Source organism: Aptenodytes patagonicus, chromosome 5 (genome assembly GCF_965638725.1).
Source record: "Aptenodytes patagonicus chromosome 5, bAptPat1.pri.cur, whole genome shotgun sequence".
NCBI lineage: Eukaryota > Metazoa > Chordata > Aves > Sphenisciformes > Spheniscidae > Aptenodytes > Aptenodytes patagonicus.
Window position 1 is genome coordinate 74703357 of NC_134953.1, and position 121896 is coordinate 74825252.

Sequence of the window (121896 nt, forward strand, 5' to 3'; positions counted from 1 at the left end):
CCTCTTGTCCGCCGGAGCGGCGCAGCGGGGAAACCCCGGGGGCCCGCGGGCAAACGCTGGCCCCGAGGCTGGGCGCAGGGCCCGACCGGCCGCGGACGCCGCCCGTGCTGGCAGTCACATACTCTGCCCGGCCTGGTGGGCCGGTACAAAGCTCTGCCATTCAGGCTGTCCCGAGCTAACCGCGGTGTCCTGCTCAGCGACCTCTCCGCGAGCCCAAGCCCTCTCTCCTAGAAAAAGCTCTGCCTGACTGCCCCGGTAACGGGGCAAGGTGCTGATATGTCGCTGCCCGGTAGGGCCTTCGAAGCTGGAGAAGGTCTAGCTGGGGCAGCTGTGCACCTGGAGCTTCTGCTTAGCCTGTCAGCTGTACCATCGCTCATTTATTCACAAGAATAAGGCTAGCCATGTGTGTAACCGTCTAACCTTCACGCTGATGGAGCACCTCGTGGCTCTGCTCAGACTCGCGACAGAATGCATGGCCCAACATTTCACGAGTCGGCCTCTGCTCTACGTAGATGAAGAGTAAAAGCGCCACAAGTATGAACTGCTGGCCAGGTTGTCATCTGGCTCAAATGTTGGTAGCCATATGGTAATACTTTCAAACTTAATACTCAGTTTACCCTGATTTAGCTACTCCCACAAGGGTCCAACTCTGCAGGTTTCACTGGCGTTAATTAGTGCTTTTCACAGGACTGGGATTTTTCACAGATTGCAAAAAAAGAGATGAGAAACCAGCTATGCTGCTTCCTGAAGCCGATGCGTAGGCTGGCAGTGGACACTACGCACTGGAAATGGGAAAGTATTCTGAAAAGTAGTATCTTTTCATGGTGCAGCCACTACAATTTTTTAAAGCGTTTAGAAATAATCATTTAGGAAGAAATTACTTCATTGGGATTAGTCATAAGAATATTTATAGGATCAAGCCCCAAACTGTTAATCTGTAGGTATAATTTAATAGTTATTCTGTTGCCTTGAACAAGTGATCGCTCAGACCATTGAACAGTTGCAGTGAACGAGAACTTTTCACTGTACGTAATGTTTAAGTGTTATAAAGCCAAAGTACAAGATACCCTCTATTTTAATTGTGTTATTTTGCTCAAATTCAAGATCCACCTTAACAACTACCATTTATTTGAAGTAAAGGGCATATATTTTATCACAGACTGGAAACTTCAATAGTAGACGCACCAAAGAGAAGCCTTTTATATCAGTCCAGTGGAAACCAAAACAACATTATTTTCTCCTGTTTATGCTCATTTGCAAGCTGCAGTTCCATCTATTTAATTTGGTAAGCTTTAACTCATAAACCACCATCTCACTCCCTTAAACATAAAGAAGACTAGTCTGCCTTTTGTGGCAAATATATCCCCTTCATCTTTCCTTTTGCACTGATACTAAACAAGTGTTTACATCTAGTTATTAAATCTATGTACAGCACTATATAAACATGCAATACAGTTTGATATATCGTAATTCATACAAACATATCATGGGAAAATTGCATTCATGTGCTGGTTTTGGCTGGGATAGAGTTAATTTTCTTCACAGCAGCTAGTGTGGGGCTGCGTTTTGGATTTGTGCTGAGAACAGTGTTGATAACACAGGGATGTTTTCGTTACTGCTGAGCAGTGCTGACACAGAGTCAAGGCCTTTTCTGCCTCTCACCCCACCCCACCAGCGAGGAGGCTGGGGGTGCACAAGGAGTTGGGAGGGGACACAGCCGGGACAGCTGACCCCAACTGGCCAAAGGGATATCCCACACCATATGACGTCATGCTCAGCATAGAAAGCTGGGGGAAGAGGAAGTAAGGGGGGACGTTCGGAGTGATGGCGTTTGTCTTCCTGTTACGCGTGATGGAGCCCTGCTCTCCTGGAGATGGCTGAACACCTGCCTGCCGATGGGAAGTGGCGAATGAATGCCTTGTTTTGCTTTGCTTGCGCACGTGGCTTTTGCTTTACCTATTAAACTGTCTTCATCTCAACCCACGAGTTTTCTCACTTTTACCCTTCCGATTCTCTCCCCCATCCCACCGGGGGGGAGTGAGCGAGCGGCTGCCTGGTGCTCAGTTGCTTGCTGTTTTTTCACGAGCTTGACAAGGAGGGCAATAACCAAGCTTACGATATCAGCAGACCTGGATGGCAAGAAAGAAGGCAGCTTGATTGTTTTATTAGGCATGTAGGGAATTCTTTTATTAGTGAAATAGGAACAGATCCCACTATATAGAATACAAATCCATATTGTGCAGCTAGGAGGATAGCTTTTAATCGTATCTTTTTTTTTTCCTAATACTTGAGGAATAATTCAGTTCCCAGCATAAGTCAGGGCAGCCTTTGAACTGCTACAAATTCAGCAACTTTGTCATTGAACCTAAGGAGCCTCCTTTTGGCTGTGGATTGCTGAAGCACAACATCCTCTGACCGTAAGCACAAAGCAGCCAAGAGCCAAAGGGAGTACTGAGGCACATAAACCAGTTTTATATCAACCAAGATTCCTCCCGCTAAACAGTACAAAGACCATGGAACAGGACTAAGGATCCTCAGTCCAATGGGTTTGTAAACTTAGGAGTCAAAGATGCCATTAATAAGGGAGACTATGTTTAAAAAAAAAAAAAGTATGAATGGAAATTTGGATTCAATTTCTGATGGAAGTGATATATTTGGGGTGAAAGCTAGCTATTATAATGAGTTGGGTTATATGTGAGTTTAAAGCAGGCCTTATGGTCACTCACAACTTGAATTACATTCAGACTTGAGTCAAAGCGGCAGATGGAACAGTTCCGGTTGAGCTTATTTCTATTCTCAACTTGATGAAATTCCGAATCAACAAAAGGACATGATGACTGCTGTGTGAGACGTGAAATAATGAAAGGGCCACAATGACAAGAAGACACAGATGGGTGTTGTCATTTGCAGAATATGCATTATTAAATTCAAAATGGAGATTAAGGAAAGAACAGAACAAGAGTTGCACTCTGAAGGATGTTACAGTTGAGGTTTAGTAGTAGAATTGACTATGACATGATTGCCCTGAGTGATTTTTATGAAAAGCAGGAAAGAGGCCACAGGCACCTAGAGTCAACACCAAGTGCTCAGAGCATTCACACAGGATACGGGATGATGACAAAAGAGGACTTAAATGTGTGTCCTAGATGCCGGGCGAAAGTGTATTTCCATCCCTGTTCTCACCTACAGTCAGACTCGTTTAAGAGCGGAGGTTTCAGCTCTTAACATCAACAGTCATTCTTATGCCAAAAGCATATCCCAAAGATCAGTGGTGATTCTGAAAGGAAAATTTGTTGACAATTTTTTGCACACTCATCAGAGCTGATACTTGAACCTGCATTTCCCAGGACAGAAACCTGCATTTCTCTGTGGCGGGCACAAGTCTTTACCCTTTCCACCACAGTCCAGCCTAGAAATTTTTTTTCCTACAGAAAAATATTCGAAACTGGCATATTCAATACTTTCTCATCAATGATCAACATTTTCTGATAAAATAGATTCTCATAGCTCTACTGTACAGTTAGGTTGCAATGTGTAATTAAAAGGGAATTAATTGTAGTTTCACAATAAAATATCTGGGCAAAAATAGTAATTCCACTGAACAAAGCTAGTACAATTCCGCTTTGGACAGAATCCAGACATATAGGTATATCACTTGTCATAATCATGGAAAGATGGGAGAACTGAAATCAAAAGAAAAGGTTTTTAAACATTTCATGGTTTGATCCAAGAGTCATAAGGAGGATTTACTGGAATTCCTAATAGCTAAATATTTACACTTTGATACCAGGCTATAACTTGGCAGGTAAGGACTCAACCAGGAATGTAATTATTATTTTTTTTATCAGTTTTGGGAAAAGTTTAGTTCAGTCATTTTTAACTTAAACAATTGCAATAATGAAGCTTGATGGTTTCTAAAGTTTTCTTATGCTTATATAGCAAAACTTTGATATTAAAAATATACATTTGCTAGCAGTTAAACCATAGGACTACATGTTGGTGATTCAAACATCACCCACTCCAGAATTTCTGTAGCACAGCCACAGCTGAAGAATTTGCATGTATCTCATCATATTGACAGTACTCAGCGTAATTAGTCTGGCGTTTGTTTTGTTGGGTTTTTTTTTAATATTCCCAATTTTTTGAACTAATGCATTTCCCAATTTTTTAAAAACCCTAAAACTTAGGTTTTTAGCATATTTTTCAAAAACAGGTGACACCAAGGCTGAAGGTTCCATGTGAACCTTCAAGCTGGAAGAGCACTAGTGTGAGCTTCTGAAGGAGAGAGAGATAGCCATGCCAATTTGTATGTAGAAAAGGTCAAATGAATTAGTAAATTGAAGGCAAGATTCTCTCCATTCTCTCTTTCCTCACTGCCAGACAGACCTCTCTTCCAGCCAAAGGCGGGATGCAGTGTGTGACAGATTCAGAATTAGTTCTATAGCCTCAGTATCATGATTCATTATTTTGCGTAAAATACATTCCACAGTAAAAGTGAGTGAGTGTCAATGTGCATGAAACAAGAGTGTGTTAGGGGCTAAACGCAGTGACATTCCTTGTAATGTGGAAAGTTTGAAAACTATGTCAACAGACTTCAACAATACCCTTTACAATCAGAGCAAATGGAAAAGTTCAGTGGGATAGTAGTCACAGATTTTAAAAATCAAAAAGCAGATGTTTGATGGATTTAAGAATGGTACTTGCAGTTTTCAGTTAATAGTATACGTTGATATAAAATGACTTTATTTTGAAGAATCATCTTTTATTTCCTCCTCTTTTTGAGCCCTATCATTGTTACTCTGTTAGAAGTCATTATCAAAAAATCTTTGTCTGATAGTAGGACTGGGAATAATTAGATTTCATCCAGTCCAGTCCAATGACCCTGGTGCATTGACTCAAGACCTGACCTTTGTTGACTAATTAATTAAAAGGAGCCTGTATCAGATGCAAGTGTTGTGATTGTTTTCAATGCCCTACAGCAATCTTAGTCAGAAAAAAAAAGATTCTCGTGTGCTATTCTCAGCACGTTTTAGTACAGGTATTTTTCATCTTTAAACATGAAGATGAACAACTTGTCTTTCCATCCAAAATATTGTTTAGAAATGAATTAGGTAAGCTCTCACCTCAATGAAACACTAATTCAGAGATGCTGAGACTGGTGCGGTATCTGCATAAACCTATGATCTAAAAAGGCAGGAACAGCTTTTATTAATGTCTATTTTTTCTTTCCCTCCTTCCTCCCTCTCTTCCTCCTCCTGATTTTTAGGGTGCCTTTGTATTCCATGTTCCGTTCAACGAAACATTCTAGTATTGCATCTACATAGACTCCATCCAGAGAGCATCCTCACATACATATCTTCAGCACATCCCTGTTTTGTCCCCCAGTGTTCCAAAGAAAGACTGACAGAATTTAGCAACTCTTGCAGAAAATTGTTCCATTTTAAGTTTCACTTGATCTTAGCTGATAGTTTTCAGGGAGAAGCAAATTACATTGCTCTTAGTAAAAATGAACTAACAGATTGGATGAACTCTCATTGCAACGGGAAGAAAGGACGAAGGCTCATTCTTCCTTCTCCCCTGATTTCTACAGTCCCTAAGTGGAGCATGTGGATTTTATCTGCAGACCCACCCAGTAAATCTGGCCAACGCCTTCATAGGCTAAGTCAGTCTGGGAAGTTGCATCAGACCTTTTTGTACTCTCCATCATTCAGCTGCCATGTTTCCCTCTATAGTCATAGTTAACCTGTCAATGTAATTGGTAGGAAACAGGCTTTCTTTGACCATTCCAGCTGTTTATTTTCATTGCAACTTGAAATTGTGTACGATGGTCTTCCATGCTAACTGGCCCTGAAGACCGTGAACTTCAGCTAAGTGTTCTGTCATACTTCTAAAAAAGAAAAATAAAAAATTGACTGGCTGACAGGACTTCTATCATACTTTTGGGACAGATTTCTTCCTGTGGGAGATTTCTCTTCAAACATTATACCATTACATTGTCTAAGTTGAGTTTTGTTGGAGTTTCCATATTTTAAATGTTCCTTTTTCTTTTTTATTTGCTACTCTGTAGCTTTTACTACGTTAGTAATGGAGAAGACAGGTAAAAAGGTGTCACATAAACTTCTGACCATGGCTTAAAGATTGATAAAAGTATCACTAGAGATTGTATTTCTTCTACCAATTCTCATAACTGGGGCTTTGGCTCATACCGTCATGTATTTAGTCATAGCTGGTGACATTTGGTTATGCAATATGCTTTTTTCTTCTTCTAGTAAAGGAGGAGATTTATTGTCACGACATACCAACTTCCATATAACTGCAAGTAGCAATGGGCAATTAAAATAATCTTATTGGAAAGCTATTGCTGAAGGGTTATTTTGCCAAAAAGTTAAACTCACTATTTAATTATACTAACAGCATTATATAGAATGAAGAAAATCGGGGGGGGGGGGGGGGGGAGGGCGGCGGGAAGGGAGCTTTACCTAAAAATAGTCCCATCGCTACAAAACATTAGATTCTGGAACAATTGTCTCTAGCTTGTTCAGCATCATCAAACCATTAATTCTAGATGATACTTTCAATGACACTCCCTCAGAGGGACAATATTAGACATTCACTTGTATGATCTTCACCTTGTATGAAGAGAATTAATAAAAAATGAAGTTCTTCACTGTGAACTATTCCAGACTAGGTATTTTCATTTAAAAAACTGTTTATTTTACTTTGACAGTCTGAAGGTTAAATTAACTCTGAGTTTTCTGTTCTACTGTGAAGCTAGTGGGAAGACTCGGAGTGTACTGCTGCCTCTTAAGATGGTAAAGGAAGATATAACAGATGGCCCAAATGTTAATACTCTAAAACTATTAAATGTCTAAGTCATAGACTCATCAAAAGCTTTCTGACCAGTGATACTTTGTTCTGTCAAGAGCGTACAAGGTCTTGATTACAGATACAGAGCTACTGGAAGTAAAAATGAATTAAGATGCTCTTTCAAAATAAACATTTTCAGTGATGCATTTTGAATGCCATGCAATGTTTCCTATGCATTCCACAACACGTGGCTATGTACCTCCAGTAGAGATACTGTTCCTGAGCCAGAAACAGAAAGGATTTAGGTTCTTGTACAAGTTTAAGGATTTGCTCCCAATACTGGATTTACTGCCATTGCCTAAACAGAAGAGGTGGTTTTGGCCACCCTGACTACAAAAAAAGCATAAAAGTGTATTGGTCATGCATATACCTTTTGCCCTTCTTAATAACAAACCATAAGTAGAATTTGGGACATACTTTGCATCACAGATTTTGTAATTGCCTCCTCCACATCATTAGTGAATCTTAACTGAATTCACGTGGAAGGAGAGTTTTCTAAACAGTGAGGATTTTTTGAAAAAGCTGAAGTTACCAGGCTTTAAGCTGAGGTTACCAGACTCCATGTGAGGAATTGCACATGCCACTGCAGTCATGTCACAAAAGACATACCCTGCACTGGGCAGCTACACTGAGAGAGCCATCCCAGCTTTTTCTAGAATAAACCTGTAAAGCAGACCAGTACTGGAGATATTAGCTACTAGCTCATACAGAAATGAGTTCAGAGCCTTTTGAATTATTCGTTCAGTGCTCTGGCTGATAAACCACAGCCTATTTATTATAATATTTATGCCTCATTGTTCAAAATTTACTTGCCTATCACGAAAGGCTGCTATATTGTAACTAAATGTAAATCTTAAATATACAAAGTCTTATCAACTACATGTAGAATATCTTTTAAAAGTATATCTTCAGTTGGATATTCAGACTGACTACTTGCCTTAATTTATGCAAATATAGCCTATAGCTAAAAGCTTTGTATATTTGTTTCCCTATGGTATTAGTATTCAAAAATAGGACATTCTTTCAAGGGCATTTTATAAACGCAGAACTATAATTTATATAGCAAATTAAAGCTCATACAAAATGTGTGCACTGAGGTACAGATTAACATATTTAATTTCAGTATTACCTGCAAACCTATTTTTTTCCATGCACTGCTCTAATTAGCCATATAAAATCAAGTCAGTATATTGTAAGCAATTATTTTAGTGGGAGTAGAAAGAGAATCTGAATTAAATATATGGTAAGAGATAATATCTTATGGAAATTAATATACTCATTTGTATCAAGAAAAATGTGTTCTAGCTAAACTTTATAAGATAGTTTGGAGTTCAAAAATATGACTCATGTAGAAGTTGTAGTTTTATAGTTGCTAAGATGTTAGGCTGTGGAACTGCTTTTAAGTTCCTTATTAATGTGCCAGTGCTCATTCTTTGATATCTACAGATTGTCAGTAACTACTAATGTAATTTCATATTGTGAATTTTCTCCTATTATGAATATTCACTCCCCCTACAGTCAAATGTGTAAACTGTTAGTAACCCTGTATGTTAAAAGAAGTTTTTCTTCCATCATTTAAATGTATATATCATACTTGGCTCTTCATATTTTTACTTTTGTAACTATTCACTTGAGAGAATTAAATGATGGTGAAAATCAAAATGCAATTTTTGTTTCATTGAAATCTAAAAGTAATCCTATAAACAGTAATTTTTTCTTTCCCATTTTACCCTCAAAATGTCTGAAAGCTAAATATGAAAATTATGTTTAAGGAATGGGAAAACAAAAAATGATCCATGTGATAATGAACTTCAGCTGTCTCCTCCTAATGCAGTTTCCAATTGTGATGGGATTCACACAGCAGAAACCATTTTCTAGCAGTAAGAGCATTTAGCTGATCAAGTTGCTGTAATTCAGAATTTTACACTCAATAGAGTCAGCAATACATGCCATAGTTAGGTTTCCTTTATAAGAAGGGTAACAGACCCAGACATTTCCTCCTACTCCTTGCTTATGATCTCAGGATATCCAATGAAGACCAATACTAACCGCATGGATATCTTACGCCTGCATAACTGTCTCGTGGCCTTAAAGCAGCTCTTCCCCATTTCTTGGCACAGAAGTTGCTGTCTGACATAGCTGCCGTATACCTCCACTCTGCCCTGGGAGAATGATAACAAGGAATTTTATTGCTTGGAAGGGCCCACAAAAACAAGCAAGCAGATAATGAAGCCTTTTAGAAGAGAGGTACGAAAAATTGAACTATGTTTTTGCCTTCCTGCCTCCAGCATCACACGAGAGTAGCTAATGTGCAAGAAACTTCCTGGATCTAGAACTGTGAAGAAAAGTTTTCCCATCTCATGAGAATTTAAAGCTTTCAAATGCTTTACTGCTTCATATCTGGATAAACCAGTGACCACTACAAAAATACAGTGCACACAAGCATGTTCTAGTTCTTCCTTTAGTGTTCTCTCACATCCCAGCAGAACGTCCTGGCCACTTGGAAATCTGAGATAAGTTGTTCTCAAACTTCCCACTGAAGCCTTTCCATCTTGTATAAACAGAAAATTTTCATAGGATGAACCTGTATCTGGACAGAACATTAACTACTGGCCAGTCTTAAGCAGCTGTATTTTATATGTATGTATTTATGTATATATATATATACACACAAATAGGGAAAATACATATATGTATATATACACACACATATATATACACACATACGCATATTCCTATGAAACAGCTGGATTTGGACAAATCATTATCTCTGGTGAAACTCATTCTATTTTACAAATCCAAAATAGTTTCCCCAACTAGAGGAGGAATAATTTCCAATCCTCTATATTAAAGTGTACAAGTAAAAGAACAGTGAATAAAATATTTTTATTTAAAACTTCCCTTAACATTGTAGGACAAATTGGCAACATGGCCTCAACCCAACCTCTAGAAATATGTGGAAGGACTTCAGATGTGACAGCTAAACCTTGCACTCAAGATAAAGTGCAGTAGGAGTGACAGAAAAAGTGGCAGACAAATTAAAGAGCTACCTCTGTTTTAGCAATTTTTTGTGACAGCATTTTAAAAGTTTGCTGGGCAATTGCTCTAAAATGACAGTGTGCTGCTGAGCGGGTAGTGCACCGAGTACATAAAAGAACTTGTCAATAGCTATTTCAGTAGGGACTTTCAAACTCACAGGAACTTTAGTATACATCATTACATCATTAAAATATTAAATTATTTCAGCTTTCACAGATGTAAAATTTTTGCTGCGCCAATTTTGCTAATTATCTCTGACATTTATGCTTATGGCTAGTAACATTTATGCTTATGGCATAAATGTTACATACTTCAGAGATGGTTCATTTCTCCATGCTAGTTACTAGTCTGTGGGTTGAGTCAACCCGCTTGGAGTATCAGAAGCAAAAGACTTTAAGTACCCAAATACAGAGACCTTTAGGCTCAGCGATGCAGTTTTGCATTTAATTTTTCTTCCTCAGTTTCTCTAACTGTCTAAGTCCAGCTTTTGGGGTACTGTAAAGAAATTATTTCCATGTAGCATTTTAAACGCATTTTCATCTTATTGTAACAGAAATTATGTCAAGTATGAGTCATGATTTTATTTCAAAAGAAAATGGTTTGCTTACAAAGCAAATACAAATATGGTCATGTAACAGGAAATACTACTAAAGAAATATTTTTGCATCTGCTCTGTATTACTTACCTTCTGTGTGGTTTTTTGTACATATTTGCTCAAAATTAATAACGTACTATTTTGGCATTTTGGAACACAGCCTTGCTTCAGCAGTTTAAAGATTCCCTGCATATTTCAGTAAAAATGGAATAGGTTTTCTTTTTCTCATAGACATCAGAGGTTTTTCAATCACTTTAACAAGTACTGTCTTAATCTTCCCAGCCAAAGTGACTAGTGACATTTTTCACCACATTACTCTGGCTGATGAGGTGTTAGAATAAGAATGATCCAAACTTAATTTACATCAGAATTATTCAAGTGATTCCAATACCTTTGTTAAAAAATTTTAATCCTGGATAAACTCTGCTGACAGAGGAGGGTCAAGACACAGATAAATACAGTTTCTCACTTCCATGTCACCAGTTTGAACCTGCTCTGCTTTAGTACTGTCCAAAAATTACCACTGCTGTAAGCTGGCCTGTGTGAAGTTACTGATAGGAAACCAGTACTAAAACAGATGGAAGAGAATTCAAGGTCAGGTTGGACGGGGCTCTGAGCAACCTGATCTAGTTGAAGACGTCCCTGCCCACGGCAGGGGGGTTGGACTAGATGACCTTTAGAGGTCCCTTCCAACCCAAACTATTCTATGATTCTATGAATCTGAGATATACAAGACTGTAGTATTTTGTTATATACTGAAAGGACTGTTTATGAGCCATCCAAGACTCTCTTCTATCCCACCAAACACATTTAATGTTAGCATGTAAATGTGGGGGGAAAAATAAATGCTATTCAAGAGGACTTCCTATCAACCACAAGTATTTCACATTGTGCTCTTTCCCCTTCATATGGATTTGTTCTTGGCATCATCTCATGACTCCTGTTTGCGTGCTTGACCTTGCATTCTGCTGCTACAGAACAGAGCCAATGTGACAGCCTAACGCCAGTCACATGAATTTTCAGAATTTCTTAAATATTTCTAGTTTTTAAAAGCAACATACTGGAGTAGTACTGGTGGAGCTAAAACCAGTTCGTCGTTTTCTGAAACTAAAGTGTTTTTTAAAGCAACGTAATACATACCACTCCCTGTAATTAGAGCTAGGCTATAGCTGAAGTGAGCATGTGCCCCACACCTGTACATGCTCAAACCCAGACTCAGATCAGTTTCTGCATTCAGACAGGAAATACTTGGGGAAGATGTTACCAGTGAAATCATACCCAGTCCTGTAGTTAAAAGTCCACACTGGAACTCCAGTGCATTGGCTCCAATGCATCACAAAGTCCTGTATCCATCTATCTCAATCCCTGCCCTCTGCCTGTCTACAGACATTGCACTGCTGAAGATAGTTCACAGGCTCTCATGCACCATTCACAAAATATATCAAATTTTGCACCTTAAGATTCTCTCTCACTTCAAAAACCAGTTTTATTCAAACAGAGACTGCAATATCTAGATTCACGTCAATAAGCACAGCATTACTACAAACTAATACAACCTTCTGAAGCCCGGGTCTCTGTTAGATCCTGCAAACCAATATGCAGGAGGTGTGGTATTATGTTAAAATGGTAATCTTAATCTTAAAATATTCAGTCAAACCTGACTTCAAATTTTTTTAGTTTTGAGCTCCATGTCATTAGATTTTGACCAGTAGTTATATGCATGATTCAAACACAATTCTAAACATCTGAATGGCCAATAGCTTTACCCTATTCAAGTATTCAAAGTCATCCTTATTGATTTTATAAGAAAATGACCAAAACTCACAACACAGCAAGGAAATACAGTGCTTTTTAAAATGATACAATGGTTATAAAACAATTCACAAAGTGATGCATATCACTACACATAAAATGTGTATTTTGAAGATTTGTACCATCTCTTCAATCACACTCATAGTAAGCGAAATAATACAAAAGCAACAGTACAGAATTTAGATAATATTGACATTAAGCTATATATCAACTACTACATGTATTACGAAGTAAGCTTAAACCTACAACACTAAGGAAGTTCAGCAGTAAGAAAACAGTTTTCCTCTGATGAGTATACAAAAACTTGCAATAGACATTTATCTCACTAAATTAACTTCTCCCTAGTTACTACATTCCAACTAGAGTGTCAAAGAATGGCTTTTGTAACACATGGGCTCAATCTGCATTCAGGCAAAACTCCCAACAAAATAAATGGGAATCTCTCCTACAGCTCTGATTCTGAAAATGCTTACACATGTGCCTAACTTCAGGCTTAAGTAGCCCTATTGAAGTCCACAGGACCACATGCTTAAAATTAATCCCATATAAATTTGTGGGCTCAGAGCCTAAAGAGGGAGTACAAAACTGAGCCTTACATGAACAATGGCTCAGATTTTCCAAGAGGAATTCCTTACGAAAAGTTACATTAAGACTGCAATGCCTAACTCTTCTACTCTCCTTTGAAAATCTCTTTGTTTGCCCCCGCTATTTCCTGAATAGTTCAAGGCTCCTGTGGGCCAGGCAAAAAAGAGAACAGATATCCTCACTGCCTTAACTAACTCCAGGATTCATGCACTATGTGAATAGTTTTGATCCAGATCAAGTTCTACACTTTATCAAATGGCATAAATATCTAATATGATAATGCTAGACCTGTATTCATTAGTGATTTAGTCGATGGGGACATACGCTTGTAATGGTAACACACTGTCACTTAGGTGGGAAGAGATCATTTTGTGACAGGCAAATTATTGCTATATCTCATTAGGAATGTTATGTTCCTGTGCTGAGTTAAGACATACCAATTGCAAAGTGGTAATCATCATAATATCATCAAGATGTTGCTATATTTGAATATGACATGAGCACACCATCAGAGCAGCCCATTGTCACCTACCAGCTTGGAGTACAGGGAAGATACTGCTCTACAGTGACTCATGCAAAGAGAAAAAAAAGTACCTACTGTGACAACCTATTAGGAGATGTATTTAGTAATTTGTTTCTAGAAGCCTGTGGTTTTACAATTGAAGGGTGGAATATGTTGAAAGTTTCTGAGCCTGCAAGGAAAGGTGTCTGATTTATCCAGTAATGTGATCTGTCTACAGCATCTTATTCTTATTATGTGATAGCTGGCATCTGAGCAAATTATACAAATCTGCAAGCCTGAATCAGTTATACTAGACCATTTTGCTTGACTCTGATAGTGGAAAAGGCCACTACACCCATTTTGACTCCTTTTATTGCTAGCCAGCTCAGTCAGTCTTTGTTTAATGAAAAATTGTACGCTTCTAATGAACAAGTCTTCAGATGCAACAGAATTGTCTCTGACAAACAGAAGTGCCACAAAGGGTTCAAAGTCTCCTACATTTGATGACATTCTCTCTCACATTAGGAGGTGTAAATATCTAATACATAGAAATTTGGAAAAATTTCTTCTCAATTATCTTACTCTAATGGAAGTTCTTCAGTTATGGATGGCTAGAAGGTGTTTCTAAATAGATTCCAACACAAGTGCCATGTGACAGAAAGTATCTCCCTTGTTAAATCTTACTCATAGAACTGCAAGTTCATTTGTGACATTAAAAAACTGGGTTTTCATCTGCCCCCTCAATGCCCTTGAAACTCCCATAGACACGGTGACACAGAGCTGCACAGTGATCCCCAAGACCTCACAGATCACTAGGAAAGGAAGAAGCATGTTCTCTTCTTGCCAAGTCTACTGACTCAGGCAGTTGTGAAAGTTGGTAATTTTCTCATTACCCTTTCTCCTACTCAACAAAATAATCTAATACATACTGCAGAGTAAGCGTGTTTTCCTAGGCCCAGAACAGCACAAGCACTTCAGTTACACTGGATCCAAAGACAGGTTAATAATTTCTTTCCTGGAGACCCTAATACAGTCTTCTTCATTTCTGCCTAGCCAGGGGCAGTCTGACTCCAAAAAGATTGTATCAAATTTTAACAATTGGACTGATCTAAGCAACCTTTGTTTTAGCCTGATGATTTGCTTGGCTTGCATCTGCAAATACTCCTCTATATATACTTAAGTTTCAGTTAGATAAGTTAAAGTTTTATATTTTTATTTATCTGCAAATTATGTTTTAATTCACCTATCATATATTCAGCAATATCTAATAATCAAACAGAAATTTTAAGATTTTAAAATTACAAAGAAAATTGTCATATACTAATGTGTTTGGCAATCATTCAGCCTCACAGTATTCCAAGCTTTCTGGCTGTGTCTTATTCTTCCTCCCCTGGAAAATCTCATCTAATTACAGATCCTTGCCTTTTATTGTTTTAGGCTTTCTCCTCCCTCAGCTACACCTGTGGAAAGTTAATCACAAAATAAAATGAAGAAACACAGAATTACTAATCTGGTCCTAGATATTTCTCCACCACTACCAAAACGGTTTCCCATGATGAACCAGAGGAGCCTACTGGCATTATAAAAGTGGAACCAGCACTTCCTTTTCCTTGAATATTTCCTCAGAAGTAAAAACAAAAGAGGAAGGAAAGAACTGAAGAAATTGGGCTCTATTCTTCTAAAGGGGAAAAATATTTTTAAAGTCCATATAAAACTTCCATTAAGGGAATCTAGAAATCAGAAGAATGTGTTCCCATTGGGCCCACACAGAAATTTCAGTGCAATTATCAATACTTCCCAATTAATTTCTGCTGTCCTTTCTCCCATAAAAGCAATGGTGCACACCTATACTGAAGAACCAAAGCTTTCTTTAGATGGGCAATTCTTCAAGATCCTGTGCTTATAGATACCAGCTGTTTCCCTAGTACAGAATCAGCTGTGTTAGTATCATCTTATTCAGCAAGGAAGTCTTAGAAATGTCTCTGCCTGATGCTAGGGAGCGACGATAGTTCCATCTGACCAAAAGTGGTCCTGAACATCAGGACCTGAGAGTTCAGTTGGCCTTATAAGCAATTCTCTGTCCCCACGCTCTACTGACTGTACCAGTCTTATATGGGATTTTGTTGGATCCATACTGAAGAAAACAGAAACTTGGGACCTCAGAATTTAGATTAGGAATACTGACATCCTTTCCTCCTGCTGACACAGCTAAAATAAAACACAAGTAATATCAATACTTCTAGTAGCAGGCATTTTAAATGCAACTAAAATTTCCTGTAAAAAGGAAGTCAGTTCTTTCAGCCTGATTTACTGCACTGACAAAGGAACCCCTCCTGATTTACATCACAGTATGTGAATGAAAAGTTGGTATCATATATGTCAAAATGTTACTTGATAAATTTTTTAGAATCAGAGATTACACCACAAATATTTTTAATGAAATCTAAAAACAGACGAGTGAATTTAAGCCTCTAATTCTAAACCTTCAAGGCTGAAGGACATTGTCACTTCCAAAGGAATCTAAATTTTTCACCAGAATTTTAGCACCATAGGAAAATGTGACAGCAGTAATAATACATATATTATATACTGCTAGACAAGTTGGACAAATTACATCTGCTACTGAATAGATGTGGAAAGAGTCTGTATTAGAAAACTTCCTGCTGGGTCACGAACATACATCGGTAATGGTTTGTTTTCAGCACAAGAAAAATTGCCATTGTCATATTCCAAAGAGAGTGTAAATTGTTTTATTATAAACTCCCTGTTGGTCCCTGTTTAACTGAGAAATCATTCAATCTAAATTTATCTTCTCTCTGCATGGCATTGCCGTCTGTTGGTATCACCAAACTCTGCCTCAGTAACAAAAACAGTATTCCCTTAAAAGACAGACTGCACCCTTGATCTTAATCAACCTTGCCATATATTAACTCTTGGTTTGCCCCCACTTACTTTGATTTGTAATCCAAGGCTCTCAATTTCACGAAGTCAAGGCTTCATTATTGATTCACAAGACAATCTCTACAAACTTCCACCATGCTTGACAATTAGACATTTATATTTCACATGTATGTATATTAATGTATAAATTTTTAAAACATAAAACTATTCCCTATTTATATGACTTCCTGTAGCTTCAATAGAGAGAAAATCGTAGTCCAGATTAGCAATAATAGATATACCTATTCATACCATCCTCCATTCAAATCACTTTTTTATTTGATTTCCAAGTAAGCTGACCTGCTTAAATAATGCCACTTAAATGTACACAAAACAAATACATAGCCTTTGTGGTTCTCCTTTGCATTTTTTACTCTTCCATCACATTTTTAGCATCTGATGGAAACAGGGTGACAAAGACTCTAAGAGAACTGTGAAGCAACCACTCAGCCACCATCGAGGCTCTATTTAGCATGAGAAGGTCTTATTGTTGTCTCCAAGAGCTCCACCAAGGAAGGCTTTGTTGAGGATGTAATTTTTCATGCTTAGTGCCATGAAATGTCAGCCTGAAGCAAAATCAAACCTACCACACTTAGTGCCACAAACAGCTCTGTTATATCAACGAGAGCACATCTGAGGAAAGCGAATGAATCTGGGCCCCCAGTAGATACTTATCTGCTAAAGATTGAAAGTGTTATACTTGCATTTATTTGTATTGGAAATATTATAGGTTTGATTTCATATGTAAACAAACATCTGCCTACATTCATAAGGGGACAGAGTTGTTCAAAATAAAACAGGAGGATTTCTTTCATTTTCCTTAATTGGCAATTACAAACAAGCAAGGCATCAGACAACACTTCCTACCCACTAATTTAACCTCTGGGGAAGAGGAATATATTTTGTATCTTACCAGTCTTCACTGGAAACCTGGAGCAATTTGTACATTTTCTTTAAGGAAGGAGGTTGAAAGACAGGACGTTACTAGAAAATGAGGTGATCCAATCTTTCCTGTATCCAGCTTCTCCACATTCTCACTGCCCAAAGTGACAGCCAGCTCGAACAGTGTGACTTGGCAAGCCAAGACAGGGATAGGTGCTGTCTCAGAAGCAAGAAGGAAGGCAGAATTGCTTCTCTAATTATGCTAACCAAGGGCATCCTTAAAGCATATAATTCATTCCTCTTTTATAGAGTTTTCCAGAAGAGGAAAACTAAGGACGGGCATAGCAGAAAGGTGACTCTTTCCTTCTGGTTTTTTGTTGGGTTTTTTTTAAGAATCCGTGATTTACTGGGTGGAAAAAACAGCAGCCTTTCCAAATCTCTTTTTATAATGGGATTTTTCCAGTTCCTCTTCCGCACCAGGATTTTTCTGCGTATCTGGAGAAAGTAGAAGCCACAAGTGGTGAAAAATGATAGTTTACTTCCAGGTGACTGTGAGATCTTCTTCTAAATTAAGAAGGGAGTTTGCTTATTATTTTTCCGCAGAAATTTAGGCAGTTATCTGGAAAGCGTGTGTTACTACATGGCTTTGACTTAGCTAAAACTGAATAAAGGTTATTTCCTATGAGAGGAAAGAGAACCTGAGTTTGCCACTGCCCTTCTCTTGCCTGAGTGCTGTTTTTCAGTTCAACAGCATGCAATGGAGAAGCTGTGGGTGTTCCTGAAGCAGTCTGCCACTCTCCACTGGCAGCTAGTAGGTCCCAGCTAGTCCAGCTGTGGCTAATTTAAGAAGTCACAGGTGCAGCAATAATCTAGCAGCAGGAACTGAGTCATTGTGGATATTCTCTTGGATATAGAACTGCAGCTACAGGCTGAGATCTGTCTCGGGTATGAACTTCCATCAGATCCTGGAAGATAGTTGAAGTAAATCTTCAGCAGGGACCTCAGAAGTTAGAGAGGGAAAGAAAATTTAGCTGTACTCTGAATTTTGGACATGTGTGGTATACTGTATTATTCTGGAGTTCCCCTAGCCTAAAATGAGATAAAAATTAAGAGTATTTGTAATGAAAAGCAGTGACAACTATTCCTGCGACTGTCTAGTCTTTCCTATTGGGAAAAGCAGTATGTGAAATATTATTAGATAGTTTCCTGTAGTTGCATGATATCTGTTTATTAGAACCCATTGATGTAACTAGGAAGCATAAACATTACATTTGCCAATAAAACTATTGCTACAGAGAAGCACACATCATCACAGTTATTGTCTTCCCAAGGGTATGTTCCAGAGACACTTACATTGGGCCAATCAATAATTTGTGGGTTTTCTGTTAAAGAAATCAGTGTCTCATGATATTCAAGCATAACTTTAATCTTCCTTTGGACAAGCATCTAACAACGAAAGAAGAAATGATGCATTTGAATATAAAAGCCTTACAGAAAAAAAGATTTCCTATTAATCCAAGTCAAGAGCAGTAACTATGCACACAGGAAATGCATCCAAAATGCGGTACGCTTAGTGGTAGGATCTCCCTTATTCCAAAGCTACCAAAATCAGAAATCTGTTCATGAAATATAATTCAGATGCAAAAATGAAGAAAACCTTCACCTTGTGAGAAAAGCAGCACAGAGACCCCATTAAAGGAGAGATGAGAGCTGGAGGATGCAAGTTAGGAAACCAATACAGATAAAATAGGAATAAAAAAGAACCAGTGCACGTGTGATTTCTGAAGACTTTTGAAAAAGCACTATTTGAGAAAAACAAAGGAAAAGAAATCAAAACAGAGCTTGTTTTCTGACATTCCCCTGCCAAGACCAGAAAAATGCAGATAGAAAAAAGAAAAGCAATATCTAATGATGATGTGAACACACTAACTGGCAGGCTGGAGAGTGAGTAACTGAAGTGACTTACGAGGTGAACAACATTCTGAGTGCCAAGAGAAATTACTTGTATGTTAATCATTCACAATCTGGGAAAGAATTAAAACGCCTACCCGCTCCTCAATGATCATCATTTCTGGGTTTTATTGTGGTGGGAATATCATTTAAATGGAAAAACATGAAAGAGAGTTAAAAAATAAATTTTCTGTTTCACAATACATTTCAGTGCGATCATTATTCAACTAACATGAAGTCCTAACTAGAAAAAGTCCTTTTATACATGAATCTCTTGTTCCATTTCAAAATTCAGCTAGTCAATCTATTTATTTCTATCTGTACATTTTAAAAAAAAAACATGTTTTGAATGAAAAATATCTTTAAAGATCAGTTTAATGCCATGCTTTCTAAGGCCTCTTTCCTCCCATCTCCAATTTTGTTAATTCTAGGTGTTTGTTACTGCATAGCTGTAGTGGACTGTAAACATTGCGGGGGGAGGAGGAGGTGAAGGGGTTTGGAAAGGGCATCTGGTTCAAGGTTAAGCTGAGATAAAGCCATAACTCGCTTTAGACTTATCTATGTCTCATCTCAACTGTGCGATATGACCCTCTCTTCTTGCTGAGCTGCATTATCTGATTTTGTTACCGTGTATCAGCTGACAGATTTCTTGTTGAGCTTTATTCTTGCCACTGTGGTTTCAAAAGATGGCTGCAATGAAGTGTGGACAAATATTCAGCAAACCTAAGGAAATTTGGAAGTAATTTTACTAGATAGTTTTATAGTGAACTATTTGACAACAATCAGTTTTCAAACACGAGTCAGCTAAACCTGCTTTTTGTAATAAAATAAGTACAATTATTCTCAGTGAAATTAAGGTTTCATTAATTTCCAGTTCATTCTTAACAGTCTTGCTATTTTTATGTTAATCCAGACTATTTTAAATAGACTCTGCCATTTGAGGTGCCCTATGAAATATTTTCAAAAATAACCAATTGGAGAAACACCAGGAGCACAAGTTAAGGTAGGAAAAATCAGCAGCAGAAGAAAACACTTTAGAGCCTTCATTTAAGACAGCCAAACACTGTCTTAAGTAAAGAGCAGGAGATGGCTAGAGAGTGCGGAGCAGATTTTGAGAAGATTTCAGCTGAATTCTGGAACTAATAGGTAGTGATATTATCCAAGCCACCAAACTTAAGAGGCTTTCAAAGGTTTCGGCTTTGGCCCACTTCAGTGCAAAAGCAATTATGTTGATTCTAGAATACTTTTGACTTCCTGCGTTACAGAAACAGCTAACAGTGCTCTACCATTAAAGACTGATTAGAGCTTTGAGCTTCAGCTGGAACGGGTCCAGAGACGCTTACATCTGTTTTTATACTTCAGTGACCACTGAGTCTCAGTAAAGAAAGTTAATAGTTTGGATTTTGATCCTGTTCTACTCTTGTGCAACAACTGTTAAAAGAAATCCTTGTCTTCTGTCTCCCACCAATTATTCTAAAATGTCTTCTCCTAAGCAAATGTGTTTATTTATGAGAACAGCTTCAAAAAGTTTAAATTTTGTGTTCAGACCAAAGGACACTGCGTTTACCAGTAGATTCCACTTATGTTGCTTCCACAGCACCCATACCTGACATGCTTTGTCAGAGCTTCTGATTTATAAAACTTAAAGTTATACCAGAGGACAACCATGGGCCGAGAAATACCCTAACTGTAAAATACTTGCTTCTGTCTGATTTGGTTTATTGAACTTCTTTGATTAAGCCTTATTAAAGGACAGTTAGGGCTTCATTACAAATGTTTTGCAATATGCAAAACCTGTAGGTTTTGTTATTCCACTACCTTTTTGATGGCAGGAATAAATCTTCCTAAAACAAGACCAGAAATTATTTATGGACTATCCCCTGCTCTGTTTTTCATTCAGCATCTAAATAGTCAAGGTAATCCAAAGCTTAACTCCACACATTATGAAAACTACCATTTAAAATTAATTTATGTTTAAAATGACCTATAAAACCTTTCTTCTAAACCTCAGTTGAGATATCAGTTGCTTAAATATATTCAACACATTTAGCAGAATCCTATCACCTCTCCTGTTCTTATTTAATTAAGAATTACTTTTGCTAGCCACAGGAGAATCAGAAGAGCTTTCTTTTGAGTTATTCACAAAGTGGTAAAATAACACATGCAGATACAGCAGCTGACAACATAAGCAGGGTCAGTATTAGGACACACTGGCCAAAAAGAGCAGCTTTTGGCCTAATTTTAATCAGTCCTTGGGTGCATGAAATGTCATGGAGTTTCATATGAAATTAAATTATCCCTTTCTCTTAGCTTATTTCTGTTCCAACTAATCCTCTAACTCTTTATTAAACATTATCTTTACCATCTGCTCTGGGTGAATGTTCAACACCTTGCAGAAGAACTCTAGGCTGATTGGTTTTTATGGGCAACATGATCTGAGTTTTATGCACATACTTAGGATTATGTCAAGGACAAAGAGGATGAATAATCCATTAACTATAATAAGCAAGAACCCATATCAGTGCAGCTAGAACATGTGTTATGTTTCAAAAGCAAAAGATGAATTAGAGATATGTGGATCATAAAATACCCATAACCCAGGACCCTCTCTATACTAGGACATAATTTCCATACACACTCCACTAAACAGCATTTCTGGAAGTGATGTTTCAGTCTTGATGAATCAGACTTTTTAGTGCTGAAATGGCATTTCCAAGCCTACAACATGGAAAGAAATAGCTCCGCTGAATTGGACATTTCCTCTAACATGGAACAGATGGTAGCAAAATACCTGCCCCGTGCATAGGTCTTTCAACCACATCTATATGGTCAATAATAGAATGTTACTCTATTTTCATACTTTTTGTAAGCCTCTAAAATAAACCACCAAGGAACTGCTACCATTTAAAGTCACAGTCTAAAAATTTACATTTAAAAAAGTAATTGTCAAAGGTTAGTCAAATGTTGCTATCAATTAGATCCAGTTATTGCTTTCACTCTTTGATAACCACAAACATTAAAATAACATTATCGCTATTAATCATAATATTTAGTGTAATTTCTATCATCCTACCAAGACCTCATTTGCCCCAAAACACACAATTGTAAGAATTGGGTTCCTTGCTCACAACATTTCATGTAATTACTCACCTCTTTCACCTTTACTCATCTGTTGCAATAATTTGTCTTCCTTTGGCTAACCTTTCAGACCAAAGTATTTACCCTCTCTTCCACTATAAAGGTTTATGATCCCATAATGAACAACAATTATGGTGGTATCTGATCACAGTGTGTATATTAACAACAGAAAATATCTGGACAATATGTCTTTACTCATCTCGTTGCAGACGGTTTGCACCAGATATCCTTGCAGTGTGCTCTAAGATGCAATGACAGACTACTCTTCTAAACATTTTCAGCAATTTGCAGAGAATTATTTGACCCACAGTAAGCAGTATACTGCACTGCCATATCATTCTATACATGAAGGGAATGATCAAGATTTTCTACTGGTGTAAGTCATCTGGACTCTGTTGCCTTCAGTAGAACCATGTTAATTTAAGCCAACAGTGTGATCTATACACTTTTAGAATCAGTGACACAGTAAGGACTCTGAGATGTAGACATTACTAACTACTGAATATGCTGCTACAGACTACAAAGGTTGCCCACCTGAGAGCGCTGACTGGCAACAGAAGGCTGTATTAAATCCTGGTACTCAAACCTCAGTACTCTACATGCTTAGGCTGACCAGAGACCTTGACTTCTTTACCTGCTCCTCTAGTAACCACTATGGGCAAAACAAGTAAGAAGAGAATCACTGAAACTCCACCACGTATCATGCTCCAGACCACTGCCCTCATGGCTCATTGGATTAGAGGGACATCAGATTAGACCCTAGCTCATTTATTGTATGGGAACCTGCTCAAGTTGCATACCCGAATCTAAATCTCAACTGCTAGGCAGCAGATGAAAATCTGCACAATAGTTGCATAGCTTGGGTTCTTGGTAAACTTATTTTCCTAAACTTCAAGACTAGTGATCAGCTTAGAAGTACAACCTGTTAATAAAAAAAAGAGAATAATAGAGCTGAAAGAGCCCAGAATAGCATTATATTAAATGGCAAACAATAACCTAGTACCTTCCTCTCCAAGCCCTCTAGCCACAGGCAGCATTCAGCAGTAGTAGTAAGTAGGCAAGGAAGGATCCAGATACCAGATGTAACACTGCACATTTCTTTCCTCTCTCTCTTTTCCTCTGCAGGAGTCCCCCACCCAGGAATAAAACAAAAATTCACATTCCTACTTCATCTCAAACACAAGCACAGAAGCCCTGGGGGGTGAAGAAGGAAGTGAAGGGGAATGGTATAAGGAGTCCTTCTACAGGCATTTCTAGCTGAGATCTCAGTCTCCAACCATCATCATATTTTTGCCCCTTTCAGAACCACACTTCACTACTTTGATTAGTTTAAAGTTGCAGTCTCACATTCTCAGATTTAAACAGTCAGTCCATTCTTCAGTTAAATCTATTATATCTTGGAATCCTTCTGTTTCACGGGAATATGTATGTACCAGTGGAATAAATACGACATAATATGGCACATACTGAGAGTGTTGCCTGCATTTCTGTAGTTAACCATGTTTATGTCACAGAATTTCTCATGTAAATAATTGGCTGCTTAACACAGAGAGTTCTTCTTAGACTAGCTAGTCTTTGTGAATCCCCCAATTCAGAATACAAACACCATTACTAAATGAAATAAAGTCTTCCAAATAAAGGTATACATAATAGTCAGAGTAAATCCCATTTAAGATAGGATACTTCTATTCCTGAGTAGACAGAAAAATGGGTTCCAAACACTCAAGTCTGGTCAGAAGTCTAGGCCACTCACCAGAAGACACTCCTATCAGCTCCCATCCTAACCATTGAACTTCAAAGACTCTTTGAAAGTACGGAATGGCGTTACTTTTTTCCTGCTAATACTTCCATTAAACCTCTTCATATGAAAGAAATTAGTTACTTTTCAGGTGTGCCTGTTGAAGAGAGCCAGTTTTCAACCCAATGGGAATTTTAAAACAAAAGATAAACTTAGTATTCATTCTTATCTAGAAAGTGTCTCTCCTCCCCCGCAAATCTTGTTTATGTACATACATACATGCATGATTTACTTGAGGTAGAAGGACAGTGGGAGATGTAGAAGAACACTCCCCAAAATAAAAACCTTCAAAGTATAAGAAGAGGAAAGTGAAAGAGTTATGTGAAGTGTTAAGGGGAAATAAAGATTTTATACGTATCTTAACTGTTAGCATGAGTAATACACAAAATGGATTTGGTTTAGGTTACCAGCTTTTATCCAGATTATCCAGACAATCAGCATCTGGTTTAAGTCCCCTATGTAACCATCTGTAGTAATGTCACATGAAGGATTAGCCTTACGTGACATTTGTAATGAATATATGGATGGAAGAAGAGGAGGGAGTGTGAAATGGAGTACAATTGTTAAAACTTAAAATCAGGTGAAACCACATCTTTATTTGCTGATTCTGATAATAACTGTGGGGTTTTTTGACTTTTCAAACATTAGCATATGTATTAAAAACCCAACATATCCTCCCTGTTTTTTTAAAGAAAAGCAGGCAAATTGAGAAAAAATAATTTAATGTATTTTTATATTTGACCTTTTAAACATAACTAGAACATTAAATAAAAATAAAGCCTAATTCTCCATGTTCAATTATGACAGATGGGTGTGATCACAAAAACATCAAAGGCAGGCTTATCCTAATCCTGTAAAGTGGTAAGTGCCTCCTGAAAGGTCCTGAGTGCCTTCTAATCCTACTGAGGATAGGCTGCGAGTGCATCAAGAGGTAATGGGAGTAAGTAACAAGGGTAATAGTGGGCTTTCCTGTCCATAGGAGGAACAATATGTATTGAAAAGATCTGATATGTTAGGAAATAACCTGATTTATCTAAACATAGAGATCAGAAATTGGGAAGATGTTTGTTTATTTTCCACTCTCAGTGAGCTTATATTGTATGTATAGTGTGGCCTTAGGCACAGAGCATGCGACTCCAATTCAGAAAATCTGGCTTCTCTTCCAGGCTCTGTTATTTGCACAATATTGCAGAGTGTCCCAGGCCAGTATCTTTACCTCTCGGCATCAGTGTCTTCTTTCCACAAACGGTGAAATTGAAATGACCTCTTCTCAATAGATCACGAAGTTGTGCAAAAATGACAAGACATAGGAATCTATTACCACGATTAGTTTTAATGCATCAGAATGTATGATGAAAAAGCTAATTTTTGAAGCAGAAGGAGAAACTCAAATTAAATCCTAGGAAATATTTTGATTTGGGGGTTTTCCCTTTGGGTGCAATCAAATATTCAGGATAGGGAAAATGAGAATAAATGATCCTATAAACTTGAGGCAGGTAGCACTACCTTTGGAAGAACAACTGAATTGGAATGACTGTCCATCAGGTCAAGTTCACCAAGGAAAATCTTTTCATCGTAAGGTGGCCAGGTGAAAGGTCTAAATGAAGACTGGCCTGAGTGGTTTGAGGCTGGGTGATATGAGAACACAGTAAACAGTACTGCAGTGGAGTGTAGCAGCTAAACAAACAAGGTATATCGTGACAATGCCAACCACTCCTCCCCAGTTTAAAACAAGCCTGCTAAGTCACGCAGCAAAAGTACCTTGTGCAAAGTCACAGATGATATCTAGGGTAGCTTAACAACTAAGCCTCAGCCAGTTTTATCTCGACTCAATGAAACTCTAGGATGATTCCTATTGGTTATATAAGACATGGATATCTCATTTCCCTTGGTGAAATGGCCACAATTAATAGCCGATATTAAAAAAAGGCTTCTTCATATGTGTATTATTAGATGTCACATGTCCATGAGGTAGCTCAACACTTTTTTTTTTCCCCCCAGATATCCAGATACTGCTGTTGCCAGGCAGAATGTCGCTAATGACTACATTTTATAAATTTGTGTGAGACATTTTTATAGCACATGCTGTATTGGCACCATTGCCCAATACTGCATGCAATTACTTTGTTGTTGCTGTTGTTGCTGAGGGCCAAGCTCTAACAAATTAAATTTAGAGAAGGGAAATAGGCTTATATGCAAATGGAATTAAATGCTGACACAAGGATAAAACAGCACTGGATTTAGGCAGGGCTCTCCCCCCGACTTTTTAACCAATCATTAGATTTAAATTGAGCAGACAGATTCATCTTTGATTTAACTCCATTGTAATCAATGGAACTGCAGCAGGGATGAACCCGGAGCAATATGTTTTTGACAGTTTTTATGCAATGGCTATCCAGAATGAAGTAGATGAAACAGATTATTTTTTTTGCTTATAATTTATGAAATTATTTCCATCCCCAAATCCCTACATCAAGGAAATGACTTAGTGCATAATGGATAAAGTAGGCAACTGCATGCCAAATACCAACTGCTGACCACAGGCTCTGTACCCATAAACCCGAAGCCAAAATATTTATCTGACTTACCTGTGATCCAGAAAGAACTCCCTAATGGTGTAAGTACAGCTGGATAATTGCATGGTTTCTCTTCAATATCACTTGCACTGTATAAAAACAATGACGCACATTTAGTGTTTCTATAATATTAGTATCACACATAAATAATTGCTGAATTTAGAAAATTATGTTCTTTGGTGATCTATAGAAGGCCTGGGAAGAATAATGATTGTTGGTCTGATCATTGCATGGATGAGATCCATATTTCAATAAACTTTTAGAACCCCTGGTTGCATTTTGTGCCTTTATTACATGACTGCTCCTATACATGGCCTCCTCCCTTACCTGTCTCCACTGGCACTTTTTGTGGAAAGAATAAATTGTTTATCAAAATACTTTGTAAATTAATGTAGGACCAAAGGACTCTGGCAGCATGCACTGTATATGGAACTAATGAGGAACTAGGGATCACTGCTTGTACCAATCTGACAGACCCTGATTTTTTTGGCACCTTGTTTTTTGGCACCTAATCCTTTTCATTTTTTTCTCTTTCTAGTTTTTCATTGCTTTTCAGCTGACAGTTCATTCCTTATTCATTTATTCATGGGTCTTATTTTTTTGGTTTTGAGGATTCTTTATTCAATGGTAGGTTCAGAGGAATTACAGTTTGTTTTTCCACACAGCCACTTCTCTGTATTAAAGCCATCAAATAATAGAGAGAACTTCTGTACAGGCATGAAGTTTTACCCTTATTGTGTCACAGTTTTCACTCTTACATTACTTTGTCCCACACAAACAAAGTTCTAGGTTCTTTTTCACTGTAGACATATAATGCTATTTTAGGTAACTGCTAATGGTTAACCACCTATATTTGAGGGAAGCATAACAGACCTCCTACTGGCTCCTATGACATGGTCGCCATCAGCCAGAGTTTGCAGATCATCTGGCTGAAATATTAGAATAGCACAGTGCTTTTTACTTTGAGGCCCCTGGAGCCCCTGGGTCCACAAAAGGTAATTAAGAGAAGTCTGTTGTCAAGAAATAAGTCCACACATCGAAAACATTTGTTAACTGCTACAGTAGAGTTATCCTCAGCTGGCAGAGTAGCCTTGGGACTATAAGTTCTCTAGGCAAAGACAGCAAAGCAGACAAATTTCAAAAAGCAAAAGTGATTTCAAAGCAAGACTTGCTTCAGATCAAATAGCCATAGCAAAACATCTATTTCCTTTGTACACCTTGGCTTACATACATAAAAACAAGAGGTAAGAATCAAACAAGACAAATACCTAGCATTGCACTTAAATTGGTGGGATTACTGATCTTTGTTTACATTTGCTGTTCTGTAGCAAATCACTAGGGACATAGCAAAACAGTGCTTATCAGTACTGTTATACTAAACAAAGGTGCTAGAATCGGGTCTGAAGCACATACAAACTTTTTTCCTTTCCTCAAACATATGTATTTGCTTCTTCCCCACCCATCCAAAAAAAAAATACAGATATTTGCTACCAACGCATTTTGCTTACTGGAGATTTTTGAAAGCATAATCAGAATTACTTTGGCAACATGCAGTCCTATCAAAATATGAACAACCAAGAGAATTACTGTGGTATCATATATTTTAATGAAAAGCTAAAAGTTTAACTAAGTTATGAAGACATAAGCCAATAAAAAGTGAGGAAACCAACTGCTTTCATAATACACATCCAGCTTTAAAAAGAAAGAGAAAATACTACCTTTGCAAGTACATAACTGTATAACTTACAGGAAAATTAAGATTTTACAGTTCAGCTACTAGTACTTTCCAGAACATGAAGCATGAAAGCCTGAGTATTCCCCTTTTTTCAAGCAGTAAAGGTTTCAAGCTTTTACCCCGTTCATATTTGTTACCACCTTCCCAGCATTTATATTTCATTGATTTCAAAACACAGAAAATGGTCCATCAAAATAAAACATTTTATAGATGTTACAAACTGTATTACAATCCTTCTAAATTTTCACCATGAAAACTACAGTAATTTTCAAGTAATACAACTTTATGCTTACTTTCTGGAGTTCTAGTTCTAAACATTTTGTTCTGTTTAGTGATTCAGTATGATCTGCTAGTAGTATACTCTAGCGTATTCATTCTTCTTATGTGAAGAAAGCAGAGTTAGAGATGGTAACTAAGATTAGCATGAATTCAAGGGTCTAAGCAAAACTAAGATACAGGATGTCTATTACTTAAGAAGTTAAATCTGCATTAAACTGCCCCTTTGAATATTACTAATACTAGTAAGAAAGTTTTCAAGCCAAGTGTTATAAGCCTTTTTTTTTTTAATCTTTCAATAGATGAAAAACAAAGAGCATTTTAATGAGAGACACTTGCATCAGGTCTTATATCCAGGAAAAAAACTTGCTGGATTACTATCAGCCTCATAGAGTAACATTAACAGCTTGCCTTGAAACTTCAAGGTAAGTGGTCCATTAATTTTTAGATCTTTCTTCTACTCTAGCTTTGAATTTCTCCTTTTTGTCTACCAAAATACCCAAATTGATTTGTAGTTGCAAGAATGTTATTCTCCATGTGTTTCTTATGTCCGCAAAGATCAGTTTCAAAACCAGTTAGGACATTGAAACTGAAAAGATTCTGTCCATATAATGAGTTAATCAATTCACAGACATATTACAGGGTTTTAAGTTGAAATAATAAATAAAATGAATCTATTTAGTACTCTTTAAAATGCCTTTCAGTTCTGCGGGGTGACTGGCTGCTGTTCAGTGAAATCTCTCTGCTGCTCTGGAGCCCCCTGCCGTAATGTGAATACATACCTTGCCGATGCCAAGGCGACAGGGGCGGCTGCCTTTGCCTGGCCCCTTCATCTGGAGGAGCTAGCTAATTAACTCCACAGCTGCGAAGGGTGCACAGCTCTCAGATGGACATAACATCTTGTACTCTGAATATTCCCTCTTCAGTTTTCCCCAATGCTAGAACCTTATCTTAGTCTCTCACCCAAACTAAATGATGTTCCTAAAGAAAGTTTTATATTCCTTTGGGAAGACAGTAGTAAAATGGAGAGTCAGAAACGAGTCTTTTATACAAAACAAAAGAAAAAAAAAAGGATTCAAAATATTCAAGTATGTAATCACCATAGTAATCAAATGAATATCCAACATAGAATTCGGAAATGGGTTCATTGTGAGAAAGTGCCCCATTAATTGGGGAGCAGCCACAACAAAGATAGAAAAACCACTGAATAGAGAACTATTCAGTGAATGCATTTTACCACCTTTAATATGATGAAACATCCAGCTTGCAAATACATAGTCCAAATAATGGGGGGAAAAAAGTTATTACATTTTCAACTCAAGTTAAAATGAACCGTTGAATGGTGCTGAACTGTGAAATGGGAGAATCTGGAGTCTGTTTGCAGTGCTGTGTCTGACTTGTTATGAAATCTGAAGGGGTCACTACTTGACTCTGCGCCTCAGTATCCTTCATTCTTATTCTCAACCCTGGTGAGCTATAGAAGGCATGGACCAGTTCTCACAGTGGACACATCTGTGCCAAAATCAGAAGAGTAACAGAGGGGTGTCAGTGAAAACATTCCCAGACTGGCTTTACTCTCACTGGCCTGCTCAACTATCCTAGTGAGATTTTAGTTGCCCCAATAAGCACTCAGGATGTCTGGCAGATTTTTGCATCCTGTGCTGTAGCCCATGTTTCCTGTCAAAGTCCCTTGATAAAGTTTCTTTCGGCTGCGCCTACCAGTCCTTCACTCCCACCACTTAATTACAGTGTGCAATAGTCACTTTGTATAGGTGGCACCTGGATCTCAAATGGATCTCTTAGGTACCACTTTACAACACATAAAACTAGGTGCTGCTGAAATAAAAGCAAATTTCTTGCACTGATGGTTTGTTGATGAACTAGCCCTGCTTTTCTTCAAATTTGGTGTTGAGCAGAATTTCCTGCAATTCTGAGCAATTCATACCCCATCTGCCTAGAGTGTAGATCCCTGCAGTTAGTGTATTGAGCAAAGAGCCAGTCCATGCCCTCTACACCAGTCCCTGCAGCACAGACACATATCCGTAACGTGCCAGGTAGCAGATGTATTGCCTCCTTGTGCAAGCACTGCAACAGCCACTGCACAGGTGGTTGGTTAATGCCAACAATATGATGCGTATTTCCTGTGCTGAGGGGAACTGCATCTTTCAGGAATTGTATCAGGCTCTGGCAAAAAAATAACACAGCCAGGGAGAACATATTTCAATACGAGTGGGCTAATTATAATTTTGGCTCCTAAAGCTTTCTAACAGCCAAAATATAAAGTCCAGCTGGCATGTCCTTCCGCCTGCCTGAAGGAAATAATCCCAATTTATAGCATAATCAAAAATCATGTTTCCATATTTTGGGGGTTTTATAAATTACTGCCAATACATCAGCCTATGGAAAAGCCTCAGATTGCTTTCCAAGTGATGGAGTGCCAGAAAGAAAAAGTTTCAATGTATACACATTTTACTGCCTCTACAGTGGTTTAAAAAGCACACAGGATTGCCTGGCTGCAAGTGGGGGGAAAAGAAATATCAGTCAAGTAAGGACTCTGTGAATCACATAGCCCTGTGCAATTAAGGGGCCATTGTTAATTTTCAGATTGTCATAAATCCATTGGAGAATTTGAGACAATTCATAAACCAGTTACAATAGAATGAAGAGGGGATGGGGCAATCTGCTGAAATGAAATCCAGCCCACAGAAACAAAATGTTGCAAGAAACCAGCCCTGAAATATGCTTGGAGAATAAAAGGCATATGGAACTGAGCAACTGCACACATATAGTCTTTTAAAGACCAAAGTTATTTGGCATGAAGGCAGAGGGTGTTGCACAGCTCTGAACACTGTTTTGCTAAGTACATCATGCCTTCTTTGTTTCAGTCAATTATACGCTAAAAATGTTGAGTCTACCACAGATGTACAGGGAAGCAGCTGTATGGTTTTCACTCGCAATACCTGTAGTAACAAATAAATATCTCTCAGAAAAATACTGTAGCACTACTTGCTCTGAAATAGCATTTTGAGTACGCACCTGCAAGGGCAGATAAATTTTTCTACATCTCATAACCAAAACATTGCACCACAAATAGCAGTTTGCAATGATCAAAACAGCATTCATATGTCTATTTTTAAGTGATGTTTCTTTAGAGATATAATTACAATTTTGATTACTTGTGCACCGATGTAAACTAAATGAAACATATTCTAGGTTTTATTGAAAAAATGTAAAGGACCAATCCTACAAAGTTTATTAAAATGAGCAAGTCTTAAATAATCAACAACATAGACTTCAGCATGTCTCTTTATGTATGTAAGAAGTTTATGTAGTAACCCTAAATGACTTAAAGCCTAGACATGAAATCTTGATTAGTAATCTTGCAAACCAAGGGTAGGAAACCACATTCACTCTTCGGCTGATAGTCATGTTGTGGGATCCGTAGTACCTGAGGTGTTGCAAAGCTTAACATTGGTTCAGGTTCTGAGATTGGAAGTCGAACAGGGTTCGCCTCCTGCCTTCTATGGTGCATTGTGACTTGAACGCAGTGTTCTTCGCCACACTCATCCACTCTACATTTGTATGCTCAGGGATTCAAATTCCTTCAGTTTAAGTCAATGCTTGTCCAAGCCATCCTGTCTAACGCCAGAATCTAGATGGAGAGGGCTTTGCTAGCTAAATGCCTGCTAGTTTAAGCAATTTCTGCAATTGCAAAAATTCTGTAACATCCTTTCAGTAGTTCAAAAATGTACAAACTTAAAGCATGCTTTGGATGGCAATAAAGACAGAATGGAAACCCGCCTCTACACACTGCCTGCTACTTCAGCCTTTGGCCTTTATAACACTAAACCCTTCAACTGTTCCCTGTGCCTCTCCTCAGTGTGCATTGCATAATTACACTATGAAGGGTGTAGTTTGAAGTACCAGTATTTTTTGACCTCCTAGTACTGCTACATTATCACGACACATATTTCTCTTATAACAGTGAACCACCTACCAGTCTCCCAGTACTAATACCTAGTCATTTACTAGCAACTACAGCCAGAACCCTGATTTTCCCTCAGAATCCCTGAGGATTTTCTCTCTTATCAGTTAAATACAAAATTCCATACATCTTTATACCATGACTGGGTATCTTAACTACATGTGCTTTTGAGATAACATTTCCTTGGTAGGGATCAAGTTTGTGGCCAACCAAAGCTGACGAATAGCAAGTATTCAGGGACAGTAACCATATAGCAAATTTACTGGTAAGATTATACAAGTGAGGGCTTACCAGCACTGTGTAGCAGTGAAAATAGCCTCCTGCATCCAGAGAAAGAAAATATCAGGCCACTGAGGCACGTGTTTGGGGGTAGTGGCGAGGATAGGGGAAGACAGAATATTCTAAAAGCCGTCACTGTCACATGGTAGGAAGGAATGGACTGGTTTCCATATGGACAACAGCACTGACTGGAGCAACTAACCCTAGAACATCAGAGGTCTTAACCCAGATGAGCTCCTGAGGGAGGATGGAGTTCTCCAGGTCTGGGGCTGCAGGGATTGCCGGGGTCCTCTCCCTGGGGCTGGGGCAGGTGGAGGCAGTGTCCTTGCCTGCAGCAGTGAGCTAGCAGTGTGTCTGGCAGTGAAGACAGCCCACATCATCCTGGACTGTATTAACAGCATAATCAGCAGATTGAGGGAAGGGAATAGAGACTCATCACTTGTTAGACCACATCTATAATACTGTATTTGGGTTTGGGGCCTCTACTACTAGAAAGACACTGGTAAACTGGTGAGCCACCAACATGGTTAGAGGCAGGATATATATATATATATTCTGTCTATTTTTTTTTTTTATATATATATATATATATATATATATAAGAATTCCATGGAGGGTAACTAACTGCATAGAAACTGCCATAGGCATTTCTTGACTCACAAGGGGCTGTAGGCTAGAAAAACATAGGTGATATATTTGATGTATATTTTCATATTTTTCTCTAGGCGGGGTTTTGGTGGGGGTTTTTTTGCTACTGTTAGAAATAGGATACTGGGCTAGACAGACCTTTAATGTGATTCAGTATGAAAGTTTTTGTAAAGATTAATTTCAACTCTTTCAGTAACATGCTAGTTTTACTATCTCAAATATCCACACAGCATAACTGAAAAGAATACCAATAATTTAGAGGGGTTTGGATTAGCTCCTGTTTTCCATAAGGAAAGTATGAGGTTCAGGAGACTGGAAGACAAGATGAGCCATAAGAGAATCAATCTGCAGACATGGTCCACGAAAGTCTGAGAACTACCAAATCACGAAGTACTCAAAATTGTGTGCAAAATATGAATAAAATATTGATTTCATTAAAAATGTTAAGGACTACTTAATTCAACAACATTTTATATGTTTGCATATTTATTTCCAAATTTGCATATCTGTTTGCATATATCTTGTAAAGCTGAACGTTAATTATACTTTAAAATCATGTATAAATTGTAACCAAGAATGTTGTATGAATTTTTGAAATAAGAGACACACTCAAGTACCATTAATTATAAACTGCCATTTAAAGCACACTGAAGCAGACCTCATATTGAAAAAATATTGAGCCCTTGACAAATAAAAAAGGCAGCAAGAGTTATTAACTGGTCTAGCTGATTAAATGGCGTCTCCTACAAGCATAGCACAGATATTTTTTTCTCTTTCTCCCTCCAGAGCATGGCTTACATTTACTCAGAAGAGATACATGACAATTTGCTGGCCAAGATAAATACTGCTATATACTGCAAGTATGATACACTGGTATATAATTTCTGTTTAGGGTGATTCTCTTTTTGAAGTTTTCTTCATATAGAAATGACCGTCAGTAATATGGAACAATAGATAAAAAAAACTTCATGGGTTACTTTAATGGACTAGTGTCAAATGAGGTGAGTTGAAGTGATTTTATCACATACTAATTAGATTTGTGAAACGATTCTGAGTAATTTAAAAAGCATTTTCACAAGGTCAAATCTCAAGCAGCTTCCAAAAACCTAGACTTGCTAAGTATACAAGATATGATGATCTGACTGTCACTTAAAGTAGCAATTAGAGATAGTAAAATTTCTAATAGTTTTAGATATAAATCCAAGGTCAGGTATCCCAGTAATCATTAAGAGCCGGGAGTTTCCTAAAAAACTGTTCTTTAAGAATATTGCAAAAGTATTATTTGCTCTTGTTAATTTTGACAAGATGTGTAGAAGATCCATTAATATTGAAAGAGCAAAATTCAAACCTACAGCTTGGATAGAGAAGGCTTGGCAAGTTTATTAGTGCGAATCAGCATTGCTGCCCTTAACAGTTACCTATCTCTGCAAAAGGTTATCCCCTTAAGCAGGAACAGCAGAAAGGTAAAAATCCACACCTCTCTCTAGTCACTCCAAACCCAACATCTTAATTTACATGAACAATGAAGCTGAGTTTGCATTAATCCATCAGGTTGGAAAGTATAGCAGCAGAGATACAAACTCACGTATCTTGTTCTGCTCGCTTTGCCTCAGGGGTGGTAACCTCAGTGCAAGGAGCAGAATGACAGCCAGGAGTAGTGAAGTCTCAAACTTCTGCAGGCACTAAGCAAATAGGACCACCTCCATCAGCTTTAGTGATGTTGCACATACAGATTGAATTTGGGCTGCATAGGCCTGGCCTAACATTGGCATGTTATCAGACATTCATGCTCCATGGACAAGGAAGGGAACTTTCTTTAAACCTATGGAAACTTCTCTACATGATCTGTATTTCCCATTAGAAATACAGACCACTATAGTGAGAGGGAGAGCCAAGAGATGCGCCACAGAAATCCAACTCTGTGGTTACCACTGTGTTAAAGTTTGATTACAGGAAAATAGCCAAAGAGCAGCCACCTTACACACACCACACTCTCATTCAGTTCTGTGTTCTGTGAGACACCTATTCTCCCCACACATGCTCTCTTCTTCAGCCCACACTTGAGACTAAGCAAGTGGTTCCATTTGAGGACAGACATACTCTAGCACAGAGAACTGTGGTTAACATTTGACCTTGCTTCTACCACCATGCAACCACTGTTCACATTTGCAGAGTTTGTAAATTTTAATAGCTGTGGATTCATGGTATACTATGTCAGTGGTAAAAAATCAGGGCCAATTTTCTTGCTCTCTGCAGGAAAATAATGTGAAACCCCATGAGTTCTGACTTTCAATTTTTCAAGATTTTCTAGTTTTTCTGATTTTTCTTTCCCTTTTCACAAAATAGTCTGCAGAAGGAAAGAAATGCCCTAATTCCTGTGATCTTTCATAAAATAACATGCCAACACTTCTAACAGTAACTGATTTTTGGCCTTGGTTCTTTCTCCTGTATCAGCCACGTAAGTATTTATAAAAAAAAACACAACAAACACCCCCCCCAAAAAAAAACCAAACAAACAAACCCAAAAACCACAAACAAAAAGCACAAATGGACAAAGTAAACTTTTATCAACATGGCTCTGAGTTGTTAGTGAATATTAATTAACCTGTTTAGATCCTGAGGTCAGCTATATTTATATATGTGTGTGTGCAAAGCAAAGCAAGATAGTAAAGTGTAGAGCTTAAAGAACTTAGTTCTTAAAACTAGCAACCAGCACAGCATTAAGTATGGCTGTATAGAGCAAAAAACTTCCACCATGGTTAAAAATGTAATGACTCAGTTACCAGCCATGTGATGTGGAACATTTATTTTGCAAATAGGGAAAAGGAAAAGGGTGCTTCTGCTTCTTGAAACGAAGACATTCCTACAGATAGGAGAGAAGAGAGGAACCTGACAGGATCCTGTAAATTTCATGGCTGTAATTTTCCATTCTAATGAGGATCTATAGAGAATGAATTACTACAGCGCTGGACAGACAACAAATAGTTCTTCCTCCTGATAGATTACACTCTAATGGCAACAAAATGTCATGGTTGAGGCATTAATGAGTATAAGATAACCCATCTGTTTGTAATAGGAGCATGCTGTAGTTCCTTTAATAGAAGGACATCATATTGCTATTTTGTTACAGAAGGGTCTAGAACTAGATTTTTGGAAGATTCGGGATCCAAACGCAGGTCTTTGTTGTAAAAGTGCCAGTTGCAGGGATAAGCCAAAATCCTGACTCAGTGCTATGCACTCCTTAAACTCTGGTAAGACTTTAGGTATCTAAGTATAGAATCCATTTCTTTCGCTGAGCTTTCATGATTATAGTTATCTATTTAGGTAAACATGGAAGTAATATGGCAACATTATTTAAAAAGATCACAACACATGCTAAACTAATATAGCTCAAACTTCCATTTCCTCTGTTCCTTTATTATGGTTTGCTACTTTGACACAAAACAGCAATTGTATCAAATTTGGGACTCGGTAACTAGTGAGTAGGTGGTAGTGGTTTAGTTAATAATGGTTCAGAAATGTTAATACAGAAATTCACAGTTTGTGTCATCTTTGTTTAATTTTAGTGTAGGTAGCTAAGTCTTTCAGGTCTGATAATAATCATTGTAGTTTGGCCTATTGAAGACTTGCAAGACTAACAGAGGTAAGCTAATGTCTAACTAAAATCTTTTCCTTGATTTTTCAAGACTAATTGTCCTCTCAAGTGTTTTAGCAGCAAATAAGTTTCTTAGCTGGAAGTAGTACATCTGCAGCCATCACTTCTTCATTTATGCAAAAAGTACAAAATCAACAACAGTGTAGTAGTTGTTGACTATCATATGCAGCATGCCTTAGATGACTGCTATAAAGTATGAAGCAAAAAGTAGAAGACCTGATAAATGTATGAATTCCTTATTATTTAGCAGTCTAATTTTCAGTGTGATTCCCGATCAGTGAAAGAAATGGAGACAGAGCAGAGAGAAATGCAATTTTCTCCTTTTTCAAATTAGAATAAAGAATAATTAATACGAAAAAAATTCCTGTGAGAAAGTGGAGGGAATTTTTTAGGATTACTGCCGTACTTTGTCATTGTAGTCTTATCAATAGACCATATTCTGATCACGAAGTTTCATGAAGAACTGTGCAAAAGTAAGTTTCAAATTTTACAGGACATTTTGGTCTCGTTGATACTTGTAAAAAAAGGTCTGCACTTATTGCAAATACACCTTTAAACCACTAAAATGTTAGGTAGCTGTGGTTGGAAATGAGCTACTATCCTGTGCTTTCAGGTACTCTACAACGTGTGTCTCCTAGTCTTGGTTCCTCTAAAGTTACAAAAAAGGCCATGGGCCTTAAAAGGTAGCCCATCAACTTTCGGACTAGCCTGCTGGCTGCAGTTGTAGCCATGATAAAAAGAGATCTGAGGCAGAGTTTTCTGCATTGCTTCCATTCTACAAGGAACTCTCTGAACAGAACAGTGATCTGCAAAGGAAAACATAGGGGTTGTGCTCTTTTGCTGGTTTTATATATTTTACAGAATGCCAAGATGATGTTGTTTTACAAGATACTTAAAAGCTTATTTTTTGCTTTTTGAAATACAAGGGAGACCAGGTTTTGCTCGGCGCTAATCGGAGGGGGATGGAAGTGCTGAACCTCTGTCAATTTTTTTCCTCACAACTGTTGTTGCTTGGCATTTGAGGCATACTGAACATGCTTTTGTTATGCTTGTTATAAACTTGAAGACAGCATTTTATGTAGTGTATTATCAATTACTCCTGCTCAGCTCTGTGAATTCTGCCTGGAAAAATATAAGATTATAATATATAGACAGTTTGTGGTGACAGTCCACCTTCTCATGCACTCTCACATGCACAGAAAGCACTAAAACAACAAAAACTCATTCGATAATGTCAGGAAAGATAGTCTCTAATCTTCAGTAGCTTGATTTTTGCAACTACCAGGCTAACCTAAGTGTGATAATACTACTTCATCCTCGAACACCCTGTTCTAGAATGTGTGAGCAGTGATGTCAGCATTGCAAAGGAAGGGCTGTATGGCCGTTTTAACGATCCTATCACCTGCTTTCTAGCTAAGTGTCCCTTCTTCAATGGTCATAGAAACTCTCACAGCAGAGCCTGTCCAAAACTCAGTAGCAATCACCTGATATGCTTAACTTTGTATAGCTTTGGGCTTTTTAAACTAACCGTGTATTTCATTCTAACATGAAATTAAAATGAGGCTTATGGAGAGAGTGAGAATATGGGCAATAGGAACCATTCACGAGTTTGATATGATAAAAGTTTTGCTGAATGTAGACAGGGTTGGCAGACTCTGAGAAATTCCTGTGGACAGATCTATTCTGAGCAATCTGATCAAGGAAGGAGCAGAATCAATGCCATTGTGTGTATATAATAGAACAAAGTCTTAACTACACAGAAAGAGTTTTTCCCTCTTTTCTTTCCCAATATTGAAATGCCCAGTTTGATGAAGATAAAACCAATGCTACTGGCTTATTCAAAGATCAGTCAGTTGTACTAATAGAAAAGGCAGAGTTCTCTTGCTTTGAGAAGTGCCTGTGCAATATATGACACCAGAGAAAGCACAGAGCTCAATGACACTTGCTCTTGTAGGATCGTTCAATTTGGCTCTGAAATATGAACACATTTATGGCTTTGTAATTTAGCTTTGAGATGAGTTTTGCAAGCTAGCTGTACACACAGCCTCACATTTCCAAATGTTGTACCAACCTAATTAAAAGGAACAGAAAATGAAGATTGCTTCCTTAATGCAAGATACTTTTCTAAAAGGATCAGTATATGAACATAAATGTATCCATAGATATACAGATATCCAGATGTATCCATCCTTAGAGTAACTGCTTGGCTGAGCTGAAACCAACCAACAAGGAACTCTGAATGTGGGATTTCCACCAGCTGTACTTTGGCATCCCCTGGAAACCTTTGTCTTAGTCATGTTCTGAAAATTATTTCAGCTAGGGGGCGTTCAACTAACATTTTTCACATGGCTGCACTTTTGACATTAACCTGTTAACAGCAGATGTGAAAGAAGCCTCCTGATGAGAACTATAAAGAGAAAAACCCAAATATTCTGTGCCGATTTTAAATTTTTCCATTACTCTGTATTCAAGGGCCTCAAACTTCACTGTGAAGTTGTAGCAACACAAGTAAACAAGTATTAGTATCTCATACAGAAATGTGCCTGCCATTTGTTCATGCTATAGCCATACTATGAGCTCTCTAATACAGGGATACCCCCAAAGTTCTCCTATTGTGAATGTGGCAGTGACGTGCATTATACCAATACAACAAAGCCATAATCCACAGAACAGGTTACAGCAGCAATTTTGTCAGTATAACTTCAGGTACATAAAACTCCTACTGGTGTAAAACAGAGATATCATACCTCATGTTACCCCAGCTTTCCTACTTGTAACAAGTGACAGCAGTAGCATAACTATAACCTTAAATATTTACCAATGCAAACATTTTAATTGGAGATATTTGTTGTGGTTTAACCTCAGCCGGCAACTGAGCACCACACAGCCGCTCGCTCACTCCCCCCGCCCCGGTGGGATGGGGGAGAGAATCGGAAGAGTAAAAGTGAGAAAACTCGTGGGTTGAGATAAGAACAGTTTAATAATTGAAATAAAGTAAAATAGTAACAATAACAATAATAGAAGAATATACAAAGCAAGTGATGCACAATGCAATTGCTCACCACCCACTGACCGATGCCCAGCCAGTCCCTGAGCAGTGGTTAGCCCCCCTGGCTAACTCCCCCCCAGTTTCTGTACTGAGCATGATGTCATATGGTACGGAATAGCTCTTTGGCCAGTTTGGGTCGGCTGTCCTGGCTGTGCCCCCTCCCAGCTTCTTGTGCACCTCTTTGCTGGCAGAGTATGGGAAGCTGAAAAGTCCTTGACTTAGTATAAACACTGCTTAGCAACAACTAAAACATCAGTGTGTTATCACATTATTCTCATGCTAAATCCAAAACACAGCACGATACCAGCTACTAGGAAGAAAATTAACTCTATCCCAGCCAAAACCAGGACAACATTACATTTGGGGTATTTATGAGGGCAAAAGCTTCATATCAGTTAAAGCTTGGCTTCCCTGACCACGTGTCACATGTGGCTCAGGGGCACCAGCACCTCCACCTTGCTGCTTAAGTTTCCTTGGTGGAAGGAAGTCAGAGGCAGTTTCATCACATGTCCACCCACCAGGCTCTGCAAGAACTGATCATTTATTCCTGCCTCTTCAAGGTAGGCAAGATGAGTGCATCAGCACCTTTTAACTGGCTGAAATAAGGGACCCAGAGTTCAAAGTGTTGGACCCTTTCTAAGCATGTATAACCTGGACAATCAACAAACAAGACAAATATAGGTCTATAAGCATGGGTTAGATAACGGTAGCTAGGCACTGAGGTAAGGCTAGTTAAACACTAAATTTCCCGACAAACTGTAAACTCTTCAATACTGATAATTCTGTCTGGCATGTCATAGGCTTAGCTGACTATGTTGGGGCGGGGGGTCTGGTTAAGACAATGCTATGATACTCCTTCAGTCCGTATTGCAAGAGGTTTCTTTTGCTGCCACCTCCCCCTCTGCAGATGAAGAACACAGGAAAATACACATTGCAGCAGGTGACTCATTATATTAGTAGATGCCCTGTATTAAATTTTATATATGAGAATTTCCATAATTTCATGGGTGCCGCTTTAAGGAACAAAATATGCTGAACTTTCATTGTGCTGTGGGAAGCAAAGCTGAACAGCACATCAGCAGTTATGGTATTACATATGGACTTTTGCTTCCTCCTAGGAGTTGTTTTCCTTACAAACAAAGCTGATTCCTTTTTTCCACTTTGCTGATAGCTCTGTTCCTGCATAGTTTGTACTATGGTAGGAACTATTGTGCACCCTTCCCTCTCCCTCCCACCCCTGCATACCCACACACTTCCTCTTTTCCAGAACAAAAGCCTTTTCCAATTATTTAGGGAATTTCACAAAATTCTATTCCATATCCTTATGTAGTGATAAAAATTATGAAAGAATTGGTTCCAAAACATACTTTCAATAGGGAAAGTATAATTGTTACCCAGGAGCTACGTCCCTACCAACTTTGTATTTAATCTTAAAACAGTCATGAGAGAAAAGCTTTTGGGGAAGATGGGCTCCCATACCAAGTTCTGGTTGCACTACCTGGGGTGAAAACAATTTGATTTCAGAGGATTACTTATGCAAGTATTCCAGAATCAAAACTTACTAAAATTCTGATTACCTTCAGGTATTCCCAGTTACTGTCTCATGGAACTACCATTTGGGATTTAGTTCACAGTCTGCAAGCAGTAATGATAGAAAATCAAGACAGGGCAGGTTACTACAGCGTAGCTATCAGACACCTTGAAAATACACTCTATAACCTTTAGAAAAACAAGCTTCCAATAAACACAAGAAGCAGGTTCCAGTGATGATCAAGAATTCTCTTCTCTCTTAACCCTGGTTCACAGGCTAATGAGACTACTTTGAGAGAACTGTCTTTAAGTGTCTCCCCTTTATCCCTTCCAGAATCCTGCAGGCTGTATGGCTCATTACATGTTTCTCATAATACTGACTAGCCCCTGCCATAATCTGTCTCCTTGCTGTTCAAGTTCTCCTTGCAGTTCCTGAGTGCAGGAACTCCTCACATCAAATTAAAGGGCGAAAAGCACAGGACAAGGAGGTGGCAAAGCTCACTAAGTCTACAGGGAGCAACTGTACTTTCTTAAGGGAAGTATTTAATCTACTCAGGAATCTGGAAGATGTACTTCCTGGGAGAAGGTGGTGCAGTGCTGATAGAGGTGCTAATATAAACTGTATATAAGACTACTGTTATAATTTTAAAATTGAGATACATGGCCAATCTTTCAGCCTTTCCCCTCTCCCAAAGTCAGTAAGTATTTTGTTGTTTTTAAAGCTTTGTGTTGACACAGTGCCGACCAAAGGCAAACACTACAAAATACAAGCACAGACCCAGCATGTCACTTTGCACAACAAAAACAGAATGGGGAAGAAGTGCTACAATGCCATGCAAAACATTTCCAGGCCTAATTAAAAAAGAAAAAAGAAGATGATTTTAGACTGAGTGAATTCTCCTCATCCTAGAAAAAGGAATAAATTCAGACCCAGGCACTGAAGAAAAACAGTGCCACACAGGATTACATGAAAAAAAAAAAAATGCCTTAGCTAAACTCCACAGCATTCTGTAAATGAAGATTGAACGAAGAATTGCAAGCACCTGAACACTGAAAATTACTGTCTTTTGTTACAATCTGTACGAAAACAGCACCTGAAACTGGAGGCAGAATTTTTTTGGAACATCTTATGAACTATTAACTGGGTTTATAGCCAAGCCACACACACAGGAGTGGAGTACTTGAGATGAGGGAGTTGTGGGGCACTGTACTACAAAACACACACAGAGCCACGAACTGATTTGTGATTAGCACAAGGCAGTGGAGCAGCCCTTGATAATCAAGCCTCAGAACAGGATCAGACTAAGACCAGAGCTCTTCTTGCCAGTAGCAACCTTATTAGGCAAAGCAACACCATTCCCCCCATTTCTAAATTTAAAAAAAAAAAAAAGAAAATTTATTGATTATGCCTTTCTTTTTGAAGAATAAGTTTTCAAACAGCATGGTGGAGCTTAATCAGTGCTCGCTATAAGCCTAGTTCAACTTTCAGTGAATTCAACAAAAGGATTTTCCTTTTACATTAATGGAGATGTAGTAGGCCTCACTAGGCCAAGTTTACAGAGAGTACATCCCTGTAAATGTAGTCAAGTTGAAAACAATGGCACTGCTCATACAAGTAATGATAATTTTGTGCAAGTAATGCTCATAGGAAGGAAGGTATTCAGGATACAGCCCTAATGATAGCTTTTGTGGCACAAAATCACCTTGGCAAAAAAAGAATATACTGAAGTTTAAAAAAGAGGAAAATACACTTTGCTATATAACAGACAAAACTAAAGAGTGTCTTTGGATACCTCCTTATCACACAAACCCCAAAATATCACAGAAAAATTAACTCAGCAGTTTCAATCATCCATCCAGCATGAAAATAAGTGTTATTCATTTCTAACAATTTGTGATGGTTCTGAAACAATAAAGAAAACATGCAAATTACACCGATACTATAAAGACTTGATTATGCAACTGCTTTGCCTATTTCACTGCAGCAATAAGCAAGCAAATAGAGACTGAATGGAACACAATTTAGCAATCTTGTACTGCAAAAGAATATTCACTTGTGTTACTGGTTCAGCTACTTAAATAATTTTGGTAAATCATTATCATTAGGGGACCTTATTTAATGAATTTTCACAAGCTACATCACAATGATCCTGAGACTAGTTTCATCGTGTTTGTGCTCCACTTCCAGATTTTCAAGACAGAATTGTTTTGCTCTCAAAAGACAGCAGAATACTTTTTACAAAATGTGTTCAATGAATTTAAGGGGTCAGCATTCCATTTTTCAGAATTAATATTTTGAAATAATCTTTCCTAAGTACTTTCTAAGTGAGAATACTTAAGCATATTAGAATTTACAAGTATATTATAACCTCATTAGAGCCAATGAAAAGTAAGTACAGGCTTAAATGTGTTTTTTTTTTTCCTGAATCAGGATATTCCATTGTATTTTAGATTAAGAATAAGACAGAAGAACACTGATAATTCTATTTCAGGCAGCTTTCAGAGTGCACATACAAGATATTCTATACAAAACATGGCAATATAATATGCTAATAAACTCAGTTATTTCTTTTCTCCTGTTGCGGCAAGAAAAGACACTAACAATGCTGCTTATGGGAGTGATAGGAGGAAAAAGGTACCTTCTATTCGCCTACATGAAATCTAAATTTAAGAGAAGGTTTCTCTTCCCTGGTTCCTCCTTCTCAGAGTCACAGACCTTCCCACACCACTGTGGGTGAAAATCCACATTTAAAATTTGATTCATTAATGCTGCTTGAAACATCATTAACTCATCCTTCATGCTCTATGAGCTGCGTCAGAAGGGGTCACAGAGTACTGGTGCTGGCCAGCAGCCAGTGACAGCATGGCAAGCAGCCAGCCATTCTGCTATGGACTGGAGGGGGTTCCTGAGAAAATTTTAGAGTTCTTCTGTATTTCCACCTCTATTACAGCCCAAGATCTCCTGCAGAGTTTGCATGTACAGCCTATGGATACAAAAGGCTATGCTCCTCTTGCTGTATTTCTATGTTGTTGACTAACAGTTATTTGTTCACTGAATATTTTCATAAAGTAACCAAATCAGCAGTAAGATTTTTTTTACAGTTTCATGCAGCTTAAGTGCATGAATTTCTTTTGGCCAAATCATATCCACACATGACTTTGCAGAATTGATAATTTAAGTTAATTCCTGCTTTCCTTGCAAGCTGAGAAAAACAAATATAGAATTAACAATACTATCTTGTCCAAGTTCCCTTTTTAGGAGGAAAATAATCTTCTTTGTTACAGTTTCCTGTACTTTTAACATACTTACCAATGAATTACCGGATTTGGTCCTGAAGAATTCGGTACCAAGATTTGGAATATTTCTACATACATTATGAAATGAAACCAAGTTACACATGGCTTCCAAGAAAATAAATTAATTGGAGCTTATATACAAGAGAAATGGGCAGTATGGGTTATGGAGAAAAAAAAATGCACTTTGGCATGGTACAACAGAAGTAGGCAATATCACCAATACATCATTCTTTCATGCATATTTATAAAGATCCATATGTAAAAGCTCCCACCCACAAATGCACAACACACAAAAATGCATAGTTTTTTGGGAAATGGACTTTGTATAATCCGATAGAAAAACTTTACTGCGGCATACTTGAAAATAGATTGAAAATTATTGCCCCACTTTGAACATTTCCTGAAATGCACTGTAATATCAGTACAAAGCTGACAGCATCAATCAGGAATCTTCAGAGATGCTTCATTTGATTTTTCAGAGAGATGAGAAAGCAACAAAGTGACTGGACCCAGCAATTCCAGATACTTACAGCACATTAATCAATTTGAAATGAACTCCTTTTGTCTGCAGCTGTAATGGTTTAGAAGACATTTCCTAAACAGATAGATAATATTTTCTTTTCTATTACAACTGATCAAACTCTGAGACTTATATAAGAATTTAAAAAACCCACCAAACAATAGTAGTATTTTTTTATTAAAGATCATGCTTACAAATGTGGAATCATGGTTGTAGAAGTTCAAATAAAGCTTATTTTTAAAATTCTATCTGACCTTGGATTTGACAAAACTGTATACGGGTCAAGATTATGAAAGGGCTTCCATTACATGAAGTTATTTAAGTATTGTTCAGACTGGTTTTCAGGATGAAATACTAGCTGAAGTTTGTATTTACTCCATGCACAATCACTTTAACCTTGCTATTTGCACAGCAGATGTCTTCTTCACAAGACTACAGAAGCTATAGACTATAAATCTTGATAAGATAAGCTGTTCTTTCCTTGCTTGTCAGAGCACTCTAAAAAGTCGCATAAAAGAAAACAATTACTGAACTGAGGCAAATACTAAATGCTGATCCTAGAGTTCTTATGGGGACTTCAATAGGACTTCTGTCCAAGTAAAACCAGCAGAATTAGAACCCATTGTAAGAAAGTCATTATACAGAATTCGATTCACTTGTGAAATTTAATTCATATGAATGCCAAAACTGCAGTTACAATTTATTCTAACTGGTACCATTTCTGAAATCTCAATAGTTAAAAAGAAGATGAAATGAGCATAGTAATTCAGCTACCTCCCTTATCCTTGCATCTACCCATTCAGTCACCAGTGACACAACGTGTGCCTAAAGCAGGAGTGAGAAAGCTTGTTTTCCCTATCCTATGGGGGAAGAGAGTGGCCAAGACTGCCAACTCAATAGTTTAAATTAACAAAAGCCTCCACTGAGTGCTTTCCACTATCTCTGGAGATAGTTTTGGAAAGCAGGTTCCATCCACCTTTCTGCTTTACTGAGTTGATTAAGGAAGTTTGTTCCACTTACAAAAATGACACCAAATCAACACAAGAAGAAGGATTGAGGGCTCAGACCTCCTGTTAAGAGCAGAAAGGTATGAAATACACAGCAGATGGTATTTTGCGCGTGTGTGTGTTCACAATAATGGTTTAAAAAAACCTAGATGAGGTGGACTACCCTGCAGAGATGGGAAGATTGTTCCTTCATTTGGAGAGTTATTACGTGCTCAGGGCAAAGTTTCTAATTGATACCAAAAAAGTTTGGCATTTTTAAATTTAAATTAATTGCCTTCAGAGAACTCACCATAAGGAGAAAAGGCTTATCTTCTTAATCTCTGTCCACAAGGTGAAACAGAAAACCACCACCCCGTTCTTTCAGTTGTCTTCTACAAATGAACTTTCTAGAAATACAAGCCTGATTCTCCTTTTACTTATGTGATGCTAATGAGCTGCTCCTGAACTTTCTGAAGTTCACAAGCAGTTAGGCTATTTTCTAGAGCAAAACTGACTTTCTGTGGGATAGTAACTCACTAATGCTAAGCATCAAAATATGCATTGTGATTCAAATTCTTTTTTACAGGATTCCATGCTGTGGCATACAATATTCTACAGCCTTTAGACATCTGGGAATCTCAGAACAAACAGAAAACTTATCTGCAACCCTACCTTAAAAGAAGACTTAATGGATAAAATGACCAAATAATTGGCCAATCACACAAGAATGCCGTATGATAGTACCACCTTTAAAGCATATATACATAGGGACAGGCCTCAAAACCCAACATTAGATTTACTATACATATGCTGTTCAGCTAATCTGTACATACTCAGTCCAATAAACTGGATTTACTCAATTCATACAGGGGATTCTGCACTGGCACGACCACAGTCACCATTTGTGTGCTGCAGTCCAGTCTCCTTTGCCTGCATGCTGTTGTCAAAGCTTCCTGAAAAGCAGAGATTCCCTACTGCACTTTCTAAATTAAAAGAAACAGAAATTACAGAAGTATGCAATCTCTACTACATCCCTGTTAATACTTAATTAGCTATCCAATCAAAGAGTGAAACCAAGCAAGATGATATGACTGATTGAACTGATCCACTTGGATTGCTATTTATCACATTGTTCTTCTCCAAATGACCACAAAGACTTAGCACAAGTAATGAAGAGAGCCATTCTTCTGTTTCTTAGAATCAGTTTAACAGGTCTGCTGGTGATTTTCCTAGCTTCCCCTCTCAGCCTTCCCAAATTTCTTTTCAGCAAACTAATTCCCACTCATTTTTGCCAAGTCTTCAAGTTTTTACTAAGTTAGAAAAGCATGATATTTCTGTTTTCAGAGACCTCAGAGTCCACAGTTTTCCATATCCTCATATGAGTGGTAGACCCTGCTATCTGAGCACCATGATCCAAGTGTTCTTTTGTAATTGCCACACACAGTAAAGCAATTGTTTTGAGGCCATTTCAAAGTCACCTCTTGTATGGAAGAGAAGAAAATAGTCATAAGATCAGATATGTAACCTTCTGAGGATGGGAAGTTACATGGTGACAATGATGTGGGTGAGCCGTAGAATTAGGTCTGTAACTGGAAAGCATTCCTAATAGACCTAAAAACAGCAGATTGAATAAATGTGATGGTGCACATGAAATTCATGATGCAGACCTATTTGCAGGAGAATATGCACAGAAGTAAGTGATTACTGTCTTACGGCAAATAAACATGACATAACATTATCTTTAGAGGAGACAAATTTCCAACTAAGTTTAACATGATCTATCCATCTTTCATGGCAAAGTATCATATCAGCCTTAGGAAACAATCTCATTGCTAGAAAGCCACGGGTATTGTTTCTATTTCTCAGTAAGTTAGGTGCATGTCCTTTAGCCTTGTTGGACTGCTATACTACTTTCTGATACATTTTTGTAATGTATCACAAGTATGTTACCTTTGTTTACAGATACAAGATCATATGATCCAGATGCATCAGCCTTCCAGACTCCTAAATTGTTCAAATACGTTAATTCCCAACTTTTAACTTGGGTTTGCATAAGACATACTGATACATATACAGCTGTATCTGTATATATTTCTCTGCCTCAGTTCCCACAAAGGCTTTTTTTTTGGTCTTTAATCAGAGGTTAAATCCCATCTCTTGCATGTTGTGGGCACCATATATAGACTTTTTCCAGAAAAGTATTATTAAATAGGACCTGTGTGCTTCAGAAGCACATCCTTTCTTTCTTTTGGAGCTTCACCCAACAAGGCTGATGACAAACCTCTCTTTTTTTAAGCACCATCTTCTCCCCCTCTCTAGCATACATACATACTTGTTACAACATAAACAGTATTTTCACGCAAGTTGGTCAGTACCTTTTTCCGGAGATTTGGATACTTCCTACAGCATATTCACTTCACTGACTTAATTCAGATGTTAATGCTTCCAGGTAATACTTCTCCAAACCAGATACACTTCCGTGATCTTCATGCTTAGTGCATGCTTAGCTCACAGATTTCTTCTTTGAAAGAGCTTCCACAGAAAAAAAGTAAATTCAGACTTCAGCTAACAAGCAGCAGAAGTTTCAAAGGAAAAAATAAAAAAAAACCTAAACATTGCCACATTTCCTATGAAACTTAATTCCCCCATGCATACTAGTACTCAAACACACCTCTACAATCCATAAGGAGCCATCCATAGTGTCCAGTTCTACACTCTAACACACAAATCTAATGCTAAACCTGGAAAGTAGACTGAAATATGCTACTTCCAGTGGCTGTTTGCCTCCATTGCAATCCCTTGTTCTTTTCTACTCCAAATCAGCTTGCATATTGTAACCCACCTCCTACTCACAGCAGAGGAGAGAAAACTTAAAGCCCACATTTCTACTTTGGGAGAATAACAGGACAAAATTCAGTTTAGAGAACAAAAAAAAAAAGTGAAGCAATTGAAAAAGATGAGTCCTTAAGCATCTAAATTTTTTCCTACTATGCCTAGTTCATATCTCCAGCTGCCAGTCTGTCAAGTCTGACAATAACTGCTGTGATAGAAATCTGCTAATGAAAATAGGATGCCGCGAACAGCCTGTTTAATGAAACAGTGGGAAGCTCACATTACCAATAAACACAGGAAGTGTGAGAAGTCTTGGCAAAAGCCAAGTGAAGTGCCACTTTTCTGCTCTGTACTTGAGCAGTCCTTTTTATTGGTTATCTTTACAATGGAGCGGAGAAATTCAGGACTTCTACATGTGGATTCACAGGTATGTTCATGTAATATCACGTGATTCCACCTGTTCCAGAATAAGAATGCTTTATTCTGATTCAGGTGTTCTGCTTCTACAGCTTTGATTCATAATTTCATGGAAACATGAATGCAGACAGAGAGCTTGCTGGGCTGGAAATGTGTCTTTCAACATGGACTTCTGCTTTGGTAGCAGTAAATCTGGAAAGGAGCACCAAAATAGTCCTGCAGTCACAGGAGGGATGTAATGGAAATCATTTCAGATTAGCTACAATATTGGGACTGTAATTATTCCTGAAGACCACACGGTATCAGAGGTTAAAAAACAAAACAAAACAAAAAACCTGAGTGGAACAATTTAGAACGCTTTTTATCTGTCAGTACGGAAACGTGTGTAAGACAAGAAGTCACATACTGGTTTTCTTTGTTCACAGTGCACACCAGTGAAAAGGACATCATTTATTTCTGATTAGAGGTGAATCTGAAAATCAGTCCTTTTCAGTTAGCTTAGAGGAGGCCAACTATGGAAACACCACAGCAGCTGGAATATCATACTCAACAAGAAACATATGAAAGAACGTTTGGGAGGGGGTTAAACCTGACTGAACTAGAAAAATGCATCTATGATAAGAATACACTGACAACAAAAAAAATCCCAAAAACGTTTGCATTTGTTTCTTTTGGGGAGATAGCATCTACGTAATGAAAAAGGGTTGAATGATCAGTAAGATGAGATTTTATTACAATCCAAAATGAAAAACTTTAGAGGTTAGCCATGCTGGGAGATCTAGAATCACTTTCTGATGAAGTAGTTAGAATCATAGTTATTTGCCCTATTAAGTCACACAATCCAGCATTAAGCTTATGAAATAAGCAACCTGATATGATAAACAATTTAAAATCCAAAATGCAACAGGACAGATTGACAGCATCAAAAATCCATGGCCTTCGTCTCATTAATAAGGTGCATGAGACCAAAACCTTTAGAAAATTGGGAGAAAAGCAAGCTCTGCAAGTCCAGAATAAAGATAAAAAAACCTAACCACTCTGCAAGTCATGAACTGTGCTATGGCAGCTGTTCAGAGAAAAGGCTCAGGTGTCTATGGATCAGCAGATAGGTACTCTCAGCAACTTGCAAAAAGACAAAAAGCCCACCGCTTCTGTACACACCTGTAACATTTTTAAAAAGACATTTTCTGTTAGAAACCAAGGAAGCATTATAGGAGCGAGGATGAAGAATAAAGAAAAAGTGGTCAATACCAAATATTTATTTACACTGCATGTGGGTAACAGCAAGGTTCTGATGAGTACGTTTTGAAAAAACAGAAGAACATACATTAAATATCCTCTCCTTCAATGCACGCTTTGGGAGACTGTTTCCTGAGACTGCTGCTGTTTGGCTCAGGGTTGAAACACATAAATTTCATAAGAAAAATAAGGCCTTTTGGATGGGATGAGGAGTACAATGGTTTAGACATTTTTCAAGATCAAAATCAGTAGAAAAGCACAACACAGCAACTGTAGAGAAGAGCAGAATCGGACCAGTACAAATCATCATAAGGCATACTCTGACAATGCCTCTGCCTCAGGAAACCAGGAAGAGTACAAAGATTCCATATACATATTTTTCATTCATTCAAAGGAAGTTTCTACTGTTTTAAGATAAAGCAATCTCAAAACCCTGGAGTGTTCAGTACCATAGTATACACTCACAAAGTTGGAAATCTAAATAATTAAAAAACATCCCTCACAGCTGAGGACCTCTCCAACAGGAAAAAGCTAAGTTGCCCATGGCCACCTCCAAGAAGACACCTTACCATGCCAACAAATATGACCAAAACCAGATAATCATCATTTTTTCCTAGCAAGAAATGTGTGCCAGACTGAGAAAACTGGTATTGGTTAGCTGAACCATAAGTCATTTACTACTACTGTCTAACATTGCCTAGCAATTCCCTCCAGAAAATAGAGACCTAGGTTTGTAGCATACAGAGACAAAAACTTGCCAATTGAATCTTGATAACAGATTAAAGATGGGTGCTTTTTAAAATGTGATGTAGGTAAAATGGAGTAATCTACAGCTAGTTAATATTATGAAAAACCCTTCTTTCGAAATAAATACAGACCGATTGCCAAAGCAATCAGGGCAAGAACCTAACCCCTCTCAAAACTGCAATAGGCATTAATTTGTTTCCAAGTAGTTGTAAGAGAAGATGAGTCTTTCTAAATTAGTCTCACTTCCCAATGAAAACTTTGTTTGGAAATACTAAAAACATGCAATTGTGTATATCAAATGATTTTTCAATAGACAGGATACATACCTGAATTAGCAATACTTATCAAATTCGTGTAAGGCTAGTGTAAAGGGATCACATAATTTCAAGTGACAAACTGGATGAAAGCCACTATTCGAGACTAAACTGTCTCTGGGATGTGTATTCCAAAGTATTTCAAACAATGTAATTATTCAAGCAGCACTCTTTCTTTTCTCACTTTTGCAAACCCTTTAGTAGCCACCCCCTTGCCTTGAACCTTGAAAGTCACTAGTTTAAAAAAAAAAAAATAGTCACTGATACCTCTCAGTTTCCCCAGTCCAACAGAAGGAGGTGCAAAGGCCAAGGGTTTTTGTCCAGTTTTCTGTCAGTACTGCTGTAGATGCCAGTACCAGGAAAGGAACTCAACCACAGCAACACTGATAAAGATTATCTCCAGGAACTACACTCTTCAGAAAGAATAGCCCAAAATCCAGCAGGCATTAGAAAAAGGCAGAGATGGGGTACACCTGACTGGCTTTATTGCCTGAGAAGGCCTCAGCTATATAAGAACCACAGAAGATGAAAAGCACCATTCCAATTCACAGCAATGTTAATTCTATGTTCATGCACTATTATCAGGATGTGTTACCTTGTATTTCAAACACCGCAAGTTCAGCCAAAAGTACAACAGCTGAGGTTAAAATGCATGCTGCAAGGAAACTTTAGTTAGCATGTAGGGAAGTTTTGCAATTGTGATATTTAACGGGTTCATTTGCCTGGGAAATTAAGATAGGAACAGTGATTGCAATTTTAAGTGACCAACCTAACTGGGGAGAGGAAGTCTGGAAAAGTGCACTACAAGGTTTACGTTCCATTATTCAAGTGAATAATAGTAACAACAACAGTCTTGGAATAAAGTGCAACTCTTCTCGTGTTATAGAGCAGCTCCTTAATATAAAAGGAGTATCCAGACATGGACTGAGAAGTGAGAATTAATCTATCAGGAAATTAAAGGTGTATAAATTATTTATGTAGCAGATTAACCAAAATGGAAAAATGAATGACAAAAGGATAGCGAGTCAGCAAGTCCACTGCATCTGTTACATTCTCAAGAACAGCAAACTTTTTTTTTTTATCTAGTACTTAAAATGTGGTTTTAAGCTATTTTAGTTCTTTTCCTTTTTCTTGCTTTTAATTTTTAAATATTTTTGTTTCTCCTCAGTACTTCAGCTGCTGGCTGCACAGTTTTGCACTCCATTCAGAAAGAGAAAAACAATAGCACGCAACCACCCTGAAACTGATTCATTGTTCTATGATCTTGCATTCTTAAGCGCATGAGTTCCCTTTAAAGCCAGCTGCACAAGGGATCACAGCAGTGGGCAGAGGGAAATATGCAAGCCTCCTCAAGAGCTCCCTTCTTTTTTGTCAGAATGTATCTTTTCAAGGTGTGCAAAGCAAGAAGGCATCAGAGATGTCTGGATTAAACCTTTTCTTGAACTTTTTCCTTTTGAATTGTCTCCCTATTTTCATGACTGGGAAACACAGGGGTTTTCACCTTGATTGCCATAAGAATTCCAATTGCTTACAAAGTATATTGACATTAACAAATCATTCAATTAGTTCATAATTATTATGAAAAGTACAGTGTCAATGCCAGTTAAGATTTGAATGAAACAGCCTGCAACAAAAACTTATCTTGTGTTAGAACGTAAGATGCATTTTAGTATGCTGTACTCAATACATGATTCACTGTGTATTTTAACTCTTTGCCAAAGAATCAGAGACTTCATCTTTATTGTATTATTGATGCAACCCAGCTTCCCCATTTTCCCTCCCAGCCCCAAGGAGAACTCAAACCAAAGGCATTAAGGCACTAAGACCAAGTTCTCAAAAGCAGTTCAGACACTTGGACACATAAGTGGCTTGCTTCCATCCTCAAAACTCCTCAGAACGAACTGGAAGGGAAATCAAGGTTTGTACCTTGTCACATGTGGAGTTCCCTTGTCAGAGAACTTCCCATAGAAAAGAAGAAGAATTCAGTCTTAAATTCTTAAAAGGAATAATAATTACTAAAGGATAATAATAACTAAAGAAAAATTATCAGGGTTAGCAGTTTGCCACTAGATGGAGCAATTTAATATTAAAATTTCCATTTATAAAGAAAATCCTCTTGAAGTTTCAGATCTTTCACTAATACACCTTTCCCATTACCAATTTTTTTTTTTTCTTTTTGTGCTAAGGGCACTCAGAAATACTGCGTTCTTGCAGATTATGCAAGTAAGAAGAAAGTTACATATGAATAAACACAAATGTTTCTATATTTTACCTGTATTACAGCAAAGACTGGAAACAGTGTGAGGTAAACTGCAATTCTAAAGCTCTTCAGTTAAGCTATTAATTTCATTTATCCACAAATCTACACCACAATTTTCAGAAACATTAAGCATTAAGAAATATTAAGCAGTTTATCACAGTATTATGCTCTCTATTCACCACAGACACCAGAAGAACTTTTTGCCAGCAAAGATATTTCCAAATTAGAAGCCTTAAGCCTACCCCGAACCTTAGCCTAACTATTATATATTTAGAATTTGTCTATATTTTAATATCAAAACTGAGAATTAAGAAGATTTTGTACTGGCACATGTGAAAAAGAGACTCTTGACCTCATTAGCCAGAGTCCCAGTTTACATCAGTTGTACCTAAAATCCCTGTAGAACTACAGTGCCTTCTGCCAGTGCAAGACCAAAAGTTGAACCTATGACTATCTAAATTTCAAATGTTAACTTCAAGCAACAATTTACAGTGGTTGCTATCCAAAATACTTCCTGGTAACATTCATCTGGACCTTGTAAAGGTGAGCTGTATGCTTAAAAAACAAATAAAACAACAGTGTTATTGCTGAACGCAGCTCTGAGGCACCAAAGGAAGAAAATCCTCAGTGATTACATGGGTCTTACAATCCTTCTTAAATACTGGATTTACTGGGAAAAGGGGAAGCAATAAACACAGTTAAGGACAGCCAGTGAATGGCAACCCCCAACTGATCACAGCATCACCTTTTTCTTTTAAATTTCTTCTGTTGTATTATACTTATGAAATATGAATATTTCTTAAGTATGATTTGATAATCTGAGTGTTATGAAAACAAGTTATAATATACTGTCTGCTGTATCTGAAGTCTGCATGCCTTATAATACAGTATACAACTTTACTACCCTGCCTATTATTGCACTTTTCTAATGTTAAATCAACTTCTACCTGCACAGCAGGCGTAAATAACAACTGGATTTACTGTTGTGTTTAGGTCCATGGTGAAAATACATGCTTTTAATGTCTAGATGCAGTGCTTTCTTCTAATAATTGTTACTATTATCTATCAAGATTAATAAAAGAACAAACATTAGGCTGCTTATGCAACTCTTCAGGTAATTATGTACTTCTGTCCTACAGAATTCGGCCATGGTTCCAAAGATACTGAGGACATATCATTGATATGTCCCCATCATCTCCATCATTATTATGACCACATTCAGCTCAGGTCCAATTAAGCTAAGCTCTCCTACCTCAATCAAATAGTCTTTAAGGACACTGCAGTTCAAGATTGGCCTACTAGATGGATCTCAGGATGGAGAGAAAGAATATAGGACGGGAGGAGGGTAAACCTTATTATTTTATTTTTAGATTATTACACTTCATTTTCATGCTTTGCTCCATCACTGCACTACTTCCAGTAAGGGGGGGGGGGGGGGCGGGAATGGTGGGGTGTGGAGTGTGAGGTGTGTGTAGGGAACAGACAGAAGAAAGCAAGAAACAAGTCGAGGGGAAGAAAGAGAACACACTGAATAAAGCTTTCCATTAGTTAGAGACATTTCTAACACTTGTGTAAAAGCTACCTTCATTAAAGCTAACATGTCAACGCTGCAGCAAGCAAAGAGGTAAATGAATGTAAAGAAAATCCAGGTTATCACGTTTCAAATATCAACCCAGTACACTTCAGCCCTCTCCTCCATTAACTCCACCTCAGTGTTTGCCTCTGGCTGACTGCTCCTTGACAGCATAGATACAGAAAACAGATCAAGGCTCCAAAACATTTTTCCACACATTCTTCAGTATCTTCTAGCCTCATTTTTCTTACAAAGAAGAAACAAGTTCACTAACTGCAAACTGCCTGCTAGGCAGCAAACCAGCTTGAAAGTGTTTTATATTCCTACTAGAATATTTCATTACATGATTATAATAAATGGTTCAAATCCAAGGCCACACTGACATTGCGGGATTTCAGAAAATGCATTTCAAGATACTTCGAAGCTACTTAACCCAAATTGATTCAGCTTAGTCCTTTAGACATCCAGTGTTTGCTCTATAACATAAAAACAGGCTAAACCGTAACATTAAGTGTTTACAAGAAAATGCATTACCTATATAAAAAAAATAAAAATCACTGGCATCTATGTATGTAAGCAAATTAAGAGAAGCACAAGAATTTAATTGTTGTTGCTTTTTCAGACACCTAATCATTTCACTTCTCAGTCAGAAGAGTCACTCCACAATTAACTTTGCAACTAGTCTCCAGTATAGAAATCTCATCTAAGCCTTTCTACATTGTGTGTATTTTCAGGCAACGTGACAATGCCAGCAAATTTATTCACACAAGAGAAAATGCCTTTCAACATCCTGAAGATGCGTGAAAGTTTCAGTTGCATCTAGTTAAAAAAGTATCCCAAATGGAATGTGTGTGATTAACTTCCCTGCTCGCCCCTATTATGACCATCGCACTTAAAGCCAGGGGCAGGGGGAAAGTAGAAAGAAAAAAGGAAAAACAAAGAAAAAAAGAAGGGAAAAAAGAGAGAAATACTATTCTTACTTCCTCACTTATGCTTCAACAACAGTATATTAAGTAGAATACACTGTAACAAGCCGTCTCTGAACCACAGGGTTCAAAAGCAGTGGAACATGAATGAAAGCAATGTGAAGCTGCGCTAAATTACACGAGAGCAAGCTTGTTTGCCATAGCATGAGAATAAAAGAATTAGGGTAGAGGAAGACAGGGAGTGAAGAGAAGGAAGAGAGAAGGGGAAGCAGTAACGTATTTGGTATCAGCACTAACATTTTTTTTAATGTCTTCTTCTTGATATTGTTTGATGCAACTGTCATTTTCTCTGAAAGTTCTTAAGTTCTCTTCTCTCCTGGGCACATCAGTCCCAGCAGAGCAAGGAGAATGCAATTAGAGCTAGCTATAAACCTGCCTGGTAACTCTCTCATTTTAAGTGTTTGTTAGATGAAGATAGATCTGCCCTTTTAATTCGGAGACATTGCATACTAAGTACAAGTTAATGACTAGTTAGGACTTCAATCCCTGACAGAGTTATATATGTAGGCTACTGTCTCTGAGAGGAGATAAAGACATGGAGAGAAAAAACAGCCATTGAGTTAATCATGACCAAAAATCATTACCATCTAAGACTGAGTGTCTGATGAAGTCTGTTTCAGGATCATTTGGCATAGTTGTTTATAATGTCCACAAAACATATCAGAGCTAAAGAAAACTTTGATGTATGGACACTACATCACCAGACATGGCACTACAGCTGTATATGTTTTCAAGCAAAGGACTTAGTTCCTCTTTCTGTCGGTCTTTGCTGTAGATTTCAAAACAGCAAATTAAAATTGGTTGAGGACAACCAAAAGTTCACCAGTCACACACATCAACTTCCACAACACAGGGTGAGACCAGTCTGTCAGTACCGTGATGCAGAGGAGAATGGACACAACCTTCTGCCTTTTGCACACCCTGCTGGGAGCTGCTAGCAAATCTGCAGTCTAGTACTGCTGGCAGCAACAGACTTTCCAAAGGCAGGTCAAATCCCACCTTAGAAGCACACAACAGAGACATCCCTGCAGCAGCCTTTCAAGCACAGATCTCCTACTTAGCAAAGATTTCTCTGGGGATACCCATGTCTGACTCATCCTTTGCAATACATTTCCCTTTCCTCCAAATGCAGACTGGGACTTCAGCTATGTTGTGACTCTCAAACTCTTTGTTTGTTTTATATTTGCAAAGCCTTTTGTAGGAATTTCATTTTCCTAGAATCACGGAAAGTTGCACACCCTAAAGCTGCATGTGAAAATGCTTCAATTATCTCCAAAGCCCAAATTTTCTAATGTCTATTCATAGCAGCTTTAGGTCACAGCCACCTACATTTCTTCAGAAAGTCAGTCTTCTTCATAACAGGATAACATATTTTGAATCACCCCTGAATGCATCTTGCCTTGTTTTTGTAATGAACTAAGGTACAGCCCCCATTTGAATTAACGTGCTTGCAATTGATGGAAATAAAGCAATGAGACCAGGAACTATCCAAAGGTATAGTTTACCTTGCTTGTACTGATCTCTTATCTACATTCTTAGAAAATAAGGCCTTGATATTACCAATGCTGCACCAGGCCCTGTTCACTTCAGTGGATTCAATGAAAGCACAAGAGTCCATCTGTGCAGAGCTCATTGCAGAAACGCCACCAAGTATCTTAAGCTTGATCCTATAATCAAGTTTAATTAGAATCACTGGGACTTAGCACAGGTGTAAAGATCCATCATGTTGATCCACTTGTAGGATCATAGCCTTAATGTAAAGACATAAAGCATTTTGTTATTACTTCAAATAATCCAAGTTGATCTCTTTTAAAGAAATGAGGTCTGATCTTACAGCTGGCTCTGCACAGGTAGGGCGCTTCATCTCCACAGAGTTCCACCGACATTAACTGGCATAAGGCAGATTTTCCCTTGTAAGAGAAGGAGGGAAAAGAAGAACAGGAGGCAATAACAGGAATGAACCTTCTTCCCCTGGAGCACTCTTCTCACTGACTGCAAGTCTTCCCAGGGTCCAGAATTAATAAAACAGACAGTAAGATAAGATTTGTTGCACTCCAGTCCTCATAGCATCTGCCTACTTGGCGGGGTGATAATATGCCTACACCTAGCCCTGGGTAATAGTATGTAAACACAAAAGACAAATTTTAACTAGACAGTGTGCAGCAATTGCTAGGAGGGTTATGATTACATCACAGTAATCCACTCAAAAGTTGTAAGATTAGCTGTGTAATTAAAAGAGTAATAAAGGAATAGCTTAAGAATATGCAAAATTTGCAAGCACCACAAGAGCTAAATAAACTTACATAGTCATTTTAGTTTTCTGTTTATGACATATCATCTTGTCCTCTTCGCTGTCAGTGGTACATCAGTAAGAGCCTCAGAGAGCTCTCACGCTCTCTCTCAGGAGCCTTTTCTTACATGGCATTCCCTTTAAGAAATCTGAGTGAAAGGTGGGTAATTAACTTCTAAGAAATATATAGAAGAAATGAGTTTTCAAGAAAGGAAACAACATTATCAAGCCAAACACATTAAAATTATCCACACCTTTGATTTTTTTTTCTCCTGTTTGGCATTTTCTTTAACAAACACCAGCAAGTTGCTGGTCTAAGAAAGATTATTATATTAATTTCTTTTTTATCTCAAAGTTTAACCTGATCTAGACACATTTCTTTCTAAGTCCATTGCAAGACTTCTTACTGGAAGCTCTTTAAAGCAAAGCTTTCTTCTATTCCCACAACGATTTGAGAAGCAAAACAGGAAGATGAAAAGTACTATTCTTCATTAATATACCTTTTTTTTCAAAATCTCCAGGCTGAAGTAAACAAACAAAGAAGGCAAAGACATATACATTCTCCCATCTCATTTTTCCTGTGCCTCATAGCTCCAGGATTTCATAACGTTTTCAGAGGATCCAACCTAGAAGGACAACTATGGAAATACAAGAGTAACACTGCTATGTCTAGAAGTCAGGGAGAACAAATGGTTACATTATTAAAAATCTGTTGTGTTGCTTTTTTTTTTTTTTTTTTTAAACTAACGTTGGGACTACATTTCTTTTACACACTTGTCTTTATTCCTAAGCGAAAGAACTTAAAGAAAATGCTATCTTAAAGTAGACTTGAACTGTGAATTTTAGCATTCCCACTTCATGAGAGAGAAGGATTTCCTTTAACAGGTATCAATATTACTTGCAAAATTAAATAATCTTTACCCCACCCCATCAAAAAGGTCACTAATTCCTAGAGCTTGTTCTGTGCCTAAAAAGGTGGTGGGCTGGCCTAGTATTGCTCTGCCCCCACTCACCTACTAACACAGCGCTGGTAGAACGGTATCTAATTTCTTCCTTCCCAAGAGTTTCATTTAGCCCATACCCAAGCATGTCTCTACATTGTTGTCCCTCTAGAGTACATCACTAATTTAAACAAGCAAGATTAACCAGAAGCTTAAATAAAAACTTACTTTTTCCTGGTAGAGTCTTGCTGGTAGTAAGTATAATAATAAGATAATTAACACCTATCTGGTGTTCCTCACATGTCCTCAATCCTCTTTTCTATATGCATCACCAAGTGAAGGCAAGCTCCTCCTTAGATGATATATAGGACTAGTTAGACCTATTCTAAAAAATACCCTAGATTTTGCTTACAGCATCCTGGATATTTTTCTAAAGAGTTCTGCACTATGCTCAAGGGTTCATAAGGTGTGCTTTGCACCACCTGGAACACTGGAAGTCTCAGCTATTTACTTTTCCAGGTCTTTGGGGCAAAGACTTTAATAACACAACCTAAAGAAAAGAACTAATTAAAGGCATTAGCCAATGGTAGTGACATCCCTTTCATTCAGTTTGCTTTTCTAGCATGTTAATTGAGTATAGGGAATGAGCTAACAGGATAATGGCTGAAGAAATAGCAATCAGATATTTTAAGGCACAGGCTGAACCCAGGATTCCATATAATGGTAAATTCTTGGACTTACGTACTTAACTGCCTTCTATTTTGGGACTCGCTTGGAATGTTCTCTCTTGCTCAGTAATTCACTGCCACAGTACTTAAAATGTAGAGCTACCGTTGTCCAGCACTGCCTTGTGTTTTCCAGACTCTGGAGGAAGAATGATTAAGTATCAGAGATTTAGCTAAGCTAATGTTGTTTTTTCAAACCAGTTCCTCTTTTGATTCCTGTACTACTACACTTCTATCAAAGAATCTAGGACTTTGTCCTTCCAAGTTATGTAAATAACATTGGGAATACAAAAAAGATTATAGGCCCTGTCTTGACAGGGATAACAATATGTTTTAGGCTACACTCAATAGACAGGCTAGGTTAAGCATGAGCTAAAGTCAGCTGCCTGTTCTAGACAGAATCTCAAAGCTTCACTAACTTTGTTGACACCCACTCATATATCTACGAATTTTCTTTGGGGCACAATCTGTGTTTCCCTCTGACCACATCTTGTAAAATACACATGCTAGCACATTGACTCCTCCTCCTTTGCAATGGGAGCAGGCTAGATGAGCTGCCGTAATGGACCACATATATGCTGACAAGTATACGAAGTCACTAAGTCACAATAATCCAGTCATTTCTGATTACTTCTATATATCCTTAAACACCTGTTCTCAAAACCAGTTCAAATGAATTTTAAATACAGTTTGGCATCATTCTATCTTGCTCAAAATGAGAGATTATTGTATAAATGTCTGTCTTTGCCCCTTCTTCCACAACATGCCCAAAACTGTACCATGCTCCACAAGTAAAGCCAATTCATGCCTTTTGACATGTGACTGCTAAACTAAGACTACTTCATAACTGACAGCAAAGCTGTGCTAGCACAAATTTTACTGGATAATGTGAAACTTTGACTATGGGAAAAATTGAGCCAGGAAGTCTGGTGAAGAATAACTAGGATTCCCCGACACAGCCTTTTTCACAGTTGAGTCATATGAATGATTTCTGAAATTCTCATTCTTTATAACTGTCTAAGGTATGAGTTATGTACCTTGTGGCTCTTGATCACATAAAGATGTTTACCTGATGCCCAGACTCAGAAAAGTGACCTACATGAACTCCCAAGTTAGCATTCTTCAGGTAGTTTAAAATTGCACAGTAGGTAAAAAAAATCACTCAAGAACCCAAACTGCATTTGAGGAATTTACATTCACCACAGAAGGTGCATGCTTCAAAAATTTTATCCAAGTGCTAAGCCAGTTCCTGGTACAATTTAACACAATTTACAATCTAGCCCCAGATGTTGTATATTCCTTTGTGATATCTAAGATATGTTTTCCTCACTGGTTGCTGTCATGTACCAATGCAGCATTGAACAGTAATTAAAGTCTTGCATTAAAACTCTCTTAACCCCAGATTTATGAACTTCTGATATTCTTTATAAAATAGTGACTGTTAGACAACTGGCAGGTAAAGTTTTCCTCCTCTCCACTTTCCCCTTTTCCTCCCAGCCTGTAATTGTCTGGCCACACAGAACAGAAATTAAGCCACTGGCTTCAAGTGGACTAAGTTTATACGTAGATTTGTGTGTGTGCAAAATTATGAACTATATTAACACAGTTACTTAGGCATAAGTCAATGAAAAAGTCTAATTTCTGTAAAGATGTGCATTGTTACTTTAGAACTGTCTTAATATTTCTTTTATGTGACATTGTGTACGTATGTTCATGAACTTCTTTTGTACTGAATGACAGACAGTACTTCAGATTGTCTGGTTTGTTTGGTGCTCAACAGTGGAAGTATAAGAATACTTAAAATGTTCCAAATTTGCTAGGAGTACTAGTGGTAATTCAATGTTGACGTCTCCCATTCCCTTTTTCCTAAAAAAAAAAAAAACCACCCCACACAAAAAACCAACCCTCCAAAATTTAACATGCAGTTCTAGAGCAAACAGACCACTATTGGCCTGTAGCCATATGGAGATGCACTGGCATAAACAGAAAAAAATGCTGATGCTTGCATGAAGATGAATCTATCAAAAATGCCTCAGCTTATATGAGTTTGACATGAACTGCAGATAAAAAAAACAGTTGCAATTGCTTCCACACAGCGTTTTGCATGAGTTCAATTAGCCTAATGTAACACCCAGTATCAAGGTGGAATGAGAACGCACTTGTGTATAGACTAGCCAACAGAAAGTATGTGTTTATGGACAGCTGGAAAAAAAGCAACCGACACTGGCAGGAAACTGAGAATAAATGCTAGTGTCACATGCTGCCAAGAGGGAAGAGAAACCATTTCCTCCCAGACACTCAAACTGACTTTGAAGCTCTCAGAAGCTTATTACTCTGCAGACTAACCGAACAGTGTCAACCCCCGCCAAAACTCGCCAAGCACCCCAAGCACATATGTTTAGCCCTTTAAACTAGTAAGAACGGCATTAACAGCCCCCACTCACCACAACCTCCTGGGCCACTGCTCCAGGTCCCCAGGGTGGCAGGTGGGTGCCCTCTCATCGGGCGCTTGAGACAAGCATGACCTCTCCTTCCTGAGCTAGCTGCTTTTCCTAAAAACGGCCAGAGGGTTTTACCTGTCTCCTAGGCCTGGCGGAGCCGAGCCCCAGCAACCCCTAACACCAGGGATCTACCACACGCCTCCCCCCGCCCCCGCCACCATAGGGGGAAACGACAGGACTCCCAGCGATGGAGCTTTACAGAAGGGGGACGCGCCGCCAGGGGAGCGCGACGACGCGGGAGGAAGGCGGCGAGGAGACCGAGGGGCTGAGGAGACCGAGGGGCTGAGGAGACCGAGGGGCTGAGGCGCGCGCGCCCTCGCGCCCTGCCGCCCAGCCCGCGCTCCGCGCCTCGCGCCGCTCTGCCCGCGGGGGGGCGGGGGCGGGCTGCCGGCCGCCTCCAGGGAGCCCGCTCTTCCTCCCCACACACACCGTCACGTGCTCCGGGAGCCGCAAAGCGGCGACGCTTTTGCGACAGGGTGACAGCCAAATGGTGCGACATCCGCGGCGGCCGCAGGAGCAGCAGCCGCGGCGGCCGAGCGCTGCCAGGGCCGAGCGCCGCGCCTGGGCGGGGGAGCGCACCGCGCCCCGGCGGGGACCGCACCGCACCGCGCCCCGGCGCGACCCCCATGTGAGGAGGAGGGGGGGCGGCGGCGGCCCCTCCCGCGTCCCCCTGCCTGCCTGAGCGCGGAGCGCTCCCCCCGCCCCCGATGCGCCCTTAGTCCCGGCCCCGGACCCGCCTCCCTCGCTCCCCTCCCCGCCGGCGGCGGCGGCAGCAGCGTCCAGGTGCGGACTTCAAACCCCAGCGCAATGGCGTCCAACGCGGCCGAGAGGGAGATCCTCTTCACCGAGCTCCAGGTAAGCGGTGGCGGCGTCCCTCGGGGCGCCGCCCCAGCCCCGCTCCCCTCCCCTCCCCTCCCTCGCGGGGAGGATGGAGCCGCCGCCGGCCCCGCCGCGCCCCGCCGCCCCCTGCCCGCCGCTCGGCGCGGCGCGGGGCGCCCACCCCACCCCGCGGCCGGGCCGGGGAGGCGGCGGAAGCCCGTGCCCACCCCAGGCCTCTTCCCGCTTCTCTCCCCCGGGAGCGGAGGCGCCGCCGCCCGGTCACGGCCCCACCCCGCTGCCGGCCGCGACCCGCTTTTGTCTGCTCTCGGCTCCCTCCTTCTCCCCGCCGAGCGGCCGCGTCCCTCCGGCAGGGCCTGCCCCGGGCCGCGACCCCCGCCGCGGCCCCGCCGGCTGGGCAGCGCCCTCCGCCAGCGCCGAGGCCGCCCGCTCCCGCCGGCGCGGCGGAGCCGCCGGGGTGGCTGGTAGCGCTCGCCCCCCGCCCCGCGCCGCCCCGGGCACGGCGCTCGTCGGGGCCCCGGCCGGAGGGGTCCCGGTAGCCGCCCCACCGCCTGCGCCAAGGGTCACGCAAAGAGCTTTTTCCCTGTACGTTGCACCGCGCAGGAGTCGGAGCAGCTTCCTTTATGTAGGCCTTGAACTCGGAGCCTGTGAAGAGGCGAAAATGGTCCGACCGACGCTATTTGTCACACGGCAAGGGTCCTGGTCACTACAAAAAAACCCCAAACGACCCCCCAACACCGTAAAAGGTCCTGAAAACTCGAGGGTTGGTTGTTTCCATCCCTGTAGTTTGACCAGTTTCGGTCGCCCGTGCAACTGTTACTTTTCTGCTTGTCAGCTGCAGGGTTAGCTGCAATTCGGGAGCTTAACTTTTGTGCTTTTATCTTTAAATGTCAGCTCAACCTGCTAGCTCTTCCGCTTCCTTGTCCAAAAGAAAGCTTACTTTTTTTTTTTTTTTAATATACACCGCTAAGTCTATGCAAGTTGTTATGGTTAACCAGGCAAAGAATGTGTCTCTGAATTTATTAGTTGGACAATTAGCCAAAGAAAGAAGTCCATAAATGGAAAGCATTGAATTTAATGCTCGAATAGAAATTAGAAAGGCGTGCTTTAAAAAGGAGAAATTTCATTTCCTAAATGCTGTTAAATTCTCCTGTAATTTTAAATGTTAGCGATGTGCTCACTTGCGTAACAAAGGAAAAGGCACAACAGAGATGTAGCGTTCTACTTAATAGTGTAGCACATGAGATGGCTGAAGGCTAAGAATCCATCTAAAATGCTGAACTTTAATCAGTGGCTCATAAGTGTCTAGGAAGAATCGCTATGTTAATACAAACTTGATACGATGATATATAAGCTGGTAAACCTGTTTGAAGTGGTGAGCTGTGTGAATAAGTAACTATGGTAGTGTTACAGGTAAGCTAAATGGAAGCAGAATTTCTGTAGAAGTACTGAGAGTTGGGTTTGGATTAATTTAAACAGAAATGAGTGGGGTTTTTTGTTTGGGGGGACATTTTTGTTCTTGGGGGTGGGGAGGGTTTTATTTTTTTCTTGGAAGATGAGACTGGCAGTGATACTAATTTAAAAAAAAAAAACAACAACAACAAAAAAAAACCACCAGGATGGATTAGATCCTTTGGTTGTACTGTCTCTTCCATTATATGTGATAACTTCTGTATCGATAAATACAGTTCTTTGGGCAAGACAGAAAGGTTACGAAGTTAACATGGAAATCCCAGTAGGGTTTAAGCTTTGTAAACTGCTAACTTTTAGGTATTTTTAAGAGGAACTTCCATATCAGGAAGAACCACTGTGAAGGTGGTGTTTTGTTTGCAGTGACATATATTAGCAGTGGAATGCGAAGGCATCAGTATCATTTTTCTTGAGAATTCTTCAAAACAAATTACTCTTCATATGCATAAAAGCTAGTTTAGTGGCATGTTCCCAAAGTAAGGGGAACTACAGTGAAGTGTGAGATACGCCATTTCACTCATGTTTCTTCAGGAGGAAACTTCCTCTATCTGAAGAACCCTAACTTAAAAAGTGCTTATATGTAAAATGGGCTTTTACTTGCGTATTGCAATCTTGCGCAGAAAGATGAGGAAGTTGTAGAATGCATGACTACAGTAAAGGTTGAAAGTGTCATGTTGTTGGGTTGATCTAGATCATGAACGATGTGTGGTTTCGATGTTTGGTAATGCTCACGAAAACCTACTGAAAACAAGCTATACCCAGTGTTAATCCCAAGCTTGATCCTGACATGGACTGTAAAGTGACTATCACTCTGTGATCAATATAACACATTGCTTAGTGATATTGTATGTTGTGTATGCGCTTCGTTATGATAGCCCTGCGTACTGCAGCGTGCTGTAAGTAGTTAACTGTTAGGTTTGGATGAAGTTAATAAAAGTGGATCAGTAGTCATGAATCAATTGAACTCTCCTGATACAAAGATCGACAAACTTTCACAACTACTGACTAACAGGATGTGAAGTGGGTTCTGAGAAAATATGAAAAACAAAAGGGCAAAATAACTAACTGCTAAGAAGAAAGTAGTAAAACATAGATGTGGTATATGTACTTGCCTCACGGTGTACTGGGTTTAATTAAACAGGCCTTAGATCGCACCTCTCATGGTGACAGTTTTATATTTAAAAAAAATGACTCCGTATCCGATAGAGCTGTTTCTTAAAAACTTCTGCTAGCAAATATCCACTAGACATTTCTGTCCTGCTTTTTCTTTAAAATATTTTCTCCATTCTTCTGTATCTTACTTTAAACATTTCACAGACAGTTAATAGGATGTGGAAAGTATATCTTGCTTCTAAGCAGGTTTTCGCATAAGTTTGTTCAAGGTGAAAAATGCAACACTTACTCCTCAGTAGTTAGCAAATGCATAGTATGAAATAAACTTGGCAGTAAACAAATCCTCTTTTTAGTTTGTTCTGTTCAGTAGCTTCACTAGCAAAATTACCTGATTACCAAAGCCAGCTTACCTTTTTACCTCCTTTTATCTCCAGTACAGGTTCTTTTGTAGGAAGGGGAAGGAGCTTGGATAAGAACCAGTGTTGCTGATGTTGCCTTCCCTTCCAAAATTCCGCTGGCCTTCTCTGGGCTTGCATCCTTTTAGAATTTTGTCCAGCAGGTAAACTAGCCTCTCCAGTGCTTGCTTTCAGGTTAATTGCACATCCTTTAACTCTCTGCTTCCTGGTGGAAGTGGCAACTCTGTTTCCTCATAAAATTAAACTTTAACTTATGATGCTGTAGGCTGTTAAATAAGGCATCCATGAAATAAAATCTTTTAAGTTTTATATGAAAAAAAAGTCTTTTTTTTTTAAATCATTATTTTAAAAAAAAAGTTTTTGTGAGGTAGTGTGTATTTCCAAAGATGTGTGCTTTCTTGGCAGTGATGATAGAGGTCAGCACAGTAAGGCTGGGGTAACAGAAATTATTACTTAGAGTGTTTAAATGAGGCTATTGTGTATGCAAAGTGATTGCACATTTGTACTTCAAGGTGTTCTCTACCACTTCTTTTCTAGACAGTAATGTAATTGTTTTTATCTTTAGACTTTTCTTGGTAATGTTACAGGATTTATTTTAAGAAAATTTTTGGTTCACTCAAAATTATGCTTCCAAAACAATACCTGTTTAACACCAGAAAAAAACAATGTATTACTTGGTTTTATTTGCTTAAATGAAATTGTTTGGTCAAGATAGAACTTGGGCTATGCCCTAAAGTAATTAAGGATGTAACAGACCCTCATTTGCTTCAAATGGAAGTGTTAAAGGCTCTCTTGGAATGAGTTTTTCAAATTTCAATACCTATTTCTAAAATTACAAAACATTGGCAAAAATGTCTTTATTTCTGTGTTGGTCAGAATAAAGGGAATTTTTTTAATGGATATTTTGTTTTAATGGAAGCTCTAGTCATCTAATTTCCTAAGATGCTGCACTTAGGGATCTTGAAGCATAAATTTCATGACAGCATCGTGCTTAAAGGCCATTGGTAACTTTTTTTTTAAAGTAGTGATGAAGAGTACCACAACTGAAAAATATGTAAATTATGCTTACACGATGGCACATCCGGTATAGTTTTTAGTTTGTTTTATTTTTCCGTTTCATATATGGGACAAGAGTATTCATAAAATGAACATGATTGAAAAATGCTCAGTATTTTGTTAGTCTGCATGATAAAAATTGAACAGCTGAGCCTTAGATTACACAACTGTGTTTTGTATATAAATGTGTATAAATTAGGCACTTGCACCTCGCCATGTTCGGTTAAACTACTAGATGGGACTCTGAATGCCTGCATTTCATTCCTGGCTGCTCTGCTCTCAGCTAGGTGACATTAGGCAGATGACTTTGCTTACTCACGTCTCAGTTTCCTCATCTGTAGAATAGAGGTAATGATGCTTGCTTTTTTAGAGATAAAAAGTACTGGGTATTTATTATTAGCTGTGGTCGAGTGCCTAAGGACACCTTAAAAAGGTACAAGTAACCTAATTAATCTGTTTTGAACAGACATTGTAATTAGGCTGAACACTCAGCAGTAAGATTCCCTTCAAATACTGTTCAGCTAGGACAGATGAGCCTCAAATAATTTTGAATTACTCTTGTTTCTTCAGAACAAGAAAATGTCACATTCAAGTGAAAATATCCTGAACTAGTCTACTGCAGTTTAGACATGAAAGTGTGTGTACAGCTGCTTGGGACTTCTCAGGTCCCTACAAACGCTTCCAGAACTGGTGGATTTAGGGAAGCACTTCAGGTTTTTTCCATTTGTGGATATATATTACTCTTTAAACAGTACTCTGTTCAAAACTTGTATTAGCAAAATATACATCCTGTTCTCAGTGAAACATAAACAGTCCTTAAAATCCCTTTAGGTAGGTGCATGGGTGGGGGTTTTGGTTTTGTTTTGGTTTGATTCCCACCCCCACCCCCCCCATCTTCTGAATTCTCTGCCTGCCTGTTAACATAGGAACTTGTATATGACATAGACTTGTATATATTTGCCTGAATTTTCTTTATCAGAGCAGCTGTCTTTCTAAGACCCAGATCTGTTATTTTAACTCAAGATAAATTATTAGTAATGGCTAGTAGAAAAGTATATTTAGTTACAGTATGTGTAATAGCTCTGCTGGAAGAGTTTTATACATTGTGAATGGTCATTCATTATAATGTAACCTAAAATCTGTAGTAGAATAACTAGATAAACATGTCCTTTACATTGGGAAACGGTGGTTTAAGGGCTTAATGATGGGATTAAGAATCTCTTAGTCAATGTCGCAGTGCTTTGCTGAATTAGAGACTAAGACATTACATGGCCTCTACTTAGATTCAGAGTAACAAAGCCTTATGGTGTGTTACATGCAGCGCGAGGGTCTCAGTCTGCTTTTTGCTTTTCCTTTTTCTAGAAATCATGTGTACGACTGGTACAAATTGGTTGATGGTAGACTTTTCATTTGTTTTGTTTTCTCTACGTGGATCCAGTAAGTGAATGGGTTCAGGAACGGACTGAGCTGAAGCATCTCTCATGAGATCTTGCTCTGTAGCATGGGCAAGGCATTTGTATGGTACTTTGAAGCTTTAATTATTAATTCTTGGTCTGCAATTCCTGGCACAAGCAAAATAGCTTCTTTGCTAGTGTTTGGGGAGGGAGGGGTTGTTTTTAAAGAAATGAGATTTATATTGTAGTATCTCATCCGTGACTTCTGTTACTTTGAGATACGATTCGGAAGTACTACATTGAAACAGAAACTAGTAGTGCCATTAGTTAACAAAATGCTTTGGGCCTGCCCTTACAGTAACATTATATCTGATTAGTTTGTTTATTTGAACTGCAACAATATAATTATGTCACAGTGACACAAGTCCACACCATTTTTGTTACTGCCGTTTTACAGTTACTGGTTACTTACTGTTTGACAGCTCACCAGTGAGTAGAACTACTTGCATGGCAGTCTGGGCATGCATCCTACAGAGCAAAGTTCTGCTCTGTGAGTTTTCTCGTGGTGCTTTGTGGGGTGCTTTCCCAAACCTTCAGGAATTCTGTGACTGTGTGTCAAACTACTGCAGTTTTGTGGCATCCATCAACTTTGCCGGTGCAACTTCTGGCAGCTGGTGAGGAGGATACGGCTGAACTCTGTGGTGGGCAGACACTACTGTGAACAGGATAGTGACATGCAGTTGCAGGCTTATGTTCAGCTAAATGGACCAGCTCTGCTGTGAATTGTGCTGCTGTTGTACTGCGGGTAATAGAAGAGGCTGAAATCAAGCTGTTCAGGCTGATGCATTTAACTTCACAAATAGGGTGAGTTGAGGGAGTTCAGGTGATCAGTTACTATGGCTCAGTTGTGGGACCGCCAACTGTGGGTAGTGGTGATCTGATTGTTTTTTAAGAGTAGGCCACACCTATTTTTCTTGATATTATGTATAGATGCAGTTTCCTATGCTGTGTATCAACATTATGCCCACTTTGGCTGTAGTTCCTGTTTGCTGCTACAGTGGTGTAGAGAGCACTTCTGGAGTGGAGGCACCCTGATGGCAAAGCTGTGCTCTCATCAGTGTGGTTTGTCACTTCTGGGCAACCAGGGAAAACACAGGAATATTAGCATAAGTGTATTTTGCTAGGACAACTGCATCTGTACTAAAGGCCTTTGTTATTTTATTATAGATATATAGATAGCTATCAGGTACCAAATAAGAAACGATTGACTGGGAAGGGCTGGGCTATGAAAGGTTAATATATGCAGATTTCTTTTTTTGTGCCATAAAGAAAGGTTCATCTGTGGCAGGGCCCAGGGAGGGTTTGCTCAAGCCCATTATGCAAATCAGGAAAACTGGGCTATGTTGGTAAAAACCTTAATGTGGACATGACTAAATTAGTTAGCTTTTTCTGCCTCCAATTCCTGTGGATTTCTTTAAGCCTTATTTTCTTCACTGGAGATGTATTGGTTTTTAAATGACAGAGAATTTCTGACTTGTTCTCTAAATAAGTACAGATCAGAGAGCCTGAATCAAAAGCTTATAATATCTGTTTCACGTCTGTAGTGTTATGTATGGTAGTCTGGTGCTGAAGCTAACTGTTTTTTCTGTTGAGGTTTTTCAAATATTTGCGATCCTGCAACATGGTAGCAGGGCTCATAGATTTTAAGTTTCCATTAAACACAACAACATGGTAACCTGAAAATGAAAGTAGCAGAACCAGTGCTATTTCTATTGAGAAGAACCAGGGGGACAGCTTTCCACTAACTTTCCACAATTGTTATTAGTGTGTCACAAAATACAATAGGCGGCAGATCTATAGCCAGGAGAAGGCATAATTAAGTCTGCAATACCAAGGTGCTAATAGATTATATCAAAGTTCTGAGATAAATCACAGGAATAATGTGAGGCTGTGCCTGTTAGTGTGATAGAAACACGTGCAAGGAGATCAGGTCAGAAAGGACAACTTCTCATGTGGATTACTACAACAGTACTAGTATTCTGAATTAGTGCTGGGCCTTAAACCTGGAGAATATTGCTCAACTCTTGGAATGTAAGCCTGATATACCTTTTTTGTTAGCTCATAAAAGTTAATACTCAAAGCACTTGAAGATCACTATCATGTACAATTTCTTTATGAAATTTAAAAAGAATGTACATGTACATGAACTTCATAAGTAAGTATGTAACATCCCTCTGTTTACTCACATTTGTTAGACTATTGAAATAAATAGGTTATTAAAAGGAATAAGAGCTAATAGTAAGTGTAATTGTTATTTACCTGATTTAGAAATACTGCTTGCAAATAATTGCGGTGCATAGCTGTTCTGAAATTTATTTTTCTATCTGTATGTATATAATTTTTTTTTCATATATAGACTTCATGTAACTTTTGAGGAGAAATTGAGAGTTGATGATTAAAAGAAGCAGAAAAAAAGTCCTTTTTTTTTTTTTAAAGTCCCAAACACAAACTGGCTAATTAAACAGGAAATAATATTAATGATATGGTTTACTATATCACAGGCGCTATAGTTTGCTTATGAACTTAGGAACTTTAACATATGTATCTTTTAAAACTGTCAAAAGGTATATTCAGTTTGGTTATTTTGTTGCAGATCACTAAGATGCAAGGCAGGTCTGTGATGTAAATTTAGGATGGAAAAGTTGCCGTGTGCTGGAACTGGAAGCTTTGCCCGTACAGACTTGAGGCTGTTGTTCAAAGAAAGTGTCAGACTTTGTCAGCTGGTACTGCTGCTGAAAACGAGTAGGTGCCATGTTGTGTTGCTTTACATTTGCACAGACAGCTATATGGTGAACAGATTTTGTTGTTAATTTTGTTGTGGTGGGTTTCCCCCCCATCCCAAATTAGTTTTCAGCCAGATCAGGTTCACAATCCAGTTCACTGTGTGGCCATATAAAGGTTTGTACTGGCATCTATCAGCGAATGGTCTGGGGCAGGAACAAACTGTTAGGGGAGGACAGGGACTGCTGGTTCTTTAGGGTGCTTTTTTTTGCTTGCAATGATGGGTTATGCAGTAAAATGTTTATCAGATTACAGGCTGAGATTTACTCTCATGTATGTGACTTTGAGCTAGGGACTGTAAAAAGAGTCCAATTCTGCTGTAGATGAATATACAGCTAACGAACAGTCTATGCCCTGTCTATGGCAATTCTTTCCTAGCTTTGCATTCTTCAAGCAGAAGGTCTCACAATATGCTGCATGTGACAGTAAAAACCTGTTTGTCTGAAAAAGCATTGAAAATAGAATTGGTTTGGACATCATGCATGGATGGAAGAGGTAGTTTCATTTAGTTTGATGTCAAAGGCTGAGAATAGTGTTAAGGTTTTGTAGCAGTACGCTAGGCGAATGTGGGGATATCACCACAACTTTATTTGCTAGCTTTCAGAACTTGCTGTTAAACCTTTTATGCACTCAAGGCAAGGAGTAGTTTTGAAAAATCTTGAGTCTCTTTGTTATTTCTCTAACTTAAGTGAAAGAAAAGTGAGTATATAAGTGAAACAGATGGGATCGAATTTTGGAGTGAAGACAACTTACTGTGCAAATAATACTATAAAATTACTGTCCATAAAAATAATGAAGTGTGAGGTATTACAGTTTGGTATGAATACATTTGTCAGTTATTGAATAGTTCAATAACTGTTATTTAGTGTTAACAGTTAATAACTGTCAGTTATTGAATAGTTCAATAACTGTAAGGCATATTTAGTAGGAAAAAACCCAAACAATGATGACTTGAATGTTTGCAATAACAGAATACCTCTTAATAGTCACATGAGCATCAATTAAAGCACCACTTAGAGGACTTTGAACCACTGTGTACAAGATTGATGCTGTGCTTCAGAGGCGTAGCCAAATTTGGTGGGGGTGGGAAGGCCTGAAAATATGGTGCAGAAATAACAAATTTGAGGTAACAAAGTGATTAAATGTTTCCAAAGTTCTCATGGTGTTGAATTCATTTTCAAAATTTTCAATTCTTTCTCCTCCTTGTACACATTGACAAACTCTGGGTGTGTTATCTTTGTAACTCAGCTATGCCATTAGAATCTGGGACTTTTTTTTTTTTTAATCTGTGCTGTTGGAGTGAAGGATTGTCTTTAGAATAAACAAGGAGAGTGGTTTTGGTAATTCCAGATGTTCCAAAGCTCTCTACTAAGAACTAGCTTATTTGTGTAATGTGAGCAAGAAACTTTATGCCAGTCCTTAGATAAATGGAAAAAACTTGCTTAGTTCTGTTCTTCTGCCTACCTTTCTTATTTCTCTTCCCGCGGAAGAGAAACATGACCCCTTTTATGATAGATTTTAGGACTTACACTGTTTACATGACTTAGGTTATTAGATATGAGATTGAAATTGCTCTTTCATCATTGTGATGCATATTATCTTATCGCTTGGATTTTTAAGTAACTTAAGTCCAAAAGCCTCCAAAACTATTGTTGAGAATTTAGGAGGAATGCAAATTGACTGTGTGGCCTGTTGCTTTTTACAAGCATAATATGTAAAACCATCCACTCCTTTTCTACTTCATGTGTTTATTTATACAGGAAGACTTTGCAAAACAATTAAGTGGAATGTGGTTTAAGAGGATGTTCCCTTTATAGACAGATCTGCATATGACATGACGAGATTATTTCTTCCCTAATTCTCAAATTGTGTAGGCTAAAATTATAAGACAAATGATGACAAGTAGTGTCAGCTTTTCTTAAAAATAAAAGACACAAGTACATTATTAACCTCTGACGTTGTAAGGATGGATGCTGCTGACAACCTGTCCAGAGCACGTGGGGAGCTACATGGGCATAATGGGGTGGGGAGTCAGAATACAGTAAATTAGATTCTAGCAAAAGATTATAGAAGACAGAGTCAGACTGAAGGCAGGCTTTCAAAGACTTGTTTTGAAAAGTACCAAAATAATCATACTACAGATCTAGAGAACATTTTAAAATCGGCAAGGCCTTTTTGTAGGACATGTTCTAAACTTAGTGGCAGCAGTAGAAAAGTAAAAGTACTGTAAATCGTACATGCCTGACTACTAGTGTAGCATTCTTGAACTGCTGCCCATTTAGGACTCGGCAATCTCCTTTAATGGAAGCATGTTTTCTTCAATATTTGAGTTTGTTTGTTGCTTATTTATAAGCTCATATGAAGCTGATGTTTTAGGCTGAGAATGACTGGATGTTAAAGGTTATCGTTTGCAAATTACAATATCAGTATAATTAGAGATCCTCAGGAAGATTATGTAAATTTTGTTCTTGAAACTTAACCCATTATTTAATGATTTTGCTTCAAGTTGCTAGGATTTGTGTCTTTGGTCTCTCTTCTGGAGAGATGGAAACATGACATTTTGAAATTTAAAACAGATAGTACTTTAACATTAGAACAAAATAATTTATTTCAGAGGGGTTTTTAATTGTTGTTCTCTACTTCTTTATTCATACCAGTTAGTCTGAGTCAAACTAAGTATTTGTCTGTTGGGAGAAAAATGTAGTAAGTTTTAACTATTAATCTTTATTAAGATGGTTCAAATATGATTCCTCATCTCATAAGCCACTTCACAAAGTAATATCTAAATCTGACTTTTTTTCCTTTTCATTTTGTATGTGCACTCTTCAAATAAAATGAGTGTCTATGGCAAAGTACATGGCATTCAGGAGCAGCAGCTAATTTTTGTTTGGGGGGCAAACTCCTTTCTTGAATTCTGCCTTCTGTTGTAACATACTGCAAAATGCAGAAACAATTTATGATTGTTAAACGCTTTAGAAATTGGTGTTTACCTGTATTAGGATTCAGTACAAGAGAGTGAGCGAATGTATTCTCAGGCTTTAATTAAACTAATTCTAACAGATTTTTAAAAAAAAAAAAAAAATCCTTAGAAGTTTCTGAAGTGCAGGAGGAAAAACAACATCGGTCTGCTGTAGAGTAGTATTCAGGATCATCTTCTATTTTTCAGGTTAGCAGCCAGCACTAATATTAAAGTGTTCTTTTTTGAAGTGTTTCTTTTTGATGGGAGTAACTCAGTGACACAGTTGGGGCAGCAGCTGCTGTGCATGTGGGAATTGGTTTCTTTAACTCCAATTTGATTCTTGAACCAGATGACCTTGGGTATGAAAGAAAGGCAAGGGAGATGCAAGTTCTGCAAGTGGTCTCCCATTTTTGTAACTCTTTCCTTTCTATAATAGACAATACTGTTTTACGGACTCAAAAGTAACATTTCATTTCTTTAGCATCTGTCTGCCTTCCCGTCTGTTGCATTTACTTGGATTAATTAACTGTCAATTTAAGATTTATACAGTACTTCAAGTAAACAGATTTTTAATACTTAACTACAGGCATCCATATTCTGAATTTATTCCCATACATTTTCTAAACTATGCAGTTGAATTATTTTCTTCTTGATTTCCATCTAGTGTGTAATATTTTCTGCAGATTTCCTTTACTAATTTTTGTCTTGCACTTTGCTAACCATATATGTTGAAAATGTCAGGTGTTTCTAATTACTTTTATGATTTTTTTCCACTGTTATAAAATAAGCTGTCTACTGTCCTGAAGTATTTGTTTCTTTATCACAATGAATACACTTGAAGCTTAGTACATAGTCAAGTACACCTACTGGGAATTCCTGCAAATCTGAGTTACAGCAGCAATGAGTGTTTTGGTGGCATATACTGGGAATGATCAGAGATGCCACTTCCTCCTTCAGAGCTAGCAAAAGGAGGAGGGAAGGGCTGGCTGTGGTTCTGGCATCTTCAGAAGATGGGGAGAACCTGTGTCTAAGCAGGAGCATTGGCTGTACCCCAGAATGTTTATAATAATGCCAGTTCATTGCGTCCTGGCTAGGTAAAACAGTGGGAAGGGTGTGAAAAAGAAACCGGTAATGCTCAGAGAGGTCAGAGAAGTATACAGTTGAGAGGATGCTAGTCTGAGCTAAATATAGTATCTTATTTTGGAAGATGGTGTGGACAGATTGAGACTGTACTTTATTTTTGTGTAGTTTAATTTCTTTTTTATTATAGAGACTGCTTTTTATTTTTCTCCTGTGACTCTTGACATCTTTAATAGAGTGCTTGAGAGCGCCTCAAAAAAACCACACACACACACACACACACACACACACATACACCACCACCACCACCACCACCCACAAACCACCACCACCCTCCCCCCCACTTCAAATACAGCTAGGAAATAGCCACGACCTCCTAAAATTTAAGTTTCTGTCAGAATATGCTGGTCTCTCTGATCAAGTGGAAGAAGTCTTCCTGCTGGTATTTTTCAGTCAAAAGTTAGTTTGTGTATTTTTGTCTCCTAAAGATGACATGCTTTAGATTAGATAGCTCGTTATAGAGGAATACATAGCAGATACTCTTGGGAATGCAACAGGTTAAACTTCAACCATAAATAGCTTCTGACTGCAGTAATTTCTTTCTTTAGCTTAAAGGACTTCTTCATGAAGGTTTTGCTGAATGTCATATCTAGAGTACTTTTTGTAGCTCTTGGTTATTAATACAGCAGAATATTCTACTTCTGTTTAACATATTTTTCATGCTACAGTTTTAATTACTAACTAAAGGTTTTTCTCAGACTGCTAACTAAAATGCTTCTGAATTGGAATGAAGTGGAAAACTTCTAGCCTTGAAGAAGAATGTCTTGAAAGTTATGAGCATATCAAAATCAGTTACACTGGAATATTGGCAACAAATATTCCTAGAACGTTTTTTAAAATTGTAAGTGTGTGTGAAAACTACTGTGTATATATGCCCTGTAAAATAGGGTGAGGTTTTTAATATTAAAAAATGGATCAATTTAGGATAAACAAAGGTTAAATACCAGATTCCATTCACATGATTGGTGCTGGAAAACACATAGAATGCATGTGTAATCTTACCCACTCTGAAAAAGGAAGGGCATTGAAATCACTAACAAGTATGCCTCACTGTAGGCTTTCTGAATACTCAGCAGTATAAAAAGCAACATATCATTCCACTAGTTTAATGCAGTTGTAAGGTGAGAACTTTTTGCCATTATTATGTAAAGTTGGGTTTATAGCATATCCTTTAAGATTTACTTTTATAGGCACATCTATATGTGATGCATTGAAAAGCTGTTGTTTTATGCTGCTTTATTTCTGTTATGTTACAGGTCTCATTGGTGCATTGGTTATTTGGAAACTGATGCTTCCCATTTTCAATTTAGCTGATATTGAAACTCTGCTGGTAACAAGAGCTAGATGGAAGAGAGTCCTACACAAGTATATATGCAAAACAGGAAACAGCTTACTTGGGCGATGGTACTGAGACTGAATGTAAAGAGTAAAACTTGTTAAATGAGCATTAAGAAATCCTTCAGCTAAAACCTTAGACTTTGATTCAACACTTCTCACTGTCAACTTCATATAAATGTCAGAGGTTCATTTTGGGTCGTAAGAAAGTAGATTTGGATTACTGTACTGCAGGTCAGTGGGGGATCAGGGCTTCTAAAAACTAAGAAAATGTAGAAAGTTTTTAAAACCAAAACTTTAAGCAGATTTGTATTTTGAAATGTAAATGTATGAAGAATTTTTTGTAGTCCACATAATCAGTAAGTGAAATCACCTGCCTCTTTTTCATTGCTATTGCATATAAAGCAGTTAGGTCAGGAAATTTTCTTTTTGCTTGTGTTGTAGGTTAAGACGGGCTTCTGTTTCTTCATGACTTATCTAATACCTAGGGAATTAAATAGAAAATGGACATTAAGAGCCAGTGAGAAATTTTCTACCGTATTTTAAGGGTCGGAGAAAGAAGGGTTGCAAAAACGCTATTCAAATGTATCACAGCATACATCAGTGATGCTCTGTAAAAGTCTCAGACAAATGGGGATGTGAAGTAATGCTTCTATAAATAACTCTGCGTTCATCCATAAACTTTTACTGGAAAGGCATGGAATGAGATGCCTGCATCTCTGCAAGCAGAATTTTGGGTGTGGCAATACTTATCCCCAATAGTGAAAAGTGATCTTTTCTACTGACCACCTGTAAAGTTGAGGAAAGGATTTAAGGAGGCTTTTTCATCCTTCTTTTACTGCTGGAGATGAAAACAGGAGCAGCATTTCCAGCTGGTTGGAGTGTAGGGTGTGAACTTAAGTAACTTCAGATATAATAGCCAAAACTACTGTGAAAGAGTTCTCAATCCTAGAGTATAAAGACATAGTTCCTTGGTATAAATACAAATATACGTCCCTTTCCTGTAATAACAGATTCAGCTACCAAGCTGGGGAACCCATAAGATGTGGTGAAGGCACTGTTGCACAGTCCTAGAAAGCAAAAAAAATCTGGTTCCTTCACCAAGATCTAGTATTTAGCCACTTGGCCTGTTGCCTCATAAAACAGATGTTAGTATTATCTCTGATATGTATTGCTGCATTTATAATGTACAAAATAGTTGGCTGCTAAAGATGATGGCTTAATTAGAGTGGAATGTAGACTCTCAGCTCTTCCATTAGTTTTGCAATGGCTAAAAATAGCTCCTGTAAAATATAGTAAAGTTAAATGGACTTACGTAGCAGTTGTCTGTGCTGAAAGCTGAAATTGCTGGAAACAGTTTTTTTTTATTCCCCCCCGAATCATAATTATCCATCCCGGAAGTGGAGATTCTCATACATGGATCACTTTGTTGTGCTTTTCAGATTAAAGAAATTAGTGTATTGTTCTTTAACAGTGTCCTGACACTTGTATGTGTTATTGAGAAATTCCTGTTTACTAGCTGAGGATTTCTTTTACATCATTTCAGTGATTTAAGATTTTTAACCTGCACTGAAAGAACAGAGAAGTCCCAAATTGTACTGACTTGTTTTTGTAGTAAGGCATTTTAGCATTCTTCTCCTGTAGTTTAGTTAGAATGTGTAACACTTTAAGTACCACCACTTACAGATCTGGCAATAGCTGATAATGTAATTTGTGGATGAGCAGAATGGTCAATCTGTTGCATTATCTGAGATAGATAATAATACCTTTTAATTAGATAATAGTAGCTATTATCTAATTCATTTTTATCATAATAGAAGAAAACCACCTTACAAATGGGAGTGGACCTGTTTGTCATTAAGTATTAATAACTGGGGTTTGGGTTTCTTGGGGTTTTATTTTGACAGTTCTGTGTAGCGATTAAAACTTCTTCACAAGCAGAAATTTAACCACACGTTTATCTTAATGTTAACATTACAGCCATTGAAAATGTGTAGTTGCAACGTTAACTTTACATTAAGGTAAGTATATTTTTTTGGATGCATGCCCAACAAACTATCACCTTTGTACAGTGTGCATTGTGTTTGAGGAGGAGTTACCGAAGTCATAAGGCGTGATTGTGACTCATGTGTGTTCACTGACCTTTTTACTTTTGAAAATCTCTTCTACCATATCATATCCTGGAGCTTGGATAGTATAGTAGTAATATTTTTTCCAACATCTTGAGCTATATGTGTAATATTATTCTGCTCTGAATGTTTGACAAAATTAGGTAAATATTTTATATGAAAAAAACCAATAAAAGTATTTATATTGGGGTGACATAAAACAAAATTATACTAACTTTCTGTAGCAGCAGAAATGCTTTATTTTAGGTGTTTGCTTTAACACACACTTCAACAGGTACCTTACTAGTTATGTTTTATTTGGGGAAGGAGGAGAGTGTTTATCTCGTGCACAGATTACTAGTTTCTGTATTACCAGTACTTGGAGGCAAATTTTCCACACAACATTTGCATGACCTTAGCTTTATCTTAAATAGTTCTGTTTCTTCATTAAGTTATGTTGAACTTCAAGCATTTCAGAGCAGTAAAACAACTGCTTGCACCAAACTTGAGCTTAATGTAACTACAGAGAAATCAATCAAGTCAAACTGAGACAAGTCTAGTGATAAGAATTTCTCTCAAAAAACCCTTGTTTTAGTCTGCAGCAGTAATTCAAAATGAGTGTATTAATTTCTAAAAGAAATGGAAACCATGCATACCCATATGTAGTATTTGGCAAGAATATTAAAATACACAGCTTATTTTAAAAGTACATACTTTTTTTTCTTGTATATATTCAAGAAATGATTCTAGGCCATTAGGATGAAGTTGTTTATATATTTACATGGTACAGAAAATTACAGATGTTCCCATGAAGAAAACAATAACTCTATGTTTATTTGAAAGTGTTTAAAATAACAAACAAATAAAACAACCCCAAACCCCACCAAAACCTAAATCCCTTTCAATGTTTTTTTTTGCTATCAATTTTAAAATTTAAGGGTTTTTTTTTTTTTTCAAAGCTGCCTCAAACTGTCAAACACACAAAACCAGTAATTTCTCTGCTATTTACCAGTCTTCGTGTTTTTATTTGTGTAATGGGATCTTAAGAATTTTTCCCCACAGTACGTCTCAAAAGAAGACTAAATTTTCCAGATCAAATTTGGAAAATGCAAAACAAGTTTGTGCATGGAATTCCTGTGTTGGCAGTAGGAGATATGACACACATGCATGTCCATTTTTGCTGCCCAGTCCAGTACGTTAAATGTACAGCTCCAGTTCAGAATCTGTGACTAAGGGACTTCTTTTCTTGAAATATATTATGCTGCTTTGAACTTGCTTCTCTTTCGTTTATTGAACTGTCATTTAATCCGCCTGCTTTTCCTCATCTTTTAAACAGGAATGTGTGTATTTATCACATTATGAATACATGCTATGGTAATGCTACAGGAATTAGATGAGAAATTATCATTTCAGTGCTTCTACTGCATGCATCTAGGTGAGGCTGCATTTTAGGGGGAATTACTTCAGTCTTCTTGGCACCGTTCTATGATACATCATTATTGGAGATACTTCCAGCATGCGGTACGGTATTAACAGTTCATAAAATCTTTTTCCCTGTATCTTGAAAGAGCTTGTTTATATTTTGGCATTTAATAGAGCTTCTGCTACTGTGCGTGGTCTGCTTGAAACCATATTAATTATGTAAAATGCAGTTTTCTTCTGAGTCTGTATTCTGCTTCTTTATCTTGTTATACTAACTCAGTTACTGTAGCACCACTGATAATCATTGGTACTTCATGTGCACTTAAAAATGAGAAGCTAAATTAAAACTAAGACAGCAAGGTCTCATAGAGAATGGAGGAGTGGCGTTGTTATAGGCATAATTTCATATGCTGATCTTGTTCCTGGACACATGTGATAAAAGTTGTGACAGCAGGCCCCAGTCATCCTGACGGGGATTTGTGTTGTTTCTTTTGCACATCTGAAACTAGAGAGGGTAAGGTTTGTTTCCACTGTGCTGGCCTCTGTTGGAATTTTTTGGCTAGGAGTAGGAACTTGAAGTTACAGATAAAAGTTCGGAAACTGCTGAAATGTCTGTACCATGCCTGTTGCCAGAATATCTCGTCATGCTTCTTGGATACTGTAGCCATCTGCTGATCTCAGATTCAGGTGCTCATAGCTTGTGCTGTGCCATAGCTTCAGTCGAGTCCTCGCGATCATGAGAAAGGTGATTGTGGGGATTTTCTTTTAATGACATATTTCTTTGCAAGCCTCCTTGCAGGTCCTTCTCCTAGCATAAAACCATCAGGAGCTGCTACAATGAGAAGCAGCTGAAGGCAGCATTTCTTAAAATGTTTTCCTTCCTTTCCATGATGAGGAAATCGCCCTCTTCTGCCCCTTTCTATAATCAATGTTGGCACAGCACTGCATGGACACAACTTCCAGTTCTATAAGCAAGTCTGTGCTGCTGTTGGAGCCCATGTGAACCTCATGAGGTTCAACAAGGCCAAGTGCAGGGTCCTGCACCTGGGTCGGGGCAACCCCCAGTATCAATACAGGCTGGGGGATGAAGGGATTGAGAGCAGCCCTGCCGAGAAGGACTTGGGCGGATGAAAAGCTGGACATGAGTCAGCAATGTGCGCTCACAGCCCAGAAGGCCAATCGTATCCTGGGCCGCATCAAAAGAAGCGTGGCCAGCAGGTCGAGGGAGGGGATTCTGCCCCTCTACTCTGCTCTGGTGAGACCCCACCTGGAGTACTGCGTCCAGCTCTGGAGCCCTCAGCATAAGAAAGACATGGACCTGTTGGAGCAGGTCCAGAAGAGGCCCACGAAAATGATCAGGGGGGTGGAACACCTCTCCTGTAAAGAAAGGCTGAGAGAGTTGGGGTTGTTCAGCCTAGAGAAGAGGAGGCTTCAGGGAGACCTCATTGCAGCCTATCAGTACTTAAAGGGGGCTTATAAAAAAGATCGGGGCAAACTTTTTAGCAGGGCCTGTTGTGACAGGACAAGGGGGAATGGCTTTAAACTGAAGGGAGGTAGATTTAGCCTAACTATAAGGAAGAAATTTTTTACGCTGAGGGTGGTGAAACATTGGAAGAGGTTGCCCAGAGAGGTGGTGGATGCCCCATCCCTGGAGACATTCGAGGTCAGGTTGGACGGGGCTCTGAGCAACCTGATGTAGTTGAAGATGTCCCTGCCCACGGCAGGGTGGTTGGACTAGATGACCTTCAGAGGTCCCTTCCAACCCAAACTATTCTATGATTCTATACAATTCTATGAAATGCTGGCCTAATCAGGGATTGTTTGTAGCTGGAAGCCTAGATCTTAGCAAAGAATCCCCAGGGAATTTTAATACCTGCTTAGGTGCAATGTTCTGGCTGAGGCAGGCCACATAGCTTTTCATACAGGTGCTGTAGGACTGAGTGCTGCAGCCCAGCAGCTTTCTCATGCTTAAAAGCAAACATTCCTCCTGAAGTGTTCATTGGGGCAACAGCTCAAACTGGGAGAGAGGGGCAGAGGGGACCAGCTGATTGAGGACTGTAGGTTGGACATCCCTATTTTAAGCAACGCTTTTTTTTTTTTTTAAATCTATTTCATCTCATAGATGCAGCCAGACACTCACTGTTTGCACACAGGAATTGACTCCCATTTAATCAGTGTCCTACTTGAATTCATCCACATATAATGCAGTGCACTGTGGGTATTTGTGCCTTAAACAGCCTCTTGTTACAAAGCAGAGAACTGTGACTTAGATTAAATTTAAATCCTGATTTGTGACATGTTAGCACAGCAAACTAATGCCAAAATCTATTAAGCCTCCAAGGTTGTTTTTTTTTGTTCTTGACGTTGGGTGAGTGCTGAGATCTTGACCACAATCACATTTGCTTCTGGGCAGGAGGAAATAGTCCATGTAGTTCCAGTAATCCAGACAAGCCGTCACATCTGGTTTTATGAATGACTTCAGGGGGGAAGGGAAGTTTGCAATTGATTAACATTGTTCTTAAAATCAGAGACTACTGTAGTTTCAGGAATTACTATAGAGAGCTTCAGGGACCTTGGCAGTTAGCTCAGAAAAACAACTTTTTTTTTTTTCTTCCTTTTTTTTTTTGTCTTAAAAGATTATTCCGAAAATTAAACTGAGACCTAATAGTTCCAAATCTGTACTTCCAGCTCTTCAAAATGAAATTAAAAATTAATACACATTTAGACTTTCTGGATTATGGTAATTTTTTAAATTATACATAAGATGAAAATCCTATTTTTGTATTTGAAATGAGTATGCTTATGTTAAATAGCCAAGCATTTTTTTACTATACTTGTCAAACAGGTTTTCTTATTGTTTCAATAGACAATAGATAATTAAATGGTTAGTAAAATTCAAGAGCATATAAAAATGAATGCTTTAGTTTTAGGAAAAAATATACAATGTTTTACTGTGAGTTTTGATATGGTCTTTTTTATTTTTTTTATAAAGGTGGGTTGAGTGTGTGCTAGTAGCAAGTCAGTGTGAAGTGTAAATAGTATTGTGTATGAGTACTCACCAGCTGTTAAGCATGCTGTAGTTTAAGGCTCCATTTACCTTTCTGTAACAATTCCTACCAGAAGTCAGCAATCTGAATTCTTGCCCTATGCAATATTCTCTGTGGTGAATACATGCTATAACGCAGTGCAGCTGTACTGTGCTCTTAGGAGCAAGTCTTTGGGACTTATTAATGCCCAGGACTTTAGCATTATCTTTTTCTTCTAAGAGGTGGCAATTTGAGAATCTCATTTTGAATTGGAAGTCATTAAGTTTATACAACTTAAGCAGATTCTCTAATGTGTTCAGCTTCATGGCACTCTCTTCTATTCAGCAGTACCACTTCCATCGTTCAGCAATTTAGATGTTTTATTCTTAAATGAGAGTTTGGGTGGTAAATGCAGTTTGGCAAGGCACCTGCTTCACTGATTATTTGGTTCCAAATTGACCCAAAGAAAAAGCGTGGTGCCCCCATGGGTTTTCATAAACAACGTTACTACTCTCTTTCACCACATCAGCCAGAATAGACTCTGTGTATTATTAAAAGACATGCTCAGACCACTACCCATTATTTTCAGCAGCTATACTTAAGACATTTCCCAGGAGTACAGAAATTGATGGCTGGCATCTTGAATTAATTTGTGTAAATAGATAGTCTTTGAGCCAGCAATCAAAGTGAGGTTGAGTCATTAGGCCACTGCAGCAGGAAAGCTGTATACATGGGTTCCCCCTTTTTTTTTTTTTAAAGCAGTAGTATCTAATTTGTGGTTCAGTTTCATTACATGCTGAAATGTTTCAGAAATCTCTAGTCTGGCTCATAAACATGCATTTTCCCATTGCAAAGAAGTATGCACCACTGCCTCTAATTGCTTTCCATACAGCCCAGAAGCAGGTTGTTAGGAGCAGCACCAGGTGCCTGCTGCCCTTTGCTGCTGCTGGGGCAAAGAACCAGGTCACAAGCAGTCTGCTGTGGTGCAAGGGAGAGAAGGATGCTATGCCGAGTGGTCCAGTCCTGGGACCACCCAACAAAGATCTGCTCCTCTCTTTTAACCAGCAGCCAAAACACTACCAGAATTAAAAAAGAAACTGAGAATCAGTAACTGGCTGCCCATTCTTTTGTCTTACATTTTAAAGCAGTGAGACCTGTTCCCTGTTTTGCCAGCAGGAGTGGTTTAGTCATTATCTGCTTCAGAGCATTTCCACTCTTAAGATATTTTATGTAAAATGATTCTGGGAGGGAGAGTGAAGGAAGTTGCTGTGCAAAATCCATTGATGGTTTCTTGGCATAGAGAACGTGAATGATTTCTTCTGTCTTTGCACCCTGCCTGACTGAGCAGTGCAAAGGAAAGGACCTGGCCCTTGCCTCCAACCGTTGTTTCTTTTGACATTGTTAATTTTCAGGTTGAGGGGACAGAACACCTACGTCCTAATGGATGTGAGGCTCAACCTAGGAGGGAGTTTGTCCAAATGGGGAAAAGAATTTTTTTGAAAGAATATTCAGCTCTAACGAGATTTGTAATAGGTTGTCATCAAATAAAGCTCGAATATCCTGTGTTTTAAGTCACTTCTCAGTTTAAAAGTAGAGTTTGAGTTTGGCATTTGGGGAGGTGCTTTTCTTAAAGCAAAACTCCTACCTCACTTCTCTTACTCAACTATTAGACGTTCTGTCCAGTTGGGTCCATCTTGGCATTACCTCCATTTTAAAATGGAATGTTGCTGAGGCTGCTCATCTCTCCGGCATGAGGATCTGTCTCAAACTTCCATTGCAGCAGCAAAACGTGTCAGCGCAGGAGCAGAGCAACTTCGCTTGGAGAACACGCTCTTGCTCTGCATTCACAGCGACCTTCAAGGTCACTGAGTGCACGGTTGTCTCCTTGGAAGACTGTTTATTTCACAGTGACCTTTGTGCCAGGTGACACGTCTAGGTAACTAGGTGACAGGATACTTTTAGTTCAAAAGTATAATTAACTCTGGATGACAAGATCTTGAGACAGAAGTATCATCTGTGGCTTTTGGGGGGATTTAAAGATGAATGCTTAAATGCATAGGCAGTGTGAGCAGCTTCCAGTGTTAGCATCCGTGCTATTGAGCTTGGCTGTCTCAGAAACAGATTGAAGAAGACAACACTGTATCCTGAAACCCTTAAGTCCAGGCACAAAGATGCTGCTGAGACTGCTCAGGCTGAGGAGAACTTCAACTTAATTACTGGAAATTTGGAATGCAAATTACTAATGATCATGGAGATTTAATTTAACTGAAGACTTGTTAGAGACTCTATATCTGGAACAAGGGCTCCAAAAACCTGTTTATGGAAGAACATAACATCCCTTTGACAGGTGGGATGTAGGGCTTGTAGAGGGATAAAAACCTCCCCTGTAACAAAATACGTTATTGTTCAATAGATACACAATTAACTAAAGTCTCTTTGGGAAACCCTAGTCAGGAATATTTCTGAATTATTTATGTTTTCATTACATTGTTCTGTTTGAGAAGTGTACATTCTTGGCATAATTTTAGCATACTTCAAGTGCTATTGAAATACAGAATAAAGGTTTACTTTTGGTTTTGGGGTTGTTTGTTGTTCTGGGGTGTTTGGGGTTTTTTGTTGTTGTTAGGTTTTTGGGTTTTTTTTACATTTACCACTTGTCTTTCTCCTGTGAACTTTGAAAAGTGTAATATCATGCTTTGAAGGAGGTAGATGATAAGTTTATTTCTAGGAAGCTTGCAGAACAAGTGCAAAGGATTATGATTTAAAAATACACACTTTTTTATTTACAATCACTGTTTTGATCTCTGTTTTTAAAGGCTAAATAGTAGTATACTAATCTTGAAGCTCTTTTTTTACATCCTAAATTTTTGTGTGTTAAACAGGGAAATCAAAGATCTGAATCTAATTTGGATATACTTATTACTTAAATAGTTTGCTATACAGTTGCTATATGAATTTATTTTCAGTTTCAGTTGTTTCTCAAAACAAAACACTCAACATGTGGTGGTTGGTTTCCTTCATTATGGATATGAACCTTTGTACTAGTTGCTCATCACTATTGATTGTTCTTTAAAAAAAAAGTTGATGCTTTTTATATGCCTATATATGGAAACAATGTCATGTATTTCCCAGTACAACTATTAATAGCCTCTCTACATATGCATAATAAATTATTTATTTTGATCTGCACTAACAGAAGTGTACTTACAGGAATCACAAGTGCACTTTAAGTATAAATTTGCATTATTTTTTCCCTTTTGTTTCTTACTCGGTTTTTGTACTAAAAGTACAAAAGTACTTTTTTGTACTAAAAGTAGCAACTATGGGTAGAAATGTTTTAATAAGAGGGGTTTAAAGATGATTTAGTAAACTTCTAAAATTATAGTTGAGGACTAGTAGATTGGATCTTGCTTATAGAAGGCAGTATCACTGGAATGTGCACAGATTGAAATAGTTTGACCAGCATTACCTGCTGACATATATGGCCCAGGCACAACCTTCATGATCCTCACTTCCTCAAATTCTTTTGAAAACAAACAAGTCACTGTGGACTATACCTAGAGATCATGTGTTCTGGGGCATTCTTACAGTTTATTAGCCCGATGCTGTGCTGCTTGAACTCCTTCCTGAATGTCGTCTTCTACTGTTTCCTTTGCTGTATTGGTGGTGTTTCCAATAGCAAATAGTGGTGACAACTAATTTTACACCCAAAACTTTCAAATTTTTAATCATCCCTTCAAATACCTTACTGTCCATCCAAATATTTCAGAAATCTAGGCAATTTCTTAGTTGTGTTTAAGAAAACTTACTGGAATTTTGGTCTTTTGGGTAGTTACATACAGATCAGGCCACACATTTACTAAATACATCCTGAATTACAACTAGATCAGATTCTAAGTTCAGGAGAGCCCTTCTTTGATCTTCACTCACTTAAAGTGAAGCTAAGACTTCTTGGGTAGGACCTAGTGTCTACTTATTGTACAGGGTCCATGTATAAGACACACAGGAAGTGTTATTACGTATGTAATTAATTGTACTTTATTGATGTAGGTTCTATAACATGACCTTTGTAGTCTTAGTTCTCAATGATACATAAACACATACTAGGCACAAGCATGACCTCATACATACTGGTGATCTGAAGACTTTTCATCCCCTGTTCCCTTACTACACCAACTCCTATTCATCACTGCAACTTTTTTTTTTTTCATTTCAGCCTAGCTTGCCTGCACAATAAAGTAAGATTTTTTGATTATTATTAATTTTTTTTAAGTGAAAGGCTTTACTTGAGGGATTTAAAAAAAAAAAAAAAAAAAAAAGGTAAATTTATTTTCCAGTAACATCTTGACAAATCTTTATAAAGATGCCAGTATTTCTTTAAACATTTGCCATCATCACTAAGGTTTTTTTAACTTTCTTTTAACAATCTTTAGGAAGAATCTATTCTAATGAATGTATAAAAAATCATCATAGATAATAATTGTTAGAAGTTAGTCTTATTCCTATATCCACTTGGTCTATTAAAACACACAATTAAATCTAGAAAATTACAAATGTGAGTCATTAGCTCTGAGGCATATAACTGCCAGGCAAGCAGCCATGACAAATCCCGAAGTATTTAAATCTCTTGGTGTTAAAAATAGGCATAGTAAAGATGTCGCTAAATTTAAAATAAATCTGTTGTAAAATGTAACTCCAGTTAACATGTAATGTCTTGTGAGATTGTTGCTTTAGGGCAACATGAGTGTAGACCCGTGGTTAGTAAATGGTCTTACAAAGTGAGTGTTTAATATACAGAGGCCTAAAGCCTAGTCATTTTAACTGTGCAGCGTGTGTTGTCAAGAAACAGTGTTTCCTCGAAGTTATATTACTGTTTTTCTTTCTAGGGGGATGCCAAAAGTCTTCTAGCCTCTGAGAATGTGAGCACTGGCCAAAAGTTGGACTTTTCAGATACAATGGTACAGCAGAAGCTGGATGAAATAAAGGACCAAATCAAGCGGGAAATAAGGAAGGAACTTAAAATCAAGGAGGGAGCGGAGAACCTCAGGAAGGTCACAACGGATAAAAAGAACTTGGCATATGTGGACAACATTTTGAAAAAATCAAATAAGAAGTTAGAAGACTTGCATCATAAGTTACAGGAGTTAAATGCACACATTGTTGTAACGGATCCAGAAGATGTTGCAGGTACCATATGTTACTGTGAAATCATTTTTTCCTCTTAGCTTAGATAAGCTGTATCCCGTTTCACTTGAAAAAAATTGCTCAGCAAATACATAGCTGGCAAGTTTGTTACTTATATATGGCTATTTGTTTTGATTCACAAGTAAGTGTCCAGTCCCTTTGAGTTTTAAATTGTTTTCTGGGGAGCACTGTATTCCATGGACTATTTGATGATGCTCTAAAGACTAACTTAACATGTACCAGTTCTTCACTTTCAGTTATTAATATATTAAAATATTTTCTCTATCACTGTAATATTTCCTAATGGCTTTTCACTGTATAAAGGCAAATTTCAGTAGCTCTTCCAGTGACTTTCTCTGAGTTACGCTGTAGGAATCGGCATTAATACACATTTTTATTCTATGGCGGGAAAAAAATTACAACATTTGTACTTAAAAGTTTTGGATTTTTTTTTTTTAAACTTAAATCTAACTTTTAAAAACTTTTTCTGTTATGCCATTTATCTGAATAACTTATCAAACATTTCTTACTGTGGCAATGATTTGTTAAATCTTCAGGCTTTTCCACAATGAAGCTACCATGTTAAAGAAAATTTGAAATTGTTTTCACAGAATCACAGAATGGTTGTAATTAATGGTTTTAATTAGTATTTTCTGTGGCACGGCAGTGAGTCAATACTAATTTTGAATGTATTTTTTTAAAATACCAGGCTTGGTATTTTAAGATGGAATGTTGTGAAAGTAAACAGTCCTTTTTCAGCTTTGTGGAATGACTTGGGAGATACTGCCAGCCTGGTGATTTCACATTGCACAGACTCTTCTTGGCAAAAAGTTAATAAATATACACAAGCCATCGAAGGTGTTTGTGAAGTGAATGCCAAGCCTTAAAAAGCTTGGGCAGTCAAATAAAAGGCCGCATCATCCTTGTAAGAAAGGTTGGTTATAGTGAGAATTTAGGAAAATACTGGCAGGTGATGTCAGCAATTCATACTGTCAGGCCCTGTGACATGCTGCAAAACTGTTGAAGTGACCATGGTAGCCTGCACAGTATTCTCTGTGTTCTCTGCATTTTTTGCTTTTGATCTTCATGAGATACAAGGGGCGAAGGGGGGGCGACAGGTGGAACTAGTGAGGCAAAGTAGTTGCTGCAGCATAAAATGGGAATGAATACAATAATGTATGGTTCATAGATAGCCATTGGGTTTTTTAGTAGGCATGAAGCATTCTGTTCTATATTGGCTCAGGTTTATGAAAATCCACTTCAGTGTTGACAGTAGTGTGGCTTTTTAAAGGAATGGGAAGAGTGGAACAGAAAAAAAAATTGGATCCAAACTGTGTATAGACCGAATATAAAATCTGTGCAGAAATAAATTTGTGAAGTTCATCTAGTAGTAGAGTTGAAAAGTGGATGAGCACAGAATGCTCTTGTTGGAATGCCCCCTTCCAGTGTAGCATTTTAAAACTATCACAATGAGTTAATGAGCAATATTGTCCTTGTGCGTGACTCAGGAAATGCAGTAGACCCTAAGAAAGCACTTACTAGTTCTAAAGAGATGGGTTGGGTACAAAGATCTAAGTAATGTTGTTCAGATCCTTAGTACACTTCTGAAAAGGCCAGCAGTGCCCATTGCTTTTGTAAATAACTGTTAGCAGCCAGGCTCATCTCGCCTTGTGTTCAAATACCAGAGACTGAATGAAAGGCTCAAAGGATAAAACATCAAAGTTGATAAACTTATGTGCTTCTACCCACTTTTGATGCATGCTAAACTTAGTAATATGGTTTTAACTTTCATTCCGTTCAAAGTGTTATTGGTAAGATAGCATTTACAGTCTTAATTATTGAAATATACAAGAAAAAACTTACTAATTCTGTTGAGATCTTTATATTGTCTGTATAGTATCACATCAGGTATTCCTATATAAGACCCATTTTAATAGAATACATTGCATAACTTTCTGGGGAAAAAAAAGTAGTCTTTAATTCTTCTAATGTATCTTTTTAGATCAAAGATCTAGAAGCACCCACCCTCCAAAATTGAAATGCTTGAGTTTTTTCTACTGTTTGCCTTGTAATTTAATTGCCTGTCACCTTCCTCATTCATGGTCACTAAGTGATGGAGGGGGAGCACTATCGGTAAACATTCTGTCTGTCTTAAGACTAATGGGTGCAAGTGATCTAGGTGATACTCTGATTTTTAATACTGAAGTCTTAGGTTTGACTTAAGGTATTAGCGAGCTTGGCCTTTGCAAAATAAGGTTGGTAATATAAAACTTATGACACACCAACTGTGTGGGTGTTTTTGTGTGTGTGTATGTATACACATAATATTCAGCAAATACTTAGACACATAGCTCTAAAGATCACTGCCATCTGACAGAAGATATCTCTGTGGAGAGGTCACAGGTATCTCAGTTTAGGAATTCTTGCTTTTGCTCATATCGACAGTGAATTTAACTATTTACTGATGAATATGGGAGCTCCCCGAATAAGTGCATTGTTTCCAGAGGTTAGCTTTATTCTAAGTTACAGCTTTTCCCTTTAGCTCATGTTTGACCTTTTTCTGGTCAGTTAGTGACAAAAGATTTAAAAGAGAGAAGGAAATATATGGGAAATTTTTAGACTGTGCAGAGCATGAATGCTGAAAATAAGGTAAAGAGGGTTCAAGAGCTGTGGGAGTCAAGGTCTGTGTTCTCTTCATGTACTTTAATATTTTTCAGGGGTGGCCCTATGTTTTTCCCTGTCTTCTGGAGTATATTGTGTAGGTTTTTGCAGGTTCTAAGTAGCAAAGTCAGGACTGAGATCCATTGAGAAGTAACACTGAGAGAATTGTTGCCTATAAGATGATGATCCCTTTGACCTGTCAGGCCTGAACTCTGAAGATTTTTGGACTGTTTCTGTTGCCTGGTTGAAAGGTCGTTGTGGTAACTTGGAAAAGTCATTTAATCTTTCCTTGTTCCTGTATCTGAAAAGTGGGTGTGAACATATATTTGTAAAGTGCTCCAGATTTAGAGCTGAAAAGTGCCATGCAAGCTGTTGTGACTCTTACTGTTGCTTATGGTATCAAGCAGTAACTTACATTACCACTAATTTGTAGTGTAACTTCTTTGTAATCAGCACAATTTAATTGATACACGTTAAAACCATTAAATGTAGTGTTAATGAATGTACTGTAGAAAAATGTGTTTTAATAACATTCCATTTCAAGCAAATTAAGATGTTTTGATGGTAATTTGCCTAGAGCTGAAAGCTTTCCATGTCCTAATGTCGTAGGAAATTATTTTCACAACTGTTTGAAGAATTGTTATTAAACCTTAACCAAAAAGTGCAGTTTGTCAAAAAGCTATGTTACTGAATGTGAGGGTAGATTTGGCAGCAGATGTATGATTCAGGAACAAATTTTAGCATAACATAGGTTTACTTTACATTACGGGGTTGCTGGTGAATCTAGATTTGTTTTGGAAGTGGGACGTTGTACGCAGGTCTGCCCTTACCGTGCAGTGTATTAATCATACTAGGACGCAGAGTTTTAAAATTTGTAGGTCAGCACTTAAAAGTGAAGCAGAATGCAGCAATACAAAACAAGTAGGACAAGTCTAGTGACCATTACTGCTGAAAATCTGAGAGATTTATTTTAATGTGTAACATGGGGATGATTACTTCAGTCTTAGAGATGATGAAATTTTGTATCTTGAAAACATACTTCTACACAGTAGCACAGATTAAATTGATATTCTTTTCATGTGTCTAAAAAGTAGCAGTAGAGATTGTGGCTTTTAATATGACTCAGTAAGATGTAAGATTGAAATAGCTTACCTACAGCAAGTGACTGATTTAATTAGGCATATAGTTGATATGTAGGATATATATAAATTGGGAAATTAATCTGTTCCATAGAGCTGAAGTAAAGGTGGATAGGGTGGTGAGATGATAGAATTTTGAGGGAATTGAGGAGACTGGATAAAACATGGAGAACATGAAATCAAAAAGACAAGTTCATGCCTCTTCTTCCATTCTCCTAACTAACTTCTAAGCTATCCACTTTACATCAAATTTGGCTGTAGGGGTCACAAAGAAAATAAATTACTTTGTTTAAGAATATGACTAGCTGACAGGGGAGTGAGAGAGACTGTTTTGGGGATTTCTCTGTCCCTACAAATGACTAGGCTCACCTGTCAGACACCAAAGTGTCCATACAAGACCAATTACTGGAAACTGGTAGAGGTAGCAACCAAATTAGTAGAGGTAGTGACTTTTTAGACAGCAGACTCCACCTACAAGGCTCATATCTATAGGAATTTCATGGTAGCTTTTGGGAACCTTAATGTAGAATAACATTATTGAAGCAATTTGAAACAATCTCCTGCCACTTGTTTAGTAGTTAAAATTAGCCGTTACTGAATTGAAATTCAGTGGACCTTCAAAAGTTTCCAGGAGGTCAGTGCTGGATGTCCTCTGGCTGCAGAATGTCCACTGCTGCCTTGGACTTACTGATGGCTTAGTTCAAGTGCTGATGCAACCATCTGACTCCCTGAGAAAAGCCTGATGATGCCTCTTTCTTCCCCCCTCCAGCAATGCCTAAACATGCATCACAGGTATTTCTGTTGGGTATGACACTGATGAGGCTAACTGCAATTAAATATCCTCAAATAAGAGTAAAATTAACTGTTTACCAAAGGGCACTTGCTGCTAATTGAGTAGCTTAGCAGCATGCTGCAGTACCATCTGGGAACCCAAATTCAGAAAGTTACATGGAATCCTAGATTTCACACTGAGCTTATTGAAGAAATAGTATACCTAGCATCTGGGGAAGAGTCCCCAAAGGAATGAGCAGCAGTTTCAGAAGAGTAGACTTGTGTCACTACTCTAATAAATATAATTTAGACAGGAGCGCTGGTAAAAGGCAATTTAGAAGCAAAAAGTTTTTGCTGGTGAACACTATGCGAAGACTCAAACTGAAAAGGTTTTCAGAAGAGCAAAGATCACAGTTAAGATAAACATTTCAGACTGAAAACTGCCATTGTCCTGATGCAATCCAGACATTTAAAAAAAAAAAATCAGTTAAACCATCACTATTAACTTATTTTAAGTCTTGTGAGTATATGTTCATGAAAACAGGATATTGCAAGTGCTGGGGAAGCAGTACTCTGGCTCTTCCAGTAGCCTGGATGTGTGCTAACAAGCCGCACAAAACTCATTAGTGTTAAGCAACAACATTTGTAGTTGTTCAGCAAAAATAACATGCTAGTTACTTGAAATGAAGTCAAGTTCACTTGAAATACATCTGTTACTTCACTTGATATTCACTGTCAAGAAGAAATGCCTAGGGGCACTAGGCCATACCCCAGCAAAGCTCTTGCTGTCCTATGCAAAGTTGGACTTGAATGCATCCAAAATGGCAAGTCCTTATTGACCAACAAATGAGGCAAACTGGAGAATCTCTTATTTTCCTCAGTCCCTACTTACCTACTTGAGTGAAATATAAATTTTGATATGAGTACTTAACTCTTGTTTAACTTTAAGCATATACATAAATCCCATTGATTGCAATTATCTGGATGAATTTATTACTTATTTGTATTATGAAGCTGACTAAATGTCTCCAGATGAGATTTGAGCCCCTCTGTATAGTGCTTTATACAAATAGATCAGAGATAACTAGACATACCGAAGTGATTACAGCCTCGGTAGACATTACAGAGGGGGAAACGGCTAATACAGATGTAGCTTGTAGTGCTGCTGCTAAGATTGTCAACGCTTTCCATAATAGGACCAGTTTGTCTGGCTGATTTAAAACTTTAATCTGAATTCTTCTGTAAGTAGCTGCCTCAGGCTGCTTACTGAATTTTAATGGGGTCGGGGGGGGGGGGGGAGAAGGAGTCACTTGGAAACCATTTCTGAAAAGCTGTTGGTAAATGTTTTTTTTTTCCTTTAAAAAAAAAAAATCTTTGTTAAGAAACCATATTGTTCCATGTTTGGGAGTTTAGTGAGCAGCTATTATGCCTGAAGGCAAAAAATTATTTCTTCCTAGCAATTAGTCCATACTGCAGAAAAGTTTCCTTTGCTGCTGGTTACTAACAAAGCATATACTAGAACCATTTAAACTAAATGGTAGAGGGTAGTTCAGGTCCACAAGTTAGACCAACTCTTGAGATGACCCAGGCAAGTGATGTGATTACACCTTCACAGTGCAGACACACAAAGGGAGATAATAACAGCTGCCTGGGCAACCTGAACTGTGGTATCTAATTAGTCCTTGACTTGCAACTTGAGTGTTGTTTTAATGCAAAGGAAGACTGATTGTGTGCATCTTTAAAAGCTGTGAAAACAGACTTCAGGAGCCCCACAGTCTCACCAGGGATCATCAGAGGGCTGGGATCTTTAAGTGGTAGAGGCCTGCCTCATAAACCTAAAGTTGGTAAATACTCATTTGTACGATTAATCTACTTTACAAGGAGACTTGACACTGTGACTTTCAAGTTTCACGTTTGTTCTAATTTTGAATAGATTATTAGGTGAGGATTAGTTGAATGTGAAGACATAAGTGAGAGGAAAGCATGTTGTTAATCTTTGTTTTATTAATAACAGATGTAAGGTAAAGCTGTTCAAGTGCAGTTTCACAGAGAAATCAAGCCAAAACATTGAGGAGAGGATGAATGATAAAACAGATGAGGAATAACACTTTTTTTTTTTAAACATCTGGTATTTTATGTACTACTTTTAAGTAGTGAGGATGCAGTAAGAGTCTTGAAGTGGCTTGAAGTGAAGAGTGAACTAGCAGCAGAGGAAATTAAAACTTCTCCTTACATGAAATCTGTATGTAGCCTCAGCAAAAATTGCAATTTAGGAGGAAATTACACAGCAAACTTGAAAGTAAAATCTATTAAATGTTCAAAACTAGTTATCAGAAGCTTCTACAGAAGAAATATGAAATGGCAGATAAGACATCTTCTCCCCATGACACCTCATAATTAATAATTTGTAAGTTACTAGTGCATGCCTGTGTTTTATAATAAGTGAGGATTTCGGGAACTTGATCCATCATCCTAGTTTTAATTCAAGGAAAATTAATTAAAATTGGGGAAAAAAGACTATACTGTTGTGGTCGGGTAAATATTATCTTCCAGGAGACCAACTAATGTCACTTGCTCATAGAGAAGGTATTCTCTCAGTTGTTAGGGTAGAAGAAGTCAACAACAAAACAACATTATTACAGTGGACATAATTTATCCTCTTTTACAAAAAGTTTGAAAGAGAAGCCATTGGGACTGTTAGGGAAGATAGTTAGCTAAAAGGACAGTCGTGTTGGAAATAGTTAAGTACTAGGAAATAGTCCGGTGGCCACTTACTTTCAGTTTGCTAACAGTTCATGTTGCAGAAGCTGAAATATGAACCAGTGATTAATTGACTTTTCTGGAGGAGGATGGAAAAGTTAAGGAGTTTGACTATATAATTTGATTGATAAAAATAACTTGCATTCCATTAAATTAATCCAGCAAGATGGAGATCTAAACACAGTAATATTGTCAAACGAAAAAACTTTATCCTTCCCACGGATCACAATTGTTCAATAACCTGTCTGCCTATATATCCAATTATCCCAGGATTCTGCTATGATTCCAGAGCAAAAATTGTTCAGCTTTGTGACTAAGGAAGAGGCTCTTTTTATCTATTCTTAATTTTGACATAAACCGTGTCTGCAGTGTTCACACTAGAATCGATGAGGATCTACTTAATATCTGTATTTAGACCATGCTCATTAGTATTGAATATTATTGTCCAAGTTTTGTTTTTAAAACACTTAGATTTAAAATCAAGAGTGTAAGAAAGCTTAATGGAAAACTGCATTTTTAATTGACTCAAGACATTCCAGAAGAAATAAATCTCATTTGAAACGAAAATAGACCTAGCTGCAAACCTGCCTATTTTGCCACTCCCGGAGGTGATTCATGTGAATTAGGACATGTGTAGGAGTCACTAGGCTTTCGTGAGGCTTTTCCTGTTAAGGCGCATTTGCAGTGCTGTTGCAAAGTAGCTCTGGACAGGAGGGTCAGTCTTAATACTTACGTATGATGTTCCAGCTTTGTTTAATCTATAACTTAATAGAATAGAAAAGTTTAGGTTGTTTTTTGGGGTGGGAGTTCAGGTTTTGGGTTTTGTGGGGTTTGGGTTTTTTCTTTTTTTTTCTGCACACGTTACATCTTACATTTAATTCACAGATTGTCCTAGGACTCCTGATACTCCGAATAGCGATCCTCGTTTTTCTACTAACAACAGATTGATGGCCTTAAAGAAGCAATTGGATATAGAACTGAAGGTAAAACAGGGAGCAGAAAATATGATACAAATGTACTCCAATGGCTCTTCAAAGGTAAGGCTTTGGAATGCTTAAAGAACAAAATGATTGTGGATTTTCGTATTTCTGTGGCGTGAATGTACAATGTATAAACAGTATGCAGTTTCAGTGGTTTTAGTTTGGGGTATATTTTTGTTAAGTAGTTATGTCAAATCTGCTACAAATTTCTATACCATTTTTTGTTGTGGTTTGATACCCACCCAAGTGATTGTTTTATCAATTTGTCCACATGCAGTTCAACCTAAATAACAAATCCGGCTTACTAAATTTAGTACATCTAGTAATCTTTGATCATGTGTGATTCACTTAGCAGCAAAGCTCGGTATGACACTGACTGGTATCTGATGCTTTGCCTAGCTCCACTAAAAAAAAAAAATCCATTAGTTTAAAGTTGTAATGTGCATGATAACTACACAAAAGGCGGCATTGCCAAGTATGCTTCTAAAATGGTCATCTAGTTGCAGTTGGCAGTAAAAAGATTTGTACCAAATATTTGTTTTAATAAGATGTGTATAGTATTCTGATAGAGTTGTTATAATCTGCATTAGTACACACGCACATAAAATACACATAAAATACACATAAAGATACTTTTTTTTTTTACAGAAGTGTGGTATTCTAGAGGTAGCATCTGATAGCATCAAACAAATTAAAAACAAAGCCACACTTATTTCTAGATCTGAATTTTAAACACATGCTCACTTGCACTTACTTTCTCTTGATAGCATCAGAAGTTCTCTAAGGAGGTGGGGGGGAAGTGTTTGCTAACCCCTAAATGGGTTTCACGTATTACATGATCCTAACTATGTAATAAAATTCATCATACTCTAAGAATCCCTTAACTCAGCTGAAAGACCAGCCAAAACTTTTAAATGAAAAAAAAAAACACCAAACAAAACCACCAAAACCCCAAACCCAAAATCCAACCAAACCCCCCCCCATATTTTATGAGTATAAGGGAGTCATAGTTCTCAAATAAGAAAAAAGGGAGGGGGAGGGGGGAATCCTCTGCTCACCTGCCCCTTCACCCTTCATTAGTTACTCATTACCTGTTCTTTCCATTTACTTTTACTAAATCATGAAGGAGATGAATTTCCAAACTAAGGGGAAACACAAGCATAGATCTAACAAATAGTATGTAGTAGCTTGGTTAGATGTTTCTGTGTACAGACAACAGTAAATAAAATTGAAACGTTTTAAGTTCTTAACTGACTGAGCCGACACCTAGCTAGGTCAGTGAACTTCTGAAAAAGAAGTGTTTGACTTGAAGAGTAGACATCTGTGAATTGTGTTGCTACTCCTTATAATTGATACTAACCAGAAAGTGCTGGAAAGGAATTTAATGTTTCTGAGTGAATTTCTGCTAGGGGCTGGTGGAGAGGCAGATTACTTTGCATCTGCCTACTGCATGACTTTCTTATACCTCGAAAAAATTACAACGAATGCTGCTCACCCCCAGAAAAATGAGTTTAGGCTAGATGGAATGTAGGTGCCATCAAGCCCATTCTGTCCCAGCAGCACTTCTGTTGAACCTGCTGGTACTTTGGTAGCCTTATCTGAAAGTGACCTATAACCTACTACCCTGGGGCAGATGGAAGAAATATCTGGAGTGCACCTTATGACTAAGGGCCTGGGAATGCTGTCCATGCACTACAGTGCCACAGCTCCTGGAAACCCTGGAGTCTACATCCTCTGGGGCCATGTACTTAACATCAGGTACACTTAAAAATAATAAGCAGCTGACCCAAATGGATCAAAAGACATACACGAATTATATTCCTAATAAACCCTCAGTAAGTAACCTTATAACAGCCTGAAAAAACTTAACTAAACACTCAGGCTATAATATTAGACATTGTTAGCAGGCTTTGATCAGACTAGGTAGAAAGGATAAATTCTGGCTTGCTTTATGATTGAGGCATGTAATTAAAATTGATGATTGAGTCTTGTATTTGCAATTGGTAAATACTTAAATCAGCCTACCAGATTGGGTGTATATAGTAACTGGGCTGGGGAGAGCAAGCTGGAAAACACAAAAGCATTGCCAGCTGCTTCAACAAACAGGATGGAAATGGTACGTATTCATTCTCTCATGTTCTTAATACTCAGTAGTGAGTTAATTTGGCAGGTTTAAACTGTAGGCTTGAGTATGGTGATTACATTTTAAAAAGCAGAGCTTAAAACAACTCAAGTGTCTGGATGAGGTGGGCAAAAGGCGCAGAAAATTCCCAGTTTGAATCCAGCCCCGGTAATCCAGTAGTTCTTTAAAAAGTAGTCGCAGGACGCTCTTTAAAACATATTAAACTCTTTTGTGACCTTTATTCAAGTGTACTATATGATCTAATTTCAAATTTGTTGTATTATTTTCAGACCTAAATTTAATGGAAGGAGGTCATAATTTGTTTCTTAAAAATGAAAAAGCAATCTGTTAATAGTAATAAATAGTAACCCATCATCTCATGGGAGGGTTTTCCTTTTGTACTTACTCGCTTCAGTAACATTCAGCTCAACCTATTCAGACTTAAGTGTTTCTGAGATATTGATTATCTTTCCTTGGACTTGTTTGGATTCTCTGAGATCCCACGACAGCTTTGCAGATCAGTTTTACAGGCACTGTCAGTTCTTCTATACTCAGGAGATGCCTTGAAATACTTTGTATTCAGCCTCCAACACTAAAAGAGCTGCTGAGTAGAACACATTCATTTTGATTCTGAAGATGGGATTTTCTGTCTCTTGAAAACATAAGGATATCTCTATAATCCTGAATTACCTCCATTCTACGCATTGAAGGGCTGATACTGCCCCTGAGCAAGCAAATCCATTGCAGTAAGAGGATACGAGGGACAATCAAGAGCAGCAAGATCAAAAAAAACCATAAAAGTGACGATACAGACAAAGAAACACTTACAGCATATTTATACATCAGAATGATGCATGGATAAGGTTTAATACAGGATTCTAGAGTTGCTTATAATCTGTTACTTAGATCCTATCCTCTGCTGTAGACGGTGGTTATTTCAAAAGTTGACGTTTGTATTTGAGAAGGCATTTATTTAAGAAATTCAGTGTACTCATTAAATAATTGGATAGCTAACATGGAATCTTAAAATATGAACTAGTGGCATCTCTCTGAAATGTTGATTAAAACTAAAACTTAAAACCAAGAGTTCTGAGACTCTGGTATGCAGAGGGGGCACAATTTCTCCCCATGCAGCCAAAGCCTTTTTATGTGTATGTCTTGGTGTATCTACCCTGCGGAACATAGGGCAGTATTAAAATATCTGAGTAATGCATTAGGCGCAAGGTCATAAGGAGCTCTATGAAGGTAAATTTCTCTCTTCTCAGCATACTGATTTTTCTCACAGTATACTTCATGGTGCCAGTATTTCTAGCTCTGGGTATCTGTGCTACACTGCAGTTCTTTGTCTTGGTTGTGGTAAGGGGAAGAATTTAATTTCTTTAACTTCTTAAATAATTGATAACTTCATTATAAAATTAAAAATATAAGTATAAACCATGTCCATGGGAAAGTAACTTATTAATGAGGTTATAGAGCGGCTACAAAATGAGTTAACCAAAATACCCTTTGGGCTATAACAAGTGTGATACTCATCTACACTGACTACTATTAATTACTGTGATTGATTGGTACCTCACAGACAGGACAAATAGACTGCCTTAAATTTTCTTATACCCCTTTTTTTGTTCTTACTGCAAGTCAGATCACCTTTAAGTTATCTGGTAATTCCCAGAACATATAGAGAGAGCCATGCAGCAGCCATAGAAGCACATGCACAGTTCCACATCCAAGAACCATTTGATAATCCATTGTAAGTCAGATCTCCAGTAGCTGGAGGGCAAAAAATGGTATACCTGAGAAATGTGTGGATGGCTGGCTGCGCTCCTGACAATGAAATCGTATTTCAGTTAGTTTGAAAGTTCATCTTCAGAAATGTTCTCTTCTAAGCTGCTTCTTGTGGTACTGCTTTTGAAAACAAAAATTGCTTATCTTAGTTTCTTTAGATGAAAAGTACTGTACTTTAAGTTGCTGATGAAATAGCTAATGAAGTAACCCTCGTATATTATGTATTTATTAATGCAAAAAAATCTTCAGCTTTGATTTGTTCAGAAAAACATACTGCAGACTTATTTGTAATGTGCTATGTAAGCTACCTTCATATTTCTAATTTCAAGATTGAAAATCAGCTCGAGTGAATTAGTACAATGATCTTTATATGGATTTTGTCTAGTGTATTTGTCTATTAGAAGAGTTCTCATCGTACTCACAGTAAATCTGAGTCATTCCATGTAGGGTGGAGGTATTTTGCACTTAATATTTGTCCTTTCTTTAGTATCAGCTTACAAAACATTAATCTTCACATGCAATGTTGCTAGATCATGCCTCCTTTATTCAGCTTTAAACAGATACAGTTTCCATGAGAGTGGCTTATAGTCTTTAAACAACCAGAATATGCCTCTGTCCTAAATTAATTTCCACTAATATCCTAATGTGGTTTGTTGAATTGGTCTGCTATACTGAATGAACTACATAGATTTAGTTCTTGTTCCTAAAGCACGTGGGTTTTGAAGCTTTCAATGTGTTTTGTTCCATGAAGAGTTTACGATTTTAACTTTGTTTGTTTGTTTGTTTGTTTGTTTTAATAGGATCGAAAACTTCTTGCCACAGCTCAGCAGATGCTCCAGGACAGCAAGACAAAAATAGAAGTTATAAGGATGCAGATTCTTCAGGCAGTCCAGACTAATGAATTGGCTTTTGATAATGGTGATGGAGTAGAAAGGAATTATGAATCATTACTGTCAGAATGCCATGTAGATATGTACCCGTATGCACACAGTTACCATAAATTTCTAGTAGGAATGTTGGACAAAGCTTGCATGAACCAAAAATAATCGGAGACTAGGCATACCATAGTGTGTGTTAGGATGCCAAATACATCTGACTTGAAGCAAAATACCTTAAGCTTAATGAAGAGAAATACAGTCTCTCATCGTCATCCTTTTTATACCTTATGCAGTCCATTTCTGCTTTGTGGTCTTCCTTCTCCCTTCATGCATGCTTTCTTTTGCCTTAACAATAACTAGTAATTTTCTTTAAAGCATATAATCTTTCCACTATCCTAAAAGAAAAAAAAAAACAAATCCGACATAGGTACAAGGCCTGCTTGTCATACTTGAATAGATCGACCTTATTATTACTAATGGGAGCACAGATGGAGGCAAATTTTTGCTGTCTTTATGGGTATTTAGGCTAGATTGAGTAGTAAACAACTATTTTAAAAACAACAAAAAAATCAGTGGTTTTAAAATGACCTGACTTGAAATACTCACGCTGCATTTCAGAAGTAGTTTTAAACTTGCATTTCTTTGGAAATCTTTAAATTTAAAAAAAAAAAAAAATTACCCCTGAGCTATCGTAGCATGAATGTACTATAAAATTGTGGGCATATCGGTACATCTCTAAGTCTTGAACTTTATTCATATGCATTTCTGAGTATTGAAGTTTTATGACGATGCTCGTAATCAGGGCCTGGATATATCCTAGATAATGAAAAACTTGCGTGTGTTTTGTTTTGTTTTGCAGGGTGTGTGTGGGGGTGGTTTTCTTTGTTTGTTTTACACTTACGACACTTCTGGCTTTTTTTAACACACCATCTTAGCACATGTATTATGTATATCATTTGTTCAAAAGAAAAAGAAAGGTATTCAAGCTAGAAAGGGCTTTCAAAGGCCTTTTTGTGTTCCTACTACTCTTAGAGTTTTAAACAGAAAGGAATATATCCAGGAAACTTTCTCATTCTGTTTAGGAAATCTAAACACTAAGAAGTGGACATTAGAATGGTTAACCCAATCCATTTGGGGAAGGCAGTGTATGGGACCTCTTACATTCTCTGTGCTGGCAGAAGCCAGATTCCCTGGGATTTTGTGTGGAGCAGGAGAATTATCAGAAACTGATCAGGGATCTACTTAGCTACAGAGTAGTTTGAAAGATAACTCCTCAGAGTGTGGTTCAGAAATGTGGAAGTCTCAAAATCTCCTTCTTGCCAGCTGAATGATGTTTGGGAGATTTGGCTTTTGTCCCTTAACTCCCCTGAAGACATGTTCTTCTTCTCGCATCCTCTAGCAATTATAGCTCTTCAAGGAGTAGGACCTGTTAATTGGATCGAGGCCCTGATCAGTTATTTCTTCCTTCAAATGCAGATGCTTAAAATTTCACTGTTGCTTTTATGACATACTTCAAGTTTTTCTTTGGACTACCAAATCTGCATCTCACTTTTTTTTTCTTTTTTTTTTCTTTTTTTTCTCCCCTCTCCTCTGTTTATATGGGGGAGGGATTAATATTAAAGAAATTAAACATGGGTATTGTCTTCAGTGAAGATTGATTGTTTATATCTCTTTGCAGCAAAACCTGTGATAAGCCCTCTTGAACTCCGAATGGAAGAATTACGGCATCATTTTAGGATAGAGTATGCTGTAGCAGAAGGTGCAAAAAATGTGATGAAATTACTTGGATCTGGGAAAGTTACCGACAGAAAGGCACTTTCAGAAGTAATTTACGTCATTACAATTTCTGATACTTTATTTTAAATGTTCTTTCAAGAAAAAATCTGAAATATTTCAATTTTTTTTTATTTTAAAAAGGCGCAAGCAAGATTTAATGAATCAAGCCAGAAGTTGGACCTCTTGAAGTATTCACTGGAACAGAGATTGAATGAACTTCCTAAAAACCATCCCAAAAGCAGTATTATTATAGAGGAGCTTTCATTGGTCTCCTCACCCACATTAAGTCCTCGTCAAAGTGTAATATCTACTCAAAACCAGTATAGCACACTGTCCAAACCAGCAGCTTTAACAGGTATGATTTATGGAGCACATTTTACTTTATTAAATGGTTTAAAACAAGTCTTTAATACCAACTTCATTTCTTTCTGGACATACTTCATCTTTGTTGTTTTCCTAGACAAAGGCATTTAGAATTTCCAAGTGCCTGTGTGCCAAAAAAATGCAGATAAGTTTCTTTGATTTATTTGTTGACCTTTTTATAATCCTATTGGAAAAAGTGAAGTTCTGGCCTTAAGTTAGGTCATTATAGAATGATATTACTAGCGTTTACCTAACGCCTTTCATCTTTGGATTATCAGGCACTTTAAAAGGTGGGTAAGTATCATATCCCCATTTTACAGATGGGGGAACTGAGGTGCAGAAGGGTTAAGTGACTTGCCCTGGTCATACATACAACAAGTCAGTGGCAGAGCTGGAGGGTAGGCACCCAGCTTTTCTCCCAGTCCCTATTTTTCCCACTGGACCACACTGACTTCCTAGAAGGTGAGATTTATGCTACCAAAATATGCATTATATTTCTAAACCAAAGAGGGAGATCCTAACAAACGTGTGGAACTATTGAAGCCTCTATTTATTGGTGTGAATTGTTTTCCTTGCGATTAAACATGGAGTGGGTTTTTTTTTTTTCTTTTAGAGACTTGGCCTACTGTGAGGGAACAGTTACATTTATATATAAATATAAGACTGTAAGACTTAGGAACTTCTCATAGTTTGGGTTCACCTGGAATTGTTGTCCTTCATTGGAAGTAAACTCTTTCAAGAGATGAGCTGTACTTTAACAAAGCTCTTAAACATTTGCCTCCCAGTGTTCTTAAAGAAAAACAAATACTTTTGACTACTTGGGGGTATGTTGCTTTACTAAATTTATTTAATAAATGGTCGTATAAGAATTACTAGTACAGATAGGTTTGGTTTTCTGTTTTGTTTCCTAAAACATTTTACATGTAACTATTAAACCATCTATTAACAGAGTAAGTTTATTAAAAAAACAATCTGTAGTTCAAATGTTACTCTAGTTATACATGTATAACTGAAACCAGAATTTAGTTTTGAAGTACCGTGGGGTTCTATTTTAAAACAAAAAGAGGAACTCTTCTGCTGAGCTGCAATAAGAATAATAAAATGGAGCGAGTCTAGTTGTCTTCCATTTTGGTTCAGTAAGACATGTAGCAAAGGGTAAAAAGCATCAGGACTTCAGCTGAGAGCCATTGTAAAGTTGCAGACTTTTAGTGAGGGGAACTTTTTTTCATCATATGGAATCTCAAGTGGCCAGTGACCATGGGCAGGAAGCATCGTGCCTTGGTTTTAAAACAGCTTTTTTTTTTTTTTTTTATTCTTTTCCTGTAATACATAATCATGGGTCAGATATATTATAGTGACAAATAATTCCTCTTTAAACATGATTTACTGATACATACGAACAGTTTCTAATAGGAATTATCAAAACAGAGCTACATGCTTGTGAAGTTCTTAATAGTTTCACTTTCATATTGGCTACATAAAGAGCTTTTGTATTGAACTGGATTTAAATGAACGGTGTCTTTGTGTTTTGCCTCTAACACTGTGAAAAGAAGATCAGTCCTACTGTCATACTTTTTAAAGTGCATCAACAGAACTTTCTGATACGCATCCAGTCCTTATACAAGATTATAGCCTTTCTGGGTTTTTTTTGGGGGGGGGTTTGTTTGTTTTTTCCTAAACAGAGTTAGGGAATTAAGTATTCTTTTACCTTTTAACCTGTTTTGGGGGCCAATAGCATCTCTTTGTCTTTGTAGCCTAATGCTTAGCTGTCACTAACGGCTGTTAGTTCCCTCCAGGATGGGATTTCTTCAGCCTGGTTTCTTGGTGTCTGTTCTGTGGGCTATAATGTTGCCAGACCGTTTTTAGGTCAAGTCTGACTTAAGTTTCTGTTACAAAAGAGTACTTTTAAGTTTCACAGATAAGTACATTTGCTGTCAAAAGAACACTGCATTTAGGAGCTGCATTTCTAGCTGACAGTATGATTATGAACTGGCTAATTTCACCACTTCTAGTAGTTAATTTTGTTAGTGTCGGTGGTGTCACAGTTTTACAGATGCTATCTTGTACAGGATGAGGCAAGTCCTACCGTTCTTGTAACCATCTGTGGTATTCAGATGTTTCTGTGCTGCTGGAGGAAACTCTTTTAAATTAGAACAGCAGCCTCTATACCTCATTTGGTTAAAGATGTAGAAAATTTTGAAGAGTAGCTTCTTGTATGAGTTTTATAAATCCAAATTCAGTCAAGTTGGAACAATTCAATGATTTTAAATTATGTACTAACTCAAATTTGTCTTTAGCATGCAGCAGGCAAACGTGACTTCTGAATGTATCTTAAACAAATTTGTAGTCTCAATAGTCAATGTGTTTATTTTAATTACCGAAACAATGTGTTACTTTGGTGAACTGTTGCTCCTTCCAGAAGGTTGAGTGCCACATATTTGACTTTTAATGCTTATTTTCAGTACATTTGTCTGTCTTAGATCTGTCTTTTGATTTCATCTGATATTTCTGTTACACTCTGTGAGGGTCAGAATGTGAGCTATTGCCATAAATCAATCATTAGTCATTCACTTTGTTTACTTAAGAACAGAAATCTTTGAAAAATCATTGTCTGTCTTGTTCTAGGTACCCTGGAAGTTAGGCTAATGGGCTGCCAAGATATTTTGGAAAACGTCCCTGGTCGATCAAAAGCCACATCAATTACGCTACCTGGTTGGAGTCCAAATGAAGCCAGATCATCTTTCATGAGCAGAACCAGTAAAAGTAAAAGTGGGAGTAGTAGAAACCTTCTGAAAACTGATGACTTGTCCAGTTCAGTATACTCTTACTTCTCTTATTTTTATGCATATCTTTTATTTACATTTTAATGTGCATGCCATGTTCTGTAACTTAAAATCTACATTGATTTGAAGCTTTAAACGTCTTTGTTTCTTCATCTGTCAAGTTGTTTTTAAAAAAAAAAAAAAGAAATCCAAAACACAACCACACTATTATGCCCATAAAAACCAATTAAATATGAGATTACATTTTTAAGAGAAACTTACTGAAGATTTTTTTTGTTTGTGGAAAATCCTCTTAAAGATTTAAGCTGAGTTTGTGTACTTTACTTACAGATGAAGTCTGTGCTGTACTGAAGCTGGATAACACTGTGGTTGGTCAAACTAGCTGGAAACCTATTTCCAATCAGTCATGGGATCAGAAATTTACACTGGAACTAGACAGGGTAAAAATGTGGTCTTACTTCATTGACAGCTATAGTCGATTCTTTAGATTAATTTCATGTTGCTTTATTTTTTTTCTTCCTGTTGTTGTGATCATGTTCAAATTTCGTATGTGCAAGTGTTCCCATCCTTAACAGAATGAGCTCCCTGGGGGTAAGCTGTTACATTGGGCTGGCATTCTAGAAATTTTACCTTTTCTGGCCTACAAACTGACATAACACTTTTATCCAAGATCTAACACTTAGCATCTTTTTACCCTGTGATAGACGGTGCTTAAGTTTTTATTAGGACCAACTTCTCATTATTTATCAATAAATTCTAATATCAGATATAGTTTGGATATTTTGGTAAAGCTATGTCATAGAATTTTTACAGTGCTTCTGTAAAAGTGTTCTCATGTGAAGCTGATCAATTCTTCAGGAATAATAAATAAATTCACTAACGGTTCTTTCCTAGAACTTCAAATGTTACTTGGAAGATGCAAGTATCAAAATGATACTTGATGTTTCTTTCCTCACACCTTTTGAAGAGAATTTATGTTATATAGGTTTAATCAAGCATTTGTTTTTTAGATACCTGATAGTAAGTATTTTATGGTACAAGGATTTTTTTTTTCCCATCAGTTTTTAAAATAGACTGAAAATTAAACTATATTTGAAGAGCCTATATGTCATCTCCAGTATATATTTAAAACAAATGAGAAAACAAAAAAAAAAAAGCCACCTTCCTGTTTTTGCTCTCTCCCCGCCGAGCCCCACCCCTCCGAGCCCCAAACCAGATTCTTTCCATCTAGGAAGGAAGCAGTTTTAGACCTACAGGTAGAGAAATTCAGGTTCCAGTTAGGAGCAGTGCAGAACAAAACTAGCAGCTGTGGCGTCCTGAAGCCTTGATTACTCTCAGATTAAGACTAGAACTAGTCAAAGTTCAGTAGCTGCTCCTACCAGCCTAGTATGTGTCATGTTCGCTATTTAAGACCTCAATATTAGATGCTTTTTGGTGCCAGAAAAGGACCTTGCTTCTGCTGGGCATGACCACGCATCCTTCTGTATTTGAAATGCACATTCCAAACCCCATCATTTTCTTATCTGTTGCTGCTTTTGTTTCTTTTAAAACCTACAGCTGTCATATAAAGACAGTAAATTGATGCATCGTGATGGAATTAAACTATGCTGAAAGAACTCAGTAACATACAATGCTGCTGCTATATTGTATTGCAGGAATCTTCACACTTTGTAACAAGCTTTTGTAACAGGCATATAGGACACCTTAAGAATATATAAAACCCACCAGCAAGATACAGCAGTAGTTCTTGTTAGTTTAAAGTTTTTGGCCCCTCTTTGCGACCATGTTAGAAAAACTTTATGTATTTCTAGAGATACTGTATAAAGTCTTGCATCATGATGCGTATGCAGGTACTAAAATGTCACTACGCAGCCATGAAATGCAATTGATACTCGTTAATAACATGGAAAACTAGTAAAGTTGAGGTTTCTAAACACAGGTAAAAATTTGTTGTCGGAGCTTGAGCTAAAATATCTTGAACTAGCACTGTTGTTAGACTGACTCAAAAAGTCTGGTGACTGTTTGTGACTCTCTCCTTCTACTCTACTCTTGGGGGAATTCTACACTTACACTTCTATTTGGACCCTGGCGATCACATCTGAACTGAAGTGAAATGCTACGATCATCCCAGTGAGAGCTTGCCCAGTATGGCTAGTTAGCCCTGGCACTTTTAAAGTAACAGCTCTGCATCTTGATCCTTGAGCTGCTAGATCTTATGATTGTACAGAGGTGACTCTTGCAGAACGATTACTAATAAGTAATTTCCTGTGTATATGTTTCCTGTCGTAGTCACGTGAATTAGAAATCTCAGTTTATTGGCGTGACTGGAGATCTTTGTGTGCAGTAAAGTTTCTGAGGTTGGAAGATTTCCTGGATAACCAACGGCATGGCATGTGTCTCTATCTTGAGCCCCAGGGCACTCTGTTTGCAGAGGTAAGAAGGTTTCTTTGAAGCACTTGAGCATACTTGCAAGTATTATGTTGCAGAATAGTTTAAGAAGTTTTTCTTAAACTTTTAAGAATGCATTTTGTTCTGAAACTTGAATTATAACACACATTGTTTGAACTGCAGGTTACGTTTTTTAATCCAGTTATTGAAAGAAGACCAAAACTCCAGAGGCAGAAGAAAATTTTTTCAAAACAGCAAGGTGATTGTTTAATATGAACATGTAAAGCTTAAAAATTGTACATATCTGTGATATATCTTTTTTTATACAGACACCTAACATTTGCCTGTGAATAAAGCTGTTGATAATGAAGGATTTGGCATTGCATTTAGAAGTGTTTTGTTTTAGAATTCCTTATTATGCATTAGCATTTAATAGTGAATAATTAGGAATTGCTAAGGAATATGACAAATTCAGTTTGTTCTTCAGAAACTATAAATTGATTAATATGATTTTTTTTTAATTATAGCTTTTGGTAATAAGTAAGGAAATTACTTGCACTCTATTTTCTTTTTTCACAATATCCACAGGCAAAACATTTCTCAGAGCTCCTCAAATGAATATTAATATTGCCACTTGGGGAAGGCTGGTAAGAAGAGCTATTCCTACAGTAAATCACTCTGGCACCTTCAGCCCTCAAGCACCAGTGCCTGCCAGCGGGCCAGTGGTTGATGCACACATTCCTGAACTAACGCTGCCAGCCAGGTGGGTGATATCTACAATTTTCAAGTACTTTGAAGAGCAAGAGTAACAGTGAGATGCTTATGCCCTACTGTACGTAATGTACATCAAATCTGTTTATTCTGCAAGACTGCAGACCCTTCAGTGTTTTAATTTTGGACACCCATTTTATAGACAGATCTACACACACAAGATTTGTTTTAGGAGAAATCTACATAACGTGCAGTTTTAAGTTGGTTTTCATACTATTAAAACAGTCTCTGTTATACACTGAGGAGTTATTTATTTTCTTGCCAGTGACTCTCCTGTTGCCAAATTGGACTTTGAACTTGAGCCTGAGCCTCCACCTGCTCCACCCCGTGCATCTTCCCTTGGGGAAATATGTGAATCTTCCTCTGAGATAAAGGCTCCTGATGTGCCATCTCAGGCAAGTAACTTTAAGAATTTCATGCTATACAGTTTAACAAGGTTGTAATATTGGCATCTTTATGATGGATTTCTCCCCTTATGTTTCAGCATACGCTCACTTAACTTACACGTAAAAAATTGTCTCAACAGAATGTTCCCATTACTCTTGGTGGCAAACTGTTTCCATGGTTGGTGTGTTTAACTCTCCATGTCATTGGTTCCACCACAGAAAAAACAAAAGCCCAAAATCATTAGAGTATTCAGGAAAAAATGGTTTTATTAACAAAGAGCAGAACGACTAGAGCGATAGGTCTCATCAGTCTGTGAAAAGCTTGCTTGTTTGTATCATCTTAAAGTATACCATTTTAGCTTAGATAATTCTTGTGTTAAGAATTTCACATGCTTATAGTGAAATTTCTGCATTAATTTGCCTTTGCAATCAGTCTTAAATTTTCAGACTTCTTTTTCCTCGCAGGATGAAGTAACAACTTTTGATTTTGAAAATGGCAGAAATAGCATTGTCCCAAAACTCCAGCCTGAAATAATCCGTGAGCCTGATGCTCCCCATTCAGACATAAAATACACCAACACCCGAGAGCCTGAAGATAGAAGGTAAAAATGCAGTGGTTTTGCTGTTGATTTGAATAATATTTCTTAAAGTTAACAAACTAGAAGATTTTTGACTTTTTTTATTTACATAGATCACAACAAAGATTTCAATTCAGTCTGAAGGATTTCAGATGTTGTGCTGTACTGGGCAGAGGACATTTTGGAAAGGTAAATGTCAAAAGGCTATATCGAATGTCAAGGCTATATCAAAAACTAAATATAGCTCTTAAATTAATTGCTTATCTTCTGGTTTAGGTGCTGTTGGCAGAGTACAAAAACACAAACGAGATGTTTGCTATTAAAGCCTTAAAGAAAGGAGATATTGTCGCTCGTGATGAAGTAGACAGGTCAGTTTGTAACGTATGGATACATGGATTCCATAAATCAATTGTGTTTTTCTTTCTGCATGCAACACAACTGTAAGCTCTACCAAACAGTAGTTAAATTCAGTGAAAGAGCAAAACAAGTTGTCATCTCCCTGCTTAGTTGGCTGCTGCAGACGTCTGTTCTTTCTTCTGGGGCAAGGAGGGAGCAGTGTAGCCCAGGAATACTGATTCGTTTTAGTGCCCCTCTTACCACACCTGTACTACAGATCTGACTTAAACCCGATCCTGTTTTTCATTTAGGTTCTCTTGCAATTATTTATTCCGATTACTTGTTCTATAGACTTCCATCACATTTCAGGAGGACGGTGACTATGTTTTCTTTACTGGCAGAAACATCTATGATGGTATTCCTCAACCTGTGACATACTGTCATACTTTGTCCGTCGCATTTTCCCTTAAGCCCTCTGTATACTCCACTGTTGGTTGGTTGTTTTTTAATCTTTTTGCCCCAAAACTCAGATTTTTCTTTGCTTGGAAGTGAAGTGGCGGTTACAAAACTGCCTAGTTTTAGTGCAAGAAGGTGCTTTTATAACTGTTTAATAGTGACTGTATTCATTTGACTTGCAGGAAGAAAGATAACTTGTATTAAGAATAAGCTACAAATTAACCAATTGGCTTAAGGAGAGAGAATCTGGAATTACTATAGATAGATGTCTATAATATTGTTACTGTTTTTCCACTTTATGTATTGTATACAATTAAAATAAAAATGGATTGGAGCTAATGCCACATGATATCGATGCATACTTAACGCAAGTCTGAGTATTTGGAAGGAAAATTGGCAGCGTACAATTTGCATGGGCTGCTAGGTTTCCTTTTTTGTTTGTGAAAGCTAAATGTAACTTCGTGGAAATTCTGGCATCAACGTAATGTGTGTGCAAGTATTAAAACCTCTCTCTTGAAACAAAAAAAGTTCTTATCTTATCCTGAGGAATAGAGGAAAAAAACATAAGGTATAAATTACCAATAGTTTCTGAGAGCTGAAAAATTGTGGTTCAGGATTCAGCCTTAAATTTTTACTGATTTTTCTGTTTGCAGCTTGATGTGTGAAAAGCGAATATTTGAAACTGTGAATAGTGTAAGACATCCCTTCTTGGTGAACCTTTTTGCTTGTTTCCAAACCAAAGATCACGTTTGCTTTGTAATGGAATATGCTGCTGGTGGGGATCTGATGATGCACATTCATACTGATGTCTTCTCTGAACCAAGAGCAGTGTGAGTATCCATCCCTTTTTGTGCTGCTAAGTGAAGGTCTTTTGTTCGGTGGATAAAAACTAAGTTCTTTATCACTACATGCCTCTACATTATGTCGTTTCAGTAAATACTGTTTAAGTTTTTTAAAAGGGTCAGAGATTCTAACTGATTTTGTTAGAAAAAGACACATGCAGGTTTAACGTGCCTGAATCTACACTGAATTCAAAAATGATATACAAATATTTAATGTTTATGATACTTTTTTTTTTTTTAAAAGATTACATAAAAAAAGCTAAATGAAGAGTTAAAACAGCAGACAGGGCTAAAAAAGGAAAGAATAAGCCCAATTAGAAATCCTTCGATGCCATGGCAGTGGACACTACAGAAAACTTATCCTCCAGGCCAAGCAAACATACTACAGCTTGAAAGCTGCAAGTTTAAGCATTTTTGCCATCTGGCTTTAAAACTCTGACCTTGTATAAAACGAATCTGTACCCAAAAAAACAATCGGTAATCTTCAGAGGATGGTTAATTAAAAAAAAAAAAAATCAGTAATAATGGACTTCACATTCTGAAAAGCAAGACTAAAATCCATTGAAATTTTAACTTTTTCAACAGATTCTATGCTGCATGTGTGGTTCTTGGACTTCAGTATTTACATGAACACAAAATAGTATATAGGTAAGTAGTCCTTGACCCATTTCCAACAGATGAGTTTCAGCTGTTCTGAATAGTGCTGAAGAACCATCAGTGATGCAATTTTGTCCTCAAATGTTCATTTAGAGATTTGAAGTTGGATAACTTACTGCTGGACACAGAAGGCTTTGTGAAAATTGCTGACTTCGGTCTTTGCAAAGAAGGTAATGGCCCTTAAGTTTTCTTTCTAGGGGAATTTCATAGTCTGTCTTACTCTTGACTGTTCCTTGAGACTTTTGGACTGCCAAATGTGTATAGTGTATACTTACCCTGTACCATCTGAAGGGAAAAAATACATCTCTGATTGTACAACTGTGGAGATAGGAGGAAGTTCCTTAGTAGGGAAATATCAGGAGCATCTGAGCATAGCCCTATTTTTTTTTTTTTTTCAGTTGTGAGCATCACCTGTTCTGATTCTTACTTCATCGTATCTCTGTTTATTAATAAGGCATACTGCTGCATTTTACAAGTTAGCAGAAAAAGCATTAGGTGTTTTTCCTCGTAAACATGTTGATGCTGTACAATGAAATCAAGGACCATTATAATCCATACCTCAACTCTTACTTTTTACAAATTCATTCTCTAATTTTTTAACTCTGAAATAGTCACAACTCTGCATGTCATTTCCATATACTTAAAGTATACTAAAATAGAGAAATTTATCCCAAAAGGGAAGCCTAGATGCTAGAAAGTTACTTTCAAGCATCCCACTACTGGCAGCTACCTTTCAAATACGACATAAAATAGAGGTAGTAACTGGAATTGCAGTGTCTTTCTCAAACCCCACTGGGGGGAAAGATCTGGAAAGGTCTGTTTCCTTCTCCAGTTTGTATAGCCTGTCCTTCATATCTTTTTCCTTTTAGGTAGCCTAAGAGGGAATTTAGTAAATTCGGTAGGTGTTCAAACATCACTGTTGTCTTTAATATCCTAGGGCAAGTCCTGTGACTTGAGCTACAAACAAGTTCCGTAAATGACAAAAGGAAACGAGGACAAGGAAAGCTCTTTGGTTTACTGACCACTACAATAAATGGTTTTCTTGAGCTTTCTGCAGCACCTCCACTTGTAGCGTCACATCAGTCCTTGCGGTGCTGATGTCCCAAACTGTGCCCCTCCTGCAAATATACAGGGCTTGTTTCACTACACTCCCATGTTTTACTTTACTATATGTAGTTTTGCCACTACGGAAGCATCCATAGTAGGCATGTTTGACGAAACTAGCGTACCACATTTTCTTCTACCAGCTAGTAGAAATACAGCATAAGATCGTTTGTATCTTTCCAAGCAAAGATAACTGGGTGACAGAGGTGTAACTGGAAGCTTAATTTGGCTCATTGCATATAGTTAGGGATAGAAAAACTTAAAACTGATGCACACGTGGAACGAGGGCGTGGGAGGGAAGAGTGGGGGAGCGTTTTACCTCATTGGCCTGAGCCTTCAGGACAGGCCCTGGAACTACAGTATCGGCTGAAGTTGCTCTAGAGAGAGATTTTACTTGCTGGAGGAACAGGTTGTAGAGTGGCAGAAAATACTGCTTGCTTTTCATTAACTGTAACTTTTCAGGAATGGGATTTGGAGACAGAACAAGCACATTCTGTGGCACACCGGAATTTCTTGCTCCAGAGGTGCTGACAGAAACTTCCTATACAAGAGCTGTAGACTGGTGGGGTCTTGGTGTACTTATCTATGAGATGCTAGTGGGTGAGGTAAGTTCTAGTAAGATACAATGGAGTCATAAAACTAACATACCTTATAAAAGGTTACACAGCTGAAGATACCAGCCTGTCAACATTTACTATGCCCTACCCGTCACAGTTGTATCAATACTTGTACATACAGTATGTATAGGCATACCTAGTTTTACAGTGAGCATCTTAATGTGTTTCATCAAGAAAAAGAAGTATTAAATACTGAGCGGCTACTTACCTGATACTAGCTGCTGTAATGCTATAGAAGTTGATGAGTCATGTCATGAGCTTGAATTATCAGCAACTGTGGAAGTGAATGAGTTGTAGCTGGTCCAAGACTTAATCTCTAGGTTTTTGTTTTGGTTTGCTTTTAATTACGTCATTCTGCCTTAAATCAAATTACAGTAATGGCACATTAATATCAATGTCTCTAAGCAAGAACGGAGCACATCTGGTTTTGGGGAGCTCAGTTTCTAGCACACACCTGTTACCGTCAAATTTGGATGTGTACAGCTATAGCAGTCTTCTGCTTTCAAATGCTTTGGGGGAGAAAATAAACTCCTTAACTCCTGGAGCTTGAATGGAAGCGAACTTTAATGCATAAAACTGGATAGCAGTGAAAGATTGTGCCAAACGCAGTGCTGTTTACCATTTGAATTACGCATGCGCTAAAACAGAATGCCCCAGTTCCATGTAAATGAGCTGGCATAAATAAATTACTATTTGAATAGTTATTTACCGTTGCGTATATTGCTTTACCTTCTGGTCCGTTTTGGTTTAGTATCTCCCAGGTAGCACAGTGATGGCTTACATGCTAAAAACGGGAGAAAAACTATAGATTTGCTCATCATTTTGTTCTTTTTCAAAAAAGATGATCGTTCAACTTCCTTTTGCTTCCTTTCAGGTAAAAAAGTACAAAAAGCTTGTAGAATGTCGCCTACATCTGTCAGGCCACTTCAAAATAGTTTGAAAACCCTTGAGCTGTGACATGCTAACGATATTATGAAAACAAATTAGTCTTGACCACTTTACTTGTGAATGGCAGCTGTTCCAAAGAGGAGCCTTTCCACATTCTACGTACTTTCCACATTCCCCGTCTATCTTGTGTCAGAGTTCAAAGAAGATTCCAGTTTTAGGTGTTTCTACTTCTAAAAGCGCATTTTTAAAGCACAGTCCTTCAGTAAGAATTAAGGGATAACACCAACTTGCCTTACTTTTCTACTCTTCCATATGGAAAACTACCGTATCTGTTTCTGGGAAAAGGAAGACTTCATTTCAGGGTGTCTAATTCCAAACTGTCAGCTGAATATACGTTGTTTTCAATTGTAAGTGAATTTTTAAGCCTGTTTAATAGTAGTTTTTTATTACTTTCCTTATAGTCTCCCTTCCCTGGAGATGATGAAGAAGAGGTGTTTGACAGTATTGTAAATGATGAAGTAAGATATCCACGATTTCTGTCTACAGAAGCCATCTCTATAATGAGACGGGTAAGAATGTAACAATAATATTACCGTGTTCCCCTCTTATCCTGTTTCCAACATTAAGGAAATTAATTACTTTTGTGAGGAACAAAATACCTTAAGAACCTACGCTTGGTATTCTTTCCTACAATTAAATTTCAGACTTGCTTCATTTATGCTGTGCCACGCTGCCTATCACCTTACGTGAAAATTGTCAGTGCTGTTCCACTTTATTCAGGAGCAAGTTTTTCTTTTTAAAATGTAAAACACTAGAGGCTCTATTTTCTCCCTGAACTAAGTTTCCTACTTGTACCTAACTAGAGAAGTTCAGCTCTCTTTTCCTAGCAGAACATTGCTGCGTTGACCTATTTGGTAGATTAACATTGTCACATGAATATTTTAATTCAAAGACTTCTAAATCTTTTTGGTTCCATTCCAACTGGGGCAGGGAACACCGTACGCATGGCATCTGCAGTCCCATTCTTGGCAAAGAACAGCTGATTTTGTTTATGATTGTTATTAGTGCTATTCCTTAATGTAATGCCTCTACTCACCTAAAGAAGATGCTTGAACCTGTCTAAGGTAGAAGCTTATCAATCACAGTTGATAAAAGGCGTCTACTGGCGGCGATTCAAAGCCTTCAGAAGCAGCCTCTCAACTTCAAATGTCTGACACTGAATAGCAGTCTAGCATCCAATTCAGCAACGTGCTGCAGCATGTAAGTTAAAGCGTGTCACAGTAACTACTGTGACATAAGTGTTTAAGCTATAGAATATTTATGCTATTACTTAAAGTGATTGCTTACTCCCAGGGAGAGAGTGTTTGTCTAGAGAATGAAGGAAGAAGAATACAGTTTTCAGGCAGTACCCAGGGAGGGTATTTTTACGGTGAAAATTACCACGCCGATATCCACAGGGGACAGGGGACTGCTGCGCTGCACCCAGAATACGTGTACCGTGAACTTTGTGCTTGCAGTTCACTAGTTGTAGCTGTACGTGCACTGTTCCCATCTGAGGAATTCTTACGGAATACAGTAGACGTTATTTTTTGATGGTTGCATCATGAATGTATCAACCCACCCTGACGCTGGGCACTCTGCCTGGAACAGGGGTCAGCTCGCAGCAGCGTGATTCACGAGTGGGAGCATCGGACTTCTGGTGTTAACTAGAAAAGCCTTTTATTTGGCTGGGTGTGTAAAGCAGCATTCCACCCCCTCTTGGTAAATCGACCGCTGTGAAATAGCTGGGCACAGGAGACAGCAGAGTAGTCTCTTCTGAGCCAAGCAAGAAATACTAGCTTATGTAAACTCTGTATCCTCTCCAGCAGAAAGCACGCTTTTCAATACCTCTCTGCTGAACGCTAGCCTCACGAATCACCTCGGGTACCAAGACTCGGTACCGCAGATCTGCAGCGGGACAGATCAGTCTGCTCTGTTCATAGCCAGGCTGCTGGTGGAATTGCGCTGACAAACAGGTTCAGGCATCTGTAAAAGAGCACTGCTGTCTCTAGCTACAGACATCTAAATTTTGTCTTTCCCTTTCGCTGAGGACCAAGAATTTTCTGTAGGTGAGGCAGTATGAACTTCACTGTCCCTCTAATCTAGGTGTTGGCTCTTACGCAGTAGCACTCACCCTCCCTAGTTCCTCCCCCTACCCCTGAATTTTTGCACTGAAATCTCGCATGTTTTGTCAGCTGCTACGAAGAAATCCAGAGCGGCGTCTTGGAGCTGGAGAGAAAGATGCCGAGGATGTGAAAAAGCATCACTTCTTCAGGGTGAGTACAAACTACTACTATTTCTAAGGACACTAAGGAGTAGAGACAGGAAACTAAACATCAGTTGGTTTCTTTTACAGCTAATAGATTGGAGTGCTTTACTGGCCAAGAAAGTGAAGCCTCCTTTTGTACCCACCATTAGAGGTCGAGAAGATGTTAGTAATTTCGATGACGAATTTACCTCTGAAGCACCTATCCTCACTCCACCTCGGGAACCAAGGATACTTTCAGAAGAAGAGCAGGAAATGTTCAGAGATTTTGATTACATTGCTGATTGGTGTTAACTTCTAGACACTGTGAAACCCCAGCTGACTGGCTCACAAGAATGCCTCTCTCAGAAGAATACCGACCCTTCAATTGCTCTCTGTGCCACCTGTAGCTTCTGGTTTTTTTTAAATCACATGAAGACCCTTTTAAGTACTGTTTTAACGCTCTTGTGAAGAGTGGCCTCTTTGTATATTGTTTTTTTATCTGAGCACTGGAAAGCAGGTCTATGGAGTTCTTAAGCTGAGTCGGTGAACCCAGGCTGTATTAAGCTTCCCGCACACGGGCACACGTGGATCTGTACTGTTTCTCTCACTCTCCTACAGCAGATAACATCCCTTTTTAAAGTATCTGCCTTAAGTGGGAAAAGCAGACTTTGAGCTAGGCGATCGCTTATCCCTACTCAGCCACATTGACACAGAAGTTTGGGATACTGATGACACTCTCACAGAACGTGATTCTAGCTGGAGAAGGCAAATGGTTTCAGTTAAATATTATCTTGTGCAGTCTATAAAACTACACATTTCTATGTACACCTTCATCTTGTGTTCTTAAAAGAACGGTATTGAGATTGAACAGATACGCCTTGTTTTGTAAATTTTCTATGGTATTTATTAGGAAAAATGTTAAACGCCTTGCCTTTGAGATAACAACGGTGTAAGTGCTTCCATTACAGAGAAAAATCCAGAAAGTTTACCAAAGCCACTTGCCAAACAGTTTTGCCTTCAAGCTTTTTAAGCATGGCTTAAAACCCTGGTCGATGCGAAGAAGGTAACAAGGACGTTGCTCAGTCTAACCGCAAAGAGCGAAGCATGTGCATTTCCCAAGCCCATCCACTTCTGTACTCAAACTCATGCCTTTCCCGCTCACTGAGTGGACAGATAAGTTAACCGGTCTGTAGCTAACCACCTAGATCATCCTCTGTCTGCTGTACAATATCATATCACTTTTAGAAAACATAAGGATTTTCAACGTATACATGCTGTGAACATGTATATTTGGAAGTTGTAATGTATTCTTATGCCCGGGCAAGTAATTTAATTATACCACTTCATTCATTTTGCACAGTGGCCGAGTGAACAACATAGAACTCTGAGTGAAAAAAAAATATTTGTATACATATAGGCCACTGAACTCCAGAACTTAGATTGGCAGTTACTGAGAGTAAAAGCAATATGTTGTAACGGAATGTATAAATATTTTTGATAAAAACAGTGTATATTTTATAAACCCCTTAACACTAAAAGCTGTACCTCAAAAGTTGAAAAATAATTTAGACCAGACACTGTGCATACTTGTAAACCAAGACCCATTTTTGGCATCTGGGGTTCTGGGGGCAAACATTAATTCTTGGAAAATAAATTTCCCACGTGGTCCTTAGCTCTGGCGCCATCCAGAGCTGATTGCACGTGCAATCTCACGGGTTCATCCTAGCCAGGAGTTTGCTGTTCATGGGCTAAGACAGTGAGAATCGGCACTCGAATTCAGAACTTGAAATTTTATTCCTTCAAAGAAGAAATGCAAACCACCTGAGTGCGCAACGCCAGGGCGGTTGTTTGAAGTCATGATGCTGGACAGACCTGCAGGGTCAGGCAGGGGAGAGGCTTAGGGAGGGGGGAAAAAAAAATGGTTACTAGGTCTAAATCAGGCATCCCCCCCGCAGGAAGAAGGAAGGCATCTTTACCAGCTCTACGAATCATGTTTGGCAGAGTGAGTCAACTTTTCAGCATTACTTGTTTCCAGATTCTAATTAATAAGAAACAAATTACGTTCCTGTATCTAGCTGAAACCAATGCTTTTGAGGTACAGTCAGTTCACTCACCCTTTTTGGTTCCCAGATATATATATGAGCATCTAACAGGGTGCTTAACACTTAGGAAAGTATCCTCAAAAATGCCTTTTTGTAACTACATCTTGTACAGAAATCTTTTTTTAATCTAAGTAAATCACTAAAAAAAAAAAATTAAAAAAAAATTAGAGGGCAGGGTATGTTCACCCAGTTAAGCTGAAAGAAAGCACTAATTTTATCTCTGTAGTTTTTTAAATATTTTTAGGCAGATTAAGATTTTAAACCCTAGATTGTAAATATATTTTGCTATACTTTATCTGTATGTGGCTGCTCAAGCACTTTGTAAGGAAATTAGGATATTTTAGAATGGTACACTATGCATTAAAATGAAATGTGCCTTTAACAAATGTCATTCTAAGTGTTTTGCAGTCATTAATATCACAAATTAAAGTTTTAAATAGAGTAATTTGTAAATTGTGTCCCAAACATGATTTTCCTGTTTCTTGAAATGTCTTGTCATGTTTTCTCCACAGGCAGCTTTGGAAAAGTTATCCTGCAGTCAGGAGGGACTTAGAGAAACCCAATCTCTTAGTGGTAGCTCAGTGTACTTCCTTCTGGTTTTTTTAAGAATCAAAATAAGTAGTTACCTCCGAGCATGCCTTCTTTCTGAGGCTGAAAGGTAGCCCCCTCTTGCTTGGGTGAGCAGCCCTTCTGAAG

General features: G+C 38.1%; 1 protein-coding gene across 2 annotated transcripts; it reads left to right on the forward strand.

Moving 5' to 3' along the window:
• The first annotated feature begins 64155 nt into the window (after positions 1-64155).
• PKN2 (protein kinase N2) lies at positions 64156-121653 on the forward strand. Of its 2 annotated transcripts, XM_076340557.1 has the most exons (22): positions 64156-64324; positions 89473-89773; positions 97987-98138; positions 102789-102906; positions 104545-104690; positions 104784-104997; positions 107631-107816; positions 108119-108228; positions 110078-110221; positions 110360-110435; positions 110765-110939; positions 111213-111342; positions 111799-111935; positions 112025-112100; positions 112188-112279; positions 113357-113533; positions 114131-114193; positions 114296-114372; positions 115769-115911; positions 117273-117380; positions 119046-119126; positions 119207-121653. In XM_076340557.1, the coding sequence occupies exons 1-22, from the start codon at positions 64277-64279 to the stop codon at positions 119408-119410; spliced, it is 2958 nt and encodes a 985-aa protein (XP_076196672.1). In that variant the 5' UTR covers positions 64156-64276; the 3' UTR covers positions 119411-121653. The 2 variants fall into 2 exon arrangements, with proteins under 2 accessions (XP_076196672.1, XP_076196673.1); XM_076340558.1 differs by lacking the exons at positions 115769-115911; positions 119046-119126; positions 119207-121653 and having other exon boundaries at positions 117273-117363.
• The last annotated feature ends 243 nt before the right edge of the window (positions 121654-121896 follow it).

Coding starts and splice junctions, on each gene's coding strand:
- PKN2 (XM_076340557.1), top strand. CDS start 64,277: ATGGCGTCCAACGCGGCCGAGAGGGAGATCCTCTTCACCGAGCTCCAG. Junction 108,229..110,077: donor TTACACTGGAACTAGACAGG/GTAAAAATGTGG, acceptor TTCCTGTCGTAG/TCACGTGAATTAGAAATCTC. Junction 110,436..110,764: donor AATTTTTTCAAAACAGCAAG/GTGATTGTTTAA, acceptor CAATATCCACAG/GCAAAACATTTCTCAGAGCT.